Source organism: Arachis hypogaea, chromosome 6, assembly GCF_003086295.3.
Source record: "Arachis hypogaea cultivar Tifrunner chromosome 6, arahy.Tifrunner.gnm2.J5K5, whole genome shotgun sequence".
Taxonomy (NCBI): Eukaryota; Viridiplantae; Streptophyta; class Magnoliopsida; order Fabales; family Fabaceae; genus Arachis; species Arachis hypogaea.
Genome location: NC_092041.1, coordinates 4,585,708 through 4,719,581, shown reverse-complemented (window position 1 = coordinate 4,719,581; position 133,874 = coordinate 4,585,708). Strand labels below are relative to the sequence as shown.

Here is a 133,874-nt window from a genome sequence, read left to right as displayed (position 1 = left end):
GGAAGCACTAAACTCAACACAGGTCATACCATCAACCTATTAAATCCACGTTACATGATATGGCATTTACATAAACCCTCATGTATTTGCAGGAAGGCCCTTTGTGGATTGCTGGAACAATTGTGGCAATCAATTCTGGCAAGGATGATTGGTTTACAAATCATGTAGAAAGTGTCCGAAGAAGGTTGAAACACCAATTGGAAATAGATACGAGTGTGGAAAGTGTGGCCACACTCACGGAAGTGCATCGTTAAGGTTTGTGTTCAGATTTACAATATGTTTTGGATGGACTATGTTATTGCAATTTACTAAGTTGTGCAATTTATATAATAGGTTTAAGGTTGAGGTGATGGCCTATGATGGCACTGGTAGCATAACACTGCTTCTATGGGATCGAGAAACGGTTCAACTATGTGGTAGACAAGCAGAACAGATCAAGGATGAGGAGGTTCATAGTAAATTATAACAAGTATTATGTCATGTACTTTATATAAATGTCAATGAAATAAACTATAACTTTAGACTTTTGTGATTTAATTTCAGGAACTTTATGCTGAAGGATACCCTGCAGCTCTTGAGAGCCTGTTAGAAAAAAACTTCTTTTTAAGGTGAATGTCAAATCCTCCAACATCAAGCTCTATGACCAGGTGTATACAGTGATGAAGGTCTGCGAGGATGATACAATTTTTGAAATGCATCTCCCAAATAAAACGTTCTCCACTGTAACTGTATGTGCTAAAAGTTTGTAGGTTCCTTGATTATATTGAGACTTTGAGCAGTTTTATTGGCTATAATATCTAAGTAGGAATATCTCCAATATGGTTGTAGGATACCGGGTGCAGTAACTCGGTGGATTTGTCAGGCTATGGTTGATATCAACAATCTTAGTGATTCTCAATATTCTGTGGTAACTCTTGTGCTATATACTTTATAGAACTGGTTATTTTGTGTTAAATCTGCAGGAAATTGACAGTTTTTTTTCATGGGACAGGATGTTTTGTGGAGGATAGTGTTACAAGCCTCAAGTGCAAAACTCCAGCCAAAACAGCTACCATGGTTTTAAAGCAACAAATTCCCATCAACATTGAGAATGAAGAAGAACTGGGGTTTTCAACCAACAAACTTACCGCAATCGTGGAAAAAGACAGAAGATGCAACTTCATGATAGCAATGAATGAGCTTTATGAAATACTTATTTCAGAGATATCTATAAACTGTTTTTTGCTTAGCTATTATTGTCTTCATGTTTTGATAATGTTCTTATTAGGGTTATTTATATGTAACTAAAATTAGTAATGAGGATTTAGAGTCTTAACAATAGAGATATTGATTAAGATGGATTCTATATGTTTTAATAGTATTGAATGACAACTCAGGCACTGGATTTTTCTTCACGTGGCTGTAATAGTGATTTCATATATTTGTTTTGTGTTAATTACATAATAAAAATGACTAGCTAAGTAATAGAAAAAAAAGTCTTATTATATGAATAATAATGGATACTTTATACAATAGCAATGGCTATCGCTAAGTCATGCTAGAATAGACACTATTTTCCATAGGGAAAGGGTCAATACTTGATTAAAGCTAAAGTTTTAATTGAATCATAAACCTCTTTAAGTACATTATCAAACAAGTTTCATTAATAGTCAATGCCAATCATTCTAAATTTGACAAACCAACAAGCTAGATAACAATAACTACCCACATATGAGTATTAAACATTACACATAATTGATGTGATCATAGTTTTGTAGTTGCCAAAAAACCATTAAGCAAAGAATTAGGGGAGAATTTGATAGGTATCTAATTATAAGAGAGTGTGTACATATATGCAGAGGTATTAGTGCTAAACTAATCAATTTAGCATTAGCCTATCTTGCAAATTTTGTAAAATATAACCATGATATATGTAACTAATAAAGTGGCATTACAAACACTGTTGCATTTTTTATAAGTGTATACTTATAAGAGAGTGTGACACTTTTATGCAAGGGTGAGAATTTGAGAATCAACTTATCATTTTAATATCTTATGATTGATGTCATTAGTGAAAATATATGACAAAAAGAATTAGTCCATGTTATTGAAGTATTGTAATCAAATAGACGCGAGACATTTTTATATTCACATGAATGCAAAATCAGCAAGTATGCTGGATTTAAACAGATGTAGTGCTAAATTTTAGCTAAGTTTAAAACCAGAATCTCGATCCTTAATGTAGTGCCAGTTCTAGGTTCAGACTACTAATGCCCAAAAGACCAAAGGAAAAATGTGTCATATACGTCATTTACACATCTAACTATATTAAATTATGTGGAAAGGTCAACTTACATAGGGAGTGAGAAATTATAATTGATGAGATGGATAAAAAAGAAACTTTTTCCATAAAAGTGTTCTATACCAAGCTGTTAAAACCTTATCAGAACTATATAAAGCAGATAAATTGCATCACAAATCTTTAACATATCTACATTGAGTTGTGTGGCACAAGTTTCCAAGAGGTTTTTTAAATGTGACTTTATTTTGGAAACGATGAAGAAATATGTGAACTATTCGGTGAAGTTTATTCATAGTGAAGGAAGAAACAAAATCTTTATCCACACCATAAAATTAAAAACAAGTAAACCTTTATTGTCTTTCTTGAGGAAGGGGATAATGTAAGCCAAATTCATGCAAAGTCATAGTGTGAAACACGATGTACAATTTGATCAAAGAAAAAACATAACATGGTGTGAAATACGATGTGTATTACGATGTGCAACTGTAAAGGACTTATTAGGGTTACAATGTGCAACCTTTGTTCTACATATTTTGGAAAAGCGAAAAATTTTAGATTTAGGGTTAACCAGCAAAAACGCTATCAAATTCTTCAAAGGTTGAAAAAATTGTACCCAAATTTTATTATGGACAAAAATGTCTTTTAATAATTTAAAAATACAAAAACAATACCAACAGTAAATATATATTTTCAAAATATGTCTTTGAGATTGAATTTTGATGTAGATTTTCACCAGCATAAATTAAAAAAATGAGATATTAGTATTCTTAAGATTTGATAATTTCTTTCTAATTATATAATTTTATGTGATTTATTAAAAGAATTAGTTGTTAACCAAAAAATTACAAAAAAATATACTCAACGAAAAATCACCAATTTTTATGTATAATAATATCTATTTTTATAATTACGCTTAAAAAAAATTATATCAAATTCAATCTCCAAGGTATTTTTTTTAAAATATACATTTACTGTTGGGTATTGTTATTGTGTTTTTAAATTATTTGAACGCATTTTTATTAATAGTATAATTTGAGTATATTTTTGTCAACATTTAATAATAATAATAAATATAATATTAATCAAGACCACCAATATGTTTAACTTTTAACGAGAAAATTTTTAGACGAGTCTTCCGAATGGTATTTTACTATTTATACGCGCTTTTTATGAATTTTATATGATGAAAACTGCAATGTAATTATTTAAAATAAGACCAATCAACCCCTTCATAAGGTATTATATATTTTATAGTCTATCTAATCATTATTCAACTATTTAAATAAAAAAATAAGCTTGATATTTAATAACATTGTTACTACTAACAACCACTATCAAATTTGTTAGTTAAACAGATACATATGTACATGGATAGAAATACACAATTCTTTGTATTTTTAAAGAGTGTTAACTAAATTAAAAACGTTATATATTATGAGCCCAAAGAGTTTTTTTTTACAAGTTAATATTATAGTTTAGTAGAAAAAATAATCCAATATAATCTTAAACCGAAAAAAATTTTCTAACTGAATGGTATCCTAATATTATATAATTTTTTGGCAGAACTTATTTATTTATCTATATATATATATATATATATATAATATATATATATATATATATTATATATATATATATATCTAAAAATTTTGTTATTTGGTGATACTAAATTTTATAATTTTCTTTCACACATGAGTTAATTAAATCGTTTCATTATTTTAACTTGGGGTCAAATCTAATTTTTTTATGGGGGTATATATATGCACACATTTACTGTCTAACATTTTTAAGAATGATAGTATGGGCACTTGATCCCACAAAAATTCACATAGATGCATAATTAATTTTAATATATCTTTAAATTGTATCCCAAGTAAAGGTTGTTTCTTAAAAAAAGTGATAATACCATGAATGGTTAACCGATTTAGACCACTTATCTGTAAATTCGAAAGTGGACAGTTGGATTCAATTAGATTTATATGTGGTAGCAGGTAAAGCAAATCTCTATCACACATATAGGAGAAAATATGCATACAATGATAAAAATGTCACCCGTCTACAACTATCAAAGGACGTGATTAAAGCTGCCTTAATGTTTTAGTGAAATGCAGGACTTTGTTCAAAGTCGGTTTCTTTGGGAAACGATTAAAGAAAGCCCTATCCTGAGAGTTTAAATGATGGTTAAGGTAATAGTAGATAGGGTGGCTCATTTTGACACACATCAAGAGCCTCACCATTTTAAATCAACGCTGATCAGATACGCTGCACTTAAATCTGAGGTATCAACTTGACATCATCATAAGATATTTCAAAGTGACTAAAGCTCAAAATGGTGAAGTAGGATTGAAATGAAGCATTTTTTTTCTGAAAGATTTCAATTAAATAAACGAGTTGAATGCAGTGAGTTGGCATAGTCTGAATTGGACAAAATGGCACACATTTCTTATAATATAACATGATAAATAAAGATGAATACTTCATCGTAAATCTGTCAAATTTAAGCAATTATCTGTATATTTATCCCCATCTTTGTTTACATGGGGTTCTGTTCAAACAAGACTGCTATTACCTTTTTTTGAAAAGAGACTTTGTCCAAGCCAAAATTATGCAAACTAATGATGTGAAACACAATTAGTGCATTGACCCAGTAAAACCATAAGGACCATCGAAAAAATGCAATGTTGATATGTTCCCAGGATTTGCATTAATTCACTAACAAGGAGAAGGCAAAAATGCATTTTATCGGGAATATAGCAGCAGGCAATATTTAAATAAAAAAAAAAATCAACATAAAGTAGGACATTGCAACATAAGATAATGTAGCACCTTATGAATCATACCTGTTGAGGTATGTAGTCAAATAAGTTATCATTTCTATTTGTGCAACTGTAAAAGAATAAAGAGGTGTGTGATCTCTATTTTTGTATTTAGATACTTTTAAGAGATAAATATAAATTGTGGATCATGATTAACAAGGCAATACAATACGTCGGGCTTTCAGTTACATGAGAAGACTTAACATTATAAAACATATTCCACTAAAAAATTATTTCTCATACCAAGTTATAAAACCAGTAATGGTGAACCTTATCTAGCAAATGCCAATAATATCCAATGGTCATTCAATTATGATGCAATAACATATAATACACAATGGGTATGACACATACATAGGCTAATGACACATAGAATGAAAACAGGTCACCAATCTATTGAAAGAACTTGATTAAAGATTTCGTGATTGATTAACCAAATATAAGACTCATTGGAGAACTTATTCCACAATCATAGGTTCTAAGGTGCTGCTTCCAATACACTCTTAGCAGTTTCTAATAGAAGGAGTTTAGGTGCCGAAGAGTGCCCAAGAGAGAAGACTTATAGTTAAATACTTTAATTAGCTAATGTCCCTAATATCCAATGGTCATTAAATTATGATGCAGTAACATGTAATGCAAATGATTATCACACATGCATAGGGTAACGACACATATAGAGAATGATAAAAATCTCATCAATATAAAGAACTTTTTTAAAGTTTTCTTGATGGATTAATTAAATGCAAGACTCATGGCACAAGTCATACACAAAATTAGGTACTACTCTGTTGCTTCCAATACATCCTTAGCAGTTTCTAAAAGAAGTATATGAGGTGCCCCAAATAGTGCACAAATGACAAAAAGTGTAGATAAATACTTTTACCCATTAATGTTACTAATATCCAATGGTCATTAGATTTGCATGGATGATAAAGCAATTGGCCTGTGTTTATTAAGGTAATCACAAAGCAATGTCTATTCATGCATAGAGTCAATATAATCTTATTTAAATATTTAATATAAATATCTTATTTTGCAGTTTGTTGTCTTACCCATTGCATGACACCTTCTAGATGTCAATATAAGCTATTGATATTCTCATTCAAAACATATATATGTCATGAGTTGTGAGAAAGGTTACAAGAACCATAATTTCTACTCAAAAACACTAAGAGCCATTAGCGGCTCCGTAATAAACTGTATATCTAGAATGAGTGACACTCCACCAATATGAAAAAACTTCCACACCTTAGTGAGGATCTTATCTGGAAGATCATGGTGAAGGCAGATCCTAAGACAGTTGGACAGTGCAGAACGCTAAGCAAGGGTTGGAATTTCAGGCTGTGTACTAATTTGTTCGTGAAGGCAAACTATAAGGAAAACAAAGATCGAAGCAAGAGTGTGATCGTAGGCATTGGCTATCCCCCAGGTGATTACAACTCGATTTGGTTCGTTCGAGCGTATCTTCATTCGGGTCGCCAGGTTCAGTTCAATGTCCCAATGGATGCTAACCAATATGGCTTATATTCAGTCATTGGGTCTGAGAACGGAATCATATGCATAAAGATCTCATTGGGTGGCCTTAATTCTCGGCTTCTTGTATGGAATCCAGTATCGGATAAGAGGCGGTACGTAACCGATGAAGCAAGCAAGCATTCCGCTCATGCCGTTTCTCTATATGCGTTTGGTTTTTTGGAGGACGAAATCGAGTACCGTATTGTGCATGTCTACAAGCGTGCATTTAGACAAAGAAAATATGTCATGGTCTCTTTACACTTCATTTGAACGAGAATGGACTCATTCCGGTATGTTTAAGAGTGATGTCCAGAAACTTGGGCCAAATATATAAGTGCACAATGGGATAGTCTATTGGATTGGGTGGCAGGGAGCTAATTTTTTGAGCCAGATCCTGTCAGTTCAACCTCCGCATCAGAGTTCATGAGGAAAGATCCCAGACGTGCCATCTGATTACAACTCACTAACTTACTTAACGATGTGTCGGTATATTCATACGTATCTTGATCAGCAGGCAAAGTCCTGGTCTGGCAAATGAAAAGAAATGGTGATCACAGCATCCATTGGGAGAGGATGATTAGAGTTTCTGGTCTTGGAATCCCATAACACTCCTTCATTGTTCTTAGGCAATGACATAATAACAGTCATGGAGTGCAGAGACGGGTCAGGAAGTGCAAATGATGCCGTGCGAACAAGACTTCCTGATTTCGAGGCTAAAATATATGGAATCAAGAAGGGAGCATTTGGTTCAACGCACATGGCAGGAACATGTTAACGTGAAGACAATTACAATGCATTCAGATGGGCTATACATGGTTTAGAGTTCTATGATCAATTTAGATGATCTTCCTGAGTTTTAAATGCAATTTATTTTGTTTAGTTTGCTTATTTAGACAATAGGGTAGAATATATGTAGTTAGATCCCTTGTGTTTCAATATAACCATCTATTGGGTTCGTTTTGATTTTGAAAGAGTTATCAATGTTAGTTTGTTAATCAATGTTATGCACTCTTCTAAATTTTGTAACAACTTAAAGGTTTAGGGTTTACAGGTTTCTTTATCATTTTATTTTTTGATATTAAAGTAGTAGTATTAGTTGTAGCAAGGTAATATAATATGGTTAACTTCCTATATATACCATTTGTATATACTTAATTTTTACATATTTATTGTAAATTTATTAGACATGCACCTTAATTTAATATCCCTAATACTAAGGTTGATAATGGTTATCTATTATCAATAATAAATACATTACCTAGATCTAACTAAACAGAATTGATTGATTACACTAATATCATTTTAAACATAAAAGTATATTCGGCTCATAAACAAGTTATCATATACTGGACTTTATAATTTTGTATATACTATTCACCCAGCAAGAAGACTTTAAACTACGGTTTGTAGAAGTACAATAACTAGGCTTAAAGTACGGTATTGGTTTTCATAGAAAGTCATTGCTGTGGTGATTGAAAGATAATTATTATGGACATTTTAAAGAAAGTTAGATGCTGTGAGGTGGTTTAGAATAGGTTGCTAAATTAGTCTGACTTAATGATATAAAAAAGATACTACATAATTCATAATATATACCAATGATAGCTATTACTAGGGTAGTAAAAAAATGATTTATAATTATATATCATATGAATTTAGTCTTACAGCATGGTATTTAACCGGTTTATATCAATAAAGGTTTAATATCATGATAGATGTGGAATAAAGTAGTAACAATGAGGCCAATCAATGAACAATATAGTATTTTAAATTTTCACATAGGTTTGTAAGACCAACTTAACCGTATTAAAATTACCTGGCACACCCACACAACCATTATTACCAGTTAATTGTTACAGATACAAGCATAGCATGTGAAGAGAAAGAGAGATAAAAAAAAAACTAGACACAAGTGGAGCCTTCCACGGCAAAAGTCCTCACAGTTAAGCTGGGGAAGAAACCTAACGCAATACAATCATCACAAGGACTATGCAGATATAGTATGAGCGGAAGGCTACTAAAGATATCCCACTGAACTCAAGGTCAAAAGGTATAAGTAAATGTAGATTATTTTTCATAATGAGTTTAGAATAAAAGTCAAAATATCTTGGTTCCATTAGGTTAGTACGAATGGACAAAGTTTAGTGTATACAGATCGAAGTATAATGATTTCTAACATAAATAAGACATGGTTTCTAGCATACATGTTTCTTTTGCTTATATTCTCTATGTTTGGAATATTAACAATCCTGTTTAATCTGAAATGTGCAGAGATGGAGGAAAGAAACACGCTTAAAAATAAGAGAAAGGTTGATCAATTTTGTATGAATGAATGGTCAAGCAACAGTGAAATTCAAGGTACGAAATATGGATAACATGCTTTCATTTACATAATATAAACGAACTTATTTTCATCACAGTTGGAAAATAGCTTATCCACAATAAGGTAAATTTCAGTTATAGTGTGTATACCACTACAAGAGTACCTTGAATATCTCTAAATAGTTGTATAAAATGGTGTTATAAGTGAGAAAGGTAACAAAGGTATCATGGCAGGGACTTTGTCATCAACATTATTATCGGTTGACTGGAGTCAGCCAGTTGATGATATGCAATGCAACAAAGGGGTTCAGATTAGCTCTAGCAGTACCATTGGCAACTTTAGGTATTTTACCGAGAATAACAATCTACAAAACGATGAGATCCGGGAAAGCTTGGCAACAAAACCATATGTTCTAGCAGATATAACTAACACAGGTAATCTTATATTTTAGCAAAATAGAAATCAAAATCTTACTTAGATTATGGATAGGTAAACTAGAAAAGATCTTTATATGACAGATACTGCAAGACATGCTAGGATGGAACGAGCTAACAAGCTAGCCAAGAAAAACAACGTGCAATAGAACATATACCTCAAGGTAAAGCCTGAATAAATAATGCTTTATTTCAGCTCTTGCTGCTATCCAATTATTAATGTGCAAATTGTGATCTAATTGTAAATCTGTGTGAATGGTGTGGGAAGGGATCTAACTGAAAACAGTTTCTGAAAAAATTATATGTATAGACCCAACTTGAGTTACATAACTATATACAAAGTGCAATAATAATTAATTTAATTTGTTCTTAAATCACTATAAGGTAATTATTGTTCACTTATGCCAAGTGTATTTTACTATTGCTTAGCGGCAAATTCAGCTATAGATTGTGTCATCACAGGGAATGTAACAGCTACTCTAGCAGATTGCACACTCTATCCAAGTATTGTTATGCAAACCATGAAGAGGGATGAATACAGTAACTTACAAAACAACCAAAAATGGATATTGTTGCCATCAAATCTAACAACACAAGACAATTTAAGAAGTATAGGTAATGGACTAATAGTAACAAACTACACATCCGACTAATTTATGCATTCTAAATATAGTAATTTAGCAAACATCTTTCATTGACAGACAATGCTAGGCATGCTAGGATGGAACGAGCGAACAAGCTAGCAAAGAAAAGACAATATATGGGAACGTCTTCCCACAAGGTAGGAATTATAGAAAGTATGTTGTAGAATAACTTGCTTATTCCACTTGAGTTATAATAGGTACAGTTCAGAGTTACTATATATGAATCTGTGTCGCAACTTAGTCTGAGTTATCTTTTTTGTATTAATTTATATGTTTTCTAACATGATAAAATTTGTAGTTGAGTTGGTTAACATTCAGAAGCAAAGGTTGATTGTGAATAAGGAAAACAACATATGTTCAAATGAAAATCAAGTGAATTGTGCTCCCAGAAATGGCCCATTTAAAGGTCAGTTTTATTTAATTATGGTCTATATATATAGGCTTGATACACAAATGGTAATCGAATTAGCTAATGAATCATACCAACTAACAAGTACTGTAAGATAAATGCAAATCAAAGTTATATAACTTATCAAATTTGTATGTAAACGAAGGTACTAACCTTGGTCTCCATCCTTGGCCGATCATTCTTTCTCTCATTTCCCCTTTCACCTATGCCTCCCACAGAGACACTGACTTTGTGCCTTCCAACTCTTCCCAATTTGCCATTTTTTACCACTCTGCTCAATCTTACCGCATTAGCATATGTCTATATGTTAGAAAATAATTAGACTTGATGTCCAAATACATACCACGGAAATCCTTGAATATTTAGGAAATAGCTTCCAATTAAATAGCTTGATCCACCTTCCCATAGTTATCATTTGTAGTGTATTATAAGATTTGTGGCAGTGTACCCAACTGGATCAAAATATCATAATTAGGGAGCACCCAAAATACATGTTATATTCAGTAAAATAGAAGACATGATTATTCAACAAATACTAAGCTAAAGTTATAAATCAGTCGTGCTTAAATTAAAAAAAAAAAACTTATGGAACCCACACAAACATTCAATTCAAATGCCAACATAGTTGAAAGATTTTGTTCAAAGTGATAGTTTTCATACTAGATAATATCAAATAAGACTAGATAAGATCAAAATATTATTCTACTACATTAATCAGCAGCCATGGGTTGCAACACTACTAAACGCAAAGAAATTCCACAATAGATAAGCTGCACATACTGTGAAAATTCATGAACAATTAGGAAATAGCTTCCAACCAAGCACAGAATCCATGCTAATGCTAAAATATACAAATCATACAAAGAGTATATGAATCTGTATAACAGTAAAAACTTACAGTAACCTATTTTACTTCATCAACCGAAAAAATTGTTCTATAGCACAAGTTTTCTGTCATAAAAGTAGGTGGGATCTGTGAATGGGTGAGTATCTTGAATAAAATTAGTACCCACTTTTATGTACTCATTTAAGAATCCGTCTATCATCTACTCTAGAGAGGTCAATCCCTTCAATTCATGAATCAATATATGATTCAGATTCACAGAGTCAGTGAGTGTTATCCTGTATTCATTTTGTACCAACTTTAAAGATGATATTTATTGAAGTCAAACATTTATACTAAGATGATATATATAAGTCAAACATTTATACTAAGGTTCACAACAACCCAAGATTAGATAATTGTAAGAAATATTTTAAATATAACAGTGTAGCAAATAAGTTATTTTTTTAAGTGTTTTTACTCCTCCTTATATAAATTAATTCTATCCTCCCTTAACAGAAACCCGGGAATATTTAACCGACACCTTCGAAAAAGAGAAAAAAAATTGGCAGGACTGAAGTAATTAATCTCCAACACTTTGAAGCATCCATTGAAAGTTGAAACTTTTACTAAGTTTTCTAGATTCATAAAGTCATAGCATTAACCTGAAGGATGGTATCAGTTCCATATTCTTTTCTCCACCTTAACATGTCTTCCCACATTTGAATAGTCTTCTCAATGTCAAAGTCCTTTGCTTTCAGAAACCTACCACAGCCATAGTTAGCAATTTTTACATTCAGCTTGATCCACTGTTCCATAGTTAGCAGTTGTAGTTTATTACAAGATTTGATTGAGTATACCCAATTGGATCAAAACATGATAATCAAGGAGCACCTAAATACATGTGAATATATGTATAATAATAAATAAATGATGAACTAAGTTAAAGTTATAAACCAATTAAGCTTAAATTCAAGTATATATATTCTTATGGAACCCGCAGAAACAACCAATTCAAATGCCATCATGGTTGGGAGATTGTATTCGAAGTTATAGTTATCATACTAGCTAATATCAAAGAAGACTAGATAAGAAAAAAATGTAATCCTTAACACAGACATAGTTACTGTCGATGTGTTTGTATGCTTAAATGGTCTTATTCATTAATTAGGAATTATATCTAATAGCAACTACCATGAAGTTTCCAGCTAGAAATATATGCTTAAATGGTCAATCTTACCGCATTAGCATATGTCTATATGTAAATCTCGAAGCCCTTGGAGATATTAACTCTGTGCCCTTTAACTCTACCCAAGTTGCCAGCTTCAACGACTCCGCTCAATATGTCCGATCTGCATTTGCCTACATTAATATGCGAAACTATAAGGCCTACGCCTTAATCTTTGTTTGTGGAATAAAACTTCAAAATCATGAAAACTACTAAATTCATATATGAGGTTTAAAAGTTACAACCAGAGAATTTAAACCCCCTAAATACTAAATAGATATAGAATATATGACACTTAAGCATTGATGTATGGTCCTAAACTCAATATCAACCAAGATTAGTTTATTATATGTGTTAGATATTTTTGTCATATCCGTTTATAAATAATGAAGAACCGCTTTTTGCCCCATTGTAAAATGGATGCAGAGCAGTCAAGGACTCGCAAAATAGGAATCACTGTCATACATCGACAAGAAAATAACAAAGGTACGATATTAAATGGCTATGAATTTCACTATCCAAAAACTGAATAGTTTACAAGTTCACTTAACTACAAAATTTAAGCCATTCTTAGCAATATACATCAGAATTAGGGAAAGATATTTAATAATATATATTAAATTTTGTCAAAGCCGTTCTAATAATGAAATGATCTTCCAATGCATGACATAGGTGGAAGGGCTTCAACAAGGGATGCTAGAGTTGCCAGTTGTAAGGAGCAGGCAAGCAAGGGTATGTTGAGAGATATTCAAAGGATCAATTATTATTAAAACTGCAAATTATATTTATGCATGTAATTAATGGATTTTTCCGTTCATGTTAATATTGAAATTTTAGAGTATTTGCACATGGGAGATGCAATGTATATATGCGAACACTGCTTTGCCCTTTTTTGGTACGATGAAAGGATAAACAAAAGTTATAACACAGACCAACCAAAATTTACGATGTGTTGTAAAGGAGGTCAAGTCCAACTGCCACACCTACCAGAAGCACCAAAAGTTTTGTATGAGTTGTTGTTCAATAATAACCCCAAGAGCAAGCATTTTCGTGATAACATCAGGTCATATAATAGCATGTTTCAATTCACTTCAATGGGTGCCAAAATAGACCGCGGTATAAATACTTCTAGAGGTCCACCTACATTCATTCTTTGTGGCGAAAACTACCATCTAATAGGTAGCCTAATTCCACCAGAAGGGAATAATGCGAAATTTGCCCAATTATACATAGTTGATTCACAAAATGAGGTGCACAACCGGATGTCAGCTATCAGGCAAGTATCTATAACCTTTTTATTTTACTTAAAATATTTTCAAGGGTTTAGATCAAACTAATTAACCTTATATAATTGAGCGTTGTTTAAAAAACTTGACATTATTTAAAACATGCAGGGGTGAAGATAACAAAAACATAGATGAAGACATTGTAAGAGATCTTAAGAAGATGCTGGATGAAAAGAATGTGTTGGTGAAGGCATTCCGCATGGTTAGGGATTCAATGGGCAAAGAATCAAATTCAACAATTAAACTTAGACTATTGGGAAAAAGGGGAAAGGATGGTAGAAGATATAACTTACCATCAACAGATGAGGTTGCTGCATTGATTGTCGGTGATTTTGACATTGACAAGACAGACAGAGACATTGTTGTGGAGACACAGAGCGGAAGATTACAAAGGATTAATCAACTCAATCCAGCATATCTGGGATTACAATATCCCCTGCTATTTCCTTATGGCGAGGATGGATACAAGGAAGATATACCGCTAAACAAAAGACACCATAACCGTGGTAAAGGACGACAGGAGGTGTCGATGAGAGAATTTTTTGCTTTTCGTATACAAGAAAGACTAGCCGACGGATCTCCACTGTTATACTCAAGAAGACTCTTTCAACAGTTTTTGGTTGATGGGTACTCCATGATTGAGTCATCAAGGCTAAACTACATACGCGGTGACCAAGAGAAATTAAGGTGTGAGATGTACAAGGGAGTAAAGGAAGCAGTACTGAATGGAGAAACAACGCCGTCATCATGTGGCAAGCATATAATATTGCCTTCGTCATTCACAGGTGGACCAAGATACATGATACAAAACTATCAGGATGCAATGGCAATATGTAAGGTTGTTGGTTATCCAGACCTCTTCATAACCTTCACGTGCAATCCGAAGTGGCCTGAGGTTGAAGACTTTTTGAACAATAGAGAGCTGAATCCACAAGATCGACCCGACATTATTTGTAGGGTTTTCAAGGCAAAATTAGATACACTAATTAAAGATGTACGAGCAAACAAAGTTTTTGGTAGAGTTGCTGCAGGTATGTCCAATCAAAACCAATTATGTCATGGTTCAAGTTTCCAATAGCAATAGCTGTAATGTTTTATGTATGATAGTCTATTTGTCATGGATTTGAATTTTTCATTATGAATCTTGCAGTGGTATACACAATCGAATTCCAGAAACGTGGGTTACCACATGCACACATTCTACTATTCTTACACAAGGATGACAAATTTCCCACTGCCGAAGATATTGATAAGATTATATCAGCTGAGATACCCGATAAAAAGATAGACCCGGAATACTTTGATGCAGTCGAAAAGCACATGATGCACGGTCCATGTGGAGTGGCAAGGAAAGATTCACCATGTATGGAAAATTCTAAATGCATTCGACACTTCCCTAAGAAGTTTGTTGAGAATACTACTATCGACGATGATGGGTACCCGGTATACCGACGAAGAGAAGATGGAAAGACTATCAACAAATCAGGAGTCGATCTTGACAATCGTTATGTTGTACCACACAATAGGTTTCTACTCATGAGATATGGTGCCCATATTAATGTTGAGTGGTGTAACCAGTCAAGATCTATTAAGTATTTGTTCAAATATGTGAACAAAGGTCATGACCGTGTAACGGCTTCATTTTATAAAAGTGCTGCAGACAAAGAGAACATGGATGACTATGATGAAGTCAGTATGTACTATGATTGCAGGTATATTTCTCCGTGTGAAGCTGCTTGGAGGATCTTTGGTTACAACATACACTACAGGGATCCCTCGGTTGTTCGTCTAGGATTTCACTTACCCGATGAACAAAACTTGATCTTTAAAGATAATGAAAAGCTCGATGATGTGATCCGAGAAGCATCTGTTAAGGAGTCTATGTTTCTCGGTTGGTTTCAAGCCAACAAGATCTACTCAGAAGCAAGGTCGCTCACTTTTGCAGAATTTCCTACACATTTTGTGTGGAAGGCAAAGGAAAGGGTGTGGTTGCCTCGGAAGAGCCATGCTGTAATTGGAAGAATCTTCTTTGTGCCTCCTGGATCTGGTGAGAGATATTACCTAAGGCTACTACTCAATTGCGTTAGGGGACCAACTTGCTATGAAGACATTCGAACTATAGACGGTGTTGTATACTCATCATTCAAAGATGCATGTTATGCACGTGGTCTTTTAGATGATGATAAGGAATATGTTGAAGCAATAGTGGAAGCAAGTTATTGGGGCTCAGGTACATACTTGAGGAATCTTTTTGCTACATTGTTATTTTCCAATTCAATGGACAGACCCGAACATGTATGGGAAGAAACATGGACTTTATTATGTGATGACATACTTCATAGACAGAGGAGACTACTCGATAATCAAGGTATATATAAACTTTGTGGCATTATAAGAATAGTGTGATTAATTATGACATAAGAATTAACAGCTACATATTTATTGGTAGAAATTTTAAAATACAAGTGTATATCAATTTATGTACAACTAGCTATGGCTTGCTTAAACATATAACTTCATAATTAATAATAAATAGTATGAATAAAGAGGATATGAAAATAAGATTTAATAGACATGGTATTAGATTTATTAGTGATTTGGACTCATTTTATTAGATTCACTTTATTAAAGAAAATAAAATTTCAAAAAATTTGACCAATTGTTTGAAGCAAGGTTTTGCAAGTGTTTACGATTTGAGTTAACAATTTTTTCTTAATCATATACATGATTTGACATATATGTTGCTATTATGTACACAGAGTTAATCCTCACAGAGGCCGAGATCAAAGATTTGACCCTAATGGAGATTGAGAATATACTTAACAAATACAACAAAAGTCTGAAAGATTTTCCACCAATGCCAATGCCAGATACAAACCAATGTAACAATTTATTGTATCCCAATGGCATGAATAGGTTAATTTGCGATGAACTCAGATATGATCGGCAAAAACTAGCTGCAGAGCATGTAACCTACTTAGGACTATTAACTGATGAACAAAAAGAAGTATATAACAAAGTCATCACTGCAGTTCAAACCGGCAAAGGTGGAGTATTTTTCCTTTATGGGTACGGTGGGACAGGAAAAACATTTGTTTGGAAGACACTAGCTTCTGCATTGAGGTCTAGATCACATATTGTTCTAACAGTTGCATCTAGCGGGATAGCATCACCTTTGTTGCCTGGAGGCAGGACAGCTCACTCACGTTTCGCAATACCGCTTAACATAGATGAATTCTCAACATGCAATATTAAGCAAGGGAGTGCACTAGCTGAGCTTTTGATTAAGACAAAGTTGATAATTTGGGATGAGGCACCTATGGTAAATAGATTCTGTATTGAAGCTCTTGATAGGACCATGCGTGACATATTAAGGTTCAATAACAAAGATAGCTTGGAGCAGCCATTTGGAGGCAAGACAATTGTTTTTGGGGGAGATTTTCGCCAAATACTTCCAGTCATCCCGAAAGGGTCTAGGCAAGAAATAGTCAATGCCACTATCAACTCATCATACTTGTGGGATGACTGCAAGCTTTTGACACTTTCAAAGAACATGCGCTTAAAATCAAGTGATTTAAATTCAAGGTCATCTGAGTTGAAAGAATTTGCTGATTGGATACTCAGTATTGGTGATGGCAGCCAAGGGTCACGATCGAATACAGGTGAAAAGGTTGTCATTCCCGATGACATATTGGTTTCCGATTGGGTAGACCCAATTGAAGCAATATGTAGAGTAACTTATCCTGAAAGCTTTTCAGGAAGAAATATTGACCAACAGATTGAAGATCGAGCTATCCTTGCACCAACACTACAGTTAGTTGATGAGATCAACAACTACATGATGAGTTTAAATCCGGCTAAAGCGCAAACATATTTGAGCTCTGATAAGGCATGTCCCACAGAGCCTAATAACGATTTATTGGCTTCAATACACACTCCTGAACTCCTAAACACAATCAAGTGCTCAGGTGTCCCTAACCATGAGTTAACACTAAAAGTTGGAACACCAATTATGCTGTTAAGAAACATTGACCACTCCGCAGGATTGTGCAATGGAACACGATTGGTTGTTACTAAACTTGGAAAACACATAATTGAAGCACGAACGTGTGCGGGCAAGAATAAGGGGCAGAAAGTGTTTATACCAAGGATGACACTAAGTCCTTCTGACCATCGAATACCATTCAAATTCCAACGGAGACAATTTCCTATTATGGTTTCATACGCGATGACTATAAACAAGAGCCAAGGTCAGTCATTATCAAAGGTTGGGTTAATATTGAAGAAACCCGTATTCACACATGGCCAGCTCTATGTTGCTATCTCCAGGGTGACAAATAAGGAAGGACTCAAGATTTTGTTGTGTCATGATGATGATCAAAAGAAAGAAACAGAGAATGTCGTTTTCAAAGAAGTATTCAGAAACATATGTTGAACATTACAAGTATTCCAGGAAAAGATCCAGCAGTCATTGGTTACACAAACGAGGTACTTGCTCCTACCAACTAAGTTGTTGTTTCATGTTACAATTTTCTTAAAAAGCCATTTTAGGTGTAGAGAACTAAACCAGTATACAATCAGTGCCTTTGGCAGGATTTAACCAAAGTAAAACTATTCTGAAAAATATGTTTTGCATTATAGGAACTATATTACCTTTATTGTCCAGCTAGAAGGTTTATTGGGGTGATATGCAATCTGATGTCCTCATTATAGCCCCACCCTAAAGTCAAACAAATGAGTAGTGTTACAAATAATGCCCATCGAGACCCTGTATAACTCTCAGTTAGCTACCGACACAATTTCAGTATAACAAACTAATGACAGTTGGATCTGTGCAATCTAATTTATATACCTCTATAGAACAAATTTAATTTCATTGTACCATCCCTTTGATTAGGAAAATAATTAGACTTGATGTCCAAATACATACCACGGAAATCCTTGAATATTTAGGAAATAGCTTCCAATTAAATAGCTTGATCCACCTTCCCATAGTTATCATTTGTAGTGTATTATAAGATTTGTGGCAGTGTACCCAATTGGATCAAAATATCATAATTAGGGAGCACCCAAAATACATGTTATATTCAGTAAAATAGAAGACATGATTATTCAACAAATACTAAGCTAAAGTTATAAATCAGTCGTGCTTAAATTTAAAAAAAAAAACTTATGGAACCCACACAAACATTCAATTCAAATGCCAACATAGTTGAAAGATTTTGTTCAAAGTGATAGTTTTCATACTAGATAATATCAAATAAGACTAGATAAGAGCAAAATATTATTCTACTACATTAATCAGCAGCCATGGGTTGCAACACTACTAAATGCAAAGGAATTCCATAATAGATAAGCTGCACATACTGTGAAAATTCATGAACAATTAGGAAATAGCTTCCAACCAAGCACAGAATCCATGCTAATGCTAAAATATACAAATCATACAAAGAGTATATGAATCTGTATAACAGTAAAAACTTACAGTAACCTATTTTACTTCATCAACCGAAAAAATTGTTCTATAGCACAAGTTTTCTGTCATAAAAGTAGGTGGGATCTGTGAATGGGTGAGTATCTTGAATAAAATTAGTACCCACTTTTATGTACTCATTTAAGAATCCGTCTATCATCTACTCTAGAGAGGTCAATCCCTTCAATTCATGAATCAATATATGATTCAGATTCACAGATTCAGTGAGTGTTATCCTGTATTCATTTTGTACCAACTATAAAGATGATATTTATTGAAGTCAAACATTTATACTAAGATGATATATATAAGTCAAACATTTATACTAAGGTTCACAACAACCCAAGATTAGATAATTGTAAGAAATATTTTAAATATAACAGTGTAGCAAATAAGTTATTTTTTTAAGTGTTTTTACTCTTCCCTTATATAAATTAATTCTATCCTCCCTTAACAGAAACCCGGGAATATTTAACCGACACCTTCGAAAAAGAGAAAAAAAAATTGGCAGGACTGAAGTAATTAATCTCCAACACTTTGAAGCATCCATTGAAAGTTGAAACTTTTACTAAGTTTTTTAGATTCATAAAGTCATAGCATTAACCTGAAGGATGGTATCAGTTCCATATTCTTTTCTCCACCTTAACATGTCTTCCCACATTTGAATAGTCTTCTCAATGTCAAAGTCCTTTGCTTTCAGAAACCTACCACAGCCATAGTTAGCAATTTTTACATTCAGCTTGATCCACTGTTCCATAGTTAGCAGTTGTAGTTTATTACAAGATTTGATTGAGTATACCCAATTGGATAAAAACATGATAATCAAGGAGCACCTAAATACATGTCAATATATGAATAATAACAGACAAATGATGAACTAAGTTAAAGTTATAAACCAATTAAGCTTGAATTCAAGTATATATATTCTTATGGAACCCGCAGAAACAACCAATTCAAATGCCATCATGGTTGGGAGATTGTATTCGAAGTTATAGTTATCATACTAGCTAATATCAAAGAAGACTAGATAAGAAAAAAATGTAATCCTTAACACAGACATAGTTACTTTGATGTGTCTGTATGCTTAAATGGTCTTATTCATTAATTAGGAATTATATCTAATAGCAAACTACCATGAAGTTTCCAGCTAGAAATATATGATTTAACTACTAGCAAAATTACATGTACTATATGTATCAGATGGCCGTGGTATACTTACATACATCTCGAACCAAATCTTTTTGAATCGGATTCTACCCATTTCGGCGACCTTTGCCCCAAAGAGCGGATGGAGCGAGCTTCTCTTGGAAATTAAAGTCCCTACCCATTCGGCTACCTTCCACCAACCTTCTCAAAGCGCGGTCATCCCACATGGAAACGCTAACGCAGGAGATTGCAATTCTTGATGCATAAAAAAGTAACAAAGCTTCTGATTTTCTTAAACACTGTCACCGCACCAAGAAATGTCAGCTATCAACGCCAAATACAATCCCATTATGTATTTCATATAAGAAATTATTTAAATGTATTCAGTTGTAGTAGATTTAAAATCAGCAGTTAAACAATCGAAAATTATATTTCTAATATTTAATATGTTTATACTTGAAGACATAGTACCTGATCCCGATCTAGACGTTTCACGAAGACTGGAGCAGTAATGGATTCGACGGAAGGATTCAATCATATTCCAACAGCCATAGAAATCGTCATCTATAGATTAACTAGATCCTAAAAAATTTGTGCCCCCAATATTAACTGTGTGAAGCAACAGTGAGTTAAGCTACAACACCAGACAAATTGAACCTGGCAGCCAGAAGCAAGTGGTGCCAGTACCATTTTTCCCTTGCTTTTGGTTTTCTGATGCCCATGGTTTTTTTTTTTTTTAAGATTATTAGATTGATATGTTTTGTGAAATATTTGGAGAAGAAGACTGTTGTAGTTGGTGGGGGCGGGCGGGTTGCAATAAATTCAAATTTAATGAATAGATAAGAATTCAAATGTCTCACTCTATGTGAAGTGGGCAACTATTTAATGAGATCACATAATTATAATTATAGGATAGATAACGGGTATATTATTTTTAATATAAATCATCTTTAACGCCTTTCCATTTCTTTCTAAATGGTAATGTAATATATAATACTTATATTATATAAATCCACCGAGCATAATCAAGTTTAAAAAATTTTTACATTTTAGTCATACAGATCAAAATTAATGTAGTGGAACTTTTTTATATAAATAGACACTATTGTATATATACTTTTTTATGTAGACATTTGTTTTAACAAGGTACAAATTGTAAAAGTATTTCTAATGCGCTTATTAAATAGTACAAATTTAACCTGTTTTAAAATAAAACACAATCTGTTAAAGTACATGATAGTATCAATTTTTTGAAAAATAAATATATGCTTAAAAATATTTATTTATGACTCAAAATGATAACATCTGTTATTCAAATTATACTTAAAAATTATAAAACATTATTCGTATACGCGTTTAGTTAATTATTAATTTAATTTGTTAAAGTATACTCTAAAAATTACCATTTAAGAAAATTTATCATTCAAACATATAAGTTGCATTTTTTATTTTTTCTATTGTTTATTTATCCATAACTATTTGTAATTGAACCTAATATATTTTTTAAGATTAATATAACATATTCATGTTTACACAATGAAAAAACCCTATATATCTAACAATAATTTTATTTATAAAACATAAATTTATATTCTATAAATGAGATGCGACATAGAGAATTATAAATAATTATTTCACGTTATAATTACAATTGTTTAATTGAATATTGCTAAATATTTGATAAGTATTTAGATAACTACGTTTCATAAAAATCTGTCTCACAATTTAATTTAACATAAAAAATATATATAATTTTGGGAATATATTTTACTCATGTACGATTATACTTTATTTATTTTACATATTTAACTAGACATGATAACCTTTATTCTTTTATATATATCTCATTAAAATTATTATGGTGTCTAATTCTCTTCAAAAATTAAAAAAACGTTAATGAAAACATTAGACAGCAGGAACATATTATTGTGAATGGTTTTTTAATCTAAGCAATTTTTAATAAAATGCCTTTTATGTATATATTTTTTTTTAAACAAGGCACGAATCGTAAAAGTGATTCTAACGTCGTATTAAAGAATGCTAATAAAAATTGTTTTAAAGGTTACCTTTTAAATATTTTTATTAACCGAATTATATATCAATATATCAAAAAAGTTTAATCACTTAATTTTTTTTGATATTATGATCGTGCAATTTGTTTCCATTAAAATATATGAATCTCTTTTTTAGATAAACTTTAGATAAATACCATTAAAAGTATTAAACACACCAACCGCGAGTAATTTAGACTATACAATAGGATCTATTAATATAAAAAAAGTTTCACTACATTAATTTTGTCTGTTTGACTAAAATGTAAAAAAAAAATTCAGTTTTTAATTATTTACTCTGTACAAACAAAAATAAAACAATCTTATATATTGTATAAATAATTCTGATATACTATAAATAAATACCTTTTAATTTCAGTTTTTACATAAACTTTAGATAAATACCTATAAAGCTATTTATTATAGTCTATATAAGCGATAATAAAACAGTCTTATAAATTGTACAAATAATTATTATATTAAAAACTTTAAATCTTACGAAAGTATAATTCTTAGTATCAACATATAAGTAAAACTAAATTTTTGTAATAGATTAATATTTAGTCCGGGCGTAGCCCGGGTATTCCACTAGTTGATTGGTATAGGTAGGTAGGTAGCTGATGAAGGTGCAATGTTGTAACTCTTAGAAGATTCCAACTCTTACACAAGTTTGTTTTTATCTTCTTGTAATCATCTGAAGAACATGGCTTTCATAGATTCCACCAGCAGTAGCATACCACCCTTAATAATCTCTCTCTCTCTCTCTCTTATTATTTTGAAGTTGGATTTGCGAGAAATAAGGAGAATGCAGCATAAATGTCGTCAAATGTTGTTTTTCAATAACATTTGCGTTGGTAAACTAAAATAATAGAGAAGTTCACGCATCAATAATTTTAATTTATACTGATGAATATTTTTAGTCAATATTGTATGTATATTAGCATTTTTTTAGTACTTTTGGACTTTCTTTTGACATTAATTATTGATTAAAAATAATAAATTATAAAGATACAATAGCAGTGTTGTTAAAATGAAATGAGATGGGTGAGACTGTTCAAACTTAAATTATAAAAATTAAAATTTATTTCAAACGTCAAAGGAATAAATTAAAATTGATACAAATTGAATATTAAAGATATTTAAAAATATTTTTAAAAAAATAAAAGATATAAGGAGTATTTTAATTATTCTAAAATATAAGAATGAATAATTATTAATACATAATTTATACTAGCTTTCTAAAATTTAAAATCAAATGAAATAATTAAAAGTTGAACAAGTTGAAGACTATGTATGGCAAGACAGAGATATAAAGATATGGGGTTGGATTGGAGTTGTTATAAAGATAGATTGATTAGAAAGCATACAAAAAGAGGAGCTACAAATCTAAAACAAGAGTCACTCGAATCACACACAATTTATAGTTGAAAGGCAAAAAAAGTGATAAAGAAGATAGAAGTATATGATGCATGGAGACTGGAGAGGTTGATCAAATAGAATAAAAGCAGAAAGATAAAGTGGGTTTATAAAATCAATGGAAATCAGACCAAAAGAGGAAAATGATATGCAAAAGCATTAAAAGGGACACTAATAATTGAAGGAAACAAAGTGAATGTGAATATACTCTATGTTGGTCCACATGAGACACTGTCCACTAGCTTTTTCATATTCATATTAATGTCCTTCAATTCAATTCATCATGCTCTATATTGAATAATAATCATGATATACTTGTTTCTTCAATAAAAAGACACGTCCTTCTCTTAATTATTTGATATCGGTATATACAACGGAAATAGTGTACATCATAGTTGTCAAAAATCGAATTGGTGATCGATTCGGTCAAGTTACTGATTCATTGGTTTATTAATTTAATCGATAAATTATTAGTTAAACCGATAAAACTGGTCTTATGTAAATATAAAATATAAAATAATTAAAAATTTAAAATTAAAATTTAAAATACATATCTTCACTAAAATTTTATGAAGAATCAAGTCTCAACTTCTAAAAATAACTAATATAAAAAAATTATAAAATTTTAATACTAGTATACTACAATAGTATTTGAATTTGACACAACAAAAAGATAATTAATTCACAAAGTCTACCATGTAACTATAATATCAGTAGATTTTAATACTAATATCAAAACAAATAACCTTAATCACAATACTAGCAATAAAATAGATCAAGTAAATTAATAAATTTTTAGTAAAATTTATATTTATATTAATAATGGTATATAATTAAAATATAATTAATTTTAAAAATAGAAAAAAATTAAATTAAATTAGATATTTATGTATACTATATAATTAGTATTTGTCAAATAAAATAATTAGAAGTACAATGATTGAGTGTCCAAAAAATAAACCGAATCAAACTAAGTTTCGATTCATTAATTTTTCGGTCAAACTGATCGGTCTAATTTGATTTTTATAACTATGGTATACATTTATTATTTTCCAAGTTTTTTCTTATTGATGTAGACGGAATTTATATATAAATTTTTATGCACTTTCAATATAACAAATTTTATACATACAATTAATTTGGGTATTGTTATGTCAATAAAATTAATTAATTTTTGAATTTATTATTATTTAAAAAATTATCTAAATATATGACCGTATAAAAATATTTACATGTTAATACATTAAAATTATATTTTTTATATATATATTTGTATTTGTCAGGACAATGGATTTATTTTCTTATATTTTTTTATTTCTAACAGTATTATTATGAATTTAAGTTCTATTTAAGTATTTATTATTAGTTAATAAATTATTGTAGATATAAGACGAGATTCAAATTTTCATACTTATTTAAACAGACTATTAAATTATTTCAAATTGATTATAATAAATTTATTTTAGAGTATATACCCATTTTGTTTCTCAAAGAATTTTAGACTGGACACTTTAGTCCCCAACTAAAATTAATTACTCGATTGGTCCCTAACAATTAATTCCGTCAGTCACTTAAGTCCTTTACTCCGTTAACTCTAACGGAGGACAAAATAGTCCCTGACAACTCTAACAGTAGACAAAATGGTCCCTGATCTCCTTTGTTCACAAACGACACTGTTCTCTCCCAATTTCCATTATATCTCGCATAACACTAGCAGTTTAACACTATAACTTCAAACTACACAATGCACACTCTATAAATTTAATGTTCACAAGAAAAAAAATCCTCAGCTTGTTCTAAAAAAATTCATACTCAGAAAACTAATGCCTATATCTCTCAACTAGTTATCGTTTTCGATGGATCCTCTGAATCTAGACAGCAAGTCTGGTTTGTTAAGACCCGTCATCGTCATTGCCATCTCCCTTCTCCTCTATCCTATCATCTCCATTACCACATTGTCCACCACTACGATCGCTTCCTTCAACTTCTTCTCCGAACCAATGTTTAGGAATCACTTCAGTTTTCATATGAGTGGCAACGGTGACATTGCTCATTGTACTGATAGCTTGGATGTGAGGTCAAAACTATCTGCCAACTTGGACTCTGGAAAAGAAGGAATGAAGCACTCAATGTCTATTTCAAATGAGAATTTGCATATGATGTCGAAGGAGAATCTTCTCATGATGTTCTAATGCCCAACAATCTATATTGCTTGTCAGAGAGCGGAGAAAGGCGTACCCTTGGAGTAGTTGTGGAAGTTGGTCTTGAAGATGTCGTGGACGTGTTGGGGTTGGAGGTGATGTTATCAAAGACGTAGAAGTGGATGCTTTTGGTGGGTGAAGTGCAGAGGAGGTGGATGTACCAGTTACAAAGATTTAGGAAGTGTGTGGTCCATGACATGTTGAGGTAGGTGCGACACGTGTGACAATTACACCATGACTTAATCTTGGAGTTAAAGAGGAGGAAGAAAAGATGGAAAAGAAAATTGTGAAGGTGAAGAAGGAGAGTATGAATGTTAGGGTTATGCAAGATATGATAAAAACTGGGGAAGAACAGTGTCGTTTTCGAATAAAGGGGTAAGAGATCATTTTGTCCCTTGTTAGAGTTGTCAGGGACTATTTTGTCCCCTGTTAGAGTTGTCAGGGACTATTTTGTCTTCCGTTAGAGTTAACGGAATAAAAGACCTAAGTGACTGATGGAATAAATTGTTAGAGACCAATCGAATAATTAATTTTAGTTGGAAACTAAAGTGTCCAGTATGAAATTCTTTGAGGACCAAAATTGGTATATACTCTTTATTTTAATGCTAAACGAATGAGAAGCTCATCTTATGTTTTTTGGGACTTGGAAGTTCATTTAAAGTTTTAAACTGACGTCTTAATTTTTGCATGGTAATTGTTAAGACAACCATTTAAATAAAAACAAGAAGCCCATGAAAAAACAAATTTTGAGACCCATTTATTGGGCCACGGGATTGAGTATTTCAAAGGAGGAAAAACACCTTTCCGAACAAGAGCAAAGAAGAAATACGCAAATGATATTTATTTATGAATTATGAGTTGGTTCAAATGAGGCATTTTTTGTTTTGTATGTTGAATTGATAATAATTTTTTTGAATTATGAAATTGCTAATCTCAAATGTGGTACTATTTTTTTTGGATACAAAAATTGAATTCTCCAATTTTTGAGAGTTCTAGAATACAAAAATCAGATCTTCCGATTTTTGAAATTAGACTTTTTGATTTCTACTTAAAAAAGAATTAAAAATTTTGAGGTATAAAAATCAGATCCAATAATTTCTGTATCTTCCACAGTTTTAAAAAATATTCAAAATCACAATGTTAAAATATATCATCTATTTCACATAAAAAAAAAAAACAAAACAAAACAAAAATGAGCCTTCAAATGAAACTAACAAAAAACCGAACCTAAGTAGTAGAAGTTTGAATTCCCACCAATTTGTTGCAGCTGCAATACACGGTGGATAATAAATAAGACTATTGTTAACAACATCACAAATAAAACAAGTTACTATATACTATTAATATTCATACCTTGGTTCAATTTGCAAGGTAAGTTGGTATAGGAACACCTGATTGTTGTGTCAAATTTTTATAAGCATCTTGCAATCTTTTAGTGACAGGCCCTATTTCTCCATCACCAATTCTGCGTCCATCAACTTTCACCACCTACATCATTTATTCAATAATTATGCGCACTTAGATTCAAACCCAACTTAGTTAGTTAAATTTTGAATGAATATCACATTCATAATAAGACACTTACTGGGCTTAGTTCTCCCATGGTTCCTGATGTCCACATCTGCAGGGTTATTTGAACATCAATATTTGTTAGTAACGTCTCATATTAATTAGAGAAAAAGATACTTGATACGTGAACCGAATCGAACTGAATCGAATCGAGTCAAATCAAAACGAACCTCGTCTGCAGTGTGCACTTCTGATAAGCTAATTCTTCGCTCCTCTAAGATTAAGTCCTCCTTCACCACCAGATCCATTATCTACATATATAACCAAATAGTAACTAACTATTAAGACGAAGATATATTTGACTAAACTGTTTAATATTTTTTCATGGTGAAGACTCGCATACATGACCGTTAGATATTTTGACAGGTTTGATTAGACTATAATTTAACAGTTTTTAATTATTAACTTTATACGAAGACAATAGAAAGATATTATGTTATGGTAAAAACTCCTGTACAGTTTAGGTGAAGTTGATAATTAAGAGTCATTAGATGACAATTTAGTCAAACATGTCAAATCATCTAAGGACACTTAGTTACCAACTTCACGTGAAGACAACTACACGTAAGTTTTCACCTTATGTTATACTATACCGTAGCGCGAGTAATCCCAGGAAGACAATAATCGGCATGAGGAGTGCTAACGCGTCCCTTCTTTACTATGAACTGCACCATAGAAAAAAAAAAAAAAAGAAAAACAACACAAATGAGTTCAAGTGTTCCAAATAATTGAAAAGGTGCACATAGGATATATAGGAGGATGATGACATACAATGTTAGTTGCATTGGTTTCAGATACATAACCATCTTTGTCTAGCATAATTGCATCATCTACTTTTGCGTTATTGCCTTCAATCTGCGCCAATATATCATCATAATAATATAATTTGAATCCACCAGAAAAAACAGAAAATTAAAATACAATACAATATAATACATTACCTTTGCAAGTATATTATTGAGGAGGTTATTGTGATGAATCTTTGAATCCAAACTCTGGTGGTTAGGAAAACAGAGAAAAGAATAATGATTTAGAGAACAGAGTCTGTTATATAATAAAGGAGCATGCAAATCAAGGAACATACATTAGGTGAATTACGGCGGGTTGAAGCAGTTACAAGAACGATACCACGTGTATTATCATATACTGGGGGCTTCCATTCAGCCAGCACTGCATATATTCTCCCATAATAAATCTAATTATACACGTATTTAACACATGAAATAACTCCTCTAACATCTTATTTGAATATAAAGTATCATGTTTGAATTAAACTTTAGATAACTTATGGTAAAAACTCAAGTACAGTTGTCTTCATGTGAAGTTGATAGTTGAGAGCCGTAAATGACAATTTAGTTAAATCTGTTAAATCATCTAACAACACTCAATTATTAACTTCACATGAAGTTATATACACGTGAGTTTCTACCTTAACCCTTAACTTAGGTGAAAACTCACGTACATTTGTCTTCATGTGAAATTAATAGTTGAGAGTCGTAAATGACAATTTAGTCATATCTGTCAAATCATCTAACGACTCTCAACTATCAAATTCACATGAAGTTAACTGCACGTGACGACTCTCATCCGACTATAAAGTTTGTAAAAAAATTATGTAATCCTATAATATATTTAATGCATGTTTCAAAAGCTTATTTCAACGGAAGCTTCAACTATGTTTTGGATTGGTTAACTGTATGATTATTTAATACATCAACAGTGTGCGAAATTCCCTAATCATTTTTAGTTATAGGATGAAATTACCAATTAATGTGCATCCATATAGATTGAATGCTGGACTCATCCCTGAAGTGACCTACACAGAAAAGCAAATCAATATTCTTTCACTGTCATGTCACTTTAAATAGAGATTAGAGAGTAAAACAAACCTTCTTCCCTCTTGTTAGAGATAGTCTAATGTGTGAATTGTCAAACATGCCATTCCTAATCAAGGTTTTGAAAATTGCATCCTTAATCTGTAAATTTTGGAACCATGCTCATTAGTCGCCATGTATTTCCAGTTATGTATGCTAGTCAGGGGTGCTAAATTGAAATCAAACACACCTCATCTCTAGTTGGAACATTTTCAAAAGCCAAAGCTTTTGCTGAATCAAACATCCTAATTTAAAGCAACAAATAATCAACATTAACTTCTAAGTGTTTTATATAAGATAAAACAGTAAATTGAAAGTATAGAATACATGATTTAAAAATTTTGTTACATTAATACCTGTCTAGATGTTCTTCAAGCTTGAATATTTTGCCATTATACACTCTAAGACCCTCCCAAACCGAGTCGCCACCTTGGACAACCGAATCAAACACAGATACCTGATAGATCATAAGGTAAAAATTTCTATCACCCTGCCAATGTGTGAATCAACCACATGAATACAAATGTTAATTCCATTCAAAAAGTTATTAAGTACCTTTGCGCTATCACGCGGCACAATCTCATCACCAACCCAAACAAGAATTTTCTCATTTGTAGGAACAGGAAGGTCAGGAAGTGGTAAAGGAGGGCTTAGAAGTGATGATTGCTTCTTCTTCACATGGCGTCGAAGCATATTGTACAACGGTAGACTTTGCTCCAACAAATCATACAGAGAAAATGGAAATGTCTAAAAAGAGAGCAATAAAATTGAATTTGAACATAATCAATCAGTGGCCTAGACTCAACAGAACATGAAATTGAACATAAAAAACAGAAACATAACATTACCTGAGGATACCTTTTTGCTTGGTTAAAACCAGTAGATTTATGAATAGATTCATACCACCAAGGTGCCCATAAGCCATCTATTGATTTTGGACCTGCTTCCCAACTGCAAAATTTTGTAAATTTTTCAACTTTTCATGCATGCAAAAATGATTGTTGCAAATAAAAATTCTTGTATTTGAATATATATAATACACCAGAAGATAAATTAATGAATACACTAACAACATGTCTGAAAAAATGACAAATCCTAGCATGCAATCATGCATATATACCTGAGCATGGTAGGTTGAAAAGGGATCTCCAAATCATCACAAAGACCTCGCAGAGTAGCCTACAAATTAAACAAGGCCATGACCATTGATTCTGCTATTAATATTATAAAATCAATGGTCTAGAATTGTTGAAGTATAGATAGAGTCATAGCTAGAGAGATACCTCTGGATTTTGTTGAAGGTCTGCAGCATCAATAACCGGCGGCGACTGGCCAAGCTCGCGAAGCTCGTTGTATATACACACAAGCTCTGCCAATCCCAACTCAAAGAAAGATGGAGCCACAACCTTGCCAAATGATGGCTGCATAAACATGTGACAAATTACAAAAAACAAGAAAGAGTATTTTGTTTATTCATAATAATGTTGTGATATTGAATAATGAAGTGTTGTTACCAAAATGTCAAGAGGATTTCTGATCAGAATGAAGTGTTTCCCTTTCTTCATAAGATCATTTGTCAAACCTTGTACCCTTTGCTTTGCTATGTGCTGAAAACAGTGAAATTAAGTGAAGTAAACAAGTTCTTTTATGATTCAATTGAAGAACAAAAGAGGAATTTCACATATCATTACAGATAAGATAATAGTAGTATAGTACTTACCTTACAATATCTATACTTCTTCCTTCCTGGACCAAAAATTATATCATTAACCACCTTATTTCCATCAGATTCCTGTTACAATTGAAACACAAATTTCAACATGGAACATGCAGAGAGAGATAATAATAATAATAATAATAATAATAATAATAATAATAATAATAATAATAAGTAGGTTTAATTATTTTATTGGTCTTTATAATTTTATTAAATTTGTAATTAGATTTCTATACTTTTTTTATTTCAATTAAGTTCCTACCCTGTTTTTAATTTTATAATTAAGTCCTTTCTGGTATAAAAAATATTAGAATTAACTGAATCGAAAGTATTCATTATTAAAAACCTAATTAGATCTTTGGTAAAACTTTGGTTAAATTATAGGAACCAACAGACCTAATAATGATGATTATGATGATGATGCAAGAATTTAAATAAGAGAGACATAGATACCATTTTGGAGAGTAGCTCTTTCCTGTAAGGTCTATCAAGACCAGTAACTCGAAGGAAATTTGCATAGAGAGGCTCATCAAGAACTTCTATGTCATCCCTCTACACACCATTTTATAAATCAAAACTCAGAATAGTATGTAGTTAGGATAATCTTCAACACCAAAAATGATCACTAAAATGAACCATTATTACTAACTAATAATAACAATGAGTTTGCATGCAACAATGAAAAAGGTACCTGAGCAAAAGAATACATGGTACTAGTACTTAAGGATCTTGGTGCAGACCATGAGTGAATCACCTCCACTATTTCACTTCCCACCATCTCTGATCTGATGCTTCTTCCGAATTTCGAAGTTATTTATCTTCTTAATGCAGAATAATTAAGAACACTGGCATAAATTTGAGTCGATAAGCACGAGTGAAGAAGATATGACGACGTACTCCAATTGGCTTAGGTGTTGGGGTAGCGTAACAAATAACAACCCTGCCAATATTATCGTACTGGAAACCGTGGCGGTGGAATTTGTTGCATTGTTGCATGCAAATGTAAAGTGTCCTTTGTGTGCGTTACGCACACTGCTTTTGTTATTTTAGTATAACAGCCAAAGTTTTGTTACCTGACTTCTTTAATTGCTATAAATATAGTTATATTCACACAGAGATTTATACTATATGTTTGATACAGACATCTTATTGTGACACCCATTAGAAAAATAAAGAACTGACATTATTATTTATTTTTTTTCTCTTCTTCTATGCACTCTTTTATCCTGTATTAGAGTTCCTTCTGAAATTTTGTATAAATAAATAAAAAAATTATTATTTATTAATACATGTATTTTTAAAATTATTTACATTTTTTCATATCATTTATCGATATATATTTATACGTATCTTAGATGAGATTTGGGAAAAAATATTAAATATGTATAAACATGATTCTTTTATTGTCAATGAGATAAAGTCAAAAATAAAGAAAAGGAATTTGTAATACAATTTGAATTATTTTAAAAGGTAAAATTGATATAATTTTTTATAATTCGAATTGTATTAATTTGATTTTTAATTTTTTAATCTAATTCAATTTTATTCTAATTTGTGTCCTATCGATTTGAATTTATTTTTTAATCTAATCCAAATTCAAACTAATGTAATCTGATTAGTTTAAATTTATTTATTTTATTCAAATTTTAAATTTTATAATTTAAAAATTGTAATTATTATTTTTTAAACTGAATTATATAGTAATCGAATTTTAAATCAAAAGAAACTTTGTAAAATTTAAAATATAGATAGGATATAAACCAATTTAATCAAATCACAATAATATTTATGTTGCCTAGATTATTTTTTTATCAATAATAGGTTTATTATTATAATTATTTTGTAGTGAGAGTACATAAAAAGTACATAATATATAAAGTGTAATAATTCAACAAATATTTTTTAGAGAATTTTTCATTCTTTTTAACAATAAGAAAAACTCATTTTTCTCTCTTTCTTAATCCCTTCTGGTTCATCAAACCATTATAATATCACAACTTGAACAATTTAGAAATGAGATTTTCTTCAATTTAATTAAAAAATAAATCTAAATTGATACCATATAAATGATACCATATAATATACATCTTCTTCTTTTCTTTGAAATAGAGGTAATTTTCAAAATGCTAATTTTCTTTGAACAGTTTAGCAAAATTATATTATTCTACAAGATCATGGCAGCAATTGTTGTTCTAGTGTTACAACAGTCTCAAATGTTGATTAATTACTTCTTTTTTTTTTCTAAGAATCTTTTTACTGGGAGATAATATTCTTATTTTTTATTTTGCGAGATTATCTAGCTTTTTTTAAGACTCTTATTTCATAGTATGAGAGTACGTACTCTTTGTACTCCATCATCTATATATGTCTAATGTAAAGTAGGATAAAGTTAGGTAACCCATATTAAGAAAGATTCACGGATTTGGAACTGAAAAGTGTGTCTCTGGTAGGAGAGTAAATCATTCGCAATTTTTATAAATAAGAATAAATTGTTTCATATATTCAAATAGACAAGAAGAATAAATGACATCTATTTCGTAGTAAGAAGAGGTATGACCAGATCTAGAGTGAGTCAAACCAGCTCATGAATCAAGTCGAGCTCGATTCATTAATAGCTTGATAAGCTGAACTCGTGAGCTAGTAAGCCGAGCTTGAACTTGGATAAGCTCAGCTCATTAGTTCGTAAGCGGGCTCGATTATATATAATATTAAAAGTATAGATTAAATGCATATATATATTAATGTTCTTAATTGTTCAAAATTTTATAGTCATTTTTTATATAAAATTTTGATATAGGACATAAATAAAAAATTTATAGTTGATAGATAGACCATATATTAAATTTATTCTTTTAGTATTTTTTAATATATATAAGTTATAATTTATTGATATAGAATTATAGATTTTGTTCCTATTATTTGAGCCAACTCTTGAGCTCGAGCCAACTCGTGAGCTTTTGTTGAGCCAAGTTTGAGATTACGAAATAGGCTCTATTGTTAATGAGTCGAGCCGTGAGTCAAGCTTAATTTTCGTGAGACGAGCTTGAGCTTAGTCTAACTCGACTCAGCTTAGCTCACTTCCAGTCCTAACCGGATCCATCTGTTTGCTTTCATTAGGTATACTACAGAAGGAGGGGCATTAAAGGCCATCAAAGAGATGAATGGAATACGATTAAAGAGTAAAGAGGTCTTTGTGAGTGAGGTTAAGTATAAGAGGAGGATTAATGTCCGAAAAAATCACTAGGCACGACAAAGATACTAGGGAGTCTATTGGTGAAAAATACCATGATACTGAGGTGAATGAGAAAGTGAGAGTTGTCGTAGAACACCACGAAAGTGAAGAACTAGAAGCTCAGAGAGAACCTGGAGTTAAGATGAGATATAGCGGTAATAATGCCACAGGGGCTACGGGAGATAGATATGACAATGATAGAAAGGTAATTGCCGTTGAGGATTTAGACGAGTGGCATGAAGATTTTTTGAAAATGCGAACTCATAATTCTTTGGTGTATCCAACAGTTATGGTGAGTGCGGAATCTATTAAATCTCAAACAATCAATAAAGAAGCAATCTCTAAATGAACGGAGACTTGGGAATATAGGGATAAAGGAAAAAAATGGGTTGGGTTAGTGTTGAATAAAAGTTCAGTTGGGGCTAAGTGGGTTGAAGCATATAAGGACCAATATGTTAGTGGGGTGGTAAAGTGACTGTGTAATGCGACAAAGAGTACGTCATTGTGCGTTGTCAAAGAGCCTCCTTGCTGGCTGCTGTGATGGTGAAAAGAGGGGCGTGATTGGTCATGGAGTTCGCGAAGGGGCGAATGCCACGGTGAACAGCGCTGTCAAGGCGGATCTGAAAGCAGCGGTGAAGTTAGTTGCTAGTGGCGGAGGTGATAATGTCCGTGTATTAAGCTTGATGGTATGGAGGGCAGGGACGAACGTGAAGCCCTTGATGCACCCGACGAGCAGAATCAAGCCGGGAAGGTGATTAACAGAGGTGCGGAGAATTGTCCGAACAGCACAATGGAGAAAAATATTCCACCAAGTGCAGTTAATGAGATCCATGCTAGCCACGCTAGTTTGGATGGGAGTGGTAGGCAACATGTTGGCATATATTTGATGAGGGGTGATGCAGTGCATGATTCAGATTCAGATTTAGAGTATGAGAATACAGTGGTGGAAGAAACTGGGTTGCAGAATGAAGAGACAATAAGGAACTTGGAAGATTCGGGAGACTCAGAGCAGGCAGATGGTGAAACTAATCAAGATGCGCACGGAAGAGATAAAGATATGGCTGAAAATAGGACTGCTTGGGATCTAGCGGTTGAATCAGGAGTTGCTTTATATAACGAGGATGAGGACATTATGGCTATTCTCCAAACTCAGAATGAAGTATTGACACAAAAAAGAAGGCAAACAAAATAGAAAGAGAAAGCAAGAAGGAGCCGCCCAAAAACCGGAATAAGATGTGTAATAAAGTTTTTAAATGATTTTAGTTTGTAAAATGTGAGGGGTTTATGGGGTGTTGAAAAGTGAAGAATGGTAAAAAATTTAAGTGTAAAAATAATGTGAATATGTTAGGATTGATAAAGATAAAGAAGGAGGTATTTACTAAGTTTGGTGTAGTGCAATTTTGGGGTAACGATGTGGTGGGTTGAGAATTTGTGGGATCGGAAGGTGTTTTCGGAGGTTTATTAATAATGTGGGATGATATGATTTTTAGGTTGAGTAATTGTTACAAATGGGAAAGATAGTTCTGTATAGAAGGGGAATTGACAAACAATAATTTTCATTGTGCGGTTTGCTTGGTGTATGGTGCGCATACAAGGGAGGAGAAGCTTGCTGTGTGGAAAGAGTTGAGTTTTTAATCGGGAATATGTCAAGTTCTTCTTTGCTACACGGGTGAATTTAATGAGGTTGTGTAGTTGGATAGAAGAAAGGAAAGACGCTAGTGTGTTAACAACAACAGCAGAAGACTTTAAGACATGTATACATGATATAGAACTGGTGGATATAAAATTGAATGACCGTAAATTTACGTGGTTCGTGATGTTGGTGAGTTTTGTTTTATTGTTATCTTTTGGATCACTTAGTTGGAAAGAAATGACGAAATCTTCAGGAATAAAAAACAGGTGTTGTATAAGTAGTCAACAGGTCGATTAGGAATGTTACAAAGAGCTGAGTGATATTTTACTTTTTGAGTTGTTGTTGGCATTGCTAAAAATAATTAGAAATTAGTTTATTTTATATGTCTAGTATTTTTCTATTAATAGTTTGATACTCTATCTTAGTGTGTTGGGTTTTTTATTTAAAAAAATAATTTTAAAATAAAAAAATTTAAATAATACTTATTTATTAAAAACCTCTGGACAACTACAGGAGTAAAAAAAAAAAGAAAATAAATACAAATTTTGCCTCTATTCACCTTTCAAATTATATTATATCTAAATTACTCGTTTTATAAATACATACCATGATAACAAATTTGGGTTATTCAAGTTGTTAGCTTTTTTTGTATACTAAGGCAAGTATTAGAGAATTCAAAACTTATCTTATGTTTGCAACAATTATTTGCCAACGACAACAGACCTTTAAATGAAGTCATTGGCCTGTTGGACTCGCGAATATTGTGAAAAATAAAAACATCATTTACAATAAAAATAATAAGAGCGAAGGGACCAGCCTACAATATAGAGTCTAGATTCATATCTATCTCACACCTACAAAAACACCAAGAGAAAACAAAAATAAAAAACAATTAATTCATTTCCTTAGAAATCATCTGACTAAATATTACACCTAAGCTTATATTTATATGCCCCCATCTCTTCAGCTTGTATTATGATCTTCCAAGCACCAGGGGGGGAAAATTACACGTGAAGATCACCTTATGCTCCCATGATTCTGTTGCTGCAAGTGATAGACAACAGTTTTACATGACTTTGATTGAATGACTGCATGTACCGGAGGAGATTTAGAGGTTTCAGCGAATCTGATAGGTCCATAATATTAAGGTTAGCCTGCTTCGCCAGCGAAAGAAAATAATCGAATGTCTCAATATTCCGGATAACATATGCAATGTAGGCCACTGGTGCTTCCTTTGACTTGCCATCAGCAACCCCATTATAGACTACTTTGCATCTACCAACGGATTCATCACAAGCATCTCCATTTTCAGGTTTGCAAGAATCTGATTTCGTTCTATTCAGAAGAATGGCTAGTACTCGAACAAGATGTGGAAGGCAAACAGGATCATATATCACATCTGCACCCAAGCTGAAATAATATCATAATAAGAATTGCTTATGAGTATAACGAAATTATAAGGTGTAGTATAGGAAATAAACTTCATTTCATGAGGGTAAATAAAAATTTAAAGTTCAACTCTCACACAACATCTGGCACAATATCCTGGAGTTGACTCTCTGATGTAGATTCCCATGGCAGATGCATACATTTTACCTGAGATTCATGAATCGATGAAGATCATTCAACCACCGAAGCTTGACACATAATAAAGATTATCATTTACCTTATCTATATAAGTAAACGCACACCCCATTAAAGAGTGAATATCCGTCTACACCAGATAGTGTGAACTAACTTTTATTAAAGCACACTAAATGTGACAGAAGAACAAACAAATTTTGAAAGATGATTTAAAGACTAATCTCATATTCATGGTCTTAATTTGGAACTACACACTTGAAGCCACTAAAAACATGAATAAGGAGATAAGGTAATAAGTTGAAGCACATATTAATGGTCTATAGAATACTGAGAGATGAATGGTGTCAGGATTGCATATATATGTATAAAATCAGAATCCGAAAGAGTCCATGCAGATTCAGACTTACCATGCTTGGATCTTCACTTCCTTGTGGCATGTCAGTTTCGATATTGAGGTGGTTCAACTCCAAATTAAACTTCATATTCGCTAGAGTTGATAAGTCCCCGTCACTTAATATCACCTGTTGACCAAAAACATGTCTTATGTTGAATAAATTTGACTGGTAAATCACAACCTAAGATTACCAATGTAAAAATCTATCACATATTGCTTGTTAAAATTAAACTTTGTTAAGAATGAAAGAAAACATTGTTCGAAAAGCAAAAATGCAAGCATTTGTATTCAATATTCATGGATGAGTCATCAATTAAAGATTGGTTTTTGGTATACCTTGGAAGCTTTCACATGTGCAAGACATAATCCAACTAAGCCAACTCCTGAGCCAATCTGTTTCAAAGTGCAAGACAATGATAACATTTGAAAGCCTATATCCTTAAGGAAAGAAATGAAATTATCAAAATTTATAAACAGAAGGTGAAAATTCCAACAATGCAAAGGACTATACATGATCAGAAAACATCAAATTGTTTCTAAATTAAACAAAATCGTAGTATATATATAATATAACTGACCTCAAAGCAAGATTTATTAGAAAACAACTTTGGATGAGAAAGTATTAACTCGGATAGAAACAGACTTGATGGCCATATAGAACACCTGCACAACCAAACCAGCACCAAACTTTACAAAGTTAATGGCAGTTATATAAACAGACCATGACGATCCATGAAATGTTGCAATTGATATCAAAGGTCTTTTACCACAACTATGAGCTTACCCTGTATCACCTTCAAGCATATTAAGAGAACACTGTAAGGTAAACACCAACGCTCTTGAGTGCTGCTTGCTTTGTAGTTCAGAACAACCTATAGATAGATACCAGTAGCCAAACAAATATAAGCTGAATTAAATAACATCATATAAGAATCCATGGAGAAACATGACCTTAATTATGACTTACCATCAGGAAAAATATACGAAATTCTTTTGCAGACTCTTGTATCTCTTTTGCCAAAACTGTCATCCTATCAAAAAAGATAATGAAAGGAAATTCTCAAACCTATAACAAATCATATCCAACTAAAAAGGTTCTGTGAGTGTAATAAACCTTGAAAGATGTCATGTACTGAGCATAGAGCTCGTACAAGTAGTCCAAAACATAGCCATGATCAAACTCAACTTCACTTATAAGTTTCTTGAGAAAAATCTTCAAGTAAGGAGCATAAAAATCACCCTGTATTTGGCTAAAAATTCACGTTTCAAAGCAATAACATGATATGATACGAATATGAACGAGAGTGGAGAAATTACAGGAGTGGAAAGGCAATGGTCCCAGATGAACTTCTGAACTGACTCTGTAATTGAGCCTCCACCACACGCCCTGAAATGCAAATTTTCAAGTTCAACTTCAACATTTAATTCACGTAACGTAACACAGTGAATGATAGTATTGAAGGAAGGAAGAAGGGACCTGGCATGTGAGATCACCAAATCGGAAGGCTCCATCGCCAGAATCGCTGAAATCAGGTTCACGCAAGCCGGCAGCGATGGATCCAGCTCTTGCTCCTCCACCGCCGCCGTCGCCATGCTTTCCCCCTTCACCTTCCGGCCTCCTCTACCGACCACCGTCTTTGAGAACTGCAATTATCAGTGAAACACAAAGCCCAACAGCAATTGTTTGGGCCTTCTGAGCTTATTGGACATAGACTATTAATATATTGGGATTTAGGCTCTGAGAATTAGAATTGGGCGCCGTATAGGAGCATCAAACATAGCTTACTATTGTGACTCAAAACAAAACAAACCTTACTATTGTACCAGCCCAGAAGAAACTCTACTATTGTACTTGCTCCAGCATTTTAGCGTTTGTTTTCAGGTACTGAGACAGAGACTGAGAGACTAAGACTCAGTATTGTGTTTGTTAGTTCAGAGACTGGTACTAAAATTTCTGTCTCTGTCTCCAAAATTTCAGTATTTCAATACTTCCAAAAAGTAGGGACACAGGGGACTGAAATTTTTAGAGATGGAGACTGAAACTTTAATAACATTTTATACCTTAAATACTTTCATTTCAATTAATTAATTCCAATTTTACCCTTTGTGCAAATTAAATTAGAGTTTCATTCTTGTTTCAATTCCTGTCTCCCATTTTGCACCAAACAGAATACTAAGATTTGTTTCAATCCCTGTCTTTCAGTCTCTGTCTCTCAATCTCAGTCTTTCTGTCTCTGTCTCTCCACCATCCCCGCCCCCAGAATTAATCCCCATCCCCGCCCCGATCCCCGCCGTGGGGGGATAATTGTCCCCATCCCCATTCCCCGCGTTCCCCGTATTCCCCACGGGGTCCCATTCCCCATCCCCTTATGTTTAACATTCATATAAAAATTATAGTAAAAAATATCAAAAAAATAAAAAACAAACTAGAAAATACTATTACAAACACACAAACATATCTTATCCAAGATTATAAGTCCACAAATACAACATAGTAAATTATAGTCCATAAAATAAAATCTTAAAATACAATTTCCATTCTAAAAAAAACAATAAGATATAGTCTTTAATATCAAGTGGAAACTTGAGAGAGTTGGGGCTGTGAGAGAGAATAGCGTATGGTGCTGTGAGAATTTTGGAGTTTGAACAAAGTGGAGATGGAAGAGAGTTGGGATTAGGAATAGAGAGTAGATGGCACAACAAACAACACAGTGAGTAGGGAAGACTGAATAATAGGGTTAGAGTTTTTTAATTGGTGAAATTACTAAAAAACCCCTATGTTAGAAATAAAGTAAGGTTATTTAAGAAATTTCAAACATTCGGAGAATTATCGGGGATGGGGCGGGGATCCCCGCTCGGGTCCCCACGCCTATCTCGGGGGAATTTCGCTCCCCATCCCCATCCCCACGGAGAAAATTCCCCACCATCGGGGCCCCATTCGGGGCGGTCCCCGCGGGGATCCCCGCCTCCTGGGAATTTTTGACACCCCTAGCTACCTTAGGGTGCTTAATATTACCACGTACCATTAGAACAGATTGACATTTCTAATAAGTTTACTCATAACATATGTGCAGATTGCAGAGTGTGAAATATTTTTCTTGTGATATAACAGACCCGTCCCGTTGTATTACTACCATTAGAACGCAGCAGTCCAACAATAATTATAAACTCCTGCATCTCAGTGTGTATATATCGCCCTAAAATTATGCCAATCCTACCCACCTTTTGGATAGGTGTATCAGTATGGTAGATCATAGTCATATCATACTGCAACAGCGCTATACAAAAGCTGAACTATAAAATTGATTGTGCTAAAATGAAGCCATCCTTATAGTCATAGACCACGATAATAATTTTGCTGCTAGCTACTAGTTAAAGAAGCAGACAAGGCATGTTGGATGAAGAGCTATTCCATGGTATTGAAGAACTGCGACCCAGTCAGCTAAGACCTGAGAAGAAACTCAGGATTCCCACCATCACTTTTGTTTCTTTAATGAGTACTAGAAATAGAGAAGGATGCTTAAGTAGAGAAAACAAAAGGCAACACACCACGAAATATGGCAAGAGCTCGCACAGCCAGCACCTAAAGATCACCGACTACAGACTATCCTAACCAAATACACAGAACACTCAAATAACCCACACCAATAGACCCCAAAGAGAAACAAAGATAACCCCACCAAAAATCGTATTATGAATCAATCTTTTCTTATCTTCCTTGCAGAAGGAAAACTCCACAGAGGCATCAACTTTTGCCTTGAGAATGCTGTTCTCCCTTTTAAGCTGCAAAATTGTATGTGCAAACAATAAAATAAGAATTTTGGATCATTTATTCTTAACTGGATAAATGTTACGAGGAATTAAATAACCGATAACTTTTGTGAAAATGTTGAAAATGACTTCACTTCCAAGAGTATGAAGGAATAGACGATAACACTTTTAACCTTTTCACAAGAGTTATTGATGTTTCTTAAATTCTAGATGTAGAACTAATATTATCCAAATATTAGTATCATAGAAGTAATTATCTCTCATTACTTAAAAGGGCTCGACTGTCGCTAAAAATGCCCTTTTCTATATTTATTATTGGAACCCGCATATTACATATATCATTGAGTTCTATATGTATCTTTAGGCCAATCATTTCTTACTATTGTGTTATTATTGTTATTCGGATCATCACCATCGACCTCCACCAGACAGCATGGGATTCAAATTGAGACTAGAGATTGAAGGTGCTCTACTACCTGTTATCTTATTATCACATCCACTGTCTATCACAAAAGATCTGTTGAATAATTGAATAAACACTTGTCCAATTAAGACTTCAAAACGTGAGAAGGAGAAAGATTGTAGCACATTTTTATCGTACTCTTACTTCATCAATGACAGATGTGAGCTTCTCCAAGGCTTCTTGTAGTAAGGATATAGTCTGAAAATTAAGATTTTCTATTTCTTGATCTTCTTCAACTGATTGTAGATCATAAAGAATGCCCTCTTGAATGAACAATTCCTCCAATAACTTCACATCTTCCACGTTCAATCGTTTCCCCAACTGTATCAACAGAATTCTTATTATCAATCCTAATAACAAAGACGTATAAACAAAAGAAAACTGCATGAAAATATTCTAACCTCGTTCATAATTCTTGAAGAAAACTCATCACCCGGTGGAGAAGAAGCAGTGGAGCCTGTGTTGCTCTTTTCTTCAATGCAATGAACTCGAGGTGAGGACTTTATGTGTTTCGCCCTGCTCCCACCCAGCACCACATCCCAAAATGGATCAAGGGTCATCGTTAGAACGGATCCGTATTCTCCCTTACTTGAAAATTAACCTTTAATTGTAATTCACTAGAAAAAAAAAATAAACTCAAAATGTTATACCATTTACTGTATTTAATCTCAGTAAAATCGAGAGTCTATTCATTCATGGCCTCATGGGCAATTTTTTAATTCTTTTTACCACCTAAGTTAATCTAATGAATTTACTCTGTATTTTAGTTAAGAAATCATTAAAGAAAAATAGCCAGGACACCAGCCTTCAAATTATGCATGCATGAATTACATACCTTGCACCGAAACGGAGAGTGGACAGAGACTCTGATACATTAGAAGCACTGGGGGAGCAACAACAGAGTAATGCAGTCCTAGCGGTTCCTCCCTTTGTAAGAAATACCTTATGAGGAACACTGATTTGCTGAATAATTGGTATGATTTTGACAGATTAGAGTGGTGAAGAAACTAACAAGTGCATCCTGAAGCATTCGGGTGAGCTTGGAATCACGATACGGGATATGGCTTGTTTTTCCTTGCAAGCCACATGTAAGAGAATTTATTACATTCCCAAGAGCAGACAACGACTTGTTTATGGTTTTAGCTTCTTCTAGAACTCTTCCTTCAGCACCTGTTTTCTCCACTTTCTCAGACCCCGCCAAGTCCACAAGAATTAATTTTCCAGACCTCATCCTGTTCACAGTCTAAGTGTTTAAGAATGATTTGTAAGTAAAACTAAAACACAATGATATCTGCAGAATCAATACCTTTTCTCTCTCAAAAATTCTTGCTGGATTGTGAATATATAAACACAATGACTTCTGCTGCTGGCCAAGTTCATTTCTGCAAGTTATATGTTTAGGGTGCCTTTTCTGACTCCACCTCTATTTTCCCTTAACAGAGATATCTTACATCTAATCTATCATGTATTAGAAAAAATGCATAAAGACCAAAGGAGTCAAAGCAGGATACGGGTCTCTCCTACTGCTCGGTTAGCTATCCCCCTCTACATATTTCAGATCAGAATTAGAAAAGCGAACATAAACTGCATCTAGAAAAGAAAAAATGATGCACATGTTGTTGGTTTCTTACGGAGAGGCTTTGCAAAGCTTCAGCTGGGTCCAGTACAGTGATCTGAAGGAAGAAATTAAAAGGGTCTGTAAGTTCTATACAACATCAACAGAAATATTGAGTAAGAATAAGCTTCTATTTGTTCTCAAACTAATTATCTTGTATAAACTAGGAAGAAAATATTTATATTGCATAGAAGAATACAAAATAATTTCAAACTATTCTATCTGATGAATCAACTCGTACAAGGTGTCGCCTTATGCTTAAATGCTACTACATGAAGAAAAAATAAACCATGTATGCACACCTACTGACGTACACAACTGCTTGATGCTTGTTCAAAACTTATGTAGACAAATCTTTTACTGAGGACATGTAGGATTCAGGTTTCCAAACGGAATTTAGCAAATTATATCCAACTAGTCTTGTCTCGCTTAGTAGGGTTCGTTGTATGGATAATGGATCAGCTAATTCATAGTGTTCCAACGTAAATGATATCTGCATTTAAATCATCAATATTTAAATCTCTTTAATAGCTTGTTGTGTGGTTTTCCTAGGTCTCCTTTTCTCTATAAGTCGAGGAGTATATCCTGTATTCTTACCAGAGCCTTCGTAGAAGACAGGACTAATTTAGCAAATTATATATCAGAACATATATCTTATTTGGACACAAATAGCTTATTAGAATTTAAGTTTCATAAATTTTGGAGAACAATGTAACTTTAGAACGAAATGAATGACTTAGAGAGAAATGAGATATAAAGTTTCCCAGAAAAAACATCTAACCTCTGTTACGCCGTGTAAAATTATTCCTCGAGATTTACTCTCCTTAATTTGTATATTGTCTTTTGATAAATCAAAAAGGTCCCTACACAAGAAGACATAGTTTGACTGTTAAATTAGATCCCGTTTCACGTCAGAACTAATTTTATGATCAAATCTGAGAAAAAAATTTGCCGACTTAAAAAGAATACACCTAAGTACTTGTAGAGTTGACCAAAAAAAGCTATGCTTACCTTATTTTTTCCATGTAAATTTCAACCTGAACAAGTTATAGTCAAAATTAGAAAAACAACTCATCATAACCGCTTAGTTACCAATTATCAATCATATTGGGTAGCTAATTTGTAAATGTCATGATATACCATTGACAACTTGATTGAAAATGTCAATTCTTCATCTGAAGGACTTAAGGAATCAAATAGTCCTTTTACAACCCTTGGAAGAAGTCCTTTCTTCTGTTCGTCACATTCAAGTATACCAGGTCCCTGCTTCAGAAAATCATCATTTTATAATTGCTGCATTTTAGGTTCTATAAGTTCATTTTAAGACACCTAAACCGCGATAACCATCACCTCCATACTATATGTCTTCCCAGCTCCAGTCTGCAAGTATTGACCAAAAATCAAAATCTCCATTAGAACCACAGGAAGAAAAAACTCATGAACTTTCCTGACTCCTTATGCGTTCTTTTGAATGTAACTAATAAATAGTGGCTGCCCCTCTCAATGGGAAAAACATATCTAGAACTGTAAGTTCAACAACATCGGAATAAATCAATGAGCATTTAGAAAGGAGAATGCTTAGTTTTTGCGTAGTGTGTCCTCTGTTTAGTTCCAGATTAGGCAGCATGAAATTCTACATGAAACACCATTATAAGAGTTCACTGTGTCGTGCCAGCTAGGGATCATGTAGTAGTTCATCAAAAGATGAATTTCTTGGAAGAAAAACCAACATATGGTGGCATCATGTATATAGAGATGCGTTATGATATCTCACCTGGCCATAAGTGATAATTGTCCCATTAATTGCGTTGACAGAATCTGTTTTGTTGATGGGAATACATAATAAAATTCAAAGCACGATATCAAGTAAAGAGTAGATCTATAATTAGCGCAAGTGTCATTTTCCCAAACTCTGATTAAGAAACGTTTCAGAAATTTTTATTAAAAATATATATATATTTCCATTAAACAAGACAAGAGGCTAACAAATTTCACCAGTCGAAGTTAATGTTGATGATAAAGTTGTAGTTTCGATTATAAGGAAGCAAACAAAATTGAAACTACTGAAGATTTGAATTTACCATTGCACTGACATAAATTTGTAATGAGATTTCTGAACTTGTACCTCTAACTATGGGAAGAGCTAGGAATTGATAGACATCATCTTGCTTGGATTCCTCGTAGAATACTCTATCAAAGCTAAACGTTAATTCTTCATCCTTATCATCCTGATCAAAATTGATTCAAATTAATGAGGCAATCCATCGTAATTTATAATACTCTCCATGTTTCTTAGTGATTAATTTCAGAGCTATAAAAGTGAATGATAAAAATAAGGTGTTTAATATAACATATCAAAACCTTGAAAACGAAAGTTTCGGAGTCTATGCACCGAATGCAGACAGAATCAGCATCGCCATTTAGCTTCTCTTTTGAAGTTAAAGGCCTGAAGCGAGCACAAACAGTAATACTTGACATGATGCTTCACCGCAAATAGTACTTTCCAGCAACTGCTGTTTACAAACCTGGCAGCAGAAGAAATTTACAGGAAATCAAGGAGGAGAGAAAGATTTCGAAGCTAGCTGGAAATTTTGAAACAGATCTACGTTGTTTTTCTCGATAGGAATCCAATTTTAGGCTTCTCGGAAAGCTATGGAAAACGAAAAACAGAAAATCCGAGCGAGAGAAAAAAATACAAGTTCGGAAATCGGAACTATGACTCTATGAGGTTATTCAATAACAAGAGTATCCACTCCCATATTTTCGATTCATTTTTACTGCATCAAGATATAACAGTAGATTATCTCGAAGTTTCCTCGTTTCTACGTGGATTTGTCAGATGATTCAAAAATTTACTTGAAGATGCATTAACAGATACAGTTATTTTCAGATGATTCTACATTTTCTCAGCAACCAAACCATAAAAAGAAAAAAATGAACAGTCCATTCAAGAAAGGACGTACCGAAAGCTCACAGTGAAATGAAGCTTCTTAGATGGCGGGAACCAAAATAAAAGTTGCAGTTATTTATAGCGAGGTAATTGGTTGGGCTTTGGCGGGTTGAGAATGATAGACTATAAATCCGCGAGTGATTAGCAATTAGTGGGCCGATGTATGGGCCAACATAAGGTTATGAAAGCCCAATACTTGGTTGAGTGTTGTTTACATAAAAAATTAAATAAAAGAATACTTTGTAACGGTTTAAATTAAATAAAAATAATTGGTAACAGTGTCTTTTTCTTTTTTCAGATCAAGATGCAGCATACTAGAAGGTATATGGTTTACCACTTGAATTAAAACCTCGGCTGCGATAAATCATAAGAATGTCTCTTAAATAAATAATGTTATAAATTTCGAGTTATTCTCAATTCTCAACAAGCTTTGTTGTGATGAAGTTTTATATAATAAAATAAAATAATAGATTTAGTTAAACTTATATTTAAATATTTTTTATTAAGTAAAAAATATTATACTTTTATTAATTAAATAAATATTAAATTTTTTTATTTATTATATTTTATATTAATGATTTAAATCTAAGAGCTAATGATTTAGAATTTAAAATTTTAATTTTTAGAATATTTTTTTGTTTTAATTAATAACAAGTTAATTTTTAAGAAGAAATGTATTCTTTATTTTTTGGGTAAAATATATTTTTTGTCTCTGAAATTTGCTAAAAATTTTAAAAATACACTTAAGGTCCTAAATTTTATTTGTTTTAATTTTGTCCCAAAAAGTTATTTGTATCAAATATTTTTTTAACAACTAAATTTAAAAAAAAATTAAGACTAATCTAACAGTAATGCATGATAATATGTTTGATTTGCTTATGTTAAAGGTTGTTCTTGTGGAGTTATTCTTGAATTGGTCATAATTTTTTTTTTTGAAAAATTAGTTGTTAGGGATAAATTTTATGGAAATCGAAAATTCTGGAATAAAATTGAAATAAAATAAAATTTAGAGATATTTTTAAAACTTTTAGCAAACTTTAAAGACAAAATATATACTTTATCCTTATTTTTCTTAGAGTGTATTAGTATTTATCTTAATTAACACATCTTAAAAATACATGCTAAAGTTACTAATTACTAAACATTTTATAAATACATAATATTTAAATTTTTAATACATTACTATATATATTTATTAAAATTTTTAAAAAAATAAAACTTTTACTATATGCTAAAAACTCATCTGAGCTAAATTCTAAAATGATCACCAAACTTTATTATATTAGAGGCTTGAATTATTTCAAGTGACATCCCTTCTAAGAAAAGCAAAGTATATATCTCTCTTTGCAATAACGCTTTAAATGTTACACTTACTTCCAAGTTTGAACTTGTGCATTCCTAGCATGCGGTGACATGATACCATCTCCATAAGTATACCCATTAATTGACGCACCAAATTAAACCACTCCTAAAACCAAAAAGCTTATTAGCAAGAGATTGATGGACCAAAGAGAACTCCATCTTCAACCTCTTGGCATATGCTATAAGCTCTATAATTTCATCATCAAGACTCTGGCTTCACAAGCCTTAAAGACAGTAACGTTAGGGAGGCCTAATTTACACTACGGTGCAACCTCAACAAGAGAACATGCTGTAGAGAAGAATAAGCCATTCAAAAGGAACATTATTGATGGGGTGGTGCGCGAGAATAATAACAGGATTGCAAGTTTGCCTCAAGCACCAAAGAAAATGGTTATTATAAACGAAGAATAAGAAGACCAACGCAAGCCTCTGCGATCAGTTCTGAAAGTTGGTAGTAATGATAATTTCAATGATAAATTGTGTTCAAGTTGGTAATTCCGTTTGTAACATGTTAATTCAATTATAGCAATTCAAATGTAATCACTTATTCTTGCTTTCTTAATGGGATTTAGAGAAGGTTGGTTATTTATTTATCTTTTCCCCCTTTTAGATAATTTTTTAACAACATCAACTAAATTTTAGAGTTTGGCTATTTTTTTCAAGCATAATAATTTTTTTTATAAATAACTTCTTTAGTGTTCTGATCATTTTCAAAAGAAAAAAAAAATCTCTTTAGCCACTTCCCCTCATATGTCTCTGTTTGATCTTGTCAATAACTGCTTCTGGTTCAATTGCGAATTCCATTGCTGGAGGGAAGATTCTTTTGTTTTTAATTTTTTAAGGCCATTCATATGCTCAACTCGCCTTTTTTTTTTTTGTCATATAAATTGGACATCTTCTAATTTTAGGTTATTAATATATTATAACACTACAAATTTACAATACACCTATATTATATATATTCACCCACACAACAGTAAAAAGTTCTTATTCAATACTTGACACCAATTTTCAAATTCAAATACATAATATTAAAATACATATGATTTAAAGTAATTAGAGATTAGTTAAAAAAAATTTAAATTATAGAATGATACTTTGTCTTTCTAATTGGTGGTTAGGTATAGAAAAAAATATTTACTAAGCTTTTTTTGTTTACCAGACATGAAATACGATGTTTATGTTTTAAAAACAAAAAGATGAATTCTATGATGTCTATAACTTGATACCTAACTTTTGTCTAATTTACTTCTTATGGCAACTTTTGAATATTTAATAATTATTTACTTTTATATTTTTAAAATTAAATATTAATTTTTAACTCTTTTTGTTCAGTTAGACAAACACTTTTAGACACTATAGCAATCACCAAACAAAATTTTTTTTTTATGAAATTTGAATTTAAAAAGTGAGAAAATAGGATATTAGACCCACGGACTTGATTCCAATTGTGGCCTTTGTGGGACAGCAATCGATAAATGCCAACTCACAAAAACAAAGATGCTGTATGTCTAGAGTTTAGACTTTAGACCCATCAAAAAATAAAAAAAAAATAAGGTGAAAGATGCTATCCACCCAAAAAGGAGGCCGAGAACAAATACAAAACCCAAAACGGGAAGGGAGGGATTCTCCTCTTTATTTTTATTTTTTTTTTTCAATTAATTGGTGTTTCTTGGTAATCCCTCTTTTTTCTGGTTTCCATTTTTGGGTTGGGCTATTTATTTTGTGTTTAACCAAGGTGACTTTCTTAATTGGTAACATCATATGTTAGTTAAATTTTTTATTTCTTAATTATATAAATTAAGAAATAAAATAATTCAATAAATATAAAAATAATAAATTCTTTTCTTATTCATTATTTTTTTTTATCAAACAAACTCGATTATTGTCACTTAAAATTATAACGAATCACAAGCTTGTTCATAATTTGTTAGAGGGAACCCCGAACTATGTTTATCCTTAATTTGCTATTGCCAGCAACTCCTCAAGCTAGTTTGTTGTAGCCTCCCATAAATGAACTTTTTTTAAAATATCCTTCTAGTTTGTTTTTTACTCTAGTGAACTACATGTTCTTCGTAGTTCGTAGTTCATTTTAAAATCCGGCAAATTATATAAATTAATCAGAAGATAGAAATATAGAATTTTTTATTATAAATTAAAAAAAATTATTATTTCTCAAAAAGAATAGACTTTAATTTTTGGAATATTTTTTTTATATTTTAGATAAGTTTTTCAACAGTACTTCGTTATTTTTAAGAAGATCGTTTTACTACACCGAAATTTCAATTTTTATAAGAAATTTGTCTTATTCCACAACGAACTTTAAGTCAAATTCTCTATAAATATTCAAAAAAAAGAGAAACAACAAATAAACAATACATAAAAGAGTATAAAAATTTACTGTACAGTAAGACAAACTTCTTAAAAATAATAAGGTTCGTCGGATAATGCGATGAATTTGTCCTAAATGTAAAAAAAATTATATTATAAAAATTAAAGTTTTAATAATTTTTTTTTGTTTTATAATAAAATATATAAAAAATATAACCTGTTTATAATTAAGACAATCGAGTAATTTTAGTTTCAATTTATTTTATATAAATAAATTATCCACATAAATAAATTTTATATATATACTTGGACCTACATATATAAGTTCAGCCCATTTCATTCTTAACCTACAAGTTACGTTTGAGATTGGACTTCCTAAGACTTACCCAATAGCATAAAGACCAATAGAGATGGTCTAGTCCACTGTCCATATGGTTTGAATTCACTTAGGTAGCGTTTGTTTTTGTTTTTGGAGACAGGAAAATATGTTTGGAAATAGAAATATAGACACATAATTGTGTCCAAAATAGTTTTTTATATTTTTGTATTCATTTTTTTATGAAGGACATTTTTTTATAAATTTTATTTTTCTAAGATAAAAATGATCTTTTAAAATATTAAAAAATAATTTATAAATTGTAATTAATTTTATATAATTTAAAGAAAAATCAGTTTTTAGATAAAAAAATAATTTTTTAAATAAAAATAGATTTTTATGTGCAAAAATTATTTTTTTCATATAAAAACGGATTCTTTTTTAAAAGTGATTTTTTATTTAAAATTAATTTGACTTATTAACCGAAACAAAATTTTTTATAATTAAATTCAAATATATTTTTTTTATTAATCTTAACCATATGTATTCCTATATATTAATAATAAATTTAAAAATAAAATAAATATATTTATAATTTTTATTTTAATATAAATACTATTATATTTTTTTATTAAAATTTTTTGACTCTTCAAACATTTTTTCAAGTTTCGTTTGTCTACGTACTCTCATTCTCTATTAAATTAGTTTGTACTTAATGTAAAAAATTTGGAATCATATGTTGGAATAATTGATTTTCAATAACCCAGATCATCCATATTGAATCACCAAAATATAACATAATACGGAAGCGTACCTGAATTCATAAACATGAATCATACGATCGGAAGAATTTGGATCTTGTGGTTCTTTCGATCTTCCTCAACCAAAGCCTTCTGTATTCCTAGGAGGCTGAACTGCAACTCTTTTGATGGGGAAAGAGTAACAAAGGCGGCTTTGGTATATTGGGGACCGAAACCCTGAAGGTCTATTTATATTTGAGCATGGCACCCATTAAACCCTTAAGCTCAAATAAAATAGTATCTAAAGTCCAAAAGATAATATATCTAAAATCCAAAAGATAATTATCTAAGGAACAAAAGATAATATCCGGTTTTATTCTCATTCAATTCCAAATCAAAAGTAATAATGACTTATTCAATTAGCATTTATAACAATAAATGAGATCATCATTATATAAGTCATTTAATTTGAAATAGCATCATTTGTGATTATAATTGATATATGTATTGCCCACAAATAAGTTAGGAAATTAAATAATTTCCTAACAATCTCCCACTTGAGCTATACATATATTCTTTCTTGACATAATCACATTTTATAAACTTTATGCGCGCATCTGAATGCTATTTCTTTCATTACTTTAACAATCTGGTCCGTCTCATACATTAGATATGGAACTACCGCAGCTTTTATCACATTAAATGCCGTGACTAAACCACGCCAATCACCATCCTAATATACTTAACGACATAGATCAAATTTGGATGAGTAATATGGAAATTACATGCCAAGTGATCTCATGCATGTCTATTTCCAGCTGGTCCAACTTTATTGAGATCAAACACAATACAAATATTGCAAAATGAACATTTCATATAACATGAAATAAACCATCAACTTAATTCTGCAGAAAATAACTCAATATCTGTCATAGGACATATAGCATAAAATAAACTCCCACTAAACCAAGGCATCATAAATATTGACACCCATTCGAGCAGTGTGCTCATGAAAAACTTTAGGGTTCAATCCCTTGGTAATGGGTCTGCTAGCATATACTCTGTTTCCATATGTCCTATGAAAATCTGTTTTTCTTAAACTTTTCTCCTTGACAACTAAGAAGCTTGATGTCTGTATGCTTCGACTTTGTCAAGCTCTTATTGTTATTGGAGTATAGTACTTACTGACTTGTTGTCACAAAATATCTTTAATGGCCCTTTCAATGTCATCTACTATATGAAGCTTAGTGACAAAGTTTCGCAACCATTTGCCATGAGATCGGAATCAGAGTACCTAATGATCTCCAAATTTTCTGATCTCCGATAAATAAGCATGTAATCCTTTGTTCTCTTTAGATAACGCATTACGCGTTTAACAGCTATCCAATGATCCATGCCCGGATTGCTCAAGTATCTACCCAACACTCCCACTATAAATGATATATCGGGACGTGTGCAGACTTGAGCATACATTAAACTTCCTAGTGCTGATGCATAAGGCTTATCATGCATTGATGTCCTCTCAAGATCATTTTTAGGGCATTGTTTGAGACTAAACTTGTCTCCTTTAGCTACGGGTGTGTCCATTGGTCTACAATTTTCCATGCCATATCTACTTAAAATCTTTTCGATATAGTTCTTTTGTGATAATCCGAGAATACTTTGAGAACGATCTCTTAGTATCTCGATTCCTAATACAAAAAAGGCATCACCAAGATCTTTCATTTCGAATTTGTTCGATAGAAATTTCTTAGTTTCATACAACAAGCCTATATCGTTGCTGGCAAGTAGAATGTCATCAACATATAAGACCAAAAAGATATATTTACTCCCACTGAACTTGCAGTATACACACTCATCTATGATATTCACTTCAAAACCGCATGAGGTAATGACTTGATGAAACTTGTGATACCATTGACGGGAAGCTTGTTTGAGACCATAGATGGATTTTTTTAACTTACAAACCATAGATTTTGAATCACCTGATACAAAATTTTCTGGTTGTACCATATACATCGTTTTATCAATGTCACCATTGAGAAACGCTGTCTTTACATCCATCTGATGTAGCTCCAAGTCAAAATGAGCTACTAGTGCCATTATGGTTCTAAAAGAGTCTTTCGATGATACTGGAGAGAAAGTCTCTTTATAGTCTATGCCTTCTTTTTGAGTAAAGCCTTTAGCGACTAGACGAGCTTTATATCTCTCGACATTACCCTTAGAATCCCTTTTGGTTTTAAATATCCATTTACAACCAATTGGTTTCACACCCTCAGGTAACTCCACGAGATCCCAAACGTCATTGTCTTTCATAGACTTCATCTCTTCTTTCATGGCATCGATCCACTTTTCAGAGTTAGAACTTTGCATGGCTTGAAGAAAATTGATTGGGTCATTTTCTGTCAAACCAATGCCATCCTCATGTTCTTGGAGATAGACAACATATTCATCCGAAATTGCACTTCTCCTTTCTCTTATGGATCTCCTTAATGGCACTTCTTGAGGTTGTTGAGCTTGCTGTATGGGTTGGAGTTGAGGAGGATTCTCATTATTTTCCTGTACTGTAACAGTATCTTGAGCAACAACAATATTCTCATTGTTCTCTTGTACTGTAGCTGGATTTACAGTAGGATTCTCATTGTGCTCTTGTACTATAACTGTATCTTGAACAATAATAGGCACAAGGTCCTGATCATTGTCAGTTATAGAATCCTCATCAAAAGCAACATTCCTAATATTTCCTTCCCCCCCAAACTCAACATCCTCAAGAAATCTCGCATTTCCCGTCTCAAAAATAGACCTTGATGCAGGATTATAAAACTTGTACCCCCGTGAACGCTCAGCGTAACCAACAAAGTAGCAACTAATTGTCCTGCAGTCCAATTTTCTTTCATGCGGCCTATAAGGTCGCGCCTCAGCTGGACATCCCCAAATATGCAAATGCTTTATACTGGGCCTTTTCCCAGTCCAAATTTCATATGGGGTTTTGTTAACTGCTTTGCTTGGCACCCTATTAAGGATGTACACTGCGGTCTTTAAGGCTTCTCCCCGGAGTGATTCAGGCAAGGAAGAATGACTAATCATACTTCTCACCATGTCTTTAAGAGTTCGGTTCCTTCGCTCTGCAACACCATTCATGCTAGGTTTGCCTGGCATGGTGTATTGCGGAACAATACCACACTCCTCTAGGAAAAGAGCAAAAGGTCCGGGACGTTGCTCACCTGAACCATCATATCTTCCGTAGTATTCACCACCACGATCAGATTTGACAGCTTTGATTTTCTTTCCAAGTTGAAGTTCAACTTCAGCTTTGAAAGACTTGAAAACATCCAAGGCTTGGGACTTTTCATGAATTATATATAGATACCCATAACGAGAGTAATCATCTATGAACGTAATAAAGTACCGTTGTCCATTCCAAGATACAGTAGGGAATGGGCCACATATATCGGTATGTATCAGTTCTAATACATCTTTAGCTCTCTCGGCACCTAATTTTCTTTCGTTTGTCCTTTTCCCCTTTATGCACTCAATGCAAACTTCAAAGTCCGCCAAATTTAGGGGTCCGAGAATTCCATCCGACACAAGCCTCTGAATTCTCTGTTTAGAGATGTGGCCTAAGCGCTTGTGCCATAATGATGCCGAATTCTCATTAAGTCTTTGTTTTGTACCCGTTTGCAGTATTTCATTATTATAGGAATTTAAGCTAAGCCTATATAGATTATCCACCAAATGACCAGAGCAAATATTATTCGAATTATAAAAGAGACTGACTTTGTTGTCTCCGAATGAACAAAAATAACCTGATTTGTCCAAACGAGAAACAGAAACCAAATTTCGTCTAAATGACGGTACATAAAATGTCTCTAATAAATCCAAATAAAATCCACTCGTGGAACATAATCTAAAGGTTCCTATAGCTTCGACTGCAACTATATTGCCGTCTGCCACGTAGATGTATCTTTCAACATCACTTGGCGGTCGGCTCCACAGGCAACCCTGCATAGTGACACTTACATGAGTAGTAGCAGCAGAATCTACCCACCAAGTATCAACAGGTGCATAACTTAAACTAGCCTCAGAACAAACGAAAGTGAGAATTATACCCTTCTTCACACGCCAAGTGGCATATTTGGTACAATCCTTCTTCATGTGTCCCACCTTCTTACAGAAGAAACAGGTTGAAACTTGATCCTGTTTCTTAGCCTTTTTCTGCTGAGAAGGCGCATCCGCAGTAGTATCACGCTTTCTTTTATACTGAGAAGATAAAGCCATGTGAGCACTGAATTTCTTAGTAAAGAATTTCTCAACATCTTTTAGGAACTGTTTGGCATCTTTATCCTCAGTAATTGAGCCCCGAAACACCTCAGGAATTGAGCGTTTCATGATCATAATGCTCATTCGATTGGATTTCTCCCACTTCTCTATTTTAACCTCATTGAGGTTTTCCGGAGTGGAAGTGGGTTTCTCCTCTCGAAGAGCTGTGTCTAGATCCATATAACCGAGGACAATCTCCACGGTATCCTTCCAAACTTTAAAGTTTGAACCATTCAGCATAGGAATACTGCTAATTTGTGCAGAAACATTGGTAGCTGAAGCCATAGTTTCTGGATTAGAACAAATAAACATGCAGTAAACATTAGTTAATTAATGGGTAAAAAATCCATATTGAGATATCTAGCACAACATTAATTTTTAATCTTTGGATAGAAAAATTAACTGTAAGTAATACTCTCATTGCAGTAATCAAATATTGTCAAAATTCCTGTCACACATTAAGCCTTTCTTTGGACCGACTTAATGCGCACATGGAAACTTAAACTTCGCAACCTATTTATTACCGCATATATTTTCTATTAATTGGCCAAACAATAACCTTCCTTTGGGCCGATTATTGACCGCATAATTAATATAAAATAAACAAAAGTGTGCAATGCTTATTATTTGGCCAAACAATAAACTTCCTTTGGGCCGATTATTGTTCGCATAAATAATAAGTATTACTTTATTCTTGATCAGTTACCCAAATATTTATTTACCATTAATATGTGTATGTAATTCGGCCAAATATAGGCCTTCCTTTGGGCCGATCAATATTCGCATGAATTACATATCACCATATTCCTAATGTTTTGAATAAATCAATTTTCACAAAAGAGGCTACTTTGGCAGCATAATGTTCAATCAATTTATTCCAAAATCAAATCTTTATAATAGATGGGTATAATAATCCAAATTGTTACTAGTTTCCTCAAGTAACAATTAAAAAAAAAATTTTTTTTGTGCTAATTTTCAGAATAAATCAATTACTATATAAAAAAAAGGTTCGATACGGTAAAATATATATATATCTAAGCAGCCGAAAGTATATATATATAAAGCAATCCAAATGGCAGTAATAACATGTAATCTGAAACAATGCCAAAATCATATATATATATATATATATATATATATATATATATATATATATATATATATATATATACATATTCATAATGATAATACACGTATATATATATAAAGATTGCAATCACAGTGTTAGAATAAAAAAATTTTAACCTTTAAAGTGATTATATATCCTATACTGTGAAAGGTTATATATACACTGCCGTTTGCGTTGCTTTTTTTTTTTTTATTAAATATATATACGTATATTGATGCACATACAAAAGGGGAACAATTAGCGTGCAACAATTTCGGATGCAACGTAAACAACGCATATATATATATTGATCTAATAAAATAAAATCGAATATTTTCGATGATTAAATTATGGATGGCTCTGATACCACTTGTTGGAATAATTGATTTTCAATAACCCAGATCATCCATATTGAATCACCAAAATATAACATAATACGGAAGCGTACCTGAATTCATAAACATGAATCATACGATCGGAAGAATTTGGATCTTGTGGTTCTTTCGATCTTCCTCAACCAAAGCCTTCTGTATTTTTAGGAGGCTGAACTGCAACTCTTTTGATGGGGAAAGAGTAACAAAGGCGGCTTTGGTATATTGGGGACCGAAACCCTGAAGGTCTATTTATATTTGAGCATGGCACCTATTAAACCCTTAAGCTCAAATAAAATAGTATCTAAAGCCCAAAAGATAATATATCTAAAATCCAAAAGATAATTATTTAAGGAACAAAAGATAATATCCGGTTTTATTCTCATTCAATTCCAAATCAAAAGTAATAATGACTTATTCAATTAGCATTTATAACAATAAATGAGATCATCATTATATAAGTCATTTAATTTGAAATAGCATCATTTGTGATTATAATTGATATATGTATTGCCCACAAATAAGTTAGGAAATTAAATAATTTCCTAACATCATATGGTTATTTTAGTCATTTTATATAATATTTTAGTCTTATCTATATGTATCCAAACATAATACTGAACATTACATTAATGTCTTTGTACATGGTATCCAAACACAATACACAAACAATAATTTTTAGTGTCTCCGTCCTATTGTGTAATGTTTCTGAAAACAAATACAATCTTAGATACATTTAGGAATGACAATAGATATTCATAAAAGTGGAGACTCTTTTCTCTCTTTATGTTCCTATTTAAAAAATTATCTCCATTTCTATTACATTTACATTATGAGTTTCTATTTATTTCTGCTATAAAGAGGCATACGCGAATATTTATAGATATTAAATTTTATAAATGAGAAAAAAATTACAATAAACTTTTATACAATTCAATTAAAATATATTAAATTAAAGACAAATTAAATACATTCATGTAATAATATAAACTTAAAATCTTCTACGTACAAATTAAAATAAAACGAAATAGAAAAGTTTTTAACATAGTAACATAACAAACCTTGATTGATGATGATAGTTCGATAATAATACTCTCTTCCTATAATAATACAAATTTAAATTTGAATAATTAGTTGGTTAAAATTTAGATATTATGTACATCATTAATTTGTTTTTAAATAAAAAAAATTAAACACAAGATTTAGGATTTTACGATAACTTATTTATTTATATATATATATATATATATATATATATATATATATATATATAAAAGATATTTTAATAATTTTATACTAACAGAATTTTAACAGGTCCCCATAGAGATACCTCAATCCCCATCATTCGTTCCCATTTATTTGTGGAGACGGATCTCTGTTCCTATGGAGATTTCGTACTCTATTTTACTCCTCATCACAGGCTTTTCCGCAGGTCCCACGGATTGATATTTTTCTACCATCCCTATGAAACGGGTCTTTGAAGCTTGTAATCATCCCAACTTGGAGAGCAAGGCAAGTGTTTCCTCCACTACTTCGATTATCACTCTCAGATGATAATTACCTTGAATATGAAAAATAATTTTACACTCTGTAAATGAGTAACTACCTATAATTTTTAAAGTTATCTTTAAAGAATGACTAAGTCTAATATTACTACTCTAAAATACCTCAATACTAAGATTTTTTTTTTCAATTCAATCTCACTTAAATCTACTAAAACTCTTATTAACTTGGATATTAAAATCTCTTTTAGATATTTCTATTATTGTTCAAGTGAGGACATCGAATAAATTACTGTTCCGGTAAACAAATTAGAATCCTTTCCTAAAAATGCTGGTCACGTCTCAAGTCCAAATCTTCCTTGGTTTCATAAAATATCTAGGAATAATATATAGGAAGTGTTTCACGTGTGCCATGGTACAGTACTGGAGTTTCAGAACTCCATGTACGATCAAGTTGCTTGTAAATTTTTGTCTTTTAGCAGTTTGTTGAATTACCAACTCACCCCACATCTAAAATGAAAAAGACTATGATAGGTAGCTTGTAACTTTGAGAGAAAAGGCGAAGAGCTGATCGACGCACGGTAAATCTCAAAAGTTTGCATGCAATATGAACTGATCGGGCAAATAAAAAATAGATGGGTGGGAGTTATTAATTTTTTGAGGAAGCTCTGTAGTTACCCGTGGCTGGCGGCGATTCCTGATCTGTGTGGTTTCCTGCAGCTGACAAGTGAGCGGGTTTGGTCTGTGCAGTGTTGAGATCCGATGGCGTTTGCGGGCAGAGGGCTGGTACTATAGGCGAACATAATTTTATAATCGAGGTTGAAAACTCTCCAGGTCAGTGTCGCACTTAGTTTTATCTTAAGGTGAATTCTATGGTGCCTATAACTTGATGTCTAACTTTACCTAATTTACTTATGACAACTTTTAAATATTTAATAATTATTTATTTTTATATTTTTAAAATTAAATATTAATTTTTAATCCTTTTTAGTAAGTTAGGCAAATACTTTTAGGCACCATAGCAATCACCTTATCTTAATTGTCACAAGCTACCTAAATTTAAAAATAAATCTGTGAGCATGCTGATGTTGCAATAGGTTTTACTGTTGTTCTGCCTGGGAATCCATTAGGGCAAGAGCTTTTCGCTAAGGGAAGGTACTCCGTGGTTGAATCAGACGCCAGAGAAGATGTCGCTTTCAACGCTAATTAACAAAAATTGTATTTTGTTACATTTAGAATATTGTTATCCATGTTTATTGTAATCGAATTCTCCAATATTTGTCCTTGTTTCAATCTCATCATTTTCTTCTTAGTATGAACAGCAATGAACTAATTTAGTCTATTTCTGTTTTAACACATATGCTTTTCTATATGCGATGCAGTTTAATTTTGTTAGCATTCCGGAGAAAAAAATAACAACATATCCGCTTTAATTTACCTTTTACTTCCATTAAATTTATAAAATGAAAAATTAATTAAATCGGAGAAAGTTTGCGATACAATTTATAAACATCACAATAAGATATGTCAATAAATTAATTACATTAAAAACTAAACTATAAACAATCCTTTTTATTTAGTTCTTGTTATAAATAAAAACTGAATTAAGTACATTAATTCTATTCTTGTTATGTATCAAAACTGAATTATATAGCAAAAGTAATTTAATATATTCAAACAAAGTCATAATATTCCTAATGCTTTCGTTTCTTCTAGGGGTATCCGACAAGGTGATCCCATGTTACCCTACTTATTTGTGTTGTGTATTGAACGGCTATCACAAATTATCACAATGGCAGTTAAGCATAATATCTGGGAGCTAATCATTCTGAATAGGGGAGGTCCGAAGCTGTCACATTTATGTTTTGCTGATGATATCGTTTCTATTTGGGAAAGCATCAATGGAGCAGGTGGAGTTAACTCGCGGTATTCTTGAGCTGTTTTGTCGGTGTTCTGGTCAAAAAGTTAGTTATGATAAGTCTTGCGTCTATTTCTCTGAGAATGTGAATTTCAGTCGTAAGAGGGCACTGAGTGAAGCTTTAGGTATGCGACTAACTTCAAACTTGGGCAAATACTTGGGTGTTCCTCTCCTCCATGGCCATACTAAAACTGAGGACTTTCAGTTTATTATTGATAGGATGATTAGTTGGTTGAGTACGTGAAAGGCTCGTAATATCTCTCTGGTTGGCAGAGTTACTTTGACCCAATCGGCTCTAGTTTCAATTCCAACCTATATTATACAAACCATGAAAATTCCCTTGAGGGTTTGTGATAAGATTGACAGTATATGCAGGAACTTCGTTTGTGGAGGTAATAACTCTAGTAAGAAAATCCACTTACTTAGCTGGAAAAATCTATGCTCTCCGAAGTAATCTGGAGGCCTGGGGTTTAGATCCGCCAGAGTGATGAACGATGCAAATTTGATGAAACTGGCCTGGAAGTTAATTCATAATAGGGATTCTCTCTGGGTACAGGTCCTCCGCAGTAAATATAGGTGTGGTGATAATACCATCTCTTTGATGAAGCCTCTTCAACGTATGTCTAATGCTTGGAAAGGTATCTCTCACATTTGGAAACAATTTGAGAGGAACCTTATTTGGAGGATTGGTTCAGGTCAGACCGTGGATTTTTGGAAGCATCATTGGATCCCAGGTGTTCATTGCTTGGTGGACTTTGCCCAAACAGAGGTAACATCGAACATGAGAGATGAAAAAGTCTGTGACTATGTGGTGAATAATAATTGAAATTATGACCGTATCGGTTACAATTTGGGGGATGATTGGCTCTCTATCTTTGCCTCTTTTAAGCCACCAGAAGCGGAGTTAGGTGAGGATTCGATTGCTTGGATGCTAACACCGAATGGGGTGTTCTCCATAAAATCAGCTTGTTATGTCCTTGCCTCCCCTGCTAGTTCTGAGAATGCAAGTTTTTTTACTCGGATATGGAAGTTGGAAGCCCCTCAAATGCTTCGCAGTTTCTGCTGGTTGGTAGCCAATAATGCACTTCTTACGAATGAGGAGCGTGTTCGGAGAAATATAGCTCAGTCTGCTTTGTGCGGTGTTGTCTGCTTTGTGCGGTGTTTGTGGCAGCAACTCAGAATCTTTGCTCCATGTCTTGCGGGACTGTCCAGTCGCATATAGAACATGGAAGAGCATTGATGACAGGTTGGATGCGGAGAATTTCTTCACCAAACCTCTTATCCCTTGGTTGATGGAGAACTTATCTTTCCAATCTCCTTTCAAAGGGGTTCCGTGGCCCCTCCTCTTTACTAGTACCTTAAACTTCCTGTGGTTTCGAAGGAACACCTTTGTCTTTGACAATGATAGAGTCCCAGATGAAAGCAAGATTCATGAAATAGCCTGGTATATGGCACAGGACTATCACAGGGCGCATTCTGAGTCTATGCGATCTAGGAGAAGAGTGGGGACTTTTGCAGAGAAGCTCATTAAGTGGTAGCCACCTCCTCCTCCTTTTATCAAGCTGAATTCGGATGGCTCAGTTAGTAAGGATGGCAGAGCAGCTTGTGGTGGTATCCTTAGAGATAGCAATGGTCAGTTTTTAGCTTGCTATAGTGCGAATTTGGGTGCATGCACTGTGACTGCAGCTGAGTTTTGGGGCATACTCTTCGGCCTTGAACTAATCATTAACTTGGGACATTTTCATGTTGAAATTGAGGTTGATTCAGCGGTAGCAGTGCAGCTATGTTCTCAGGATTTGGGTAACCTACATTCGGTAGGAACTCTTGTATCAGCAATAAAAATCAGGTACAACAGACTCAGCAGCTGGACTCTTCACCATGAATTCAGGGAAGCAAACTCTTGTGCCGATAAATTGGCATCTTTTGGTCATAGTTTAAGCTATGGTTATCATTTCTTTTTTTCATTGTCACCTTGTATTTCCTTGCATTTCTTTACTGACGCTGTAGGAATGGTTCACTTCAGAATAGTTTCTGGTTAGTTTTCTCCTTTATAGGCGTTTAGCCCCGTTGTTAATCAAAAAAAGTTTTGATATATAACAAAAACTAAGTAAAAAAGATTGTGTTTAATCTTTTTTCGTTGACATATGTCATTGTGTTTTTTTAATTATTTTTTCGTAATGTTTTTTTAGTCTCAATTCTGATTTTATAAATTTAATTTCATTTTTTGGTTTGACCAACTTAGCCATATGAAAATAACACTTTCCTTTAACATAACGAGTTACGAGCCATCAAAATATCTCATTTCTAAAAAATAAATCCTATCCCATAAGCTCACCTCAATTTTTCTTCCTTTTTTTTTGGGTTTTACCTCAATATGTCATTAAAGGCCCATGATTAATCGGACTTCAATGTCCATGCCCAGAAGCCTAAGCCGTGCAGCTGTTAGGTAGCCGACTACAAGTTTCGTCAGTTCACTCAATCAAATTTTGGCCAAATATGGCCTTTAACATTTGGGTTAACAGCTCACTTTCACGACCAGTTGAATCTCCACGCTACAATGTAATACCCGGTCTAACCGAAATTAATTAAATAATGAGTTAAGTAGGAGCGAATATGATTGGAATATTTGGCAATTAGAATTTGATGATTTAAATATAATATTTGGATTCAGTGAATTTTTCCGAGTCGGAAGACATAGTTTTCTGCGTAAAAGCGCGCAGTGGAATTTTGACTGACAGTACCGGCTGAGACCTGTCTGGTACTGCAGCTGAGAAAATTGATTATGAGTAAATAAGATTAAGAAATGAGGAATTATGATTAGGGGAGGTAGAAATATTTAAAGTGCGATTTGGAGCGCTAATCTTAAAGGTTTTGGCCCAAAATTGGGCCAACGGACAAAAATAAGTGAACCGGGCCTAAGTGGGCCCAAGACCCAACATATATAAACATTAGTTATGAGAATTTCAGCTCATTTTACCCTAAAAAGAAGGGTTGGGGCGCTGAATTAAGAAGAGAGAAGAGAAGAGAGAAAACATAACTCTCTTTGATCTTCAAACCACCATAACTTGAGCTACGGAGCTCCGATTGACGAGCCGTTTACGGCCACGCGTCGCTCTTCTCATCCTCTACAATTCTATCTAAGTTTTGTGGTGAGTATTTCATTCATCTCTGCCCAGTTTTCAAAATTCCCCACTGTTACACGTTTTTGGGAAGTTAGTGTTGAAATTTTGTGATTTTGGGTGTTTAGGGATACTCCAACATGGATTCTAAGTGGGTTCTATCCCTACTTCATATGGGCTGAGGTAAGAAGTGCTTAAACCCTTGTGATTTATCATCTTTATGAGCCCTAGGTTGATGTATGTATGTAATATTGGTTATGTTAGTGCATTTGATGGTTTTGGTGCACAATTGGGAGATTGGTGTTGCTTGAGGAGCTTTGGTGAGGCTTGGAGCTAAGGTTGGTGGAGACTTCCAAAGAAGAGGCTCAATTGATTTGGCTACAAGAGGTACGGTTTAAGTTTCATTTAAGTATCGTGTGGTGTGATGAGAATTCCTAGGCTAGATGCCCCTAGGATTAAGTTTGGATTGTGTAAATGGTTGGTGCTAATATGCATAGTTGGTATGTAATGTGAATTAATGATTGGGTTGAGAATTGTGTGGCCTTGTATGTTTGGTGTATTGAGAATTGAATGTATGGGGTAATGAGTATTGATTTGTGGTTTATGCTTTTAAATTGTGAAATTGGGCCGGAGGCCGTGAATTTTGGGCTGGAGGCCGAGAAGAGGTAAGGAAGGTAAGTTGATGTGTGCATTGTATGATGACACAAGTGATTGGATGAGTTTTAAATAATGAATATATGAATGATTGGGTTGGTTATTGAATAATAAGGTTTGAGGAGTTGAAGTGTGGAATTTGGTAATTTTGGTGAAATTATGTAGATGAGGTATGTTTGGTTTTGGTTGGGATATATTATGTGGTCATATATGTGATTATGATTATTGATGCCTTGATGGTATGATGATACATGAGAGATATGTATGTTGTGATATATGCTTGAGGAATGATTAAGGTTGATTTGTGGGTGAAACCACGTGATAGTGAGTATGATATTGATTATGTATAATGATGACCGATTGGAAATAGTATTGTTGGAAATTGGGATGGGGAAGGATGTGTGACATGTTAATGTGTTTGTAATTTCGCCATTTGTCGAAATGGGTAAAAATGGTTATATGGCGGTTCTGTGAATCGTGGTAAAGTATTAATGTATGAGTTGAGGAGGCTTGATGTTGATCTTGGTATATTTTGATTGATTTCAAAAAGGGTTAAAAATTGGCATGTTTTGGTTGATTTTGAAAAGAGTTGAAAATGGCTTGTTTTGAAAATGGCACATTGTGGTTTTGTATGAAAAACATGGTTTTTGGGCATACTTTGACGGGACATAACTTGGACTACGGATCTCTGTTTTGTACCAAATCTGTTTAGAAATGAAATTGGATCCGGGATGTCCCTGCCGTTCGAAGAACGGGTGAAAAATGATTTAAAATGAGGAAGTTATGTCCGTCGGAAGATTGGGGGTTGAATCTGTGAATTCTGCAGCTTTTAACTTAGAAAATTTTTAGCAGAATGACCCTCCACGCGTAGGCGCACTTGGCGCGTACGCGTCGTTCTTCAAAAAGGCACCATCCACGCGTGCGCGTAGTGTGCGCGTGCGCGTCGATGCGCTGCACCCAATGCTCAGCCATTTTTCCGAGAGTTGTGCCAGAGTTGTGCCAGTTTTGTGCCTGGGGCGCAAATGCACCCACACGTACGCGTGGCTGACGCTTATGCGTCGTTTGGCTGTGTTTCAATCCGCGCGTCCGTGTGTATGACGCATACGCGTCGATGAGCGTTGTGGGCATCCACGCGTGCGCGTGGAGTACGCGTACGCGTGGCCCTGTTTTCATCCCAAAGTTGATTTTTGAGTTCTAAAAGCCAAATCTCATACTTCTAAGCCTCCGATCTCACCCCTTATGTATTAAATCATTATGATATGCTTAGTAATGAGAAAGGAACTAGGGGATGTGGTAACTTGCGAGTGAAGCAAGGGGAAAAGTTATGATCAATGGTGATCAACGATGATTATATGAGATATGGAGGATGACGGTAGGAGTACCGTGTATGCCATGAGCCGAAGGGCTATATCTATTGATAAATGGCTGGTTCTTGATTGAACCATGAGCCGGATGGCTGAGTTATTGCCGGGTCACGGCAAAGCCATTATTGATTATGGTTGAGTATAAATGCATATATGATTAATGAATGAATGTGTTGAATGGATAATAATGGAAAATGTTAAAATGTGATGTGTAACCCCGGGTAGTAGGCAGTGGCGTTGTCCACTTGCTCCGGGTATGAGAAAGAAAAGGATGTTTATGATAAATGAGTTAATTATGGAGTTTTGAATGAATGTAACTCTGATACCTGGGCAGTAGCAAGGGTTGTGGTTCGTCCCGCTTGCTCCGGGTTAATGCTTGAGATTTGATAACAATGAAGATTGATAATATGAATTGAGATTGAATGAATATGTTTAAGATACCTGGGCAGTAGCAAGGGTTGTGGTTCGTCCCGCTTGCTCCGGGTTAATGGTTAAGATACCTGGGCAGTAGCAAGGGTTGTGGTTTGTCCCACTTGCTCCAGGTCAGAGATTGTGACGCCTGGGTAGTAGCGGCAGTAGTGGTGAATCCACTCGCTCCAGGTTGAGCTTTTAAACACCCGCCTGGGTAGTAGCCGCAGTAGTGGTTGTTCCACTGGCTCTGGGTTAAGCGGGTAGTAGCAAGGGGGTTGTAGCTCAAACCTACTTGCTCCGCAAGGGGTGTTTCTGTCCAATGGTTAGCTACCAGGACATGTCGGGTTGGCTATATAACCGACAGATGATATCATCAGCCATAGGGTAGGCATACATCATTTGCATATGTTTGAATTATTTGGGTTTTCCTATTTGTTTTGGATTTCTACATCATATATGCTATGCTACCTGATTATGTGCTACTTGTTCTACTTGTACCTTACTTGTGTATTACTTGTCTGTATTGCTTGTGTTTGTACAACTGAGAGATCCCTCATGTTGGTGTCGCTGGATGTTGAGGGCTGTTCTTGATGAGATGAATTGATGAACGATAGCATGATGATGATGATTTTTGGAATGAGATAATTTGAGCCCCCTGGGTAGACGCATTGATGTGATTTCACTAGCTCCAGGCGAGGGTATGATGTATTGATATAGAGTTGCTGAGACAGAACAACTGGTGATGGTTTTGCTTATGATTCTGAGTCTGATTCGTGTAAGAATCAGCGAGTTGGGAAACATGTGTAACATGAACTAGATTTAGTATCCCCTTACGACATATGCCTATTCATGGATTAGTGAGAATCTAGGCTGGATACTTGGAGAAAAGGAGTTTAGGATGCTTAGTGAGTTTTTATTGCAGTGCATTGTATTTATTTGGCACTTTTACCGTACTGGGAACCCATGGGCCCGGGGTTCTCATTCCGTATATATCTCTTGTTTTTCAGATACAGGTTCAGGTGCTCAGAAGTGAGCTGCGGTTCGTCTGAGAAACGGCGAAGATATTTATTTTCTCTACTTTGTGTTTTCCTTAGAATCTCTCCACCTTTGTTTTGAAAAGATTATATTATGTGTTGAACTCTTTTGGAACTTGCCTATAGAGGCTCTTATGTTTCCTTTGGGAGAGATTAGGATGTACTGTTATCAGTTACTTTCATACTGTACCCTAGCCGGCCTAAACTTCGCGGGTCGCGACTAGTGGCTATTTACTTATGTTATATATATCTATCTGTTATCTATCTCTTAATCTCCTTTATGCCTTGTCCATATATCGCTTTCGGCTTCACGTTTTATCTTTTCGTTTTCGAAACGTGAGTGATACGTCTTCGCGATTTTATTTCTACTCTTTTCAGGCTTCTCGATTAATACTCCTTTCGAAATTACCTATGTTTATATATTAAAAAATCCACCTGAGAGTCGTACCACCGTAATATCATTGACTTATGACTCGAGCATAATGATTTGAATATTAGGGTGTTACACATCCCACCTAACCTGAGTCCATAGTATCAATTGTACATAAACTGTGGAAAGTAACTACGGATTAAGCAATGAATATTATGGGTGGAAACCATGCTAAGTTGTCATAGTTTAAGAAGAAGGAATTTTGGTCATAAAACTTGGTAAACTATCACAGTTTATGAGAGCCTATATATACATAATCCGCGTGAACTCTTGACGGATTTCATTGTGGGTGGGCAAAAATTTTTTGTGGTGAAGAGTTGAGAGAGAATCCGGGGCCATCAAGACTCTGGCGCGGTGGAGCCATGAAAAACGAAGCTCGCATATACCGATTGAATGGCGTTGCGCACTTGGCTGGAAACATCAACCAAGAGGTTAGTGAACCATTTTTTATTTCCAATTTGAGATGTGTTGAATTAATATTTTCGGAAATAAAGTCTATATTTTTTAAATTTCATTAGTGTTGACATAATGTTGTCTTCCACATTTGCAGCCGACTAGGGTTATTTCATATGTTCGGAGACAACAGAATATGTCTCTGCACGAACAGATTATACCGTATTTGGAGACTATGGGTATGTATCACTTGGCTAGGCTGAACAGTCAGTGATTTTAGGTTGATGAGGCTCTAGTTAGTGCATTCGTTGAGAGGTGGCATCCTGAGACGCACACATTTCACATACCGTTTGGAGAGTGCACTATCACTTTGCAGGATGTGGCATATTAGCTGGGTTTGCCCATTGATGGAGAGGCCGTTAGTGGGCGCCTCACTGACTTTGAGAATCTGATGGACAACGGAAGACCAGTATGGGAGTAATTTCGGGAATTGTTTGGCAAGCTATCACCACCGAATAAAGTCAAGCAGATGATGGTTCACTTCACATGGTTTCATGAGAGGTTTCGGGTTCTCCCAGCAGATGCTAGTGAGGAGACAGTACATATATACACGCGTGCTTACATTATGATGTTGCTGTAGCTGTTTGGGGACAAGAGCGTGAACCGGGTTCACCTTTGTTGGTTGCCATATCTGGCCATAGATGCCGGATGGACAGTCCCAGGTTGCCGAGTACCAGCCACAGATGTAGGATGTTCAACCACAAATGCAGGGTGTTTAGGCTCAGTTTGGGGTGGATCTCAATGAGCCTGCAGCATCTCCAAATGACCCATGGTTCACTATAGGTGGGACTCCCGGATCAACATTTAGTGTCGTTCCGCCACATACATCCCCAGCAAGGCATGGTCAGCGACCGACGAGGATGCGGCGTCCTGCTAGATGGGGCACCAAGTCTCACCTGATCGGTGGTTTCGACATTGATGATGATGATACCATCGAGAATTCAGATTAGCATTCGGATTATGTACGTGTGTCTTATTATATTGTGGTATTCATATATATGTGTTACATATGTTTTATGATATTTGCTTATGAACACCTTTGTAACAACTTTTTAGCTTTTTTATGAATCCGTCATCGTGCTTTAATTAAACATCATTTAAAATTAAACGACTTAAACATATGTAATACAATGAACTCAACAACAACAACCATGAAGTCAACATCTAATATTAAACAACTTAAGCATTTGTAATACAATGAACTCAACATCAACAACAACAAAAAAGCTTTCTTTCATAAACTGTGATAAGTCACCAAGATTTATGTTTGCAAATCTCTCTTGAATAAACCGTGGTATGTTATCATGGTTTATGTTCAAAAAGTTCCTTCATAAACCGTATCATGTTACCACGGTTTACGTGTAATTTGCTAAAACGTGATAAGTTATCACGGATTACATAAATATGAAACAGGATACGAAAGTAAATACAATTGAGTAAACATTTCCTCCATCTATTTCATTTAGGTAAATTGCCTTTTTATATAGGTAAATTACAATATATATAATTTGCAAATATGGAATATGACGTGCTAATTTTAATAATGAATGACAATTTTTTAAATTTGTGTGGTTTTAAGTATAATTTATAACTCTGATAATATAAATACACCTATCTAATTTGATATTTTTATTTTTTTCTTCTAATTATGTCCTCTTTGGTGTGATGTTAAATTAAATATTTTGTTCTTAATATGGTCAAAATATAAAAATACTTCAATTTAGTATCTTTATTAGTACACCCATAAAATAACTACAATATGTTACATATATTTTTCTTAATTGCACTTAGTTCATATTTTATAAATTGTTTTTTTTTCTTTTATCCTTTCTTTTATTCTTGCCGTCTATGATGGCTTGGGCAAAGTCATAATTATGGTAGCTAGAAGGAATAAACCTATAAAAACGTAATACCTGACAGTTTAACTCTTATGATAGAATATGTTTGACCAGAATAGAAGATGATAAATTTCATAATCTAGATCGTAATTATTTAGGTTAATGAATTTTTTATTGTTTGGAAGTTATGGGGACAAGGAATTTAACACCAAAAACACATCGGCACAAACAATCAAAAGTCCAAAAAATTTAACCCATTTGCAATAAGCTAGACTTTTCTTCCATCTCCAAAAATGAAAAAGGGGAAGACACTTTCTTCATGCTCTTGGTGTTACAACATCAATGCTCTAACCCTGGCCACCTGCAACAATTTGTTCGGAGTGATTCTGATATGCAACACACAGAAAAATTTCATCAAGCTGGTCCTATATCATAAGACACTAGCTAAGGTTCTTCACAAACGAACCACACCCACCTTCTTCCACTTGTATTTCGGTTAACACGCCATTAAGACCACAATCTCTTTTTATCCACGACCATAGCTACTGACGTGTACCACACAATTCAGCCACAAACTGACTTCAAAGGGCGGAAACAAACAAAACAACCTTATCTCCCAAACCGTTACTTAAAACAAATTGCACTACCCAAACACGTCTCCACCCATAACAAAAAGATACTACTAACTACACTAGCCAGGAATATCAGAACCTATGAAGCCCACTACTAATCCAAAAACGTCTATAAAACTAAACCCTCTAACTCACAAAAAAGGCAGGTTCTACATTTACTTCTGATTATTACTCTTTACTTGCTTATAACTAGCACACTTACTTGAGCGTCGGAGTGCTTTGTGCAGGTGCTCCCGCTGCTGTGTTTCATAAAGCCGAGGCTAAGTCCGTATTCCTTTATCTGGATGACGTTAAGCTCAGCCGCGAATACAGGTGTTCAACCGGAGGCTATGAACCTCGGCTCAGTCAGGACGAAACATTTGGTGCCCACCGTGGGACCCGAAATCTAACCCCACTCTATTTCCACTCTCTTTTTTTATTTTCTTCTGCGCAGGGTTCATCAAGCAGGTGACATGGCTGACAACGGAATTCATCAACACAGCTAGGCCGAACTTATGGCCCAGATGGCCGAACTGCAAGCAGAAGTCAAGAGACTAGCTGAGCTATCCACCCAGAGCAGTAAACAAGAGGAAGGCAACTCTAAAGGTTCAACCCAAGGCGGAGCCGAACTCATAGGCGTCAACCCCCCCAAGGAGAAACTGACCTTGGACAACCCGTTTTCCGAAGAAATCACGAATTTCTAGATGCCAAAGCATTTCACACTCCCTTCCTCTCTTGAGCCATATAAGGGGATTGGTGACCCCTGACTCACATCAAAAAATTTCAATCTATGATGTTTTTTAACGGACCTAATAACGATCCTGTGCTTTGCAGAGCTTTCCCTACTTATCTAGACGGGGCTGCCCTACTTTGGTTTTCGAAATTATCTGCAGGATCAATCGCTTCCTTCGAAGATCTGGCTAGGTCTTTCATCGACTATTTTGCAGCAGCTCGGATCTATGTACATGGATTAGATTATCTCAGCACCATCCGCCAGGGCCCACAAGAAAGCTTAAAAGATTATATGACCAGGTTCACAGATGCTACCATGGAAATACCTGACCTGAACACTACCGTCCACTTACATGCCCTCAAAGCCGGACTCAGACCCGGAAAATTCAGAGAAATAATCACGGTTACCAAGCCAAAAATACTAGATGAATTTCGAGAAAGAGCAGCAGGACAAATGGAGATCGAAGAACTCCGAGAGGCCGACAAAACCGAAGGAGACCAAGAAAAGAGGATGACAGACCCTCCAGATCGGCGAACACTAGAGACCTCGGCAAACCATTCAAGCTCACCCCAAAATTCGACAACTACACCAGAACCACCCTTAACAAAGTCCGTACCCCTCAACCTAGAAAGGGATTCGACACTGACAGAAGAAGAAGAACGGGTCTTTACATCATCTTGAACTCAGAAATATGGGTCATCTTCCCTAACCTCAACAGCTTTCAATTTCTCTTTCAGTTTCTCTCCCACCATAAAAAAACACACGAAAAACAAACAGTAAAGGAAGAGTCAAGAAACACCAACCTTTCGAAGACATAGCGAAAATAAAACGGAGAGAAGAGGAAGCAGTACAGCGTAATTTCCAAAACAAAGAAACGCCTATTATTACAAGCCCACTATTGAAGTGGGTAAGTTAATTCATACCCACTAAGGAACGTGGGAAACCCAAAAGAGAATAAAAAGCAATAAAAGCGACACGACTTGCGAAGACACAAATAAACTCTTTTCAAATTTTTTCAAACACAAAAATAACACTTAGCCACAAGAAAGCTCATCTACCGATCTATACAGAACGCCAGACGACCTGGGGGGCTATGACGTGTACCACGCAATTCAGCCACAAACCGACCTCAAAGGGCAGAAATAAACAAAACAACCTTATCTCCCAAACCGTTACTCAAAACAAACTGCACTACCCAAACACGTCTCCACCCATAACAAAAAGATACTACTAACTGCACTGACCAGGAATATCGGAACCTATGAAGCCCACTACTAATCCAAAAACGTCTATAAAACTAAACTCTCTAACTCACAAAAAAGGCAGGTTCTACATTTACTTCTGATTATTACTCTTTACTTGCTTATAACTAGCACACTTACTTGAGTGTCGGAGTGCTTTGTGCAGGTACTCCCGCTGCCGTGTTTCATAAAGCCGAGGCTAAGTTCGTATTCCTTTATCTGGACGACGTTCAGCTCAGCCACGAATCCAGGTGTTCAACCGGAGGCTACGAACCTCGGCTCAGTCAGGATGAAACAACTACAATATATAGTGTTGAAATATAAAAACATTAAGGTATAAAATGATAAGTAAGTTTCCCTTAATTTGGATACAAATAAGAAGATAAGAAAATTTCAGTAGAGACACAACAATAACTTAAGATGCAGAAAAATTAATAGGAATAAGAAAACGATTCAAGCAAAACATGAGTATCTTAGAATTAAGAGACGAACTTGCTGTAATCAAGAATGATGACCTTCAACATAGTTCTTTTTCGAGAAGGCATTGTGTTTGGGCGGCGAGAAATTGTGTTCTTGGGGCAAATAACCCTACAACATTCGACACCGAACCCATGCCACTTTCCCCCCACTTTGCGCTAGATTTCTCCAGTGACGTTTGATGCACGTCCTGCCCATCTTCAGCGGCCGCCGCCATGCCTTTTCTCATTGTTGGCCATTCGACCAAATGACATCCATATCTCCCAGAACATCACCTATTTACACCAATGTCTCCCTAGTAAATGAAGAAGAAGTTCCCGTAATTAACAACTTAATAGAAGATTAAAAGACATAACCCCAAACTCCACCTGCCATCTCCTCATTCGCTCATCAATTTTTGGCTATCGTTCTGTGGTACCCATAACTTTACCATGGCTATGGTGACTACAAGGAAGTTGCCAATTGAATGTGAACACTTGGCTTTTCTAAAAATGCTTTGACGTGAGTTACTGTCTGTTAAACATGGTAAAAAGGCTAATAATTAAGGTAAACATTTTAAACTGGAATTTGGGGGAAATAATTTTTTTATGCTAGAAAAATAAGGAGAAAATAGATGTTATCACATCATCTATGGATGCTGAGGTAGTGGGGTATTACATGAGTTAGGGTTATCTGGGTTTGGGAAGACCGATCATTATAGCAAGTATTGGCATTCACATCGCATTGTCTGCGATTTGCTGCGAGAAGAGGAAAAGTGGGAAACCGATGGGGAACCACCGTTGAGATTGTAGGAAGATACCGGAGAGCTTTTCCTCGGTGGTACTCGTCATCGAAGAAAATAGATATCGGAGGCAGGCTAGCAGCGACTGCAAAGACAGAGCAACTTGTGACCGGGTAAGAGGATTTTATCGATTATGTGTGTTTTACTTAAATCTGTCCTTAGCTCTGTGCATTTTTTGTCAAAAGAATTTGGGCACATGTGCATGGTATGCCCGTGGATAAAATTCTGAGGTGATGTGTTTAGATGTAGTTGTTAGTGTCTATTGGATTAATCTTCTGTCTGGTATAATTTCCGATCGATATGTTTTGAGAGATCTGTGCAGAATATTTGTGTAAAGAAGACACCTTTTTCTGTATGCCATGAGTTCACCCAATATTTGTGTTTGATTTAGTTAATTACTGTAACTATATACTTACTAATTTCTTGTAGTGCAAAATTTGTTGGCGCAAAATGTGGTAATTTGGAACTAGATTATTTGTATGAATTGCTTTCCATAGTAATTGATCCAAACGTCTTCAAGCGTGGCATATATTTGGTCCTCTAATGCCTAGTTGATGTAATTACTTAGACTCTTGTGGATATTTTGTCATTGTAAAAGCTATGTAGGAGATATAGGAGATGTTAAAGAACTGAAATAACTAATGCATAGTTAATGCAAATACTTGAATTCTTGTGGACATTTTACGTTGTGAAAGCTATGTAAAAGATATTAAAGTTCTGAAATAACGAAGTAGCCGTGTTGGCATAAATTAATAATAAGAGTACCAAATTTGTATTGCGTAGTATGAGGTCATTTTAGGTACAATGGAGTTCACTTTAGGTACAATGGCATTTATGAAATTCTTATGCTACTGCTTCATGTGCTGCGAGTTAATGTTTTGCATTATAGCGTGAGATTTGAATGTCTTTCATGGTGTTTCAAAGTAGTTATCATGGATAACATGACTTCTTAATAGTTAATTAGTTTCAGCCTTAGGATTATCAGATTTGGTGATATCAATAACTGGCGGGTTTTCTCGATAATGATAACTTTATTGGTATGAACATTCTCTCTCTCTCTTTCTGGCAGCGGGTGAAAATTCCTTTTAGTATCTCTTAAATGAATGGTAAACTCATTACATGTTGGTGGATATTTTGTCTTGGGTTTATTCAGCTATTTATTGGTACAAAATAATTGGTTAACTACTATTTTGGAGGATGAGGTGACATTGAAAAATCACTTCAAATTGATGTAGAATGCACTTAACAATTGCAACAATCAAAACTCTTTGGGGAGTTGAAAAACTTGAATGTGTTCAACTCATGGATGTATTGTGATCCACTAGGGTGTTTTATTGTATTAATATTTATAACAAGAGATTGTTATAGATGAAGATTTTATGTTATGAACTTGCATTATTTAACTACTTTGATCATTCGGAAAATGGATGGCTCCATGTCTTGTATTGCTTGCTGTCTTTCTGTTAGCAACATGTTTGAGATTTGTAGGTTCAGTGGTTGCTCATATAATCCTCATCCTATAGTGGAAGCATGTGGCGATGATTACTAAGACTTATGAAACAACATGCTGGGGTGGGGTCGTGGCCTATTGGACTGCGCCTTTCAATTTGTCCTTGAATAATTCTCATCACATGTGACTGGCATGGATCGTTAACAAATAAAAACAAGCAGAAAAATGTCACTAAGGGATGTTGGTGGTGTAGGGTTGTGGAAACTGTGCTTCGTTTTATTTGTCTTTGTGTTTATGCTCTTTATAAAATGTTAGTCAATAATGTTCAGTTTATGAGGTTCGGTTGTGAAGTTAAAATCAAACCTTGATTATTTAAATTATTTTTTTTCAAGTGGATTGGTAGTTATATTCGAAGCAGGATTTCCTGGTTTCCTGTTTTTCTTGTTTTTTTTTAACCTGAAACATCAGTAGTTATCCTTGTGACAGTGTTTAAAAGACATTGGTAGTTAAAAGACAGATTTTTAAAAAGTGTAACATTTATATTTAGTAAATCAAATTAAAAATAACTTTTAATAAACACAAGCAATAACAATTATATTTGGTAAAATAGTTTTTAAAATTTAAAAATACTTTAAAAGACAAAAATTTTTAAGCATTAAATTTAAAAATTAGTTAATATATGAGTTTATATTACACTTTTAAAATTTGACAAGCACAAGCCAACTTTGAAAAGCTCCTGCTTTCAAAGGTATCGCGATTTTTTAAAAACTGCAAGTACAAGCATATGGTCTTTTTATTTACTAAATGCAGAATAAGGAGCTTGTACTTTTAAAAAGAACAAATACATTTTCAAAAAGCTTTACCAAACCAAACCTAAATATTATGAATTGTTTTTGTGTATTTTGAAACTAAGGAGACTCAAATGTTTAATATTAAAAATTTTAAAAATGTTATTGGATAATTATTCAAAAATGTATTGCATAATTAAAATTTACAATTTTAGAAATTACAATTTTCATATAATTTTAAATTAATGTTACAACATTTAAATTAAACGACCTTACTTTGTAAGATATGTTAGTGTTCATGAATACTAATAGAAATATTAGAATTTTGTCAAAAAAAAAACATTAGAAAACCATTAAAGAAAGGAAAGAGTTCTAGACAGGAAAGAAGTGTCATGCAGGGTGTTTTTCTCTTCTTTTTCTTTTTAATTTTTTTTCACTTGCTTGAAAATTGGATTTTTTTCTTTAAAGTCATGTATTATAAATTTGATTATCTATTATTTTCATCTAAAGAAAAAAAAAGCAAAACAATCCAAGACCTTTTTTATCTGGTTTTACTACTTTTTATCCATAGGTCTTGTGTTTTTAATACTTTTGTTGGCCTCGTACATCGTCCACACTATAAAACACAATTTTTGGTGCTCAATTTTTCATTTTATCCTCACAGTAATATTCCAAGAGTTACCGATTACTTATCATTCTCACCACTAATTACCCTTCATAATCTTTCAGCCAAGTGTCACACATCTATTGGTGAGTCAATATTTGGCCACCTCTAAGTACTATTAATTGTGCTAGAAGTTATGAGATGCCAATTAATAAAGTTAAATAAAGAAGATGTAAAGTTATTTATTTAAATAGCCAAAATTAGAAGCAAAGTTGGATAAATATGTGTATTAAAAAATTAGTAAAGTCATTAGTATGAAACATTGCATATATAACGGCAATTATGCCTTATGTATTTTGATGTATTCTATGAAATAAAATTATGTTATGAGAATTGAGAATTGCTTCTTCATTTCTTTATTTTACGAGTGTTAGTAAATTTGAGAGATAAAAAATATAATAGTGCCATTTATGTGAGTTAGTGATCTTAGGGCCAACAAAGTGTGGGTATTATACTTACATTTGTATGAGAGCTGGTTAATATGTTTAAGAGTTTGTGACGTGTGGAGGAATTCTCACATAGTTGTTTGTTCATAGAGTCAATATGGCAAATATTTTTAATATTGTGTGGTCTGGTCCCAAATTAGATAGAAAACTCAATTATAGTTATTTGGGAGACTTTGATATCTACCCATTTGAAAGCTCAAAATTTGTAAAATTTTATTGAATCGAGTTTGCAAGAAGAAAAAAATGTTGCCCAACAAAAAAGAGATCAATTAGTGCTATGTCAAATTCATCAAGGTGTAGATTATACGGTATTTGACAAAATTATAAATGCCAAAAGTGCAAAAGGAGCATAGAACACGTTGAAGCTGTCATACAAAGGCATAAGTAAAGTTTAGAAAGTAAAGCTACAGTCTTTGAGAAGAGAATATGAAAGGTACGAGATGTTTAGCTCACTCATGTTACAAATCTTGTCAAAAAGATGAGAGTCTATGGAGAATGTCCAATAGCAAAGTGGTGAAAAAAATTCTTCACACCATGCCGATTAAGTATGACTATGTAGTGACTACGATACTAGAGTCCCACAATATGGATACCATGACGATTGCAGAGTTGCAAGAAACCATGGAAAGTCACATTAATATAATACTGAAGAAGTCAGAAAAATCAATCGAGGAAGCCTTGAAAAGCTGAGTGAATTTAAAAAATATTACAGAATCAAGCCGTACACAAGAAGAATGAGATCATGATTTTAATTTTCAAAATAGAGGTAGAAAAAGTTTCAGAGGTAGAGGTCGTGAAAATTACCATCAAGGAAGTTATAATAATTTTACACTACCTAATCAAGGAAGAAGTGGAACGAATTTTAGGCCTGTCAATCGAGTAAGAGGTTGAGACAATTTTTATCAAGAATAAATCAATTTTAACTACTTTGATTATAGAAAATTTGGGCATAAAGCAGCAGATTGCAGATTTAAAATGGTGAATAACAATCAAGTGACACATTGCAGAAAATCAGCATCAAAATACTAATGATAATTTGGGTACTCGAACTTTATCTTTTACAAGTAATTCATATGCTGAAGATGAAAATATATGGTATTTGGATAATACCTGTAGTAATCATACGTCTAGTAGAAAGGAGTTATTTGCTTCATTAGACGATTTAGTTAAACTATTATTGAAGTTTGGTAATAGTACAAAGATTCTTATCGAAGAAAAATGGCACATACTAATTAAATTAAAGGATGTTTCTCTGAGTTATATTTCTGATGTTTTCTATGCTCCTAAACTATATTACAATTTACTGAGTATGTGGCAATTATCTGAGAAGGGATATGAAATGATAACATATCGTGGATATTGCACTATATTTGACACAATGGAAGGTTTATAGATAAAGTAAAGATGACTTCAAATAGAATATTTTCATTAAAAATTCAACATGTTAATCCCTCTTACATGAGTTCTGTGATACTTGATGATAACTGGTTGTGGCATATGCGGTTTGGGCATTTTTATTTTTCTGGTCTAAACTACATATCAAGAAAAGGACTTGTTTCTAGTCTACCACGAGTTCATATTCCCAATTGTGTTTGTGAGATTTATTAACTAGGAAAGAAGCACAGAGATTCATTTCCTACAGGAAAGTCATGGAGAGCCAGAAAATTACTTGAAATTGTGCATTAAGATCTTTGTTCTGTTGAAGTTCCAAATAATGGTGGTAGTAGGTACTTTATCACTTTTATTGATGATTTTAGTAGATATACATAGGTATAATTTCTGAAGCAGAATCAGAAGCATATGATATCTTCAAGACATTCAAGGCGTTTGTCGAGAAACAAAATGGCTATAAAATCAAAATTTTTAGAACAGACAGAGTGACAGAATATCTTGCATGTTCAGATTACTTTAAGTAACGTGAAATTCAACACCAACTAACAGCCAAATATACTCATCAACAAAATAGAGTTGCTGAAAGAAAGAATATAACCATCATGAATACAGTCAGATGCATGCTCAAGTCAAAATAAATGCCTAAAGAATTTTGGGCAAGAGCAATTGCAATAGTAGTTCATATTTTGAACAGATGTCCAACGAAGAGTGTTCATGATAAAACTCCTGAAGAAGTTTGGAGTGGAAAGCGACCTTCCATTCATCATTTCAGAGTCTTTGGATGTATCGCTTATGCTCATTACCAGATCAATTAAGGAAGAAGTTAGATGATAAAGGCGAGAAGTGTATCTTTATCGGCTATAGCACAAACTCAAAAGCATACAAGCTGTATATTCCAAAATCAAAGAAGGTAATCATCAGCAAAGATGTGACGTTTGATGAGAATGATATGTGAGACTGGAGCACAAAGACAGAAAAGCAGTCAATTGTAATTCCAAATACATGTGATGAAGTAGAAGAAAGGCAACCTGACACAACTAAACAACCAGAATTATTTAGAAGACCTCAAAGAGAGCGGAGACTACCTGCTAGATTAGCAGATTATAAAATTGATAATGACAATGATCCGTTCGATGAAGAAATCATAAATTTTGCTCTATTTTCATATTGTAAGCCATTGAATTTTGAAGAAGCCTCTAGAAACAACAATTGGAAGAAAGCAATGAAGGGAAGATTCATACCATTGAGAAGAATGACACATGGATGCTGACAAGTTTACCAGAAGATAAGAAGTCGATTGAAGTAAAGTGGCTTTACAAGACTAAGTACAAACCCAGTGGTAAAGTTGATCGTTCCAAGGCGAGATTAGTTGCAAAGGGATACAAACAAAATCATGTATTGACTACTTTGAAGTATTTGCTTCTGTTGCTAGATTAGACACTATTCATATGATTATTTCTCTCTCGGTCCAAAATAAGTGAAATATACATTAGATGGATGTTAAGTCAGCATTTTTAAATGGTACTTTAGAAGAAGAAGTGTATGTTGACTGTTGAGTAACCTGCAGGATATGGAGTACTTGGAGAAGAAGATAAAGTTTACAAGTTGAAGAAAGTTTTGTACGAGTTAAAGCAAGCACCAAGAATGTAGTACAAGAAGATTGATTCTTATTTCACTCAGAATGGTTTCAAAAGATGTCTATTTGAGCATACACTTTATATCAAGTTTGTTGAACCTGGAGATATTTTGATCGCGTGTCTTTATGTTGATGATTTAATCTTTACCGGTAACAATTTGAAGATAATTGCAGAATTCAGGAAGACTATGATAAAGCACTTTGAAATGACAGATATGGGCTTGATGTCTTATTTTCTTGGCATCATAGTTCTTCAAAAGGATGATAGAATTTTCATTTCTCAGAAGAAATATGCAAATGATATTTTGAAGAAATTTCAGATGGAGCACTCAAAACAAGTTCCTACTCCGGTCGAAGAGAAGTTCAAGTTGCTAAGAGAAAATAAAGGAAGAGCAATAAATCCTACGTATTAGAAAAGCTTGATTGGAAGTCTGAGGTACTTAACTGCAACCAGACTAGATATTGTGTTTGGAGTTGATTTGCTTAGTAGATTTATGTAAGAGCTTTATACCAACCATTTTCAAATTGCAAAACGAATTTTTCGATATATCAAAAGTACTTTAAATGATGGTATTTATTATGAAAATACTAATGACGTGAATCTTGCCGGTTACACTGATAGTAATTGGGTTGGAGATATAGAAACAAGAAAAAAGTACTTCAAGATTTGCATTTCATCTTGGTTCAGGCGCAATTTCATGGTCATCAAAGAAACAACCAGTAATAGCACTCTCTATAGCAGAAGCAGAATATATATAGCACCAACAAGTTGTGCAACGCAAGCAGTTTGGCTAAGAAGAATTCTTGGAGAATTAAACGAGAAACAAAGTACTCTAACAACATTTTGCGAGAACAAGTCAATTATTGCACTTTGCAAAAATCCAATATTTCATGGGAGATCAAAGCATATTGATATACAGTTTCACAAAATTAGAGAATTGGTAAATAAGAGAGAAGTTGTGATCGAGTACTGTCATACTAAAGAACAAATTGCAGATATATTTATAAAGCCGTTGAAAATAGAGTTATTTTACAAGTTGAAGAAGATGTTTGGAATGATTAATTCTATAAGTTTGATTTAAGTGAGGCAATATTATTAATTATAAATTAATTTGCATCACTAGAATCTTCATGAAGAGTGTTGAAGTCAAAATGGTCCAAGAAACAAAGTTTTAATAAAATACAACAATCATCAATTTGTTAGATTTTGTTAGAAACTAACATTTAGAAGTTTAAAGAATTTTTAAAATTTTTATAGTTGTGCTAGAAATTACAAGATGCCTATTAACAAAATTAAATAAAGAAGATGTAGAAGTCATTCATTTGAATAGTTAAAATTAAAAGTAAAGTTAAATAAGTATGTATATTAAAAAATTAGTAGAATTATTAGTATGAAGTATTGTGTATATAAAAGTACTTGTATCTTATGTATTTTGGTGTATTTTATGAAATAAAATTATATTATGAGAATTGAGAATTATTTTTTTATTTTAAGAATGTTAATGAATTTGAGAGATAAAAATATAATAGTGCCATTTATATGAGTTAATAGTATTGGAGCTAATAAAGTATAGGTATTATACTTATAATCATATATAGTACATTTTAGTTATCAATTTAAAATAATTATTTTTTTAAAATATATAGAAAAGACAAAACAAAACTTGAATAGACAGTGGACACCCACAAAAGGAACGGTAGCAGAGAGTAGAGAGAGGAGTGTAAATATGAGAGGATAAAGGGAGGAAAAAGACAATAAAAGTCAAAATGGGTGTGAGCTTATGCTTCACCACTTCCGCCACTTACACTCTTCCTTCATTCTCCTCCTCCTACAACAGATCACCATCGCTTTCCCAAACCCTGTTTTTCCCGTTTTGCCCCAAGCCCCTCTTCTCCCTCAACCTCATGTCCAAGTCCAAGTGTGGCAACGTTGATGACCACACGCTCACGTCATCACTCTTCGATTACCATCGCTTCGATCATCAACTGCTCCAATCCATCGCTTACGATTCTCTTGTTTGGGCCTCACTTCACGGCCTCCTCGTTGGCCACAAATCCATCCAGGTTCATTCACTTCTTCTTCTTCTTCTTCTTCTTCTTGAATTTCATAATCAATTTGTTTCCAATTATAGAATTCCGGAACTGTCCCTGGTGTTGGCTTGGTTCATGCGCCCTTTGCATTGTTGCCGAATCCATTCCCTGAGATTCATTGGAAGCAAGCGTGTCACTTAGCCCCTTTGTTCAATGAACTTGTTGATCGAGTTAGTTTGGACGGAAAATTTCTCCAAGAATCTCTCTCCAGGTAAGCTACCTACAACTAATTGCTTCTGTTCTTGTGTTATGTTTGTAAATTATAATCTGTTTCCTCGTCTCAATGCAGAACTAAGAAGGTTGATGAATTTACCTCCAGACTTTTAGATATTCATTCCAAGATGCTAGAGATTAACAAGAAAGAGGTATTATTATGTATATATATTTAAATGTTTGTTACTGTTCTTTTGGCTAAATGAATCAATGGGATTTAATGATATTAATTTTAATAGGATATACGATTGGGATTACATCGTTCAGACTATATGCTTGATGAACAGACTAACTCACTTCTACAAATAGAGCTCAACACTATTTCCTCTTCTTTTGCTGGTCTTAGCAGCCTTGTGTCCAAACTTCATAGGTAACTGTTGCTGTAAGTTCTGTATAGTATGTAATTGTTTTTAATGGGAGCGGATATTGTCAATCCTTATTAATGAGATTTTTATCTTGATAATGCCGCTCTTTATTCATGAAATTTTACCTAGTATGTTCATGTCAAAATGCAATAGAAAGAAGAGATGTATAGGAGTGACAATATTCATTCCCTTTTTAAATTGTCTTTGTTGATATGGATATATATATGTTTTAAGATCCATTGAGAAGTTTTTGAGTATCAAAATTAATGTTTATTAGGAGATCATATAATAAATGTTTGATGAATATTTGTCCAAATTGAAATTATGTATACGAATTCTGAAGGATTTTTTTAATTTTAGGGCAAACTTTGACCGGTATCTTCATAATAGTTTTTCATTTTCCAGGAACACACTAAGTCACTATGGAAAATTGCTTGAACTAGATTCTGAAAGGGTTCCTGCCAATAATTCTGTCAACCTGTTTGTAGAGGCATTAGCTAAAGCTTGGAGTGAGTATAATAACCCCAGGTCAGTTTGGAGAAAAAAGTTTGCTTTCCATTTTATTCGCTGCTGCTTCTGATTCTATGCTCTATTTATAAATGGATCTGCGCAGGGCTGTGATTATGTTTATAGTTCAGGCTGTGGAACGAAACATGTATGACCAACATTTTCTCTCTGTATATCTAAGAGAAAGATATCCTTTTTGTGTTGGTTATTGGACAAAAAAGAAAAATGTTGAGCTATCAAATATGATCTCAAAGGAGAAGATGGTAAAGTAGTATCACTTTTTATACTTGGTAGTTAGTAAACAATTGAGTAGTTAGAATTATTTTCCTTAGCTTTATAACACGCATCACATTACAACCATACGAAAAACATTGGCAGAAGTTGATCAAGAAGGAGAACTACTACCGGATGGAACACTTGCTGTGTATGTGTTCCTTGGAAAACTTACTTCTTGCACATGTTTATTTCTTTAATTACATTTTGTTTCTGACTGTAGAAAACTATAAATTTCTTGGGACTCACAGGGGTGGACAAGCAATTGCTGTCATTTACTTCAGGGCTGGCTATACACCAGCTGACTTTCCTTCAGAATCAGTGAGTGCTTTTTATCCAGCTTCTGCTTCTCAAAATAACTGTCATTATTTTTTCAAATAAAAGTGTCTGTTTAATTTTCTGTTAACTTAAGTTGCTCCTCTTTAATATTGGCAAAGCTTATGCATGACATGACTGTAGTACACTATCTTTTATCTTCTTCTCTTCTTTGTCTTTTACTTCTATTTTTATTTTATCTTAGTATATTATGTTACATTTCTTTTAATCAATGTGATCTGATTAACTTGCATTCTTCCTTTCCTCAATCTTTCTGTTTCAAGGAATATCTTCATTCATAATATTGTTTCCCAACGTCCTATGGCAGTTGCATTCTTTCAGTTCCAATGCTAGTAAGCCTTCTATTTCTGGCAATTCTAATGGCTTTAGATATCTCTTGCTTATTTTGTAGGAATGGAGAGCTAGGCTATTGATGGAACAATCTTCTGCCATCAAATGCCCTTCAATTTCTTATCATTTGGTTGGTACCAAGAAGATTCAGCAGGAACTTGCAAAACCCAATGTTCTTGAGAGGTATATTTCAAGCTTTTTTGCATTGGACTCATGTGAGGGATTTATTATGTGAAGTGAAATTGCATCATTTTTCCGGAGCTTCTATTCTCCAATAAATGCCGTAGTTGGTTAATCATGAATAGGTTGTATCATTTTATGTTTCATATTTTTTAAGATGATTCTTTAAGGAGGATCTTATGTTCTGTTTTTCGTAAAAAGAAGATAAAAGAATGTAGGTTTTTGATGCCTTGGAAATATCAACCTTTGGATGATGGTTCATCAGAAAAATGCACATAATTCCTAAGGAAACAAATACTCCGAGTCTTTGAGTAATTTGTCTATTTTGGCTAATCGTAGTCTTTTTCTCTGGTTGATTTATCTTTCCTAAGTGTCTGGATTAAATCTATAAGCAGGTTCCTTGAAAACAAAGATGATATTGCCAAACTGCGTGAATGCTTTGCGGGATTGTGGAGTTTGGATGACTCAGATATTGCAAGAAAAGCAATTGAAAGGCCAGAACTATATGTGATGAAGCCCCAAAGAGAAGGAGGAGGTCTAATACACCTAAACTTTGATTCAACCATTTGCCAAGAGGATGGGGAATTGACTTAATGAACTCATCTAGCTGTAGTTATTTTTCAGGAAACAACATTTATGGTGATGCTGTGAGGGAAACCCTCCAAAAATTACAGAAAGCAGGTTCTCAAGAAGATGCAGCTTACATTCTTATGCAGAGAATATTTCCAACTACTAGTGCAGCAATTTTGATGCGTGACGGTTGTTGGCATAAGGATCATGCCATTTCCGAACTCGGGATATATGGTACTTATTTAAGGTATGTTGCTTTTCCACATATCTATAAGAGTTCCATGCTCAAGTTGGCAAAACACTTGACATATCTATGGATTTGAATTTACAGGAATAAGGATAAGGTCATCATGAACAACCAAAGTGGGTATTTGATGCGTACAAAAGTATCGTCATCAGATGAAGGTGGAGTTGCAGCTGGTTTTGCAGTATTAGATAGTGTATACCTCACTTGAAGTGGTAAGCCTGTGAAGTTTTCAGGGTAACCTTAAAGTAAAAACATTATATTCTTGATGGATTGGTTGGTAACATATAATGAATCTTTGGTCATAATTTTATTTCCCTTACTCCTTAACAAGTTAAGGAAAAGAGGAGGCCTAGTTTGTTGTACTGAAAGCCGAAAGGCCTCTTGCTTAATTCCATGTTTCTGACCAGTAAAGATTGATTAACTGTTCAAACTGCTCTCTTTTGATGGCAATGACATAAGATGGTAAGCATCCACTTGGCCCGTGAAGCATCCACCCTTTTATCCGGAACATGAATTTTATCATGCAACATTTCCGTTTCTTTTGGATCTGGCATCTTGTACCAACATTTCTCTTTCGTTCTTTCTTTCTTTCTTTCTTTTAATTTTTATAAATTACAAGAAGGAGCTGCATTTTCACTGGCGTCTATAAACTTTAGATGGTGTTTAGTAGTAAAGATATGATACAAATGTTCTAGGACTACTGGTTTAAAAAATCTTGAAAATGAGGTGCCAATTGTAACGAGACTCAAGTTGCTTGTAAAATTTGTCGATTCAAATGCGTACAAAGATATTATTTTACCTTCAAACATGTTTAAACCAGCAAAAAACTAAAGTAGTCTCAAAACGCAAGAGACCTGGTTCAAATAATGACAACCTTTGTGCATTGACCATAAAAAATATCTTAAGAAATTTTATATTGAACATTGTATAAATTTATTACTCTAGATGTTTTTAAGATGTATTATTGATTGAAGATATTTATATGCCATATAATGATACTTGTTTGATATGTGATTGTTTTATAATAAAATTTGTTAATAAATTATTTGTCTATTAAAAGTGTAATTTTCAAATATTTATAGAATAATAAAAACTTATTAAAGACCAGAATATGTAACATGGAATTTATATAGAGAGCAATTTGAGTGTTTACTACTTAGAAACTATTATAAAAGAAGCTTAAGCATAATATATTAAATTGCTAAGTAATGAATAGTGATGATAGCAAAAGTTCATTAGCGTGTTGTGTCCTTCCATCCATATTCACGAGCTCTGTTTTCCCATAAAGCTGTTAGCCTGCGTTCTTGAATGAGCTGTGTCTCTGCCCTCTCTCTTGCTTCTTCACAAGTTTCCACCGCCAAGTTGCACTTTACTGCTTCCTCTTGGTAATGTGATATGCTTTTCCTTGCATCCATTACCAATCTTCTAGCATGTTCCATGCTCTCATTGGCTACAATTTTCTGCAAATTTATCTCCTCAGAGAGCATGGTCACTGGATCCTTATGCATTTCTTCACTCATAGCTGGATCATGTTTACCGCAGTCTGCACTTATATTATAGTATGCTCTTAACACAATTTTCTACTAAATCAATGGAAGAAAGCTCTGAACTAATTTCAAAGGAAAGAGAAGGGGGAAAAACTTACCCGAAGGATTGAAGGGATACTCAGGCAGAGAGCAAAAGCATTCTTCACATGAAGGACATGGAGAATGAACAGTTGTGGCATCTTTCAACCGCCATTGGGAGGGTGGTCCAACTTTGAATACAATGAAACAAAAACTCATCCAAACTAAAACCCACTTCAAAACGCCATGTGGTGGATGAACCCTCCACGCCCTCATTGCAAAAATACAAACTTTGACTCTCAAAACTTAACTTGCAGCAGTGTTCTCAAGAGCAAAACTCATGGTGCCATTTTAGCATGACTCATGTGTAATACTGTGAAGCAATGTGTGTGTGTGTGTGTGTGTGTGTGTGTGTGAGAGAGAGAGAGAGAGAGAGAGAGAGAGAGAGAGTATTTTCGAATAGCACAACTGCACAAGTAAAGGATCAGGTCATGGAGGATGAATTTGCCTGTAAAACGCAATGATTGAGAACACTAACAGCTTCACAAATCACAAAGCCTATTATATTAAAAAAAAAAAAAAGAAGTTAGTAGTACTTATTTTGATGTGAATGGAAGACAATGTCTACTTTGCCTTTCGGAGAGAAATAAAAGGAGACCCAGATCCCAGTAAAGTGCAAAGATGACTACTCTCTAATCTTTATATGGATTTGTTGAAGAGTGAGAATGAGAATGCGATGCAAGGGTGAGAAAGTAAAAAGCCCTTAAGGCGTCAGGGGTTGGGTTAACACACTTCAATAATTAGGTTTGCAAACTCGGCATTTTAGCATAGACAATAGGCCAGGATGAAACTTGTTACCTAAAACCTATCTATCCATTCCCGAAATAAACGAATTCAAAATTTAAATATATCCAGGGCCAGTTAGTAGTTAGTTATACTTATCTCAATGATACATTTAAAATTTGAGCTATCTTTCTGTGATTCAGCCTTCCAAAACAAAAACTTATTACTATGTGATTATTAAGCACTAAGCAATTCTATACGACCTTTAATTTGGGGATGATTCAACATGGAGATTCTTGCTACTGCTGTACAGATGATCCCACATGTCAACGGTGCACGTGCAGCTGCGGCTAAATTCTCCTGTTTCTCAGAAAAAGACAAATAACAATTCAAATACACTTGATTCTTCTATATTTATGATTTAAAATATAATTATTTAAATTACTTATATAGTTATATAGTGTGCATTTTGATGCATTTTAATTTTACCATTGATACTTGCTTCGGAGTTAATAATGATGAAAAGAAAGAGTTAGAAAAGTTTTAAAAAAATTAAAAAAAATAAGAGATTGAGGGCACAGTTCAACGATTCCAAAATATTTGGATTATTAAATAGTCCAATAACAAAATATATTTTTTTAAATTTTTTAATAATGATTAAATAATCTTTATTTAATTTTAACTATAATTTAATTATTTATATATTATTTAATTATTAAATTTATTCTCTATTTTATAAATTATTATTTTTTATTCCTCTATCATGCTTATTAATCATTAAAAACAAAAACAACAATAAGATAGATTTTTTATTAATCGTGAGCTTCATAAATATTTTGGTAATGCGAAATAATGAGGTTTTTTTATCCTTGATCCATTAGGGAAATCATATTTTTTAGTAATTCAATTAACTGGACATACAACACAATCCATTGAATATCACACGTTTTTTTTAAATTCAATCGATTGAATTTCGCACGACAAATGAATTTTCTCAAAAATTCAATCAATTAAAATTGATACACAATCGATTAAATTTTGCAGAGTAACAAAGGTATTTTTTTTATTCAATCGATTAGTATAATAATACAATCGATTGAAATTTGTACGTGATTAAAGTATTCAATTGATTGGTATATATATATATATATATATATATATATATATATATATATACCAATCAATTGAATACTTTAATCGATTGTATTATATATATATATATATATATATATATATATATATTAGTTTAAAAAATTCATATTTTTACAATAAATTAATGTCATTTTTATTTATTATTTTAACAACCATGTCATACAAATATTATGTTTTGTTAATTATATTTTATTTTATATAATTAATTTGTTTATAAAAAATATTTTGTTTGCATTCTATTTATATGTTTGCATATATTAATGTTATTTAGTCACAAAAAAATATATTAATGTTATTTTCATTCTTTAGATGTTTGTGACATAAATTAATATTTTTTAATTTTTACAAAGATTTTTTGATTTTCTACCATTTTTTAGAGTAATGTGTTTTACATTAATTAAAACAGAGAATTCTATTTATATGTTTGCATATATTAATGTTGTTTTTATTCTTTAGATGTTTGTGACATAAATTGATATATTTTAATCTTTACAAAGATTTTTTTTATTTTCTACCATTTTTTAGAGTAATGTGTTTTACATTAATTAAAACATAGAATAGAATTCTCTGCAGAATTGAAATTCATTTCTTGCTTTGGTATTTTAACAAAGTAAAAGAAAAAAGAAAATTTTTTTAAAAAATTGGAGAAAATTAAGAACAGAGGATAAAGATGACAGAATACAAAGTGCAAGAAGAAGAAAAACATGTATGAAAAAAATGGAGTAGAAAGTGTAAACAATTGAAGAAGAAACTCCATCAGGAGAATTTCTAGTGCAGTGAACGATGAGCCCATAAGAAAAAAAGAGCAAACAAACACTATTCGAATGTCTTTTTACCGTGCATAATATGAAATTTTTTTATTTTTGTTTCAAAAATTTATAACTTTTACTATTATTTAATCATGACTAATTGAACAATTTTAATATATTAAAAATTATATTTTAAATAATATCTATATACTTTTAATACATGAAGAAGATGGTCATAACTAATAAAATAAGGAATTACAAAATAAAAAATTCTATTCACTAACTTCGATTTTGGAATAAAAACAATGGATTATTTTTTAAACGATATAAGATAAAAAAGACTCTTTCACGAACTAATTGATTACTATAATGAAGAAATTGATTAGATTTTTGTAGATTGCGATTACTACCGTGAAGATCGCCTAACGATGAATAAAAATTGGATATTGAGGAGATGGATAAACCATGAAGAAAAATTAGATATTAAAGAAATAGATAAATGATGAACAAAAAGATGAACAAATTGATAATCAACAGATTGATAAACGATTATAATGGTAGAATTGAATAATTGAAAAACAGATTGACGATAGATTATTCATCAATTATTAATATTAGTATTGAAAAAGATACGATTATAATATGTAAATCAAAATAAAAACTTAAAAAATTGAAGATAGACTTTTAAAAATAAGATAAATGAATAATAAAAAATAATTTATAAAAAAGTGGTGAAAAAATTATAACGGCTTAATATACATTGCAGTTTTCAATTCAATCCATTGTCAATCGATTGTGTTACAAACCAATAGATTAAACTTAAACCCATATTCGGGTTACATCTCTCACACATCTCTAATAGATTAAATTTTGAAAAAAATTTGGAATATTCAATTCATTGTGTTGTACGTCCAATCGATTAAATTATCAAGAAACACGATATTCAATGTTTATTACCAAGATATTTATAAAAGTCACGATTAATAAAAAATCTATTTTATTATTGTTTTATTTTTAATAGTTAATAAATATAATAGATAAATAATAAAATAATAATTTATAAAATAAAAAATATATTTAATAATTAAATAATATATAAAAAATTAAATTATAATTAAAATTAAATAAAAACTATTTAATAATTATTAAAAAATTAAAAAATATATATTTTATTATTAGATTATTTAATGGTTCAAATATTTTGGAACCATCCAATCTTACGGAGAGAGAGAGAGAGAGAGAGGACATGGTTTATGCCCATTTTTCTAGGTTATATTTGGGTTTGGAACTTGGGTATACGGGACGGCTAATAATTGGTCTCCACAATAACCTCCAATAAATGAATGGCTTGTTTAAAGAAAACATATTTGAACATTTGATGGTGTGATTACTGATTAGAACACCCACATCAAGAAAGTCATTTATCAAACACCGGTTATGATTTTCTTCAAATAAATTCACGTAAAAGACGCAATTGGACTCTATACTGAATAGGACTTGAAAACCGACCGCACTTTATTTTCCTTTCCAACTGAAACTTCTTTTTCTAAACCGAAAAATTGAATTTCACTAACGAATAGTATAAGTACAAGAGATAGTGATACCAACATAATAACAATGCACAATAAAATGATACACACTGATGATCAAATATGCTTATATGCATACAGAGAATAAATAAACTGCCTATAATATTCCCATAAAGATTCTTGTACCATGACTTATACCAAAACTCAACTCTTATCACCAACACCATATTGGTTCCTATGTATATATACTGACCTCATTTCCTCAAAACTAGACCCTCTAGAATTTGTTTATACAACACCCCAACAAAAAACATATATTATAACAGATAAACAAGGGGTTAAAAAAACAAGGAAAACATTAGTGCCTCAGTAATGTTGTGCTGTGATTAACTCAATAACATGCGATGGCAAGCAAGAACTTCTCCAAATATGATAGAGATATCATCGAGAAAGAAAATAAATTCCTAGGGGATACAGGATGGGCGTCTGCAATATTCATAAACTTTGTGTATAAAGGTTCGAGTACAATTTTCGCTCTTTTTATGAACAAATACTATGCAGACTCTTCTACGTTCTAATTCTATCATAACATGATTTGGAAAACAGGATGCATAATGCATGCGTGCAAAGCAACCTTGTTCCCTTCACTATATAAGAATGCTTCAAGCCTTATCTATAATCTAATATTATCAATTCATTAGATTCAGTATATTTGAAGCTTCCAGTTGGATGTAAAGTTCATAATGATGAATGTGATGAACAGAGCTGGTTACTGTCGGCAATAAGTAAAGCACGATCTTGTCATCTTATCTCCTTCCTCTTCATTTTCTTCTTGTTCATTGGGGAATTTTTAATCTTATCTCCATAAGATAGAAAGAAAAGGAGAAAGAGGGAAACAAAGAATGAGAGGCTCAGTTTGAATTTTTGAATCTCCAACCCAGATACTAAGAACAGTTTGAATTAATGGTCAAAGAACTTGTTACCTCATTTAGGTTTACATTGTCATCATCAGAATCAGGAAGGTTATCAAAAAATGCATTAAGACACACGGGAACCTGATCATTCCAGGCACCCTTGTTTGCCTGGGCTCGCCATTTCTGATCAGCTATCATTTCAAGAGAGAGCCCCCATTGAAGCAGTTCTTCCTCCGTATGATGGACTGCCAAGCTGTATTCTCCACCAGCACCCAACTGCATGATGCGGATCTCACAGTTTGCAGGATTGTTCAGAAGCTCAAACTGTTCAACCGTCCACTTGAACCACCTCATGAGGAAAACACGGGATGCTAGCCCATGTGTGACAATTATCAGGTTTAGATCATGGGAAAGGTCTTGATTGAGCCTATTCATGTCAATGTCCCTCCACAGAGATTCAAGGAAACCTGGAAAACAAGAAGCCTCAGAATCAATATCATGCCTTGTCAATCTCTGCAAGTTGCATTAGTTTAAAATACAAGTAAGGACCGACAAGTAGGAATAACTTCCTCAAATTGCAGAAAATATAACTCTCCACTTCAACTAAATCCTTTCCATTTTTGTCTGTTATTATTGCACAAGTAATTTCAGGTTTTGTTGCTCTTACTAGGTCAAACCCTTTCTTAGTGATGATTCCATAATAATACCTGCAGCACACTTTCAGATACCACATCCTTTCATTGTGCCAATTTGGTTAACTCGCCTAATTAAACCAATACTCATGATAACAGCGTAAGTTGGGTTTGAATACACTATTATAGCTGGCAAGTGACTATAAACTGTTGTTAATATGATGGTTTGTTTAACTTGAATTCTCTCTCTCAAGGTAAACTCCTCATTTATTTTTCTTCCTCTTCTATGTAATTAAAATGAAAAAAATATTTTAATTATGTATTACTACATTAATCAAACTAACTATTCTTCACACTCATTACCTATTACCTGAATCAAACTCAAAATCCACATTATCTCCATCATAGTTCAATATTAGGGCAAAGAATCAGAAACCAAATCCAAATTACCAGGATACAAAAACTACAAGATCCATAATAAATCCTTAGGATAAGAGGAAAGGTATTGTGCGTACTTACTGGAAACGCGATCGAAGACATCGGCGGCGGACTCGCCCTCAGGGAAGCGGTAGTAGAATCTGCCGTATCGTAACCGAGTCTCCATGATAGAATCCATGCGCTCACGCTCCTGGAAGTTCCCGAAGTCCTGCTCCCGAATGCGGCATTCTTCCCTCACGCCTATCACGCGCGTCCTCGAGAACGAGCGACCTAACTCCCGGAGCGTGGATCTGGCGCGCGCGTAGGGCGACACGTAGAAGTACAGGCGCCAGTTCGGGGAGGATGAGTCGGAGGCAATGGCAGCACGGATGCATGCCCCGGCATTCTGCGCTTGAGCGATTCCGGTGGGCGTTAGATCGATCTTGTGGTCGGGAGTGGTGGTGTACGCCGCCGTGTCGAGGTTACCGTGCGACTCGCCGTGGCGCACCAGTATTATTCTCTTCGGAAGCACCTTGTGTTGATGCATATTGTTATTGTAACTGTAACTGTTGCTGCATCGAAATTATGGCAAAATTGAAAAATTCAAATTCAAATGATATTTACGCTATGGAGTACGCAGTACGCACGATGCACACACTCCTAATGCCCCAAATCCAATTTCATCTGGCTGGGTTTATGTGATACAAGGAGACTACTAAAATGGTATGCGAAAATTCATATGGCTGACAAAATAAATTTTAAATAAATTATTGAAAATTTTAAAAATATAATAGAAATAATTAGATATTATATATATATTTAAAAAAATAATTTTAGAGATTAAATTTTGATGTAAATTTTCGTAATTATTAGTAAAAAATGAGATTTTTTTTATTTTTAAAATTTAATAATTTTTTATTAAGTAATTTTTAAAAAAAAATTATTTTGAATGACTACATTTTTTTGGAAAAGAAATTTATAGATTAAATTTTGTTTTGATTTTTTTTAATATTTATTTAAATATTGACACAAATTTTGATCTAATAAATAAGTCATTTGTTAAAACTTACAAAAATTATAATATTTATTGATTCTTTTTATAATATTTTTAAATTATTTAAAAATTATTTTATCAATAATATTTTTAAGAAATTTATTCTCAACGACTAAATCTTTCAAATATTAAAGATATTAAATTGGTAGTTAACTCTATTATATATCAATGTATTATTTTCTCTTGGCAAATTCTACCAGAAAGAAAAAAAATTTTACATGTGTAAAAATAGACGTGTCAAATATATATCAATGGGATTCCTTTGTAGTAGGTTATTGTGTATCTTTCGAGGCGGACAAAATGTGCAGCACCACAAAAGTTGCAGTTGATAGGAGGTTATAGTTAGGATTTGGAAATAATTATAGTAATTTTTTTTTATCGATGAATTGGACAATCCTTAATTTTAAATTACACATCTACACATCTATTTACACACACTAACCTAGCCACCAACCACTGCTAGGATACGAACTTGTATGGCTTTAATTTGAAGCAAATACTTTTGCTGCTAAAACACATGCCTCAGCCACAATGAGGTTATTATGTCAGTTGGACCGGGTCGGATGAATAAGGAATTTGTTATAAATTGGGCTACTAAATTGCATAAGTTGGACCTAGAAAATAGTGGGATGTGTAGGAGAGAGCCATGCTTATTGATATTACCGTTATACGTCGATTACGAATTATAGCTCGGTGATCCCCCTATTTAATCGGTATGTTACCCCTCTGCATTTATTCCGCCGACTTTATGGCAATAAAGTCCTTAGTCAGTTACATACAATACGACTAATTCATACCTAAACGGTCATTATCATCTTTCAATTATAAAAATAAATAATCAGGGTTGGCCGAGGTATGTTCATTCAAGAAAATAGAGAGACTTTTCCCAAAGAATTATCTTGAACTAACTTGAGCGTCGGAGTGTTTTTTGCAGGTGCTCTCCTCATTGTCTTCACTTGGCGGCCGAGCTTCACTGTGACGCACTAGGAGATCGGCTGGTAGCTTCCAAGAGACGAGTTATAGTTCGGCCATATCCAGGCAAGAACACTTATAATTATAATCCAGTGTGTAGTGATAGACTGATAGCCTTTTGTTCAATGTTTAGTATTGCTGTTGGATATTATGCTCAAAGTTCAGTCCAGAGTCGATAGGATTAAAATGTTGTAAATATTATTTCGTCTCCATTTTAAGTGGAAATAATGATGCACTAAAATATTAAACTGTAGTGATATAATTAAGGGTGAAAATTCAAGTGAAGTCGACTTCAGGTGAATTTGATATCTGAGAATCGTTTGATAGAAATTTAGTCAAATCAGTCAAATTATCTAACAATTCTCAGATATCAACTTAACATAAAGTGGACTGCAAAAATCGATCCTCTCCAATTTTTTCAACACTTGAGGAAATGCAGTGTAATCTCTCACTATTAACTTTATAAATGGGGCCAAAATTAAATATGAGAGAGAAAGTAATGAAGGGTGAAAGATCACAATTGACACCATCCAGTTTTTTTCACTGGAGAGGATCCACTCCCGTCGACTGCACCTAAATTTCTACCATAATTAATTAATTTCGTTTTTTTACAGTTAAAGTCATTTTGTTTATGTGATGTTAGTTATGTGTTTGCAGTTTTATTGTTGGTGAGTACTATATTTGTACATTCTACAAAATTAGATGATCTTATTAGGCAAATATCCATACAATAGTGGTTTTTGATATGAATTAATTGTTTTAGAATTAGATACGGGTGTTATGTTGTTAATAAAAAAAATAACATTTTAATAAGTACAGAAGTAGGTTTTAATCCTAATTAAAAAATATTTTAGGTATAATATATTGTAGATGTAAATAATTCATGTTTTTATTGTAATTTTAATTTTGTTCGACGTTCCTTTTGATATGAATAAGTCAATGGTGAGTTGGGTTCAGACCAAGATAAAATTAGGTCGGCTCATATTAAATTGTTGTAGGCGAAAAATGATGAAGTAAGACTCGCATCGTACATAATCATGTAGATAACTAATTAGTATAAGTAAATGGTCGGATATATCATTATAATAAATAAATTTTTTTTGCAACGATCGAAAATTATTGTCATAAATTAGAAAATTGTTTCTAAAATTTAATTTTAGGTAGTGGTTTGACAACAAATGTTAATTTATGGTATATGGAGCCCTTGCCAATGTTTATAGGCAACGATTTTTTACCTAAAGTAATGGCACTGCCAAAAAACTGTTACCATAATTATTAGAATAGACAATGGTTTTTAGCACATTTTTTAAAGAATGGTTTAGAACCGTTACCAGATAGACAATGATTTAAAAATGTTTTCTTTCATGACGTAACAGTTTTGAACTATAACTAGATAGGCAATGATTTTAAGCTGTTGTAGTTTTGTTATTCACAAAGACAACAGTTTAAAAGCGTTGTTGTTGGTGTTATTTTTTTCAACGATTTTAATACCATTGTCATTTTGTAGCTGCCTTTAACAACTGTTTTAACACCATTGTCTTTTGTAACTTTTGACAACGATTTTTTGTAATTATATAATTCTTTATTTATAATAATTTTCTCATGTTGTATTGAAATTAGTTTCAACTATTTTTTTAATTTAGTGTCAATAAATAACCTTAATTATTTGAATCAAATTACAAAGAAAAACTAAGTGAACATTTACCATCAAATTTGATTTATAAAGTATTATGTAAGATCGACAATCACATTATATTATCATTACAAAATACCATAATACTAGTCTAAGTCATAACTACTTCTAATTATATCATCGTCATTTTTCAAAATATCATAATACTAGTCTAAGTCATAACAACCTCGAACTATATCATCTAATTTTGTAAAAAATACAATAACAAAAGAGAGTTAAAATAGTTAAGTAACAAGTAGGTTTATCATCGTCATGTCCACAAGTTCATGAATTTTACTCTCTAACATTTGCTCTTCAAAATTTATGACCTTAATTAAGTTCGTTTTCTTTTTCAACATGATTTTCCTATAAACAAAACAAAAAATAATAAATCAAATATAAAACTACACATGTCTAATAATAACAATATTTAGGGATAAGTATTGTTTTTGGTCCCTAACGTTGAGAGTCAGAATCGAAACCGTCTCTAATGTAATTTTTTATTTAGAATCATCCTTAACGATTTTTTTGTATTAAAATCGTTCTTTTTAATAATTTTTTTTAAATTTTATTACTAAACTACCCCTATTCTAATAAAAAATTATAAAATTAAGAAAAAAAAGAAAAGAAAAGGACGCGCTGGGGGGGGGGAGGAAAAGGAGAGAGGGGGAAGGGGAGAGCCCCGACATCCCAGTGCCGTCATCGTCTTCACTGTGGGTCTCCACCGTCGTTTCTTGCCATCGCCGCTACCTTTGGGTCCTTCGCCACCGAGCACGAGCAGCGAGAGAAGAGATCTGTGAAAGAGAGAGGGAGTGCCGGTGGAGGGGAGGAGGTCACTGCCATAGCCGCCGCCACCATCGCGATACTTGCAACGTCGCCGGTCCGTCCACGAGCCACCGCCAGAATAGCGAACAGAGGAAGACGTCGCCGCCGTTCATGCATGCTTCTGCTGCCGCTGGGAAGGGGAGCCCGACGCAAGGAGGGCAGCGCGCGACGGAGAGAGAGGAATCTGAGGCTGAGTTGGGTTCCTATCATTGCCGATCTGCCCAGCTGCCATCACTCCGTCGCCCACAAGCTGCCGGTGGTTCTACTTCTTCTTCTTGCTATGGCTTTTGCTCCTTGCTTTGGCCTCTGCTTTCTGCTTTTACTTGATCTTCTGCTTGAGTTTCTGCTTCTGCTTCTTGTTGAACTTGTGCTTCTGCTTGAGCTTTTGCATCTGTTTCTGCTTCAATTTTTGCTTTCTTCTTGTATTGATTTGGCTTTGTGCTTGAGCTTCTGCATCTGTTTCTGCTTCTGTTTCTGCTTTCTGCTTCTGCTTGTATTGATTTAGTTGTTGAATTTGTGTTAATTTCATTGATATTGTTATTCTTGGTGGTGGAGGTGCTGGTGCTGGTGCTGGTGGAGGTAAAGGTGTCGGTAGTGATGGAGGGTATTTTTGTCCCGAAAAAATTAAAAGGACGATTTTAATACAAAAAAAAAAACGTTAAGGATGATCCTAAATAAAAAATTACGTTGGGGACGGTTTCGATTCTGACTCTCAACATTAGGAACCAAAACAATACCTATCCCTAATATTTACTAAGAAAATATTTGAGAGAGAAAGGACAAACATATATATAACATTCTTCTATTTGGATACACAAAAAAATTGAATCAATTTCAACATAAATCAACCATTATTTAAGATATGATAACTTATAGCAACTTTAATAACAAATAATACCTCCTCATTAGCATCATTATTCGGATTGCTTGAAGTACTTCCTAGTTGAGCAACTAACATCTCAAGGTCCACTCTTAAGCTTTTTTGTTACAACATCATCTTAACAAGAGATTTTAGTTCATCTACTTCTTTTTGCATCACATCAACCTTACCCTCTAATGTTGCTTTCTCAAATGCATGTTACTACTTAAGGGTGGCAATTTTTTTATTTTTCTTCAACAAAATTGGTGTGGTAACTCTTCCGTGACATCGCATTCAACCTGCCTTCTCTTATCCAAATGCGGATTGCAAAGCCCTAATTGTCAATTCTTTAGAATTTTTATTCTCAGCTTGCAGATGTGCCTATGTTAATTTGAAAAAAAAATAAGAATAATTAAAAAAAAGAGTAACTAAACAATTGGACTAATATTAAGAGTCTTTAACTCAGCTGCAAGTGTAAAAATAACAACAAATGATGCACAAATGGCCAAGACACAAGAAATTCATAACCTATTTTAACTAAATTAACTCCCAATACTTACAACAACATTCAAAGTGTCTTCATCCAATAATTTGTCCTTTGTGCTTTGGCGAGTCTCAACGAACATTTCTGCTTGAGTAAGTGGTTCATTATTTTTCTTAAAAGCAACATGTAAGTTCAGTTCAAATAGGATTTATATAGAGTTAAAATAAGTTTATCTTCTAAAATCAACACATATTTGATACTCAAAGATGCACACTACACATACACACAAATATACAACAAGGTTTAAAAAATTGTACCAATCTTGCACATATTATTGCAAAATTTATTGGTCCCTTTCGATGCCCAAATTTCTATTGTGCGCTATTTTTCTTATTATGTGCAGACATTTTCTACACAGCAAGAGATAAGTATTATCAAAGAGATAACATGTTAAATGATTTACTTGTACTATAGTTCAATGTCTAAGATGGTGACAACTACAAAGAGTGGTGTAGTTGAATGTTTAATACGGTGCAATTCATAATAGCTTGTGTTTTGTCGTTACCTAGAAAGTGCGCAAGTTAATACTTTTTAGCTACGACATGCATGCCTCAATAATTAGGTGGGAAAAACAAGAAGAAATTTAAAAGTAACAGAAAAAAAAGAAAGATAACCATAAAATTATACAATATATAGGTTGTTAGAAGCTGGAAAATCAAATTATAATGAAAGCTCTACCTGAGTTTCTTCTTTATTATCAAGAATGATTCCTGCTCCACTACCGGCTTTATTTGACAAGACATCCACATATAGATGCTAGATTGTAGAGCTTCTTTGTAGTTCTCCTGTGTATTCAGCTAACAAGTCAATCAGGTACTATGATTTAATGGTTGTTTGAGCTTCACACTTTAGATCAAACTCGGATAGTTTCACAACCCATTGTAACATCCGCCCCGCAATATCAGTTTTCTGGAAGATATGCTTCAAGGGCTGGTTAGTTTGGATTTTAATAGTGTAGACTTGAAAATAAGATTGCAGTCTTCTGGAAGCTAAAACAAGGGCATAGATTTTTTTTCTATTATTTGATAGTTTAATTTTGTCCCCTTTAAATCCTTGCTAATGAAGTAGACAGGTCACTGTCCCTCCTTATTTTCTCAGACAAGGGCAGAGGCTATAGCCTTGTCTGTGACGACTAGATATAACAGGAGCTCTTCTCCTTCTTTAGGTTGGGTAAGGATACATGGTTGGCTAAATTTTTTTTTAAAGTCTTGAAAAGCTCGTTCACATTCTTGAGTCCACTGGAACTGATTTTCCTTCTTGAGTATTGTAAATAAGGGCAGGGATTTCAAGGCTGATCTTGCCAAGAACCTAGATAACGCTACCAACCTTCCCTTTAGCTATTGAACTTTCTTTAGACAGGTCAGAATTTTCATCTCCATGATTGTCTTACATTTGTGCGGGTTGGCTTCAATGCCTCTTTGAGTGAGCATGAATCCCAAGAACTTCCTGGCTTTAACGGCAAAGGTACAGTTTGTGGGATTTAATCTCATCCCGTGCTGTCTTATTGCGTTAAACACCTCTTCGAGGTCGGGGCAGTAGACTGATTTTTTCCTTGGTCTTTACAAGCACGTCGTCCACATAGACCTCCATCAATTTTTCAAGGTAAGATGAAAATACCTTGTTCATTAATCGTTAATATGTAGCAGTAGTTTGTCCTAGGAGTTATAAAAGATATATTCTCCTGATCCGATTTATAATCAGAATCTGATTATATCCTGAGTACGCACCCATAAAAGATAGATATTTATAACCTGAAGCTGAATCAACCAAAGCATCAATACTGGGCAAAGAGTAAGGATTCTTGGGACAAGCTTTGTTGAGGTCGGTATAGTCGATACACATTCTTCATTTTCTGTTTTGTTTCTTCACATGGACTACACTAGCAAGCCATAACGGATATTTTACCTCCCTTATGAACCCGACTTCTAGCATCACCTCGACTTGCTCTTCTATAATTTATGCTCTTTCAGGACTAAGCTTTTGTCGTTTCTACTGAACAGGTCGTGAATCCGGGTAAACAGCAAGCTTATAGCTCATGAGGTCGGGGTGGATTCCATACATGTCGGAGGCTTTCCAAGTAAAGAGGTTGGAAACTTTTCATAGGAGCTTAATGAGCTCCTGCTTTAGCTGCTCTTCTAGGTTAGCCCCTACATTTGTTGTCTTTCCAATATTATCCGCAATCTGGACCTCCTCGATCTTTCTATTATGTTGGGGTCTTATTTCCTCCCGAATTCGGACACCTCCAAATTCTATGGTATTGACTTCTTTTTCTTTTGTATACTATCATAGGTTTATGCTTTCATGGTAACACATTCTTGTAGTTTATGATCTCTTCTCACAGTGGTTATTCCCTCAAGAGTAGGGAATTTAATGCAAAGATGAGAGATGGAGACTACTACAGCAAGTCAGTTTTAGCATTGTCCGACCTATCAGGGCGTTGTAAGCCAATGCCACGTCGTATATAATCTATAATCAAGGTCATTGATTTTGTACCCTTACCAAAGGTGGTGTACAGGGAGATGAAGCCTAGAGGTCGGATAAGCGTGTCTCCTAAACCAACGAGAGTGTTTGGGTATACCATAACTCTTTTTCTTCTAAACCAAGCCTGTCAAAAACTGGTTTAAATAGGATGTTGGCCAAACTTCCTTAATCTACGAAGGTTTTATAGAAGTTTTCATTGGCAAGTATCATCGTTATTACGACAGGGTCATCGTATCTAGGTGCTACCCCTTGGACATCTTCTTTTGTGAAGGTGATGGCAGACAGATCGGGTATCTCAGATTCTTTGCCGACCTAGTAGACTTCTTTCAAATGTCTCTTGCAGGAGGATTTTGTTACAACTCCTCCTGCAAATCCCCCAGCAATCATGTGGGTATGTCTCTCAGAGGTTCACTATGGCTGATATCGCCTATTCCTGTCTTCTTCATCTCTTTGCCTTTTACCTTGGTCATCCAATCTTTCTGCTAGATACCTGTCTAACTGATCTTCACTATCCATTTTTTTTACTACATTCTTTAAATCATAACAATCATTAGTAGAATGGCTATATATTTTATGGTATTTGCAGTATTCTGACTGACTTCCACCTTTTTTGTTTTTAATTGGTCTGAGAGGTGGAATCTTATTGTGTGGTAGATCTCTCTATAGACGTCGACAAGGAAATCTTGCAATGAGGTGTAATTGTGATACCTTCGAGATTTATCCGAGCTATATTATTCTTTTTTTCTTTTATTATTTTTCTTTGTCTCGAGCCTGATATTGATTGTGTTGTCTTGGGTGGGCTCTCTTAATTGGACTGTATCTTCTATGTTAATATATTTCTTAGGTCACTTTTGCACCTCGTATAAAGAGATATGTGCCTCTTTGATATAGATTGGGAGAAGGGACCTTCTATGAGACCGTTAGCTAGTCCCATGATAAGTGCTTTGGTAGGTAGGTTTTGGATCTCCAAGCACGCTTTTGTTGAATCTTTTCATACAGGCTCGTAGAGATTCCCCGACTTCTTCTTTTACTCCCAAGAGGCTTGGCGCATGTTTGACCTTATCTTTTTTGATGGAGAATTAGGTGCAAAAACCTCTTGCAAGGTCGTCGAAGCGGGTTACTAATCTTGGTGGTAGATTGTCGAACCACTTCATCGCAGCCTTGGCCAACGTTGTCAGAAAAGCTTTAGAACAAGTTGCATTAGACGTGTCGACCAAGTACATTCGACTCTTGAAATTACTATAATGATGTCTTGGGTCAGTTGTTCCGTCTTAGAGGTCCATGTCCGGGCTTTTAAATTTTATGGAAACTCTAGCTCGCATGATTTTCTCTATAAATAGATCTTCACCTCCTAAAGGTGTTTCTTCATGATCAATGTGGTGTCTCCTACCCCTGATGTTAGATTCTAGTTTCGAGAGTTTTTTTTTTTCTAATTTCCTTCGTCATCGTACCTCCCTTCTCAGGGTCGTTCAGATTTACGTTGTCGCTCTAGCTCCTATACGAGTTGTTCTAGCTGACCTTGATGTCTATGGACAAATTCCATAATTTTTGTAGGATCTATTGGCCCTGATCTTTCAAATTGATGAATTTCTGAGCTTATCCTATGTCCTTTTAGGTTTGACTGATGTGCGTCTCTAGCAACACATTTTCCTTTATCAACTTAGGGAGGTATAACTAATGCTCGATCATCATTATATTGCTCTTCTTCTTGGGCTTCAAAATCGGAAGTCGTGTGTCCATCTTCTAGAATGTCGTCTGTCATCGTATGGTGTTGATTACCAGGTCCCCAATAACGGTGCCAATATTCTGAGGGTTACCTAAAACTGAGATTTGGACCTGAATGTGAGGTCCAGACTCTTATTGGGGTTGTGTTTGACGTCTTCTAGTGCCGAGGTGCCACTGTCCGACATCTTGGTAAGGATGGGAGTAGTACCTGCAAAAAACTCCGATACTTAACTTAGTAAGGATTTTAAGAAGGTTTTTTAGTAGATTAGAGTTCAAAGAATACCTGACGGTGTCAGGGTATTTATAAGTGTAGAGGTGGAGTCAATAACTACCTTTTGAGTAGTCCTATATTTAGAGGTGGGTTTACTCTCTTTTGGTAGAAAAGTTGTTGAGATCTCCTTTTTAAATGAATAGAAGAGATAGTAGGAGTTAGTTACTTATTTAGATAAGTAGGGCTAAACCCATATTGCCGTACCGACCTCCATAAAATCATGTAGGTCTGAATAATACTTAGAGTATTGATTGGACTTTATCCTTTTTGAACTCTTTTAAATTGTAGGTCAATGTATGGACAATTTTTATATATAAATCTCTACCTTTATTTATCTACTTTCATCATATTTTCATAATATTTATTATATTTGTAACAGGTAACAACTTAAGATGCATATAAATTGCATGCATTGGTTTTTTTTTTTTTTTCTAAATGTCAATTGTTTGAAATTGAGATTACTAAAAAAATGTGTTTAGATAAAATGTATTTTTAAAATTTAAAGCATATATTAGAATTATTAATTAAAAAAGAATTTGTATAAAAAAAATCAAAGTTAAAATTCTTATATGCTGTTTTTTTTATGGACTTGGGCTATGCCGAACAATCCGACCCGACAAAAAAGAAAAAGCATATATATATATATATATATATATATATATTTGGTTGTAAGAAGAAGCATATTTTAACTGAACTTAAAAATGTGTTTTAATGGGTTTTGGGCCTTCTCTCTTAAAAAAAAAAAAGAAGAAAGGCAACTGGGGCATCCAGCCATCCATTTTAGTCAACTTACACTGCTTTCCTGAAAGGCAGGATATATAAGAAAAGAAAATGGAGATGCGGGGAATCGAACCCCGTGCCTCTCGCATGCGAAGCGAGCGCTCTACCATATGAGCTACATCCCCACGTCGTATACTTCTTAAATTCTGCAGATAATGTTTAGTGTTTACGCCCTATGCATATAATTTGACAAAAAACAGCAACTTTTAGTAATTTTTGGTTAACATAAACACTAATTTATTGTTAAAGATAATTTAGTGTTTGTGTAAAAATTCTATAAAACGTAAGTATTAATTATATTAATTTATGTGTCCAAAACTCTAATAAATATAAATACAAATTATATATTTTTTATGTACAAAATATCTGTAAACGTGAGTGTAAATTATTATTAATTAAATATTAAAAAATTAATAATATTTACAGTATTTTTTAAATTTGACCAAAGTATAATTTTTTAAAAAAAAATTATTTAATAGGATAAAAAGTTAAAAACACATGAATTGACTTAAGAGGATACCCCGCTACTATATACTTGCATTCCATATATAGTATCCATGCCAATTGCCATGTTTCGCTCATGCCAATGCCACCATGCACGTTCTGTAACAACAACTATGAAAGTAATTAAAGCTTATTAGAAGCCAGAATACCAATATTGCCCTTCATTTCTACGAATTGCGTTGGCTCCCTCCAATCCATGAGCAAAACAGAAAGTCAGAAACTCAACGCAGTTTTGGCTGAGAGCAACGATTCAACAAAATCGCACATTTCGAAGAAGACGCTTCATGTTTGCGCGCGCGTCTCAGCGCCGTTCCTCCTCAATCTTCGTTACCATCGCTTTCACATTCTATATCGAATCTCTTTAATTTGCCGACTTGCATGATCCGGCGTCGTTTTTTTCCATTTCCTTCCATGATCGCAGCGCCATTTGTTAATACGTTGCCATGAGAAGCAGCGAGAGCTTCCATTTTATTCATTACTTTTTCTCATCATGGCGAGGTTCATCCCCGGGTTCGCATTACCTATGCTCCTTCTAACAGGTTTCATTCTTACATTTGTTCATTAATTCCTTGCATTGTGATTTTAGTTACTTACATACACTTGCACAAACCCTCATAGTAGTGATCCTTTGTAATTTCTTTTCTGTGATTCATATGCAGCTTCTTTACTTAACTGGAGTCTCATATCTTTGCTTAATTTGTTAGCATTCCTTTTCATTCAGTACACTGCGCCTAGAAAGGGTGAGAAGTTAGCTGGCTCTGACCTTTGCATTAATTTTTGCGAATTTACTCTCAATTTGTTATTATTCTGCTTCTATAATTTCATATTTTGGATAAATATAGGAATATTCTATAGTATAGATGAAGTGTCATTAATTTGTCACAGGAATACAAGGTTATAGGATCTTGTCATTTTAGAGTGAATGAATAATAGAGAAGAAAATGTTAGTCAATTAATGTAGTATATTAGTTTTGGCTTAGTTGTTCATAACATTTGATCACTTGAGGATTGTTATGGTTTATTTATTTATTTATTTACTAATTTCTGAGCATTTCATATACAAATTTAATTGTTATCATGTTTTCAACTTCTCAAACAAGATAACTGTCCTGCAAATAGGCACTCGTTTCCATTCACAATATTCAATATCGCGGTCCATCCTTATACTGTCGTCTTTGACACTACTATCACATGCCATATTTCACATTGTTTTGACCATTGAGGGAGATCGGTGGAGTACTGCCGATGCTGAATGGGCTCGGCTAATTGGATTAATAAGGTAATTTGAACTTTCTAAAATTTCTCGTCAGTGTTGCAGCATTCAGAAAACAGTACAAAATGATGTATGAAATGGATTTGCAGAGTGCATTCTTGGAGGTCATTGCCCCAAGAGTACTTCTTGGTCATGCAAGCATTAATGACCTTTCTTTCTCTATTTGAGATCTATGGAAATCGCGTTGGTCAAGATGCATGGAGAGATTTTCATTCTGGAGATCTATGTTCTTATTTGCTGCTGATAGGTTTGTCATAGAACTTCTTTGTACCCTACCTGTTAATATAAAGAGGGTGTTCTGCTTATTTTTGTTGAATGGGAAGTAATATGTATCATTATTGATCTACATAGGAGCTTGTTGTACTCTTGATTGTGTTTTTAGTTTTTTCCCCTTTCAATGTTTTGGTCTCCTTTATCTATTATTTCTAACGCTAAGATAAGGTGTGCCTTACAGCTAGTACCAAACAAAGATTATGACAAAAGTTCTTGCTATTTCTCTCGTAAAGTGCTCAGGAGTTTAATATTTTCTTATAGTTATTATTCCTTTTATTTTTTCCTTTTGACACAAATAATATATGCACAATAGAATAACCATAATAAACTTATTTGCTGTGTCTATGGAATAATTATAACATGGATGCTGATCTCTGGGTTGCAGGATCTCATCTCAGGGCCTTGTGCTTCTTACTGTTGCCAGCTATACAACTAATTGCTGGGATTAGTCATGCGTCTTGGGTTTCTTTCCCTTTTTTCATTTGTATTAGTATAGGGCTAGTTGATTGGTCATGGAGGAGCAATTATTTAGGTATCTTTTGGTAAGCTCCCCCTTCCCTAAACAAGGGGAAAGAAATGATGATATGTATTGTGTATCTTTTTGTTGTAGGATTGAAATTTTATTGGTTCGCTGATTCAGGGTTTTATGAACTTGAAGGTGGTGGAGATTCCTTTTCTTTTATGCTGGCTTCAATATCATCATGATGTACATATACCAACTTCCTGTTGAGCTCCCCGAGACATTAAGGTTGATTCTTTTCCACTTTGGACTGTTCAAACTTACCGCAAAATCAGAATGGTCAGAAGTTTGCTCAGGTCTATCACTTCTACTTTTCTACATTATGGTAAGCATATAGACTGCTTGCATAGCATAATTCTATTGCTGAAAAAGAGTCAGTATGTAACATGATGGGGAAAACAAAAAATTATTTACCGTGGTGCTGGGGGCCTTTTGTTTTTGGGTGAGGGATGGGGTGATAATAATACGAGTGTCTGGATTCTTCTGCCGATGTTTGCTTCATTTTCAGATATTTGCATATAAATAGAAGAGAAATGCTAAGGGGCCAACATTTTAGTGTAAAAAAGGGAGAATTAGCTATTCTTTGTTTAAATGAAAGACAAAAATAAGGAAAAAATGTTGGTCACCTAACATTTTTCTAAGTGGAATTTCCAAATCAATGTAAACCAAATTAGTTTGTTGTAAGATTGGCTATTCGTAATTTTTTTTAGTGGGGGACAAAAGAAGAATTTTGTTAAGACAAAGAGAAAGATAATAACAAGAGTTCTTTATAGAAAGTAAAGCAAAAAACGATTTATTTATAAACGATAACTTTTCAATATCATCTAGCACATGTGAAAGAGAAAGTGCTCTATAAACTATCCATTATACGGGATCTTCTACCTTCATCAATAGAGGTGATCACTTCTTTGCTTTATATCAATTAGCAAAGCTGGCTGGTATTATTCCTCTGATTTAGGTTTGAATTTGATCCGACTGTCTTATTTACAAATACTGGCCAGTCTCTAGCTTAAACACCGAATAGCGCAGAATCTAGATTGAGTAAAAAAAATTTAAGTCCTTCTCTAAAAATCATGATGATATATATGTGATTATGTAGAGAAACCTATCTGGCTTGAACACACTATACACCTGTGTTGCTTTTTAATTTACGTAATCTTAATCTTGATCATGTTGCTTTCTTGCGGCAAATGTCTAGAGGAAGGAAATGCATTGGTTACATATTGCATATTCTAGTTGTTCTTGAGGTCTTGTGTGACACTTAACAGATATGGGAACTCTTGAAAGTAATTGGTCTAAAATTCTTATTTCTTTTTTGAAGCTTTTGTTTGGTTTGGTTCACCAGTCTTCAATTCTCCATTGTTCCAGCTATCCTGGATTAGAAGTGAGCTAGCTGAACTAGAAATCATCACATCAACAAGAGAAAGCAGTGACTTGACTGAGCAACTTCTTCCTAAAATGAATTCTCAGTTTGTTCACGAGTCAAGGTAATTAAGAAAGGGCAGCATCCTCATTTGCTTACTTTCTTCCTTTTCTTTTCCTTGTGCCCTGAAAAAAAATGAAGTTCTAAACTCAGCAATTTCTATTTTCTAGTCCAAGGACCTCAATATGTTTGTTTGTTTTCCCTTATTATTCATGTAATAGTTCACCTAAGTTCCTCTGATGAGATGAAACCTACAATATTAACAAGATAATGTGACATCAGCATATCTTGCTTTGTATATATGTAGATGATTCTTATTTGGAAATTTTATTTTTAAAAAAATTATTTATAATTTTCGGATATCTAAGAATAACTCAAATATTTTATACAGAGATTTACACAAATTTCTTGTGTCTCAACAATGGAGACTAATTTATATAGGCACTGAGCGAAATGAAGCGATATAAAAAATATAATGTAAATAAATAAACATAACTTGTAAATATAACACTGTATCTATATAGATTCAATCGGACATATTATTCCTCTTTCTTGGATTTGAAGTTTCTCATGTAGCAGATGCTTGAGTTGAATTCTTTTGTCAAATTGATCATTTATTATGTAAACTTTTCCCCCTTGTTGTCCAGTTATCATGCCTTGTTATCTTGAATTCCTTTTCAAATTGATTACTTATTACTTTGGTTATGTTACACATCTCTGTTTGTAATATTTCCAAATAGAACACTAGAGTAGTGACTCGGTGTCCTCATCCAGTTGACTGCTTTTTGAACCCTTTACTTTTGATTGATGGAAGCTCATTAATACTCTCTTCTTGGTTTTGTAATTCTCTAACAGGTCTGGAGCAAAGCATATGAATTTCTTGTTGCAAGGAGCTATTTCTCAGTCGTTTTTTATTAACTTTTTAACATATGGTTTTCCGGTACTGCTGCCACATCCATTTTTACTGAATTTTATTTCCTCTCTCATCAATAAATCATTTATAATGAAAACCCTGTACAGAATTTTTTTGTCCAATGTTTGGTCACGTATCACATATACAACTATGAAGTACCAATTTTGTTCTTAACTATGGATAATCATTCAACATAACGTATATTGAATAATTTTTTTTCGAAATAATTTTTTACAAAACCTACTATTACATTTGACGATTATACATTGTAAATCATGCCTATAAAATTTTATATCAGTCCAAAATCATGTTACATATCTTTTTATAAATCAAAATTGACGAAAATATAAAAGTTTAAAATGTTCATAAATATGAATTGTTATATTATAAAAATTGGGCACAAAATGATCTTCATGATAAGAGTGCCTCATGAATGCTAAGTTCATGGAAGATATTAGCACATGAACCATCCAAAATTCTTTAATGGTCTCTTGTGAGCCCTCTGCTACCTTTCCGTCATCCTTGTTGCAACAAATATTTTGTAAGTTGATGAATTGCATTGATTGACACACGTGGCAGATTTCCTTGCTGGCTCTAACATATTGGGGTTTCCACTTTGCAAGTCTGTGCTCATTTGGATTACTTGCTTATGTGGGATATGTATTGTATGCTTTCCCTTCCATGTTACGGCTGCACCAACTGAATGCTGTGCTTCTCGTTTTCATTCTTCTATGGGCAGCTAGCACGTATATCTTCAATGTAGCATTCAATGTATCAAGTGATCACAAAGTATGGAAGGTACATTTTGCAGAAGACTTTTGGAGGTCTTACTTTAATGTTAAAATCTTTTGAATAAGATCTTCTGGTGCTTAACTAATTGCAGGATATGGAAATATGGGAAACTATAGGCTTGTGGCATTACTCCACCCCAGGATACTATTTGCTAGCCCAGTTTGGTCTAGGTTTTCTTGTTGCTTTATGTGATCTAGTGAACAGTTCAGTGTTGTTGTGCATTACTGATCAGGGACAGTTAACAACTCAAGAATCCGTTGTGGAAGGTGAGAGAACTAGGTAGTCTGAGAAGATGTTGCATGATACTTAGTGCTCTACCATACTATTCCTTGTTAGTGAACTGATATGAAATGAAGAATACAATTACCGTTGCTAAATCTACTCTATTTCTATGATTGTACAAAATATGTACAATAAATAGGAGCATCAACATTTGGTTGTGTTGCCTGGCAAAAAAGTGTCTCACTGCCCTTGGGTGGATTGATGAATATATCTAAAACAATGAAAGTTGATTTCTGGATTGACTTTCAATATAATGGTTTCACAAAGGAATCAGCTAGAAATTAAAGTATGCTTTATGATATCGGCATATTTATTTGGAACATTGTTTCATCAAAATCTTGATTTATATTTTTATTATTTGTTTGTATCTGTTCTTTATAAAATCCAAATAAAAATTGCAACTGAAAATAGAAAATTGAATTTTATTGAAAAAATGATATTTCAATGAAAAATGTTATTATATATGATAATTGTTAAATAATATTGCCACGTAAATCTTTTTTTTTTTTATTGTGGCACCCTTGTCTATGTAAAGTCATAGCAACATGAGCTGCTAATTTTTGCCTTTAATCACAAACAAGAGAATTTGAAAGATGTACTTTACTTTTTGCTCATGTATTCTGCAATCTTTTACCAGACATTTCTCTAATACAAAATGCTACCTTGGACCGTATGTATCTGGGATAAAAATTCTTAATGTTTGTTCATTGCTATATTGTTGTCAAATTTCTAGAGGAAGAGGATGCTGCAATATTAATATTGGCTACAATAGTTTGGGGACTACGCAAGTGCTCACATGTTATAATACTAATATTGATATTTCTCATAGCAATAAGGCCTGGTCTCATCCACACTGTGTATAGTAAGTTTGATATCTTTCATTGCCTCCTTAGTTCTCTACGTTAATAGTTTATTACCATGATGCTAATACAGAAATGTTCTAATTGCACCCTTTACATTTTAGATCAACCATTAGTGTATAGTGTTTGACAATATTAGTGAACACTATCCCACTTGTTTAAATAACTCAAGTTTTCTGATCAAGTGCATACCAGAATTATGTGGCTCTTCCTTGTTCAAGAATTGTGTGAAGACTGGATAATCTTACAAGAAGTCATAATTAAATTTAAACTTTCCTTAAACGTTGTCTTTAGAGTAGTTTGCAGGTATCCTAATTTACTAACAACTTACTTTTCCTTTCATGCAGTGGTTTTCTTTTTAATTTATCTCTTGAGCGAAACAATAAATAGTCAATTACGCCAAGCTATTATCCTTTTATGCGAGGCGCACTTTGCAATTCAATTCATTCTTCAACTTGATCTGATCGCCAAAACTTTGGATCAGAATGGTTCATACTCTCTTCAGATTCTCTCAAAATTAGGTAAATGTTTTTATGTAAGAACTGCCTTGTTTTTCATGTGGTGCAAATGTAAATTTTATCTTGCATTTGACGAAGTTATTCCATTTTTTATTTTGTCATTCTTCTCGTGACTGTTTCAGGCTTGGTTACTGATATCCATTCGCTGGATCTCTTCAAAATATCAACTCTTGCTTTCTTTTGTGCAATACACAATCATGGGCTCCAAACACTCATTTTATTTTCAGCCATTGTACAGCAGACATCTTGCCCTCCTTTCGGGTTTAGCATCTTGAGAGCTGGCTTGATGAATCCTGTAAATTTATCCAGTTGTACTCTGAGATCTGGTGAGAACTAGCGAACATACTCCAGTTAACCATTATTTCCATGCCATCTTATTTTGATGAATAATTTCATGTTATCCTAGTTCATACTTAACCTTCTGAGACTTACTGATTTCATGTAAGTTATATATTTGCCGGAAGCATCCCAGCACTTCATGCCAATATTCTAACCATACTATTGGATTATGCAGAGGCAATAAGGATATCGTATTTGAACGTCATAAGAAAAAAATCCCTCTGTGTTTATCGGGCTTGTGGCAAATACGTTGCCTTTCTGACAGTTCTCTTCAGCGTATACCTTTGCACACCCAACTATGCTTCGTTTGGTTATTTGTTCTTTCTTCTACTGTGGATAAGTGGAAGACAACTTTTGGGACAAACAACAAAGCATCTTTGGTTTCCTATGAAAGTGTATTCTGTAACGGTCTTTGTTTGTATTTACTGCATTGGTGTATTTTCCAGCTCTAAGATTTTGTTTCCCGGTGTTGTCAATCTTCAAACTGCATTTGGCTACAACCCTGCAGCTTCAATGTTGCGAAACATCTTCGAATCCTTGGCTATATTGATTGTGATGCAACTATATAGCTACGAAAGGCGGAGGAGTAAACGTTTGGGATTAAGTGGCTATAATGCACAAAGAGTAGGGAATTTCACTTTTACTAGACGTCTTTTGGTTCGGCATGCCGATAAAATCTTATCTCTGGCTTTGTTTTATGCATCACTCACACCTATAAGTGCGTTTGGTTTCCTGTATCTTGTTGGGTTGGTTAACTATTCAAGGTTACCAAAGTCTTCTCAGATCCCTGCAAAAGTATTTCTAGTTTATTCAGGATTCCTTGCAATGGTTGAATATCTTTTCCAGATATGGGGAGCTCAAGCGCATTCATGGGTATCATTATTTATGGGCTTACAGTTGTATAAGCCTGGTTTTAAAGGTTTAGAATCAGGGCTAAGGGGAAAGGTTGTGGTAATTGTAGCATGTATACTTCAATACAATGTTTTTCGTTGGTTGGAGAGGACGCCACATTTTAATGGAAACAGAGAAGAATGGGATGAGCCTTGTCCTCTATTCAACATAGTAGATATACCTACTGAACCTATTCCATGTACCCCTAGAAACAACCTATTGGAAAACCCTACATCAACAATTAAACAGGTTGCAAGAAGTCATTCATGGCCGAAAGTGAACTCTGCATTATCCCAAGGGCAAGGGCAAGGGCAAGATTCAGGAAATGAAAGAGACAGTGTCAAAAAAGTTCAACATATTCATTTCTGGGAGAGTTCTAAGGATAGCTTCAAGTGGAATAGAAAGCGAATTCTTTTTTTGAGAAAAGAGAGATTGGAGATGCAGAAGACTGTGTTAAAAGTATGTCTGAAGTTCTGGATAGAGAACATCTTCAATTTATTTGGTCTTGAAATCAACATGATTGCTTTGCTTCTTGCAAGTTTTGCAGTGTTGAACGCCATCTCCTTGCTCTACATAGCATCACTTGCTGCTTGTGTTCTTTTAAATCGTTTAGTTATTAAAAAACTATGGCATGTTTTCGTTTTTCTATTTGCTACCATTATCACTGTTGAATACTTGGCTATCTGGATGCACCTGGCTTTTTTGAACTACCAGACTAAAGGACAAGTGCCATGCCATGACTGTTGGAGGGTATCAAATATATATTTCAGCTTCTGCAATAAGTGCTGGCTAGGTATCTCTCGATTAATGCATGTTTTTGTACTGATAATGATTGGTATCATACTATTATTTATATATCTTTTTGATAATGTCCATCACATATAACCAATCTGAGACTGAGTTTGATAGCCAAATATTAGTAACTCAGAACTAGTATTTTTAGCATTTATCATATGACAAATTTCCCACAAAATAGCTTATGTTAAATGCATTTAATGCAGGAATCATTGTTGACGATCCCCGTATGCTTATCAGCTATTATGGAGTTTTCATGCTTTCATGTTTGAAATTCCGTGCTGATCATTCATCTACTCTCACTGGGTTGGATATGTATAGAAAGATGCTCTCTCAATGGAAGTCTGCATCTATACTAAATGATCTCTCATTTGAAACAAAAGCATATTGGACATTTCTTGACCACCTGAGGCTTTATGGTTACTGTCACTTACTAGATTTTGTTCTTTCATTAGTTTTGATTACAGGAACTCTTGAATATGATGTTCTGCATCTTGGCTACCTTGGTTTTGCTCTGGCTTTCCTCCGAAAGAGGATGAAAATACTAAAGAAGGGAAATTTAATTTTTAGATTTTTGAGGATGTATAATTTTCTGGTTATTGTCTTGTCTCTTGCATATCAATCTCCCTTATTTGGTCACCTTAGAAAGATAACATACGGTTCCATTACAATAGAGAGCATCAGTGAACTGGTTGGGTTTCACAAGTATGATTATGGGTTTCGAATTACATCAAGATCAGCATTAGTGGAAATCGTCATATTCATGTTGGTATCACTACAATCATACATGTTTTCATTCCCAGAGTTCGATTATGTTCCAAAGTACCTTGAGAAAGAGCAGATTGGTGCAATAGTTCAACAGCAGGAAAAGAAAGCTGCCTGCAAGACAGCTCAGTTGCGGCACAAACAGAGAACTGAAGAAATGAAGCATCTCCGAAGCTTGCAGGTAGAAAAGATGAAATCGGAGATGTCAAACCTTCAACATCATAATTTGAGCACTGAAGCTAACTGTAGTAATACTTCTCTCGATTATGATGGCTTACGAGAGAGAGGCAATTCTTCTCTCGATAATAATAGGGACAATGAATTGAAGAAGGACATCAGTCTCAGTAATGAGCCAGCAGACCCCTTTGACATGAATGAATCTTTAACTAGTGAAAAATATCCAAGTCGATTGGGACCAGAATCTTGGAAACAGCCAGTAAGTACTCCTCGTGGAACTTATGACGTAAAGGAAAGAGCTAATGGCAGTGATTATTTTTATTCTGATAGGAGTCGTTATAAAATTCCAGTCAGGAAAAATGCTTTACTTTCAGCTGTACATCTCTTAGGTAGTGGGGTATCTCAAGTGCAGTCTCTTGGAAACTTGGCAGTTAACAGTTTACTGAACTATTTGAAGATAGAACACGAAGAACTTGAATCTAACAATGATTCTTCGGAGGATGAGGAATATTATGAAATTGAGAATTTGAATCTGGGAGCGGAACCTCTAGAAGCTACAATGTCCACACACACTATTTATGAACATACAATGCCAGATAGTGCTTGGCTTCGAATTGGTATTATTCTTCGTCACTTTTGGTCCCGAATGAGGTCAAATAATGACGTTGTCTGCTATTGCTGTTTCATTTTATTATATCTATGGTACTTCAGTTTGCTTTCTGTGGTCTATCTAGCAGCTCTCTTCTTATATGCTCTCTGTCAAAATACTGGCCCCAGTTACAGATTCTGGGTTGTCATCCTCATTTATACAGAGGTCTGCATTTTGCTTCAATATTTATATCGAATCATCACTGAACACTGTCAGTTTGAATTCCCTGTGAGCTTACTTCAACAATTAGGATTTCCAGTGAGAAAAATAACATCATCTTTTGTGACAAGCAACTTACCTTTCTTTCTGGTATATATATTCACCCTCTTGCAAACCTCCCTAACTGTGAAGAATGGTGGCTGGACAATTGCTGTGGATAGCAGATTCTATAAGAGAATAAATCAGAGCTACATAGAGGAGTTAAAGGGATCCTCCTTCCATGTTAGATTACTGAGATTATTGTTACCTTTGAAAAATGCGATGAAACTATTAACCAGACGACTCTGTAGGTATTGGAGATCAGTAACATCAGGTGCAGAAACACCTCCTTACTTTGTGCAGTTGTCTATGGAAGTTATCTCATGGCCCAGAGATGGAATTCAGCCAAAGAGAATTGAATCAAGAATGAATAAGTTGCTGAAGATCTTGCATTACAGGAGATGCAGAGAGGAGAAGCTTTTTAAGTTGCACTCAGCAAGTAGGGTTCGCATTCAGAGCATTGAAAAGAGTGAAGAGTGTGAAAATGTGTGTCATGTTGTTTTTGAGGTAATATATGCCTCCCCTCCAATTGAATTTGTTGCTGAAGAATGGTACAGTTCATTGACTCCAGCTGCAGATGTTTCCGATGAGATACAGAAAGCTCAACACGATGGTATTTTTAATGAAATTGGTTTTCCGTATCGGGTAGTTTCCATCATTGGTGGTGGGAAAAGGGAAATTGATCTGTATGCCTATATCTTTGGAGCTGATTTGGTTGTTTTCTTCTTAGTTGCTATTTTTTATCAGTTAATTATGAAAGCTAATAGTGAGTTTCTTGAAGTCTATCAGCTTGAAGATCAGTTCCCAGAAGATTTTGTTTTAGTTTTGATGGTATTTTTTTCATTGGAAGTCACCTTTTTCAGTCTTTCATGTTTATATAAATTCACTTCTATCTATTCACTCAGGGAACGAACTTAACCTGCAGGTTGTCTTTTTTTTGATCGTGCTTGATCGCATCATATACCTATGTTCATTTGCAACAGTGAAGGTTATTTTGTATTTATTCAACCTTGTTCTCTTCACATATTCAGTCACAAAATATGCCTGGGACATGGATCCTTTGCACAGATATGCTGGAAGACTAGCACTTCGTGCCATTTATTTCACAAAAGCAATTTCTCTGGTTTTGCAAGCAATGCAAATCCATATTGGTGTTCCACACAAAAGCACCTTGTACAGGCAGTTTTTGACCAGTAATGTTTCCCGGATTAACTTTTTTGGCTTTCGACTCTATCGTGCTCTACCTTTTCTTTATGAATTGAGATGCGTGCTAGATTGGTCTTGTACGACGACATCTCTGACCATGTATGACTGGCTGAAGGTATGTCCTCATCATTCTTAGCTAACTTACATTCCCTTTAAGCAGATGCATTCCTTTCCTCATTTTATCTGATTCTTGCTTTCTTTCTAGCTGGAAGATATTCATGCTAGCTTGTTTCTTGTCAAATGTGACGTGGATTTGAATAGATCCACTCATCAACAAGGACAAAAGCAATCAAAAATGACAAAGTTCTGTAATGGGATATGTCTATTCTGGGTTTTATTGTGCGTCATATGGGCTCCTATGCTGGTACCAAACTTATTATGAATCTCTCTCTCTCTCTATTCTGTGGGATTGAATTTGAATGTGAAAAATACTCAACTAAGTAAACTTCGTTGTGTTTGTGTACACGAGACTTGTGACTATTTCCCACCAAGAATGAAACCTTTCCTAACACTTGAAACAATTCAACCTAGAGAGTGCAATATTGATTTAAGTGCTTTGTTTTTTGGACAGATGTATAGCAGCGGCAACCCAACAAACATTGCCAACCCAATCAAAGATGCTAGTGCCCGGCTTGATATACAGACAATAACTGGAAGGTTAACATTGTTCGAGACAACCTTATGCGAGAAGATATCTTGGGAAAATATTGAAGGACGTGATACTTTGGATCCTCTGGGTCTCCTTAGTGCGTACAATGAGAAAGACATCCAATTAATTTGCTGCCAATCAGATGCTAGTACTGTGTGGCTTGTTCCACCTGTTGTGAAGGCCAGATTCATAAAGTCCATCAGGTGGAACATGGACATCACTTTCTCCTGGCAATTTACCAGAGATAGACCCAGAGGAAAAGAACTAGTGAAATATGAAATACCCATAATGTATGAGGATCTTCCAGATAATTCAGAAGTGATTAATGTTTTTAATGGTACCTCCAACAGTTTCACAGTATTCAATATCTACCCCAGATATTTTCGGGTCACAGGCTCAGGGGACGTGCGTTCTCTTGATCAACAGTCGGTATGTATGTAAATATTACCTAATCTAACTTGCTAGATTTATTTGCTTTTGGATCATAATGAAGATAAGGTTTTTGCAGGAGGAGGTTAGTGCAGATCTTGTTCTCAACCGGGGGAATCCAGAGTGGTGGTCTTTTTATGATATTGATATCTCAGATAGACACGGATGTGGAGAGTTCCCAGGACCAATAGCCATAATCGTATCTGAAGAAACCCCCCGTAAGCTCAACTTAAATTTAATTGTATTTACCTATATATATAGTCCATGCAAGCAATATTTGATCACTAATACCAATTTATGTTCTCCGATGATCCTATTGCTTCTTTAGAGGGCATTATCGGAGATACTCTCAGCAAGTTCAGCATTTGGGGACTGTACATTACCTTTGTGCTTGCGGTTGGACGTTTTATCAGATTACAGTGTTCAGACTTGCGAATGAGAATTCCTTTCGAGAACCTGCCTTCATGTGAGAGGTGCCCATTTTTGCCAATGAACCTCTGTATCCTTCTGATGAATGTTCAAACATATATATGAGGACTTACACGAAGTGCATATATAAATTGATGCAGGTTGATGGCAATATGTGAAGATATATATGCTGCAAGAGCCGCAGGAGATCTTGATGTGGAAGAGGTTCTGTATTGGACACTTGTTAAAATTTACCGCACGCCACACATGCTTTTGGGGTATACTCAGCCTGACTACTAGTTCTAGATTCTTGCAAGAGTTGTCACATCTTAAATGTCATGGACATCAATTCCATAGCAATTCAAACACCAAGCGTGAGGAGCACATGCGTGAAAAAAAAGGCTGCTTCACCATGTCCATATGAATCTCGAGTTCGCCCTGGGATTCCATGATTATTACTGATTATGAGTGTGCTTTACTGCTTTTGGTTCTATGGGTATTGCTTTGCTTGCTTGCTTAGTTCAACAATAACTAAAGCTCGCATACAACAAGCTTGTCTATAGTTAATGTAATGTGAAATTTTGGGTGGTTCCTTCCAAGTTGCGTCCCTTAAATTATGGGGGTGTATGCCATATCATATTTTTCTTTCACTGAGTACCAAAATAAGTAAATAACTACTGCAGTTCATGAATAGAAAGGAAACATAAAAGACAATTATCACGTGCTGCCACTTTTTTGTTTTATATCCACATAATTTAATATCATTAAAATTACATATTATTGTAATTTTTAGTTTTTTACACGATTCCAAGGACCAAGGATCTTACAAGTTGCATTAGTAAAGAACTAGGGATATTGCGGAAAGGGAACTCTAACCTAAGAAACTGCACCAACAGAGCTAGCTGAGTAAGTTGTCATTGATGTTACGAGAACTTTAGTTCGAATATTACTTTAAATTTTGTATTTTTCACCTAGAATAAAGTTATATTTAACTTTTGTTATCATCTTGATATTGTCTAGAAATAATTTTTATTTCATCAATCTTCGAGAAGAAACCATACTACATTGAACAGAACTTTGCTCAATGTGAAAAATAAAATTAGAATAAAAAAGTATTGCGTTATTTAGCAGAAAATAAAATGTTCAACGCTAAAAGATATTACTTAAATATTAAACGAACTTCTAACCTGTCTTTTCTCTTAGAGATTTTCTTCGCATATAAACCGTGCATGCATGTTTCTGAGAGCAATAAGCTCATTTCGTTGTGATAGATAATTTATAAATAATGTTACAAATTAAAATCATCATTCAATGTCGATATGTCCGAGTGGTTAAGGAGACAGACTTGAAATCTGTTGGGCTACGCCCGCGCAGGTTCGAACCCTGCTGTCGACGTTTTTTAATTTTTTTTTAATCTCTAGTATTTCTATAATAACAAAAAAATCAATACTAGTCCACTTCTTGTAGTTTTAGATTGAGTTATTGATAATTTCTTTTGCTCCCGATTTTTTATTTTAAAATATTTTTCATTTTCTTTTCATTTATACGTATTAGATAATTGTAAAAAAACATATCAACTATTTTTTGTGCATCTTTTTTTTATGGTGAATATTGATAATTTCTTTTGCTCCCGATTTTTTATTTTAAAATATTTTTCATTTTCTTTTCATTTATATGTATTAGATAATTATAAAAAAACATATCAACTATTTTTTGTGCATCTTTTTTTTATGGTGAACATCTATCAAACTCTCAAATTCAATGTATCTAAGATGAATTTGCTAAAATTAGATAATTACACACACCACACCTGCTAAGTAAAGTCATAATAAAAAAAATAAGTGGTGAATATATTCAATATTCTTTTTACACGCAAACATTATCTTGCTGGTTAATCGCTCCTAGCCTACTCAGTCTTTTTATCTATTTTTTTACTAACTCTTTTGTGCAAATGTTACAGTCAGAAATATTTTCGAAGGATGTAACGAGTTACAACTTCACTAAAACTATTGGAAATACTTAGTTCCACCAAGAGTGAAATTATTTATTAATAAATGGACTGAATATAAAAACTAACAAAAGAAGATAAAATAAAATTATTTTATTGTTATCTCTAGTATTTCTATAAAAACAAAAAAAATCAATACTAGTCCACTTCTTGTAGTTTTAGATTGAGTTATTGATAATTTCTTTTGCTCCCGATTTTTTATTTTCTTTTCATTTATATGTATTAGATAATTGTAAAAAAACATATCAACTATTTTTTGTGCATCTTTTTTTTATGGTGAACATCTATCAAACTCTCAAATTCAATGTATCTAAGATGAATTTGCTAAAATTAGATAATTACACGCACCACACCTGCTAAGTAAAGTCATAATAAAAAACATAAGTGGTGAATATATTCAACATTCTTTTTACACGCAAACATTATCTTGCTGGTTAATCGCTCCTAGCCTACTCAATCTTTTTTTAGTATTAACTCTGCCTACCAATACAAACCAAATAAATAATTTCACTCTTGGTGGAACTAAGTATTTCCCATAGTTTTAGTGAAGTTGTAACTCGTTACATCCTTCGAAAATATTTCTGACTGTAACATTTGCACAAAAGAGTTAGTAAAAAAATACATTCTTTATTAAACTTTCATACAACTCTATTCTCAATGCATTTGTTAGTTTAATCGGACTTAAATTATCATGTAGTTAATTAACCAATTCTAGTTCTCATTGGTGTAACTCTCACCTCTATTGAAAATTTTAAATCTACTCTAAACCATCCTAAAACCCACAGTCTCCTATGACAGATCCTCTTTAGTTTAAAACAGAAAAAAATCTCGAGTTTTTATATAATACGTAAACATTATCTTACTGGTTAATCACTTCTAGCCTACTCAGTCTTTTCCTGGTATTAACTCTGCCTACCAATACAAATCAGACAAACAATTCCACTCTTGGTGGAACTAAGCATTTACAATAATTTTAGTGAAGTTGTAACTTGTTACAACCTCCCAAAATATTCTTATTGCAACATTTGCACAAAAGAGTTAGTAAAAAAACACATTCTTTATCAAACTTTCATACAACTCTATTCTCAATGTCATTTGTTAGTTTAACCGGTCTTAAATTATCATGTAATTGATTAACCAATTCTAACTCCCATCAGTGTAACTCTCACTTTTATTGAAAATTTCAAATCTACTCTAAGTCATTCTAGAACCCATAGTTCCCTGTGACATATCTTCTTTGATTTGAAACAAAAAAAAATCTCGGGAACCAATCTTTCAAAAAATTACATTGTAACCAAACATCCTCCTAAAATCGAATCCTTCTTACGTCACCTATCTCCACCAATAAGCCAGCAATTATTTTTTCCTCACATGTTGTTCCTTAATCTGTAACTGACAAATATTTTTTTATGGGTTGCTTCTGTAACACTCTCACTATCAGAATGTCATGCTTCCGGCTGCGCTACTCTGATAGCAAGAAATTTTACGACGACTTCATATACTTAATAATAAAATAGGAGTCTTTGACTCGAAATCTTATCATTATTCTTTTTGAAAACCGGAAAAAGAATACTAAAAGTCAATGCAAAACAAGCATATATCTGTACAAAACTTCTTACTCGAGTAACTTATACATATTATATACGTACAAATCATACAACTCCTATCCCTCTTACATAATATAATATTGATAACGAGGGGTAAGTAAATAAAAACTAAATAGCATTATCAACTAAGCGAAACGCAATACAACCCTTCATGAGCTTTTCATCCGTCTTCTGAAAAGATAAAGCTGTAGGGGGTGAGAACCTAACCACACGGTCTCACCACAGAGTTTCAGAATTGTCATAATAAGATATTCAAAGAGAAATCTACTTTTTTAAGCTTAGTGATTATTGTTCGTCCTTTGAATCTTTTAAAAATAAAAAACTAGTCATCTAAAAACCCTTTTCGAAAATCAATATTTAAATATCCAGAAATCCAAAACATTTTTTTCTTATAAGAAAATCTTAATCAGAAACCAACCACGCAATCAATCAACACAATCATTAATTCAGCACCAAAGCTCATTCCCAAAAGTAGCACACCATGACAAACACAGGCAAAACAGACAAGGAAAGTACAGGTTTAGGTAGTAGTTACAGTGTAAGGTCCCACATCGGTTGGGGAGGGGAACGAAGCATGCCTTATAAGGGTGTGGATACCTCTCCCTAACATGACGCATTTTGACGAGTGAGTGTGGGGGGCTTTGGCTATTATCCTTATTGTCAAAGGCAAAACCGTGAGACCTTGTGTGCCAAAGCAGACAATATCGTGCTAGCGGGTGGTCTGGGCTGTTACAGATGGTATCAGAGTCGGAGCCCAGATCGATGTGCCAGCGAGGGTGCTGAGCTCCCTTAGGAGGGTGGATTGTAAGGTTCAACATCAGTTGGGGTGGGGAACGAAGCATGCCTTATAAGGGTGTGGATACCTCTCCCTAGCATGACACGTTTTGACGAGTGAGTGTGGGGGGCTTTGGCTATTATCCCTATCGTCAAAGATAAAACCGTGAGGCCTTGTGTGCCAAAGCGGACAATATCGTGCTAGCGGGTGGTCTGGGCTGTTACATACAGCAAATAGTTCAGGTAACAGTTAATAATAGTTTAACAATTAGGCAAACCAAAACAAATTCAAACCCAAGCAAAGCATACAAATGCATATGATGCATGTCTGTCCTATGGCTAATGAGCTCATCTGTCGGTTATACAGCCAACCCGACAAGTCCGATTTGCTAAACCCTTGGACTGTCCTCCGACGCGCATCCACATGAGTCTATACATAGCTTTTTCTCATATATACATATATCAAATCGCTCAATGGGGGTACCATTCTCGAGAATTTATAAGTGCCTGGTCACCCTTACATCGTAGGGTCAACAAAGTATCGAGTCTCAACCTGGAGTGGCAAGCCACTGCATCTACCCAGGAAAATTCGTGTCTAAGATACTTCAAATTCATAAGCCATATGCATAACTCATTCAACATTCATCAATATCTAAGTCATTCTCAATATCATCATCATTCGTCAATCCATATCTCGTTTCCAAATTCATTCAAAAATCATATTTCAAAGTCAATTCTCATCATCCTTCTTTCCATTCCGTTCATCAACAATCCCAATTCAAAACATAATTCTTTCTTTGATAAATAAATCAATCTTAAAACATATAATGTTTAAAACTAAATCTTTTTAAATAATTGCTTCAAACAAAACTTCCAATTTTATAAAATTTCGACAACATCTCCTCTAAAACTCGGACTCTGCCACCCTTTTTGGGTCCATCCAAACATTCCTCAAACCCTTTCTCAACCATTTCCAAATCTCAATCATTTTTCAACATTCAACCAATTTTAATATCAAATTATTTTCAAATTCAACCATTTCCAATAATAAATCTTTTTCAAAATTAAACCAGCTCAAATATTAAATCATTTATAAAATCAAACTAATTCAAAATTAAACCGCTTCCAAAATTAATTCATTTTCATAACTCAAATCATTTCCAAAGCCAATTCATTTACATTATCAAAATAACTTCAAAACCAAGAAAACCACTTTTCATAATAATCAACTAAATAACTTTTCAAACTAATTTCTTGTTACAATCATACACCACTCAAGCAATCAAGCAATCAGTCATTCAATCCAGCAAACAACCACATTTATAAGACAATCATAATCACAGACATATGTTTCTCACATTAATATCTAATTATAACAACTCTATAAGATAAAATAAATTTTAAGAAAACTCCTACCTCAATTATTCGCAATCCGCATAACAAACGCATTGAATTCCTTTTTCCCTTGACTCATCACAACGGCAGCCACAACTGCAGTTCCAAACCACTTTTGCAGCAATCACAACTACTCCAATCGCAACAAGAAATAACTTGAACTCAATCAAATAGCAAATAGCATCACAAAACCTCAGCCACATAAAATAGAACAACAACTAAAAGAGTTTCAGAGCAAGAACAACTTACTGTCCCAACAAGGAACTAAGTACAGCGCAGCCGCAGCTCTAGCGATTAACTCCGGCAAGCTTCAACAGCGGCGACTTCAACCAGTAGTAAAAAAACTCACTGCGACAACATCATCAAACATATACGACTTAAGCGATGACCCTTACGGTAACAAGAATTTCAACAGACAAGGAAAGAAATTTGAAACAAGGCTAAAGCTTACCAAGAAGATGGCGGCTCCGACACTCGAAAAAACAAAACTCGGCATAAACAAACCAGAGTCAGAACCCCAAACTGGAGTGGGATGGGGTTTGGCAGCTGCAGGGGCGTCCTCTGGCGGCTGCAGTCATGGTTTTCCGGCACCATTCAGTGAGCAGAACAGCACAGCAGCGGCAACTTCCACCCCCGTTATGTCCCCTCCTCCGGCAACAAACTCCCGCAGCAAGGACAGCCGAGCTCCACACCAACAACGGCGGATCTAAAGACGATGACACACGGTGGTTGCAGCGGCATTCAAGCTTCAACGGTGACAGACCCAGCTTCGATGGCGACAGCTCGGGGACTCCACGAACGGCGACGACAGTGCCGGCGCGGACCCTCGACGGCAGCGGCTTGGTGGCGAGCTGACGCGGTCCCATCTCTCTTTTGCCCTTGCTCGCATCTTTCTCTCTCTTCGGCGCCGCTCTCCCTCAACTGGTTCTTCAACGGTGATGGCGACACATCTTCAATGACAGTTATGCCTCTCTTTTTCCGATGCGGCTGGGCGGCAACACGGCGACATGGCAAGCAGCAGCGACGGCGAGGGACAACTCTCCTTCCTCTTCTCCCTTTCTTCTTCCCATTCACTCCTCTCATTTCTTTCTTTCTTCCTTCTTCTTCTCTATTTTTTCCCCTTTCTCCTTTTTTTCTGATTTCTTTTTCTTTCTTATGGGGGTGTGTGTGTAAGGGAAAGGAATGGCGGTGGGTGAGTAGCGGTGAGGCAGTGGCTAGGTTAGATTAGGGTTAGCATAGTTTAGGTAATTTTAATAAAATTAGGGTATAACGTATAAATTTAAAATATAGTTTAATCTTTTAAAATTATTTTAAAAACATTACTTAATTATCAATTAACTTATTGATTTTTAATCAAGTATTCTAATCTAAAATTAGAGATAATATAATTTATTTTCTTTGTTTATATAAATTAAAGTATTAAATTCTAAAATCTCAATTATTTAAACTAAATCATATAAAATTTTTAATCTTTTACAACTGTTTAGTTGTATAATTTAAATATAAAAAATTATTTAATAATTATGAAATCAAGTAAAATTTTAAATTTAATTATCAAAACTTGATTTAATTATTTTTAATAAAATAATTTCTAAAAAATTAAGTCTTTGATAAATAAATAAATTAAAATTAACTCACAATAATATTTTTTGAAAATTCTGGATCTTACAGCCTCTATTAGGTTGTGCTTGGTTAACAATATCTTATTGGAATTCAAATTATTACATGAGCATACCACGTTCTTCCATAACAGATAATTCTCCTTATAAAAATGCGACCACCACTTAAATAAAAGACATGTGTTACGAATCACTGCATCTTCGACTCCTAATCCACCTAATTTTTTTGGAACCTGCACCACTTCCCATCTAACCAATGTCATACCATTCATATCATCCTCTTTACTCTATAGGAATATTCTCTACAATGAAATCAACTTTTCTGCAACAGCCTTCGGCATCTTATACAAACTCAAGTAATATATCGGCAAGCTATTTAAGACTGATTTGATAAGAACTAACTTACCAGCTGTATTGAGTACCTTAGCTTTCTATAAGCTGAGCTTCTCTTCTACTTTATCTATGATTGAATTTCAGGTCTTAACCAACCTTTGAGTTTGCTCCTAATGCGATATCAAGATACTTAACTAGAATAGTATCCTCCTTACAACCCAGTAAAGCCACACATACTCTACACCCATTGCTGCTCGCAATTAACCAGAATCAAACTGAATTTATCAAAAAATTAATACTTAACCTCGAGATCACCTCAAAGCATCGCAGAAGCCTCTTGTAATTTTTGATAATCTCTTCCTCAAATGGGTAGAATAATATAGTGTTATCTACAAATTGAAGATAGTATAACTTTATATTATCCCTCCCAACTAGTAGAGAGAATATACGTCCATTTTTAACTGCCTCACCCACTATTTTATGTAGCACATTAATAACAAGAACAAATAAAAAAAGAGACTGTAGATCTCCTTGTCTCAAACTCAATTCTCTCTTAAAAGATTTAGATAATGAATCATTTATCAATACAGATATAGAAGTTGTGCCAATACACTCCATAACTCACTTTCTCTATCTCCTACCAAGATTCATCTTTTGTAACTCAATGTCCACAAAATTTCATTTGACCTTATCATATTCCTTCTAAAAATTTAACTTGATTATTGCCATTTTTTTCTCAGCTTAAACCATTGTACAATTTCACATGTAATAAGTGTTCGATCAATTATTTTGATTCATTATACCCTCCCATCATTCATATCACTATAAAACCAAGTCAATGTTCTTTCAAAGTTGGAATCATTACTCATTATATCACATCTCACAAATTCAGCACTTCCTTCGATTCCTTCATAATCTGCTTGATACGTTACATGTTTTTAGTGATTCGATTTTGAATGAACATTACTTCACTCATTCAAAAATATTTATGAAATTACCAACCTACCCCTCTCCTCTCCTTCCTTCCTTTCCACCTCTACCACCACCTCAGCTGTCTAATCTCGACATTTTTTCAAAAAAATTTTCTGTGTAAGCACTACATCGATGTCCACATGCTTTTTTACCGTCTCTTTCCTTGATTGTTTTTGGCTAGGCCCTACTTCACCCTCATGCTCCAAATTACTAATTTCTCCGTACATCACGTCCAACTTCCTTCACTAACACATCCAATTCACTAGTACTTATTGTGATATGGATTGATTCGTTAATCACATCCATGACACAAATATTAAGTTGCACACATCTAACACTAAATGAAATGCACGATTCCATCGCTTTATTATTTCCCCCTCTTGTCCTCTTAATATGCTAAAAATGTCAAATGACCAAGCATGCAATAAAATTCCAAAACATTCTAACTATACTCTACGGGTTTCACTTTGCTCCATTTCCTCCTATTTTTATATACTATCAAAGAATTGCAAAAAGGTATTTATTTTAAATGTGTACGCCTCTTCCGCATTCAACATAAAATCAAAAGTCAGAAGAGGTTTATAAGCTCCCAGCTTTCGTATTTAAACTACTTGAGGCATGTTCTTCCCAATCATTTTCTTCAATTTATTATAATTAATAGCTTTTGTCGTTCTGTCTATTAGATTTTTCTGACCAGTTGATAGATTCTCCTTTGTCACTAATACTTTTACCTTCTTTGTCTATCTATTTTCATGCGAATCTTTTGTTCTTTTTTTCTCTACCAAATTCTTCCTTCTTTGAAGCTAATGATTTACAGTTCTCCGATGTTGCCTCCTTCCTGTACCAGTTTTCTATTTTTTTCTTCCGTCAATTTTCTGTACTTTGTCTGTCCTATCAACACAATCTTTTCTCTCAATCTTCTATGATATATTTTTGTAATAGTTTTTAGGATTCTTTTCTTCATTGTGAAGAAAGATTCGTTTTCTAAACGCTAGTACTCTTTTTGTTTTAAATTCTAGAATCTTTTATTTGTTCCGTAGTTCTATCCGCCCTGAATTTTCCATATTAATCAATGTCAATGATTATTATAAATTAAATTTGGTTAGTATAGTAAAATCTTTGATTTAGATCTTTCTATTATATTCTTTTTCAAATTTTTCACATCAAAGCATAGTTGATTGAAAATGCCTATATACTTGATTGTTGATTGAATATAATTTTAATTAAGTAGCCCACATTATTTGACCAATACTTGTTAGAATATCAACAAAATCAAAAAAATATAAAAAAATAAAAAAATTTAATATAATTTATTAAAATATTATTCTATAATTAGCGTACTCATTAACGTACTCTTGCTTTATATATAGATAAGAACCTTATGATCAAGTGAAACATCAATATAATACTTTTTTTAAACTTTTCTTTTTCTAAACACTTTTCTAAATTATTCTTTTTTTTTTCTAAACTCTTTATACCAACATAATAATACTTACTAATCAAAGGGAGCAAAGTTGAGATAACTTATCAATGATTAAAATAATCATCAATAATTAACTTAAGAAGCTTAGTATACTGGTATCAATTAAAATTCATGATATTATTAGTAAAAATAGAGCAATGAAGGTTTGGATATAATTATGACTTGGCTTGTGTTAATTAAGGGAGAATGATCCTAGTTTGAACTTTACATGGTCTAAACTTTATAGTAATCAACAAAATGAAACTAAAATGACTATTTTCTTTGTTTGGTTTTATGATTTTTCTTTGTTTTATTTCTTTGGTTTTATGATTTTTCTTTGTTTTGTTTCTCTCTAACATAAAACTAAAAGCTTCAAAATGATAAATACATGAGAATATGAATGGGTGCATATGATGTGGGATGGTCATCAAAACATTAAAGTAAAGCTAATGGAAGGAAATTAAACCACCGCACACCGACTGAATAATGAATGAATCTTGTTTTATTTTTATTTATTATGATTACCACAAACGTTAGCATTTTGTGAGTGATAGTAGATATTTTCTTTCTTCACACACTAACCGATACAACAACACATACACACACTGCTTCTGCCACTATCTTCTAAATTATTCTTCATCATTCTGGTTTCCATCATTAATTTCCATGCATGGATGCTTCCTTCTCTGCTTTTGTCCCTTAGCTTTGGATCCGTATCAAAATTGTGCCTGTAGCCACCACCTGTCCTATATATCTTATTTTAACAATATTTCACTGAAAAACATATGCCGAATGAACAAATTATTTTTGTAATCAACTTTAACTAAGTCTTCTTTCTTCTTCTTATTATGTCCCAATAAACTAGTGAATCAACATAGTTAAACTCGGTTACTAAAATAATTTGATAATATAAGATCACCGTTTCTCACACAATGCTTATTCCACACAATTGCAGGTGTTGATGCCGGTGATCATGATGGTGATTCATATTCATGTTCACGTTCATATTCACCATCTCGTGACACCTCCTCAACTCATTTCCATATCTACTCCGTTGATCATCTTTTCCATTTGCAATTATTACTTCTTGTTCATGTTCATGTTCATATTCATATTCCTCTTGCTCTTCGTCTTTGTCTTCGTCTTCGTCTTCGTCTTTGTCGTAATAAACAGCTTCGTCTTCTTCGTGATAAGCAGCATGTTCATATTCGTCTTCGTCTTCGTCCTCGTCTTCGTCGTGATAAGCAGCATCATATGCGGCTTGTTCTTGTTCTTCTTCAAAGAGAGTACGGTCAGGAATGAGGTGTAATATCAACCGTCCATCCTGCCGACATGCGTGAAGGATCTCCTGCCGTTGAATTCTAACTTGTGTGAGTTCTAACCTGCCGTCCTTCCTCGCGGGACGGAGAAAGAAACTCGGTTGTCCGTTGCGGTTCAGTGACGTCAAAGGCGGTGGAAATGACCTACTCACCTTCGAATTCCTCCCCCCTCGGCTCTCTTTCTGGTCCATATTATTCCTCCTCCAATCCGAAACATCAGCATCATGATTCTCGTTATGGATCAATTCTTGTTCCTGTTGATGATCACAGATGAGGCGCCTCACGTTTGAACTCTCGAATCCAAGACTTTCTGTGCATGACGTCATTCCATTGTCATCAAATCCAATGGCGGTGGATGGAGAAGAATAATAATGATGGTTCATTAACATGGCTGATTCCACAACATTGGGAGGCCTCTTGGGTTGTTCATCATGGTTAGGGAGAGTGAGGAGACCTAACCCTGGCGATTGATGGTGATGCTGTTGAAGCTTCAAGTGAATGTTCTTGTTTTTTAGAAAAGTATTGATCATGGTAATAGGTAAAAGAAGAAGAAGAGACAAATAGAAAAAGAACAAAAATGTGGGAGAAATTTGCTCCAGTGTCATGAGATCAGATGAGAACATATATATAAATAGAACTGAAATTTGTTGTTGGGAACAATGGGGAATAGAAATGAGAAGAAAGAGATGGAACAGTCTTTTAATAGAGAGAGCAAACGGTGCCGGGTCCCACGTTTGACTTATTCATGTATCTTCCATCCATCTCTTTCTCTTACTTTTACTCTCTGAGTCCACCACCTTCACTACAAACACCATGTTGCCATCATGTTACAATTAACTATTACTTTATTAAATAATATATTTAAAAATATATAGAATAACTAAATTATCAAATAATCTCACAAGTTATAATTCAAATAATATAAGGTGTGTTTGACAAATTTATCGGATATAGAAAAAATACGTTTAGACTTTTTAAAAGTTTTAATTTTTAGTTTATTTATGAACGTAGAAGTAATTTTGTATTCAAAATCACATTTACAAAAAACAATTATTTTAAATTTTTGTGTTTCACCAACGGACTTTTAACCATCAATATTCAATTTTTATTTACCTTACGATGCAAATTCAGGTGCAATCGACTTCACCTGACTTTTCACTTTATCTTGTACCAATTTTATTCTTTATGCATGTTGTTGTATTATTTATGAAATTCTTATTATTTTTGTTTATATGAACTATTATTTATTATTTTATTTTTTATTAATTATTTCTTTGATATTATACACTTTTATAATTGTAATTTTTTTGTATTTTTTTATTATCTTTTTATAATATGATTTATTGATCCTTTTAGGTAAAGTAAATTAAACAAAAAATTAATTGTAAATAATAATAATAATAATAATAATAATAATAATAAATTATAGCATACTAAGAAAGAGTACTAAAAATATTAAAAATATACTATATAAAAAATATCATAAAAATTTTTTAAATTTATTTCAATCACTACCAAAATAAATATTTAATTTTTTTTATTATTCTTAGTACTCTCTAAAATTTATATTTTGTTAGTTTTAATTAAAAATATATTTTACCAATTTTTATATATTATTTTTATTTTAGTATATAAATATTAATTTTATTATAAAATCAATTAATAAGATCTATTTAAATATCTAAATTAAAATAATAAGATAATATTAAAAAATTATCTAAGTTGATGTTTATTTTAGTAATTTTTATCTAAAAGTGATTTTGAATAGTTTAATCCAAATAAAATTTATTTTATTATCATTTTGATATAAAAATTGTCAAACATAAATTACCTTAACACAAACTTATTTTACATCAAAATCAAATTTGTAAAATCAATTTTATGCAAAATCTCGTGTGTAAATTGTAATCCAAACATACACATAGTCTTTCAATTTTCAACTAAAAATTTTAAATTTGAATTTCACTCTAATTTAAAAAAAAATAAATTATCAAATAAGACATTATATATTTATATATACATATTAATTTTTTATTTACTTTAATTAAATAATTAAATATTAGAATAATAAAATGTGTAACAGTGAAATAATTAACTTTATAATAGATTAACTTTATAATAATAATAATAATAATAATAATGATTAATTCAATAGTTGTTTTTTTGAGTTTCGGTACGCATTTAATTATTTTTGTCTATTAAATTTAATTAAATTAATTCAAATTCAATAAAAATTACTCACATAAAAGTTGTGTATATCAAACACTTTTTCTTCTTTGCATATCTTTTTTTTCTTTGTGTATTTTTTTCTTCATCGTTATTTTATTATTGTTACTGTTGTGTTTTTGTTCTTTCTCTTTCTATGTTATTATTGCATTTTTTATTTTTTTCTTTTATTTTTATATTTTTTAAGAGAATTAAAATAAAAAATTTATGAGAAAATAAAATAAAAAAAAGATGAATAAGGAATGAAAACAAAAAAAAATGATGAGAAAATGAAATAAAAAGAAAAAGATGATGAATAAAAAAAACAAGATGATGATGACGATGAAGATGAGAGTTTTAAAATGTGTAGAATTTGTCCGAAAAATAACACCAAAATTTTTTAAGCTTAATATAAGAAATTTCTAGATGTTGACACCAAATTTTTTTAAGAATAACACAAAAAAATTTTTAACTAATTAGATGTTATTAAAAACAAAAATAGTATCAAAATTTTTTAAAATTAACACTAAAATTTTTCAACCATTGCACCAAAAATTCTCCCAACATATTTTCATTCTTTTTCTTTTTTTTCATATTTTATCTTTTTTTTCTCCCAACATGTTCTTCTTTTTTATATTTTATTATTGATACAAAAAAAAATTTAGTATCTTCTATTGTTTTACTTTAAAAATAGAGTATTTTATTTTAACAGAATTGTTTTAAAGTTGAATTGTATATTCCTAAATTCTAAACAACAATTTGTTTTACAATGCAGTATAAAAATCAATTCAAATTTTGCATTTATCGTGATAAAGTTGTTGCGTTTTATATAACAAATTTTGATATTATTTTTTTTATTTCTATGTTTTATACAAAAAATTCAATACATTTTTTTCTTTATTATCATCATATTTTTTGTGTTATGTTTTTTCATTATTCTTTTTTTTTATAAAATTAAAATTATATGAACAAAGAAGATAAATAAGAACAAAAAAATTATAAGAAAAAAGAAAAAATAATGTCAATAATAATGATGATGAAGGTGATGACGATAAAAAAAGAATTAAAAAAAAATAAAAAATATGTATATATCATGACTTAATTAGATTTAAATAAAAAAATAATATTATATTAAAAATTTTTTATTAATCAAATTTAATTAAATTAATTTAATATAATAAAAATTAATTATAATTAATATTATTTTAAATTTTATTATTTAAATTAACTAGACTTGATTTATAAAAAAATTTAAATATGTAATATTATTCTCATTAAAATATTTAATTGTCTAGATTTACTGTTGTATTTTGGATACTGAGCATTTTGGAAGAAGATATATTCTTTAACGGCATGGAACAATCTTCTCTATTTTTGAGGCTACTATTGGGATTACGAGGGACGTGCCTAAACTAATTCTAGTTATGTGGATAAATTGTTCTTTTCATCTCACGTGTTTGTTATTTTTCAGGTGTTTTGACGTTTTGCTAGGGTAAAAGAAGGAGTGGAATTTTTTGGGTTAATAGTCGTCTCTAATTAGGGATGGCAAATTGGCAATATCACTTAAATTTGCGAATATCCATTTTGTCTTTATCTATTTAAAACGGACAATTATCGTCTCGCACTAGGATGAATTTTTAGTAGGACAAATTTTTAGGAGGGGTGTGGTGGGTGGGTTTAGGTAATACCACCCATCCCCCTATACATATATATAATATATATAATTTTAATATATAATATATATAATATATATAAAATAATTAATAAATAATTAATAATATTATATTATATTTAAATTTTTACTTTAATTTATGTTATGTATATAACGATGATTATATAAATTTTGAAATTTAATTTTATTTATTAGATTTTAATAACTATA

General features: G+C 33.3%; 6 protein-coding genes, 2 long non-coding RNA genes and 2 other non-coding genes across 11 annotated transcripts; 5 read left to right on the top strand and 5 right to left on the bottom strand.

Annotated features, from left to right (window-relative positions):
* Nucleotides 1-111: 111 nt before the first annotated feature.
* Nucleotides 112-862, top strand: LOC112695498 (uncharacterized). Of its 2 annotated transcripts, none has more exons than XR_003150406.2 (4): nt 112-255; nt 334-448; nt 544-728; nt 829-862. It is a non-coding gene; the product is annotated as an uncharacterized lncRNA (long non-coding RNA). The 2 variants fall into 2 exon arrangements; XR_011861939.1 differs by having other exon boundaries at nt 806-862.
* An 8,299-nt stretch (nt 863-9,161) lies between these two features.
* Nucleotides 9,162-18,194, top strand: LOC112698054 (uncharacterized). The gene is made up of 11 exons (XM_072198048.1): nt 9,162-9,369; nt 9,799-9,984; nt 10,071-10,166; nt 10,312-10,419; nt 12,433-12,650; nt 12,866-12,959; nt 13,146-13,205; nt 13,311-13,749; nt 13,868-14,790; nt 14,910-15,989; nt 16,519-18,194. The coding sequence occupies exons 1-11, from the start codon at nt 9,162-9,164 to the stop codon at nt 18,192-18,194; spliced, it is 5,088 nt and encodes a 1,695-aa protein (XP_072054149.1).
* Nucleotides 18,195-27,128: 8,934 nt separating this feature from the next.
* Nucleotides 27,129-39,887, bottom strand: LOC112695496 (branched-chain-amino-acid aminotransferase-like protein 2). Its single transcript, XM_025747848.3, has 30 exons — nt 39,527-39,887; nt 39,367-39,436; nt 39,164-39,289; nt 39,017-39,080; nt 38,834-38,921; nt 38,628-38,712; nt 38,386-38,442; nt 38,063-38,176; nt 37,597-37,667; nt 37,131-37,481; nt 31,898-32,000; nt 31,660-31,758; nt 31,210-31,281; nt 31,004-31,096; nt 30,773-30,910; nt 30,610-30,668; nt 30,338-30,440; nt 30,045-30,236; nt 29,846-29,946; nt 29,680-29,734; nt 29,505-29,591; nt 29,380-29,431; nt 28,700-28,785; nt 28,557-28,610; nt 28,387-28,470; nt 28,209-28,280; nt 27,786-27,866; nt 27,632-27,667; nt 27,400-27,534; nt 27,129-27,313 (listed from the first exon to the last, which is right to left on the bottom strand). The coding sequence occupies exons 1-29, from the start codon at nt 39,640-39,642 to the stop codon at nt 27,406-27,408; spliced, it is 2,838 nt and encodes a 945-aa protein (XP_025603633.1). The 5' UTR covers nt 39,643-39,887; the 3' UTR covers nt 27,129-27,313; nt 27,400-27,405.
* A 1,792-nt stretch (nt 39,888-41,679) lies between these two features.
* On the bottom strand, nt 41,680-46,376 carry LOC112695495 (kinesin-like protein KIN-1). The gene is made up of 15 exons (XM_025747847.3): nt 46,260-46,376; nt 46,024-46,126; nt 45,673-45,716; nt 45,249-45,278; nt 45,039-45,161; nt 44,910-44,935; nt 44,680-44,761; nt 43,915-43,956; nt 43,795-43,828; nt 43,590-43,665; nt 43,296-43,515; nt 43,119-43,210; nt 42,685-42,799; nt 42,428-42,604; nt 41,680-41,832 (listed from the first exon to the last, which is right to left on the bottom strand). The coding sequence occupies exons 1-15, from the start codon at nt 46,374-46,376 to the stop codon at nt 41,680-41,682; spliced, it is 1,434 nt and encodes a 477-aa protein (XP_025603632.1).
* A 35,639-nt stretch (nt 46,377-82,015) lies between these two features.
* Nucleotides 82,016-85,936, top strand: LOC112695494 (glutathione synthetase, chloroplastic). The gene is made up of 12 exons (XM_025747846.2): nt 82,016-82,402; nt 82,471-82,640; nt 82,719-82,794; nt 82,882-83,012; nt 83,413-83,535; nt 83,621-83,701; nt 83,858-83,938; nt 84,039-84,108; nt 84,515-84,636; nt 85,029-85,168; nt 85,258-85,450; nt 85,535-85,936. The coding sequence occupies exons 1-12, from the start codon at nt 82,106-82,108 to the stop codon at nt 85,656-85,658; spliced, it is 1,608 nt and encodes a 535-aa protein (XP_025603631.1). The 5' UTR covers nt 82,016-82,105; the 3' UTR covers nt 85,659-85,936.
* A 624-nt stretch (nt 85,937-86,560) lies between these two features.
* LOC112695493 (uncharacterized) lies at nt 86,561-87,748 on the bottom strand. The gene is made up of 2 exons (XR_011862095.1): nt 87,096-87,748; nt 86,561-86,993 (listed from the first exon to the last, which is right to left on the bottom strand). It is a non-coding gene; the product is annotated as an uncharacterized lncRNA (long non-coding RNA).
* A 3,880-nt stretch (nt 87,749-91,628) lies between these two features.
* On the bottom strand, nt 91,629-93,930 carry LOC112695492 (phosphoglycerate mutase-like protein AT74). The gene is made up of 3 exons (XM_025747842.3): nt 93,294-93,930; nt 92,212-92,609; nt 91,629-92,083 (listed from the first exon to the last, which is right to left on the bottom strand). Exons 1-3 carry the CDS (start codon nt 93,736-93,738, stop codon nt 92,030-92,032), a joined length of 897 nt encoding a protein of 298 aa, XP_025603627.1. The 5' UTR covers nt 93,739-93,930; the 3' UTR covers nt 91,629-92,029.
* Nucleotides 93,931-104,426: 10,496 nt separating this feature from the next.
* On the bottom strand, nt 104,427-104,499 carry TRNAA-CGC (transfer RNA alanine (anticodon CGC)). The gene has a single exon. It is a non-coding gene; the product is annotated as a tRNA-Ala (tRNA).
* A 1,965-nt stretch (nt 104,500-106,464) lies between these two features.
* Nucleotides 106,465-119,012, top strand: LOC112805193 (piezo-type mechanosensitive ion channel homolog). The gene is made up of 17 exons (XM_029298817.2): nt 106,465-106,966; nt 107,083-107,269; nt 108,313-108,431; nt 109,223-109,307; nt 109,860-110,078; nt 110,164-110,338; nt 111,088-111,216; nt 111,562-111,735; nt 111,855-112,058; nt 112,247-113,755; nt 113,964-116,437; nt 116,532-116,927; nt 117,018-117,176; nt 117,384-117,890; nt 117,970-118,108; nt 118,219-118,363; nt 118,460-119,012. The coding sequence occupies exons 1-17, from the start codon at nt 106,785-106,787 to the stop codon at nt 118,596-118,598; spliced, it is 6,942 nt and encodes a 2,313-aa protein (XP_029154650.2). The 5' UTR covers nt 106,465-106,784; the 3' UTR covers nt 118,599-119,012.
* Nucleotides 119,013-119,611: 599 nt separating this feature from the next.
* TRNAS-UGA (transfer RNA serine (anticodon UGA)) lies at nt 119,612-119,693 on the top strand. Its single transcript has one exon. It is a non-coding gene; the product is annotated as a tRNA-Ser (tRNA).
* Nucleotides 119,694-133,874: the final 14,181 nt, after the last annotated feature.

What these genes read in the sequence shown, in the direction of transcription:
- LOC112698054 (XM_072198048.1), top strand. Translation starts at nt 9,162, where the DNA reads ATGGCAGGGACTTTGTCATCAACATTATTATCGGTTGACTGGAGTCAG. An exon ending in TAAGGAGCAGGCAAGCAAGG is followed by an intron (nt 13,206 to 13,310) that starts GTATGTTGAGAG and finishes TTGAAATTTTAG; the next exon opens with AGTATTTGCACATGGGAGAT. An exon ending in TTTTGGTAGAGTTGCTGCAG is followed by an intron (nt 14,791 to 14,909) that starts GTATGTCCAATC and finishes TGAATCTTGCAG; the next exon opens with TGGTATACACAATCGAATTC.
- LOC112695496 (XM_025747848.3), bottom strand. Translation starts at nt 39,642, where the DNA reads ATGGCGACGGCGGCGGTGGAGGAGCAAGAGCTGGATCCATCGCTGCCG. An exon ending in CTTGAAGAACATCTAGACAG is followed by an intron (nt 29,735 to 29,845) that starts GTATTAATGTAA and finishes GCTTTAAATTAG; the next exon opens with GATGTTTGATTCAGCAAAAG. An exon ending in TCAATAATATACTTGCAAAG is followed by an intron (nt 28,471 to 28,556) that starts GTAATGTATTAT and finishes ATATTGGCGCAG; the next exon opens with ATTGAAGGCAATAACGCAAA.
- LOC112695495 (XM_025747847.3), bottom strand. Translation starts at nt 46,376, where the DNA reads ATGTCAAGTATTACTGTTTGTGCTCGCTTCAGGCCTTTAACTTCAAAA. An exon ending in CAATTATCACTTATGGCCAG is followed by an intron (nt 45,279 to 45,672) that starts GTGAGATATCAT and finishes CAATACTTGCAG; the next exon opens with ACTGGAGCTGGGAAGACATA. An exon ending in TTTCAATCAAGTTGTCAATG is followed by an intron (nt 44,936 to 45,038) that starts GTATATCATGAC and finishes TAACTTGTTCAG; the next exon opens with GTTGAAATTTACATGGAAAA.
- LOC112695494 (XM_025747846.2), top strand. Translation starts at nt 82,106, where the DNA reads ATGGGTGTGAGCTTATGCTTCACCACTTCCGCCACTTACACTCTTCCT. An exon ending in TAGAGATTAACAAGAAAGAG is followed by an intron (nt 82,795 to 82,881) that starts GTATTATTATGT and finishes TAATTTTAATAG; the next exon opens with GATATACGATTGGGATTACA. An exon ending in CTTGTGTCCAAACTTCATAG is followed by an intron (nt 83,013 to 83,412) that starts GTAACTGTTGCT and finishes TTCATTTTCCAG; the next exon opens with GAACACACTAAGTCACTATG.
- LOC112695492 (XM_025747842.3), bottom strand. Translation starts at nt 93,738, where the DNA reads ATGCATCAACACAAGGTGCTTCCGAAGAGAATAATACTGGTGCGCCAC. An exon ending in TGTCTTCGATCGCGTTTCCA is followed by an intron (nt 92,610 to 93,293) that starts GTAAGTACGCAC and finishes CTTGTTTTCCAG; the next exon opens with GTTTCCTTGAATCTCTGTGG. An exon ending in ACAATGTAAACCTAAATGAG is followed by an intron (nt 92,084 to 92,211) that starts GTAACAAGTTCT and finishes TATGGAGATAAG; the next exon opens with ATTAAAAATTCCCCAATGAA.
- LOC112805193 (XM_029298817.2), top strand. Translation starts at nt 106,785, where the DNA reads ATGGATGCTGATCTCTGGGTTGCAGGATCTCATCTCAGGGCCTTGTGC. An exon ending in TCAGATTCTCTCAAAATTAG is followed by an intron (nt 111,736 to 111,854) that starts GTAAATGTTTTT and finishes TGACTGTTTCAG; the next exon opens with GCTTGGTTACTGATATCCAT. An exon ending in ATTTTGTTTTAGTTTTGATG is followed by an intron (nt 116,438 to 116,531) that starts GTATTTTTTTCA and finishes CTTAACCTGCAG; the next exon opens with GTTGTCTTTTTTTTGATCGT.